General features: G+C 44.3%; 2 protein-coding genes across 2 annotated transcripts in view; both read left to right on the top strand.

Annotated features, from left to right (window-relative positions):
• The first annotated feature begins 9,644 nt into the window (after window positions 1-9,644).
• On the top strand, window positions 9,645-95,049 carry UBTD1 (ubiquitin domain containing 1). The gene is made up of 3 exons (XM_073595457.1): window positions 9,645-11,008; window positions 89,879-90,106; window positions 94,532-95,049. The coding sequence occupies exons 1-3, from the start codon at window positions 10,927-10,929 to the stop codon at window positions 94,915-94,917; spliced, it is 696 nt and encodes a 231-aa protein (XP_073451558.1). The 5' UTR covers window positions 9,645-10,926; the 3' UTR covers window positions 94,918-95,049.
• A 43,836-nt stretch (window positions 95,050-138,885) lies between these two features.
• ANKRD2 (ankyrin repeat domain 2) overlaps window positions 138,886-144,179 on the top strand; it is a gene marked incomplete at its 3' end in the record, with an annotated part of 50,045 nt that continues 44,751 nt past the window's right edge. The window contains 1 exon segment of the mRNA XM_073595097.1: window positions 138,886-139,927. Coding sequence (XP_073451198.1) covers window positions 139,865-139,927 — 63 coding nt within the window.

The raw sequence follows: 144,179 nt of genomic DNA on the forward strand, positions 1-144,179 counted from the left end.
AAGCAGCGGCTTCCATTCCTGTGATCACTAGTCACAAAATCCACCAAATACCGGTTGGCGGTCCCGGAGTTTACAGGTTCCTCGTTATAATATGGGACTTCCTGCCCGCTACAAAGACAACAGCGATTATTACATGATACGGCTGACATTGGGTTGTGTCATTTACAAAGCCCCTTCATTATGGATGACATCACCTTCAACATCCGACATATTCACACCACAGCTATGTAAAACCTTCCAAATCATCACCTTTTGCAACTATGTGTCCTCTGCGGGAATGTTTGGTTTAAGTCAAATGTAACAATTGTGTTACTTCCAATGTATCTTCTTTACATAGTTACATAGTAGGTGAGGTCGAAAAAAGACACAAGTCCATCAAGTCCAACCTGTGTGTGTGATTATAAATATCTTTATTGTGTTTATTTATTTATTTTAGTATGTTGATGGAAACGTGTAGGTGCCATTGTTTTGTTATTATTTTTTTTTTTTTAGTTTAATTGATATGCCAGACAGCGAGAAATTGAGCTGCAAGTTTGAATATGACTTGCTAAGCTATTGCTAGACTTGCCGGACTTCACAAGTTTGTTGCAAAATTGCAGCGAGTCCGCATTGCATGGCTCCAGATCAACTATCTTTGCAAATATTCTGCAAGTCTTCTGCAAAGTTCTGGCTCATTTATGTTGTGCAATAGTCATCCCACCACAGGGGGGCACTGTGACTTGCAGAGCTCTTGCTGTAGACTCACCACTGCAACTTTGCTCTTACTTGCCACGCAAATTTGTTACCAATTGGAAAAGTGTCAACTCAAACGGGTGCTTCAAGTGCTCTGCAAATGTGCAGCTTGCCAGTGCAAAATGTGCAGCAAGTTAACAAGACCAATGGCAGGAATACACGATAAGAAAATCAGGCAAAAATTTTCGTTAATCGGCCGATTTTCTACTTGTCGATGCCCAGCAAGTAACATCCGATGTTGATATTGTGAACAAAAAAGGCTGATTGAAAAAAATTGAAAAAAATTGTGTCGTGTCGTTTGCGAACTAACAATATTCGATTAGTTGGTGTACAGGTCGTCCGTAAAAAACATCGTAAAAAGAACGTTATCAGGCATGAGCGGAACCAGTAGACGACCCCACTTGTACGTGAGACGTCAACACTACGTATGAAATCGATTGCTCTATGAAAGATTTGTTTTTGATTGGTTAACGTTGCCGACGATTTCGACCAACGAATGCTGTTTCGTTGGTCGGCGGTCGAGCGATCGGTCGATTTTCTAACCGTGTATTCCTTACATTAGACTTCAACACTGCCACACATTTGTGGCAAGTTATCCTTGCTATCTGGGATTGTACAAGGCAGGGCTGGGAAAATCCCTGGCACCAGGTCGCCATGGCGACAAGAAGTTTTGTCCTGGCGCCTGGGGTGCCGTCTAAATTCTCTGCACATCCGGTGAACGCCCCCCCCCCCCCCACACTATGCATCCCCTTGTTCATCTGCGGGACTGGGGACTGGCACTGGTGCTGCTGGGTAGAGGGGAGGGAGGAGTGTGGAGACACGCCCACTCTCCTTCCCCCTTCTAGTTGTTGGCCCCAAACTGACATGTGACGTCACTTCCCGGTACCCGTTGACAGTTTCCCCCGCCTTCAAGGATGGGAAAGAATGTAATGCAGTGCAATGTGCGTTGCAGTACATTCAGTGAAGCACAGGGAGGACATGGGGGGGGGGGGTCTCATTAAATGTCTCATTAAAGAGAACCTGTCACCAAAATAAATCATCACATAGGGACTTTTAGTCACGGGGGGGGGGACATGTTATGCCACCCCCTCTCTCCAGCCACCCCCATATAAATAATGGATAGATTCATGCATTGCATGAATCTATCCATGGCCGCTGCCGTCACCCCCTATTCAGGCATCTGGCCCCTTTTTGGACGCGGGGTTCCTGAATTCCAGCGGCGGGGGGGATTTTTGAAGCACCTGATTAGAGCCATAGGCTCCAATAGGCTTCAAAAAAGGTGGACTGCGAGCGCAAAGCATTGCTCTCACAGTCCACCCAGATGTGTGAGAAAAGCGAATGAATATTCGCTTTTCTAATACTGAACTGCCTCTCCGCCAATCAGGAAGCGCGGGTCTGTTACCCATCACCTGTTTGGCTGAAAGGACGGGCGCTGCTATTGGACGCCTATCAAGCGGAGGGGAGGAGATGCATGGAGGACACAGCTCGCCGCTGTCTGACCCACTGCAAGGTCCCACAGCTCGCCGCCATCACCTGCTGCCCAACCAGCCACTGAGATAGGGTAAGTGCCGGTAAAACAGGGAGCAGGCGACTGGGTCACAGTGGCAACTTTTGATGGGCACCGTGGTGGCATTTGATGGGCACCGTGGTGGCATTTGATGGCACAGTGGCGGCATTTAATGGGCACAGTGGCGGCTTTTGGTGGCACAGTGGCTGCGATTGATGGCACAGTGGCAGCATTTGATGGGCACAGTGGTAGGATTTGATTGGCACAGTGGCAGCATTTGATGGCACAGTGGTAGGATTTGATGGGCACAGTGGCAGCATTTGATGGGGCACAGTGGCGGCATTTGATGGGCACAGTGGCTGCATTTGATGTGCACAGTAGCTGCATTTGATGGGCACAGTGGCTGCATTTGATGGGCACAGTGGCTGCATTTGATGGGCACAGTGGCTGGTATTGATGGGCACAGTGAGGCTGCAATTGATGGTTTTTTTTCAGTATTTTTCAGAATGTTCCAGTTTGCTTGCGCCCCCCCCCCCAAAAAAAAATGAGAGTACCAGCCGCCACTGTCCCCCCAGAAGTTTTGTTAGCTAAAAAGGCTGCTAATTTTTTTTTAGCTCCTAAATTCAAAGCATCTCATGCAGGCCATGCGTTGTGCAGCTCAATTAAAAATGAAAAAAAAAAAAAGATGCTTGCACTTCTTTTGTGCGATTTTTTTTTTTTCCATAGGGCAGCCCAATGAAATGAATGGGTTATCCTAAACGCAATGCACATAAATGCACACACACATACACTGCACCTTTATGGGTGGACTCGTGTAAAGGGCTGGGTCTGATTATTATTATACAGGATTTATATAGCACCAACAGTTTACGCAGCGCTTTACAATATAAAGGAGGACAGTATCACCATCAGACAGTGATGGGGGACATTACATCAGAGGTCCCCCCCTTCACATCAGATTCCCCCCCTTCACTTCAGAAGTCAACCCATTACATACTAACCGATCTGTGACTGCTGCTCCTATCTTCCAATCTCTTCACACTGAATGCGACTTTGAAATTGTGCGACTTCACTTGAAATCTCAGGATTTCAAAGCCGCTTGTCAGTACGATTTCAGGTGCGACTTCAAGCCCCATATGTCCATGCAAGTCGCACCTGAAATCGCCAAAAGTAGTGCAGGGACGACTTTTTCAAATGGGTGCGGCACCGCAAAGAGTGCGTCGCACCGATTTGACAAGTTGCACCAGTGTGAACGGGGGGGGGGGGCTAAGGCAACCATGTGAACAACACTGGGTGCTGCAATGCAAACAATTTTGCCAGGCCGTTCGCGGACCTTCAAAAACGCTCTATGCAACGCCCACTTCTGGAGCGCATGTGAGCTGAGCCTTAGTAGTCGCCACGTTAGAACTGCACAGCTGATTTTTGGCAGATGAATCCTGCTACTAAAATAACAATGCAAGGGTTAAATGCTGGGGTCTGCCCTAGGGTACTATTGAAAAGCACTTACCTTATTTCTCAGTACCCCCCCCCCCCCCCCCCGGGCAGCCGATGCTCACCTCTTCCAGCCGATACTCAAAGAGGCGGTAAAAGCACAGATCAGCTACATGTTTTTACCACCCCTTTGCCACTGACAGTATACTGAAGGAACAAACGGTACCCTACAGCTTAAGCTACACAAACTCTATTCTAATAGCTTTACGTAATGCAGCAACATCCACACACATGGGAAAACCCAACATCAGAGGCCATTTCTTCTTCACCTTTGCACAGGGGTACTGACTAGTATTCCAGTGTTTCTCTTCTTCCTTGGTTTCTCCCCATCACTCAGCTAATGTGACCCCAGTGCTTGAGGAGTGGGGCCGGGTCGCTGTGCAAATGGCAGACATCCTCCTTATAGACTGACGACTTGACGTGTGCACTGCCGAAAAATTTGTTTTCGTGTTCGTTTTTCAGGTCATTCATTATGATCGAAATCCATAAATTCGAAAATTCGTAAATTCGAAAATCCGAAATTCAGAAATTCGAAAATTCGGAGATTCAAAAATTCGAAAATCTGAAGTAATAACTGACTGACTAACTAATAATAACCAACTATTAAATTACAGATATTGGAATTTCCTTTCAAATTTGGCTGTTGGTGAACGTAACTAATTTATCCAAAGTTACAAATTATCCAAAATAACGAATGCCGCATCTAAACGAATGGAATGGAACAAATTAATGATAACAATAATAAAAAGGTTTTATTATTATTGTTATTTATTATTATTAATTCATTACGTTCCATTCATTTAGATACGGCATTCGTTAATTCGAAAAATTCGGAACTTCTGATAAATTCGTATTCGTTACGTTCATCAACAGCCAAAAAAAAAAAAAAAAGGAAATTCCAATACCTGTAATTTAATAGCTAGTAATAGTTAAGTTATTATTAGTTAGTGATTATTCCCGATTTTTTCGAATTTTCAGATTGTCGTTCTTCTTTTGAATTTTCGTTTATATTTGGATTTTAGAATTTTTGGCATTCCGAATTTTCGGATTTTAGAATTTAGAATTTCCGAATTTTTTAATTTTTTAAATTTCGTAAATTCCTAAATTTATAAATTCAAAATCTGGAAATTCGTAAGTCGGAACTTTCGAATATATTCGAATTTACGAATATTCGGAAAAATTTGGGTATATTCGGAAAAATTCGGGTTTCCGTTAATTCGGATTTTTCCGAATTTGTTGAAATCCATTAAGTAAACAAATTCGGAATGCAACGAATTGCACATGTCTACTGACGACGTCATTGGTTGTTAGGACGCCGGCGGTGGCGGCGGCACAATGAAAACCTGCAGCTTTGTGTAACTAAAGGCGGACTGAGGCCCAAGTTCACGCTGCAGCGAGGCGGGAACTCCTGCGAATCCGCTAACGGGTTCACGCATCTCCCGGCGGCCGTTCGCACTGCCCATTGCGAACTGCTGGGAGTGTCAATTGAAAGGTAACGACGCCCCCAAATATTTTGCACATCGCAGTGCGAACTGCAAATTCAGACAGGAATCGGATCGCATGGGCGTGAACACCCAGTTAAATTAACCACTTCCCGCCCGCTGGTCGTCATATGACGTCCTTGACTTTGAGCGGTGATATCTGAATGATGGGTGCAGCTACAGGCATCATTCAGATATCGGCCTTTTCACCCGGCGATTCCCTACACCATAAGAATGATCATGGCGGCTGTTCCGCCGCTTGATCGTTCTTACGGACGGGCAAGAGGGGAGGTCCCCCCCCTCCCGCCGCCCTCCGGTGCTTCTTACCGACTCACCGCTGCGATTAGTGAGTCGGAGAACGGATCCGCAGGTCCCGGTTGTTTACCTTGGGCCCCTTTCACACTGGGGCGGTGGGTGCGTCGGCGGTAAAGCGCCGCTATTTTTAACCGCGCTTTACCGTCAATTTCGCAGCGCTATTCGGCCGCTAGCGGGGCGCTTTTTCCTCCTCGCTAGCAGCCGAGAAAGGGTTAAAAAAAAGCCGCAAAGCGCTGCTGCAGCAGCGCCTTTGCCCGGCGGTATAGCCGCGCTGCCCCATTGATTTCAATGGGCAGGAGCAGTGGAGGAGCGATATACACCTTCACCTCCATCACATCAGAGGTCCCTCCTTCACCTCTCCAAAGATGCTGCTAGCAGGACTTTGTTTAGCGTCCTGCCAGCGCACCGCTCCAGTGTGAGAGCCCTCGGGGGGCTTTCACACTGGAGAGACATTAGCGCCTCCTTCAGGGTGCTTTGCAGGCGCTATTTTTTGCGCTGTAGCACCTGCAAAGCGCCCCAGTGTGAAAGGGGTCATAGAGATTTCCGGCGGACCAGCTGGGAAGCCGATATCGTTTTTTTTTTTTTTTTTTTTTATTTCAGCTGCCCCATCCTAGAGGTGAGATGTGGGGACTTATTGAACCCCAATCTAACTGTAAAGAGGACCTGTCATGCCATATCCCTATTACAAGGGATGTTTACATTCCTTGTAATAGGAATAAAAGTGATCTTTTTTTTTTTTTTTTGTGTGTCAAACTAAAGTAAAATTAACAATAAAAAAAAAAAAAAAAAAGTAAAGCGCCCCTGTCCCTGTGAGCTCGCACGCAGAAGCGAACGCATACGTAAGTCCCGCCCACATATGAAAACCGTGTTCAAACCACACATGTGAGGTATCGCTGCGATCGTTAGAGTGAGAGCAATAATTCTAGCCCCAGTCCTCCTCTGTAACTCAAAGCATGTAACCAGTGGAAAAAAATGTAAGCGTCGCCTATGGGGATTTTTTAAGTACCGAAGTTTGGCGCCATTCGTGTGCAATGTTGAAGGGTGACATGTTAGGCATCTATTTACTCTGTGTAATTTCATCTTTCACAATTATGCAAAAAAATTGGGCTACCTTTACTGTTTTTGTTTTTTTTTTTAAAGCATGAATCTGTTTTTTTTTTTTCCAAAAAAATGCGTTTGAAAAACTGCTGCGCAAATACTGTGCGAGATAAAAAGTTGCAACGAGCGCCATTGTATTTTCTAGGGTCTCTGCTTAAAAAAACCCATATATAATGTTTGGGAGTTCTATGTAATTTTTCTTGCAAAAAAAAAAAAAAATGATTTTTACATGTAGGAGAGAAGTGTCAGAATTGGCCTGGTTTGTAAGTGGTTAAAGCAGTGCCGTGTCGCAAAAAATGGGCTGGTCATGAAAGGGTGGGGGGGGGGTAAATCTCCCAGAGGGCAGGTGGTTAAAAAGGCTTCCCTAAACAATCTATACAAACTCTAGGCTTAGATTCATATCTATGTGTGTTGGGACTTTCCCCGACACGCACAGAAAACACTCTGCCCTTTAGCAGATGCGCAGCAGCGCCATTCATTATTAATGGCACCCCTACACATCCGCAAAGGAGAGCGTTTTTTTTTGGGGGGCGCGCGACAAACTGCAAAGTGTGGAAGATCCATGCGGTTCGGTGCGGCACATTTTTTTGGGGGGAAAAAAGGGACTTGTTTTTCAGGTTTCTCACAGGTAAGGCCCTTTTCTGACGGGCTGTCCAATCAGGTCCACTTGTCGGTTTTTCAGGGGGACCCGATCGGACCCTCGAAGTCTCTTCTATAGAGTGGCGGATGTCAGCTGACACCCGCCACCAATCCGATCTGATCCTGTCTGCCAAAAACAGACGGACGGTGGCCCTATTCCCCCAATCCGCCCGGGCGGATCGAATGGAAACCGGCAGGCGGTCTGCTCCATAGAGGAGAGCGGGATTGTGTCCGTGTCTGCTCTGTATAGCGAAGCAGACACGGACCGGTCATCCGCCTTCTCATGATGGCTCAGCGGAGAGATTCCCCCCCCCCCCACTTAGCGGAGGTGCCCGTATGAAAGGGGCCAATGGCAACCCTTTAAAAGGAATGGGCTGCACTACACACTTGCACTCACCTATATGGAACCGAGCCTTAGATTTACCATCAACTACACTATATTACCAAAAGTATTGGGACGCCTGCCTTTACACGCACATGAACTTTAATGACATCCCAGTCTCAATATTGAGTTGGCTCCGCCCTTTGCAGCTATAACAGCTTCAACTCTTCTGGGAAGGCCGTCCACAAGGTTTAGGAGTGTGTCTATGGGAACGTTTGACCATTCTTCCTGAAGAGCATTTGTGAGGTCAGGCACTGATGTTGGACGAGAAGGTCTAGCTCGCAGTCTCCGCTCTAATTCATCCCAAAGGTGTTCTATCGGGGTTGAGGTCAGGACTCTGTGCAGGCCAGTCAAGTTCCTCCACCCCAAACTCGCTCATCCATGTCTTTATGGACCTTTGCTTTGTGTACTGGTGGGCAGTCATGTTGGAACAGGAAGGGGCCATCCCCAAACTGTTCATACAAAGTTGGGGGCATGAAATTGTCCAAAATGTCTTGGTATGCTGACGCCTTAAGAGTTCCCTTCACTGGAACTAAGGGGCCAAGCCCAACCCCTGAAAAACAACCCCCACACCATAATCCCCCCCTCCACCAAACAGTGGCGGCTGGTGGTATATTTTTTTTGGGAGGGGGGGCAAACAAACCACCCGCTGCCACCCCCCCTGGTCGGTCAGTCGGTCGGGTCACAGGCACCACCCCTGGTCAGTCACCAGCCCCGCACTTACCCCATCTAGGTTGCGGGTGGCAGGCGGCAGCTTCGCCTTGCGTCTCCACCTCTTGGGCTTTATGGTGGCTTCCCCTGCGTCTCCTCCCTCCCCCTCCTCGGCAGCCAATAGGATCGCTTCCCCTCTCGGCCAATCGGGTGACAGGTCTCAAGACCCGCTTCCTGATTGGCCGGGAAGAGAATCAGAGAGATAATAGTGAAAATGAATTCATTATTTAATGCTCTGCACCCCGAGCCCACCCTGTTTTGAAGCCTAATAGAGCCTCAGGCTCTAATCATGTGCCTCTAAAAAATAAATAAATAAATACCCCCCCCCACATTGGAATCCATGCGTCTGGTGCCCTGCATGTAGATTAGGGACTGGGCGCAAGGATTAGGGGGGACGCCCCATATGGACAGGCCGCCGCTGCCCACCAAATGAGTTGGACCAGTGCACAAAGCAAGGTCCATAAAGACATGGATGAGCGAGTTTGGGGTGGAGGAACTTGAATAGCCTGCACAGAGTCCTGACCTCAACCCGATAGAACACCTTTGGGCTGAATTACAGCGGAGACTGCGAGCCAGGCCTTCTCGTCCAACATCAGTGCCTGACCTCACAAATGCTCTTCTGAAGAATGGTCAAACATTCCCATAGACACCCTCCTAAACCTTGTGGACGGCCTTCCCAGAAGAGTTGAAGCTGTTATAGCTGCAAAGGGCGGAGCCAACTCAATATTGAACCTTACGGACTAAGTCCCAATACTTTTGGTAATATAGTGTATATACTGCAAGTGCCTGTCTGATTTTATGCTGATTGAATGGATTATTTAGGTCTGACCTGAGATTGCACAATCAGATTGCACAGTGTATGGCCGATCTGCCCTGTGACCGATAAGGATACTTCCTGGCTAAGTCAGGTCAGCAGAAAGTCCCCCCCCTCTGTGCTATCAGGAAAATCAATCCATCCACATCAGCTAAACCCACAAACAGAATAGGTGAGGCTTGTAATCTCATTAGAGCAGGAGCCCTCCTCAGCAGGATCCTGTGCCCCTGCCCTGCCCCCCCACCCATGGGCCAATCAGTGATTATCAGGGCAGAGCTCTGGCTGGCAGGATTACAGGGACAGAGATGAAGGCAAGGCAGCCAGCCAGCAGTGCAAGGGTTAATTTGATCAGGGGAGGAGAGCCTAGGCACAGCAGGGTGGCCCTGTGTCACATGCTCACCTGGAAGGGGAGGGGGAGGGGGAAAAAAAGGAGGATCTTCCCTTTTTTTTTTTTTTTTTTCTTTTGCAAAGGGAAACAAAAATTCATAACAAACAAATATTTGCAAACAAGTAGCAGAGTGAGTGCTGTGCAGGAAGAGCCTGCCCTGCCCCCACCCAACTGCCACTTCCCAGGACTTTGCTGAGAGAGCTTCATACTGACCGCCCGGGAGAGGTGCTGCCTGCTGCGGGCTGGAGGAGGAGGAGGAGGAGGGGAGCCGGGCTGCTGAGCTGGGAGGTGACGGAGGGAAGTTACTGCTGATCCCCAGAAGCTGGAAGTATCCTGAGGAGCCCTTCTATGTCCTGCTGAGCCTCTCTAGGACCATCGGAGCCTCTATAGAACCTTCTGAGCGTCTGTAAGACCACTTCTGAGCCTCTATAGAACCTTCTGAGCCTCTCTGGGACCATCGGAACCTTCATAGAACCCTCTGGGACCATCGGAACCTTCATAGAACCCTCTGAGCCTCTCTGGGACCATTAGACCTGCTATAGAACCTTCTGAGCCTTCTTGGGACCATTAAACACTCCGTAGAACCTTCTGAGCCTCTCTAGGACCATTAGACCCCCTGTAGAACCTTCTGAGCCTCTCCGAGACAATTAGACCCTCTATAGCACCTTCTGAACCTTCCGGGACCATTAGACCCCCTGTAGAACCTTCTGAGCCTTCCTGGGACCATTATACCCTCTACCAGACTTTCTGAGCTTCAGTAGGACGTTCTGAGCCTCGCTGAGACTAGTAGACCCTCTAGAATACCTTCTGAGCTTCTCTGGGGACCATTCGACTATCTATAGGACCTTCGGCGCTTCGGTAAGACACCCTGAGCCACTCTGGGACCATCGGAACCTCTATAGGATATTCTGAGCATTTCTGGGACCATGGAAGCCAATGTCGGGTCATCGGAGCTTCTATAGGACCTTTTGGGAGCCTCTGTGGAACCATCTGAGCTCCTTTTAGGGTCATCAGAGTCACTGTTGTTGGGTCATTCTAGCCCCCCTAAATTGGAACCACTGTCGGTTCATCAGAAACCCCCCAAAAAATTGTTGGAGCTTCTGTAAGGTCATCAGAGCCCCCCTGATATTCTCAGATCTTCTAAGGGTTGTCGGAGCTTCTGTGGGGTTGTCGGAGCCTCCATAGGACTGTCAGAGCCCCTGTCGGGTCATCAGATCTACTGCAGGGTTGTCGGAGCCGTTATAGGATTGTGGGAGCCGCTATCTGTTCATCAGAGCCCCCTCAATTGTCGGAGCTTTTGTCGGATTATCGGCGCCCTCTTCCCCTTTGCTGGACCCTGCATGGGGCTTTACTGAGAGCACTCCGGCCATGGGAGGCTGCATGGGAAGACCCCGGGGGGAGAGCCCGAGATCCCAATCCAGATCCTCCGGTCACACCCGCAAGAGAGCAGGTAGGTCGATTGTTACATGTTAAACCGCCTGGGGGCGCTGTAGAGGAAGGGGGTGACACTTGCTCCTCTAAGTGTTCTCTTCTCATTATTGGGTTGTAGTGTGAAAGTGGTAGAGTAGAGGGGGTGGAGGGTTAGACCCTCTGCCAGGTTTTTATTGCATCCCCTCATTAGGGGAGGGGGGGGGATTCATCTTTTCTATTTGAAATTATTGTAAGGTGAGGGGACACTCCAACATTTTAGGGCTCCTTACTACTTACTAGACAACTGTGTAAGAGAGTGGAATTCCCCCACCACTTTGGGAGTTTTCCACACATTGGAACAGGAAGTGCAGGAAAATTTTGCCAGTGTTACTCAGAAAAAACAAAAAAACCATCAGAGGTTTTAATCCTTCCCTGCTCTATCTAAGAGATGTGGATATACAAAGCTGATCAACCCCCACCATGGTTTGTGTTACATTGATCCATTGTGTGTGTGTGTGTGTGTGTGTGTGTGTGTGTGTGTGTATAATATATATATTTTTTTCCTGCTCCATAGGGGGGTCGCTTATACAGCACAACCACCAATCACGAAACACCTTGCATTTTTACTCAATGGATGCAAGGAGTTCTGCGTTTGGCCAAGCTGGAGAGGCAGGGTGATGACATCACAATCGCCTCCTCATCCAATCGGAGAACGAGACCCAGAAGACCGTGGCGGTCACTGTCGTATCGGCAACTACAATTTCTGGGATCGCTGTGATTTCTGCCCGCAATTCCAAATCCCACTGCAATAGTGGCAAAAGACACCACTTATGTTTGGGTGCCATTAATTTTTTTTTTTTTTAATGGTACCTCCAAATGCAGTGCGGTTTCGCTGCGATAAATTGCACAGAAATCTGTATGGTGTGAAGCTTTTCACCCAATAAAGGAGCTTCTGGTCGGCGATAAGCTTCACAATGCGGTTTGCCGCATGGGAGGATCGCTGAAGAAGTTTCCGGTACTACAATGATCGCCGCGTCCTGAGCCAAGCCCTGCTCTGTAGTGGGATCGCTCCATGCAGTATGGCCATGGCCACCAATCACAGAACACCTTGCATATTTACTCCAATGGATGACAAGAGTTCTGCGATTGGCCAAGCTGGAGAGGCAGAGTGATGATGTCACAATCACATCCTCATCCAATCAGAGAATGAGACCCAGGAGACAGCCGAAGGTCACTGTCGTATCGGCAACTACTACTGTGACTCTCTGCCTTCGCGCACCGTTCGTATCTGGCGAATCGCCGTGATTCTGCCCGCGATTCCAAATTGCACTGCAATAGTGGCAAAAGGCACCACGTGTGTTTTTTTTTTTTTTTTTTTTTTTTTTTTTGTTTTTTGGGTGCCATTCATTTTTTAATAGAACCTCCCAAATGCGGTGCGGTTTTTACCACGATAAATCCGGAACTAAGCTTGTCGCCCAATAAAGGAGCAGGAGCTTTGCAAAAAACGGTACCACGTTTTAAGGTGTCGTTAAAAAAAAAAAAAAAAAAAAAAAACGAATGGCACTCAAACGCACGTGGTGTGATGTGCCACTAGCGCAGTGTGTTTTGGAATTGCGGCAACTCCAAATTGCCAGATGTGAGCCCGTTTTCACAAGCGGAACGTTCTTCCAGCCCCCGAGGCCTGGAAGGATCAGGTGGTGTACAGAGGCAGGAAGTCCAGGTTGCAAAATTGTGTACAATGTTTACAAAACGTGACAATTTGTTGTGCAAACTGCCAAGTTTCTACACGTGACGATCCGGCCCGGACCTGTACTGCCACCAACGTTTTCTTGTGTGGTTGTTGGTGGTGCTTTTTGTTTTGTTTCTTTTGTTTATTTTTATTTTTTTCCGGCTTTGCATTTTGCGTTCATACCTGAGCGTCACCTCTTATGTGGTATTTGGTATTAACGGCAGTTTATTTAATTTTTTATATTTTTGCAAGATTTTGGCACTTTTTTTTTTTTTTTTTTTTTTTTTTTTTTTTGTTTGTGCTATTCGTGTGCTGAAGTAGCGTAATTTCAAAACAGCACTGGTGTGAACCAGGAGGGCTTAAGTGGACCGCCCGCCTGCCCATTTTGAGGGTTGTGTGGGGGTCTTTTTTTTTTCTTCACTTTGACAGGCTCTAATGAGGAAAGTGGCTGGGCCTGCATCCTTTTAGAAGTGATTTCCCTTTTTTGGGAGGATCTCATCAAAAATGACTTGTATCTTGGTGCAGACTTCTGGGAAAATCAGTGAGCCAATCACGCAAGCAAAAAAAAAAATGACATCTCTGGGTGGGGGGGGGGGCTCTCTGTATACCATCTGTGTACACAGCGCCTCCAGGTGGCCATATTGCATTTTACAGAAATCAGCGGCTGCAGATTGAAAAGGAAAGGGAATTTTTACATTTTTAATGACGTTCATTTACAAAATGACTTGTGTAGCAATTTGTATATGTTTAGATTTTTTTTTTTTTTTTTTTTTTGCTATTCCCCCCCCAATGAAAGTGGATTTACCTTTTTTTAAATCTAGAGGAGATTCTGCAATCGGATTGTATGGTGTATGGGCAGCTTTCAGCCCAGGTTCACACTATACCGGGCTGCGGATCGCACAGGAGCGCTGTGCGTCTCTGTTCCCCGTTTCAGGGACGAATCGGGGCCGATTCTATGCCTGAATTGGGCCCTGAAACGGAGCCAAAGACGCACGGTGTTTTTGTGCAGTGCGCACCGCAGCCGCCCCCCGGAGATATGTGAACCGGCTCCATAGGGAGCCAGTCACATTCTCCTACTATGCGAATTAGATGCGGGGAAACGCACATCTAATTCGCATAGGTGTGAACCCGGGCTAAAGATAAAATTCTGATGTAAGGATACAACACAAGCCTGTGCTCTTTGCAATGAGGGGAAGGGTTATTGGATTGGCGCTGACAACACTAATAATAATTTTTATTAATAATAATAATAATAATAATAATAATTTAATATTATAAAGGATTTATATAGCGGCAGCAGTTTTATGCAGCGCTTTACAACATGAGGACATCCAATACAATTACAATAATCCTCCTCGGGGTGACAACACTGCCCCCTATGGGAGGGAGGCCTCTGAACTGGCAGGATGACTACTATTTTTATTCTAAGTTATAGGACATTTAAACCCCAATCAGGGCCGGATTTCCCATAAGGCACTGTAGACATGTGCCCGCTGGCGCCCTTCCTAGAGGGGGCGCCCACCACCATGTATTCCGGGACCGACATGTCTGCTCTCCTCCCCTTCTTGCTGTGACCCGTGTGTATGACGTCACTTCGGGGTCACCCTGTCACTTACCCCGGCTAGCATAGCCAGGGAGGGATGTGATGCGATGTGCATTGCTATACATTTAGTGGAGCCCAGAGGAGACATGGGGGGGGGGGGGGGTCTTTTTAGACCCAGGAAGTCTCATTACAGAGAACCTGTCACCTAAAAATCATCATATAGGGACAAAAAGTCCCAAAAAAGACAAAAAGATTAAGAAAAAAAAAATTGTATATAAAGCTACACCCAAGCATATAAAATCCCCCCCACCCCCAAATTTTTTTCTCAACCTCCCCCCCCCCCCCCCCAAACATAAACGCATATACAAGCATTGGACGTCTACTTGTGAAGACATTGCGATACACCTGTTAAATATCGCCGCGCACAATGGAGAGAGAGAGAGAGAGCAACAATTCTATCAGCGGATCTCCTCCGTAACACTGAACTGATGACCTGTAGGGGGCTTATGAAGTGTAAAAATATCGGGTACTCAAGTTTGTCGCCGTGTCATGGGCACACGCAAATTTAAGGTTTGGTATCTATTTACTCGGTGCGACCTCGTCTTTTATATTTTACCAAAAATGTAGGTCATTTATTGCGTTGGTTTACCCTAAACTTCACTTTATCGCTTTAGTGTGTTTTGTGTTTTTTTTTTTTTTTTTTTTTTTTTTGACATATAATCACACACATAGGTTGGACTTGATGGACTTGTGTCTTTTTACAACCTCACCTACTATGTAACTATTTTACTGAAATGTCCAAGACCTTTGCAGTAATTTATCAAGAAAAAAAAAAGTTGTTCCTGCTGTCAAGTGTAAGGGCTCCTTCTCCCTACCTGTGTGATAAAATCATTCGATATATTGTGTGAGCTGGCGGTGGTAGGGGGGAGGGAGGGGCGGGGGGTGGAGCCTTGTGATGTCACAAATCACTGCTCACCAGTTTTTGTTTTTTTTTTTTTTTTTGTTTTTTTTTAATTGGAATGTAAAAGTGACATCTCGGTTATTCCAATGCACTGCGGTGATATCGGTACGGATTGTGACCTCAGGTGACACCTTGCAGAAAAATGCAGAATGTCTGCATATTTATGCAGCACACCCCCGCCCCCCCCCCCCCCCCCTCCGTCAAAGGCCGCGCCTCAGCGTGAACAATTTGAAATGAATGGCATCTGAACACGAACATTTTAAGTGCGTTTTTTTGAAATTGCGGGCAAAATCGCGGCGATTAAAAACCGCCCGAACGCGTGGGAACAGAACCCTTTTTTTAATGCGACGCACCAAAAACGCACCGTCACACCTGCATAGATGTGAACAAAGCCTTGGGGCAGGTTTCCTGATGGCGGAACCCCCACCTGCGTGATGAGTGTCTGCACAGCCGCCTGTGCTTTTTATGGAGAGAAAATGTGACCAGGTGACAACGCATGAGGAAAGTTGGGGGTGGGGGCAGAGTGTTGTCACCCCCCCCCCCCCCCCCCCCCCCCATAAACCAGGACTTTTTTTATGGTGGGATCACCAAGGATTGTTTTACTAAAAGCTGCAACGTTAAAAGCCAAATAAAGACAAATAAAATGATTTGTATCGCGCTGAAGCTTATGTAAGATTTCGGGCCCCGTTCACACGACGCGTAGCCAGGAACGTGCAAATTTTTTTTTTTTTTTTTTTTTTTTTGCACAATATGTGTCATGCATAGGGCAGCCCATTTACTTCAATGGACTGCCCTGTGCGTGTTTGTAACCGAAAAAGAAGCTTGTGTTTCTCTAGGCTGCATTCACACCTGAGCGTTGTGTCTTTGAGCGCTTTTATTGGCACATTCTTTGAGCGATTTTGGCACATTTGTATGCGCGATCCGGGCTTTTTTTTTTATTTATTTTTTTTATACAGCGTTTTTAAACCTTTCATTAGCCAATAGAGAAAACTATCATCTGTTGCATCATTTGCTGCTAGGCTTTTTTTTTTTTTTTTTGTAGCTTTTCCATCAGCTTTTATTCTTCTTCTTAATAATAATAATATTATTATTTTAGTTAGGATTATTTATTTTTGTTGGGGTGTTAATACTACATAATACCCTAACAAATTATTATTATTTGTTAGGGTTATTTATTATATTTATTTTTGTAAGGGTGTTAATACTAATTTATTAATTTTATTATTATTATTATTATTATTATTATTATTGAGTAGTATTAACACCCTAAAAAAAATTACCCTAAAAAAATAATAATAATTTTAAAAAATGTAAAATGCATGAATAAATGAATACTATGTAAACATAAATAATGAACCCCCATTTTTTTTTTTTTTTCCCCAACTATCCATCTATTAATCTTCTGCTCTTGTTGTTTTTAAAGTGGTTGTAAACCCTTTACAGCCACTTTAACCTACAGGTAAGCTTAGATTAAGGCTTGCTTGTAGGTGCAAGAAATATCTCCTAGACCTGCACGGTCTAGGAGATATTTGTAATTTCTAATGCGCATGCGCCAGAGTTAGAAAGGGCACGCTGTGCCATTTCTAGCTCGGGTCATGCCGTTAAAGGCGGCTCCCGCACGCAGGCCACTCCGGCCAGTCACAGAGCCGGAGTTCGCGGCCCCGGAAGGACGAGGGGTGAAGAATGGACGCTCGCTACTAGCAAGGAAGACGGGGACATCACAGGCTTCTCCTGCAGGTAAGTGTCACATAATTGGGCTGCTATGCGATGCATAGTAGCCCATTATGCTTTACCTTTGCAGGGAAACAAAGAGGAAGTAACGCCCATCAGGATTTACTTCCTCTTTAACTTTGGATAGTAAAACATTTTTTTTTTTTCTGCCGGTAAATCCCTTATACAGCCCACTTCCTGTTTCTTGTCTGGTCATTTAGTCCTAGGCTTATGACATCATGCACCGCTCTCTATCACTCTCGTGAGAGTTTGCCAGGAAGGGAGTCATAAGAGGGCCAATGAGAGCTGCAGAGCTGGAGGTGTGCCCATGTGTGTCTGTGTAAATCCAGGAAGTGAACAGGCAGCAGCTTCAGCTGCCCACAGTTAAAGTGGTTTCAGCCAGACTCAATGGAGGGAGATTTCTGCAGCATATTTGGCAAGTACAGAATATATATATATATATATATATATATATATATATATATATATATATATATATATATATATATATAAATATGCAAAGCAGTTGGAGAAAAAGCTTTAGAATGGCAAAGATGTTTTTATTACAAATTATGTGAGCAGACTGCAGTTCCTCTTTAAAATCAAATAAATATAATAATAATTAATATAATAATAATAATAAACAACTAAACCCTAACACAAGAAATATATTATTATTAATGTATTTTTTTTGTTTGGGTGTTTTTTTTTTTATTCATAATATTTAAAATATTTTAAGGGTAGGAGTTGATATTTATAAATTTATTTATGATGATTTTTAATTATTTGTGTGTGGTGGGTTTTTTTTTTTTTTGTTTTTTTAATTTGACGTTTATTCATATATTATTACTATTTCTTTTGTGTCTTGCCGTATTTATATTTATAATTACAGCACAATTCTGTTGCACTGCATTTTGTCATTTTTAGAATGAATGGCACCCAAATGGGCGTTGCGGCGATTCCAAATCGCCAAGTGTGAATAGGGCTCGGTGATTGGGTGGCCGTGTACTTTTAAATTCTGCGCTTTTTGTTTCTTTGGATGTGTAAGATGAGGATCTCATGTGAGTCTCGTTACACTTCGTCACCTAATTCTCTATTCTGAGTCTCACACTTTGTCCTTCGGTATAAATAGAATCTAATCGCACGTTGTGATGTATCTGCGCTGTGATCCTCTAAGGAGGCCGCATGGGACCGATCCAAACAAACCTCCCCCCCCCCCCCCCTTTTTTTCTTTTTTTTTGGTTTGTATTTTTTTAGATATTTATGCAGCACATGACATGATCTCAGCAGAAATCTGCACTGTTTTGAGACTTGGCCGCTCCCTTCCTTTCTTGTCTATTGCAGCCCATGAGGTACTTTACTACTAGGACATGCATAGTAGGAGTGAGACCACTGAGAACCTGATTTGTTACAATGAGCAAAGCCTCTTTCTTTCTCTTCTATCTACATCTGCCATCCTTCCCTGTATAGCATGTAGAGATTCCAGCCTTGTTAAATATACAGGGGGTCCCCGGGTTACAAACAAGATAGGGACTTTAGGTTTGTTCTTAAGTTGAATCTGTTTTGTAAGTCGGAACAGGTACATTTTTTAAGTGTAGCTCCAGCCAAAAAATCTATTTTTAAGTTTTGTAGATAGCATAGGGAAGGGTTATCACCCCTGTAACATTTGTTTTGCTGTCTGTGCCCCTGTTCAGAAGATTTCACCTCACTTTCTGTCCCAATGACAATTGGATTTTGAAAATTTGGGGTTATTAGGGAAATAAGGATAGGTGATAAAGCATCAGTGGAGACACCTTTTTCCCATATTAACGCTTACAGGAGAGAATTTCCCTTCCTAGGGGTAGATTTCCTCTCACTTCCTGTTGTCTCCCTCCGTTTGTAAGTAGGAGTTGTTTGTAAGTCGGATGTTTGTAAGTAGGGGACCCCCTGTATACATTATGAGGAGCTCTGATTTCCCCCCCCCCCCCCCCTTTGGAAAGCCCAGAATATCGCTTTATAAGCTGACCATACATGTTGATTGTATAATGTATGTAGAGTGTGGACCTCCTATAATAACAGCTGAACTCCGGACATTCTTCCCACTGATCACCAATGTAAGGAACATTCTTCTCACTGATCACCAATGTAAGGAACATTCTTCTCACTGATCACCAATGTAAGGAACATTCTTCCCACTGATCACCAATGTAAGGAACATTCTTCTCACTGATCACCAATGTAAGGAACATTCTTCTCACTGATCACCAATGTAAGGAGCATTCTTCTCACTGATCACCAATGTAAGGAACATTCTTCCCACTGATCACCAATGTAAGGAACATTCTTCTCACTGATCACCAATGTAAGGAACATTCTTCCCACTGATCACCAATGTAAGGAACATTCTTCCCACTGATCACCAATGTAAGGAACATTCTTCTCACTGATCACCAATGTAAGGGACATTCTTCTCACTGATCACCAATGTAAGGGACATTCTTCTCACTGATCACCAATGTAAGGGACATTCTTCCCACTGATCACCAATGTAAGGGACATTCTTCTCACTGATCACCAATGTAAGGAACATTCTTCTCACTGATCACCAATGTAAGGAACATTCTTCTCACTGATCACCAATGTAAGGAACATTCTTCTCACTGATCACCAATGTAAGGGACATTCTTCCCACTGATCACCAATGTAAGGAACATTCTTCTCACTGATCACCAATTGGTCTTATCAGAAGTTATTTTAAAGGTTCCTCTGGGGTAAAAGGTGAAAGGCCGCACACCATGATGCGTTTTCTTACCAATCTTGCATCTGATGTTTTAGTGTTTTTAGCAGCTCATTATTTTCACTTGGCTGCCTTAACACAACACTTGTTATTGCACATTAATGCCCCACGGAAATGTAAAAATCGGGCCCCTAGGATCCATTACAGGAATGATTACAGTGAACATGGATTGCTGTGATTGGCTGGGATAAGACTTTTTCCATACTCCAGCTAGATATGAGGATATAATGTTTAATGCTTCTAGAGATACAATGTAACCTTTGTTCTGTGATGTAAGCAGCTTCTCCTCAACACAAACAAATAGTTATTTAACCGTATACACCGAATCATCGCCTTCCTTCTAGATGTTCCGGAATGTTCCAGGTATCTCTGCTATTGGAGCTGGAACTGCATGAACCTTCAAATGAACCTTCTTATCCCGACACCCGGGTCAGAGTATAATCTACTGTACATGGTGGATAATCCAACCAAATCCCAGACCAATTCTCACTTCTCACATACATGTAAAAATCGAAAACCCCAAACATCATTTTTTGTAAGCAGAGGCCCCAGAGAATAAAATGATTAGTGTTGCAATGTATTATGTCACACAGTATTTGCGCAACGGTTTTTCAAATGTAATTGTTTTGAAATGAAATACACTTTGGTGAATTTTAATGCACAAAAAACACAATATAATACCCAATTGTTTGGTAGAGTATAAAAGATGTTAAGCCAAGTAAATAGATACCCAACATATCGCACTTTAACACACTCATGGAATGGCGCCAAATTTACATTACTTAACCCCATTTGCCGACCATACGCACATATGCGACCCCACTGGACTGGGATATATTTTTTTTTTTTTTTTTTTTATCACGGGGCTGTATATTTGTGTATCTCCCATTTTGTGCTGAGAGCGCGCCACGCAGAGACCAGGGTCTGGCTGAGAGCCCCGGACCCCCATTCTAACGATCGGGACCCGGAACGTCCGATTCCGGGTCATCTGATCACGGTGATGGCCTCTGATTGGCTATCGCAGTGATCCGTCACTGTGAAGCTCCGCCCCCGTGTTTTCTGTCTCTTGAATGGACGAGAGAGATGCATTGTATCACTTTCTGTCCTTGCAGAGATGGAGGAAAAAGAAATAAATAATAAGGCCTCTTGCACGCAATACTCCTGTTTTGAGCACCTTTTTTTTTTTTTTTTTCAGCCATTTTTTTTTTTTTGTATGTATTTTCGCGCATGTGCATTCGAGCATTTGCACGTGCGCAAAGGTTTTCTCGTGTTTACAATGTGTTAAAGGACATTTGCGCACAAATGTGCGCATACACGCAGATTTGCATGCATGAGGTGTAAATTACTGAGTAAAAGTTCAGAATATATATATATATATATATATATATATATATATATATATATATATATATATATATATATATATATATATATATATATATATATATATATATATATATATATATATATTCTGAACTTTTTATATATAATTTTTTTTTTTTTTTTTTTTTTTTTTTCATTTTACTGAAGAATACACGGCGCTTGTTTACACGCCTGTGTGCATAGGCACTTTACAATTTAATGGGCTGTATTTTAGCTCGTAGTACTGAGCTTTTTCAAGCTGCGGTGTGCAAGAGGTCCTAATAATAATAATAATAAAAAAAAAAAAAAAAAAATGCCTAGATCAAGGTTTGATCTTGCTAAGTGCCAGGGTTAGTGTTTTGGTCAAAGGTCAGCGTCAGTATTTCTACTGTGTGTGTGTGTGTGTGTGTATATGTATATGTGTATATATGTATGTATGTATGTATGTATGTATGTATGTGTGTGTGTGTAAAAAAAAAAAAAAAAAAAAAAAAAAAAAAGGAAGAGAAAAGAAAAAACCCCACACCTATACCAACTGACATGGAAAAAAAAAAAAAATTTTATATATATATAAAAATCTGAACTTTTGCTCAGTAATTTACACCTCATGCATCCATGTCAGTTGGTATAGGTGTGGGTTTTTTTTCTTTTCTCTTCCTTCCTTTTTTTTTTTTTGGTGATCCTACCAAAAAAAGGCAAAACGCGTACTATTGTTTCTGGGCTGTGTTACGGGTACAAACATTAACTAACGTACACATGTGTGGTATCACTGCGATCGTCAGGAGCAGGAGAATTTATTTTGGGTTGTTCTTTAGTGGTAGGTTATGGTAATAGTAAGAAATAGACAGTTACATTTTAAAAATCTATATAATTTTGTTTTGTTTTTTTTTTTTGTTTTTTTGGGGCCAGTTTTCCTTTTTGATTTAAAAAAAAAAAAAAACCGGGAGCTATCCATAACTAATTTACCATCTAATGAAAGCCCGATGTGTCCAAAGTAGTTGTGGTGATCTGTACAGTTTTACTAACACATGTCAAAGTTGCAAAATTGGGCTTAGGCATTTAGATTTGTTTTTTTCCCCTTAGGCGCGAGGGGGTTAAAAATCTCCATATGCGATGATTTATAAGCGTTTAGAGTTACAGAGGAGGTCTGGTGCTAAAATTATTGCTCTCGTTCTGACGTTCGCAGCGATACCTCACATGCGGTGCGCACGCCGTTTACATATGTGTGCGGGACCCACATGTGTTCGTCCTTGCACATTGGGATGAGGGTGCCTTTTTTTATTTTTTAATCTCTTTTTGCTGTCAGAAGGGATGAACAACATCCCCCTGTTATAGCATGGCCCATGACAGGTCCTTTTTATGGAAAGACCCCAAATCTCTCCTCTGCCCTGCAAAGCATCTGATCAATCCAGGAATGGTTTGATCAGATGCTTGCTCAAGCCAGTAACATCCTGTTTCCTTAAGACCGAAACTGGAGGTGCCGAAATCCTCGTTGCTTCGGGTTTCCAACATCATACAGTGGGAGGAACAACATCCAAGTTCCTTTCATTGTGTCCCAGGAATTGGATGTCTCCGGTCCCATCCTTACCGGGCTCATTGATCGCACAGGAGAGCCTGGTAAAGGCGACGGGGGAGGGGTGGGACGTCCTTCTGCTGCCTGTACATGTAATCCAGCAGCTTCTCAGCCACTAGGATTACTTTTTACATTGAAGGGCATCGCGGGCACTAAAATTCATATCTTGGTTATTGCTGCAGCGATGACCAAGATGCACTATATTGCCTAAAAGTATTGGGACGCCTGCCTTTACAAGCACATGAACTTTAATGACATCCCAGTCTTATGCCCCGTACACACGGTCGGATTTTCCGATGGAAAATGTCCGATCGGAGCGTGTTGTCGGAAATTCCGACCGTGTGTGGGCTCCATCGGACATTTTCCATCGGATTTTCCGACACACAAAGTTGGAGAGCAGGAGATAAAATTTTCCGACAACAAAATCCATTGTCGGAAATTCCGATCGTGTGTACACAAATCCGACGGACAAAGTGCCACGCATGCTCAGAATAAATAAAGAGATGAAAGCTATTGGCCACTGCCCCGTTTTTATAGTCCCGACGTACGTGTTTTACGTCACCGCGTTCAGAACGATCGGATTTTCCGACAACTTTGTGTGACCGTGTGTATGCAAGACAAGTTTGAGCCAACATCCGTCGGAAAAAATCCTAGGATTTTGTTGTCGGAATGTCCGAACAAAGTCCGACCGTGTGTACGGGGCATTAGTCCGTAGGGTTCAATATTGAGTTGGCTCCGCCCTTTGCAGCTATAACAGCTTCAACTCTTCTGGGAAGGCCGTCCACAAGGTTTAGGAGGGTGTCTATGGGAATGTTTGACCATTCTTCCAGAAGAGCATTTGTGAGGTCAGGCACTGATGTTGGACGAGAAGGCCTGGCTCGCAGTCTCAACTCCTAATTAAACCCAAAGGTGTTCTATTGGGTTGAGGTCAGGACTCTGTGCTGACCAGTCAAGTTCCTCCACCCCAAACTCGCTCATTCATGTCTTTATGGACCTTGCTTTGTGCACTGGTCCAAATCATTTGGTGGAGGGGGGGATTATGGTGTGGGGTTGTTTTTCAGGGGTTGGGTTTGGCCCCTTCCAGTGAAGGGAACTCTTAAAGTGGAAGTAAACCCTCCTATCGTTTTCAGCCAAAGAAGCCGCCATCTTGGCCTCTGTTTAGTCTAGAACTGCCATGATGCTGCACATGTGATCCGTTATGACACCTCCCATTGGATGGTTTGACAGTTTGGTTGAGAGCACAACCAATGGGAGTGTTACATTTCCGGCATGTGCCAGAAAGGTAACTGTTTTATGGATGGGTTTACTTCCGCTTTAAAAAGGTTGTAAATCCTCCTGTAGTCATTTGTACCTTTTTTGGGTAAGCCTAGAATAAAGCTTACCTATAGGTACTGTAAATATCTCCTAAACGTGTACCGTTTAGGAGGTATTTTCTATATACTGCGCCGATGATGTCATCGGCACATGCACTCTGAAGGGACGGCCACCCATGCCATGTTTCTTCAGGAGTGTGTGCCGTCACCGTTGGCTCCCGCACGCATGCACGGGAGTGACGTCACACGGCTCTGGCCAGACACACAACCGGAGTCCGTGGCCCCGGAAGGAAGACGGGCGAAGATAGATGCGGTCTGCAGCGGGGACGACGCAGGCTTCGCTTGCAGGTAAGTGTCACATAATGTGCTAGTATGCGATGCATGCTAGCACATTATGCCTTTACAGGGAGAGAAATATATATAATATATATCTGTCCAGGGATTGCTGCACTTAAAATGTATTGATTTTCATGTAATTATTTACATATTTATCTCGTTCCAAATAACAGTTTCGGGCTACAAAGCTTTTGCCCTTCTTCAGATGGGAACAAGATGTATACTGACAATATTCTCACTTCATTATGTTACATTTCACACCAGAAATCCATTAGGCATCAATTAACCAATTAATCAATACAAATTATCATAATTATTTTCATCCTAAATAGCAGAGAGACGGCTCAACGAGATGCAGTCACACTCCAAATCACACAGAAAAAGTTCCATTTATTCTAATATTAAAACATACAAATCGACAAGTGTCAAAAAAGTACAAAATAAAAAAATATATAAAATCACCAGCAATACATTTAAAAAAAATAAATGCAAGTCAAAATCCGAGTTTAAACCTCCTAGGTTGTAAAGTATCTAATCTATTTATCCATTGTACTTCCAATCTTTTTAGTTAGTTCCCGATTACCCCCCCCCCCCCCTGTTTTTATTTAGGGAAAACTGCATCAATGACCATATATTTCACTTTTGGATACAGTGTGTCCCATCTCAACATAATGTAGCTTTGTGAGTTTATCCCTTAGCGCCGGTTCACATTAGAAGCGGCACGACTTGCAGGTCGCCTCACCGAGGCGACCTGCACACGACTGCCGCGGCGACTTGCAAGACGACTTCTGTATAGAAGTCTATGCAAGTCGCCCCCAAAGTAGTACAGGAACCTTTCTTCTAAGTCAGAGCGACTTGCGTCGCTCCGATTAGAACGGTTCCATTGTACAGAACGGGAGGCGACTTGTCAGGCGGCTAGGTCGCCTGAGAAGTCGCCCCCGTGTGAACCGGCTCTTACTGAATACTTACGTCTGGCAATTCTGTCTTTTGTGTTTTTTTTTTTTTTCCACCAACATATAAATTTCCACATGGACATTTTATGACATACAGTATATCACATAAGAAGTTTGGCATGTATGATATCCTTTTTATTTCAATTGTATTGCCTCTATGTGGATGTGTCAAAAACTCCCCCTTCATTATTGAATTTTATACAACTTAAAGTGGGGTTCCACCCCCAAAAAAAAAAAAACTACATGAAAAATTCTAAAAAAAAATACAAAAAAAACATTTGGATATTGGAAATGCCTGTTGCTAGGGGGTCCCTCGTAGTCTGCCTCTTTCAGTGATGGTGACATCACTTCCCCCTCGGCACAGGAAGGGCTCAGCTCTGCTCCCTCCCTCCTGTCAATCATCTGGGACCCATTACAGGTCCCAGGTGACCGAGCGGCCAATCACGGCACGTGGCTCCGCTCGCGCATGCGCAGTGGGTGCCAGGCTGTGAAGCCACAGCCCGGCGCCCACAGTTGCAATGCCGGCGCCGCTGAACGGAGGGGGAGAGGAGAGGGGCTTCGATCCCCCCGCATCGCTGGACCCAGGGACAGGTAAGTGTCCAATTAAAAGTCAGCAGCTGCAGTATTTGTAGCTGCTGACTTTTAATTTTTTTTTTTTTTTGACTGGCCCCCCTCTTTAAGCATGGATAAGATCCTGACCAATCTGCTTTGTATGGTCCTGCCTTTGACGCTAAATACCTGGGTTATGGCAGCAGCTAGCTGCCATAACCCCGGTACCTTTGGCAACGCTGTGCGTTTCTCTTTAAGATAACAGTGGTCTCAGCAGCGAATTCACCGCAAGATTACTTTTGGCGGCGGAAGAGGTGCCCACCCCCACCCTCCGCCACTTACCGGACCTGCCGGTAGTGGCGGAGACGAACGCATCCTCTCCCATGGATGCCTGGCTACCGACTGAGGGGAAGATGGCCCCCGCTCGGCTCCAAACGTCACTTCCGCCCATAGGTCTTAAAGTTAGAACTTTTTTTTTTTTTTTTTATTGCATTTTAGTGTAAATATGAGATGTGAAGTCTTTTTGACCCCCCCCCCCCCCCCCAGATCTCATATTTAAGAGGTCCTGTCATGCTTTTTTTCTATTACAAGGGATGTTTACATCAAAGTGACCCAAATGTTTTTATTTGTTTAAAGTAAAATAAATAAGAAGAAATTAGGTAGCGCCCGCATATGAAAACAATGTTCAAACCACACATGTGACGCATCGCCGCGATCGTTCGTTCAAGCAAAAGCAATAATTCTAGCCCCAGACCTCCTCCTGTAATTCAAAACCTGGTAACCTGTAGAAATGTTTAAATATCACCTATGGAGATTTTTAAGGGTAAATGTTTGTCGCCGTTCCACGAGTTTTGAAGCGTGACATGTTGGGTATCAATTTACTCTGCGTAACATTATCTTTCACAATATAAAAAAAAAATAAAAAAATCAGGCTAACTTTACCGTTGTCTTATATTTTTTTTTTTTTTTTTTTTTAATTCAAAAATGTGTATTTTTTTTTTCCCCCCCAAAAAAGTGCACTTGTAAGACAGCTGCGCAAATACAGTGTGACGCGTAGTTTTGCAAAATGGCGGTCGTTGCAAAACTACGCGTCACACTGTATTTGCGCAGCTGTCTTACAAGTGCACTTTTTTGGGGGGGAAAAAAAAATACACATTTTTGAATTAAAAAAAAAAAAAAAAAAAAAAAAAAATAAGACAACGTTAAAGTTAGCCTGATTTTTTTTTTTTTTTTTTTTTTTATATTGTGAAAGATAATGTTACGCCGAGTAAATTGATACCCAACATGTCACGCTTCAAAACTCGCGGAACAGCAACAAACTTTTACCCTTAAAAATCTCCAAATATATATAATATATATTTTTTTTTTTCTAAGTAATTTTCGAGCAAAAAAAAAAGATTTTTAACTTGTAAACACCAAATCTCAAAACAGGGCTTGGTCCTTAAGTGGTTAAATATGACACTATCACTATCAATAATTTTACCAGTATTCTTTTTTTATTTTTTTTTTATTTTTTTTTTTTGTTCGATCTTGGATGCGAAATATTGGATTTGCATCAAGACGAATAATACATTTTGATTTTCAGTTAATTGTCTCATTATTTCTTTCTCATATTTTACAGTATCAATAATAACAATGGATCCACCCTTGTTGGCAGCCGATCCGCCTAGCCGACAAGGAGGCCAGTGCCAATTTTTCTTCATAATTCAAATTATTTTGAGAATGATCTATTATCGATCGATCTTGTAAGCCTTGATTTCCAGTTTAGTTTTCCTTATATATAATTCTACTGCTGCTACTGAAGTAGGCGGTGTAATATGACATTTATTTATCAAACTAAATATATATATATATATATAAAATTATTATATTATATTCCTGCTATATTCCTGCTTCAATACAAAGTCATTCATAAATTCTTTGGGACAAAATCCCAAACTAATATTATTATTATTATTATTATTATTACTACATAGCATTTTACAATATAAAAGGGAGACAATACAGTTACAATACAAGAGGATTAAGAGGGCCCTGCTCAGAAGAGGCTAATATTAGTCAATGGAGTGGAGGAAATATTATGTACCATATTATTTTTTTATGATTTTGGTCTTGTTCAGCCTTCGAGTTGTCACACTTCCACCCGAATTTCGATCCATGTATGGCCAGCTTTAGTTATTTGTAGAGAACAAGGCTAAGGAAAGTCGATTGGATTTACTAAAGGCAAATATACTCCAAGTGCGGTGGCTCCAGAGCTTAGTAAATGAGGTGAAGCTTCGCCTTGCAATACCCAATACCCAATTTCTTGCAAGGAAAATATAAAAAGAAAAAAAACAGCATTTGTTTTGCTTGCACGTGATTGGATGATTAAAATCAGCAGTGCTTCCCCTCCAGATCTAGAGCAACTTGCAGTGCAAGGTATATTTGCCTTTTTAGTAACTCAACCCCCCCCCCTCCCTGATTTCCTACCCTACAAAAGACTGGAAAAACCTCCTCTGTGCGCAAATTATCTGAAGTAAAATTGCGTTGGGTTCAACATCTGTGTCTAATTTGAAGAGTGAAGCTGCCTGTGGATGGTGCCGAGTCAGAAAGTGACTATCGTGTCCAGACAGATTGGCTCTAAGGAGGAATGTTGAGGCTTTAAAGCGGCTTTTGAAGCAGAATAGTCAGTAATGCTGCACGTTGGACAACCATGTGTGGCGTGTCCGTTACTATCGACATGAAAAATAAATGTTTCCAATCAAATCTCCAGGCTTCGGGTATAACAAACAAACTGGTAATTTTGTGTGTAATAATCGGATTCTTGGCTGTGGTAGGTAATCATATGTCACCTCTGAGTTGTTGATCTCTACGTGCCGGTTACACCCTCCATTTATGTCCACGTGTGAGATTGTTCACCGCTCCCCGGAGACCTTTTATTAAACAATGACTAAGATAGAGGAAGGCTCAAGGTGACCGGCCCAGCCATGGATACAATGTAACTTTGTTTCACTTTCCTTAAAGTGACACTAAACTCTGGATAAAAATAAAAAATTAAATTCAGAAAAGTCCCTTCTGTTGCTCTCCGTCTCCTCCAAATGACTGTGGGTTGCAGACCATGTAGCATGGGCTGTGGGCCTTGTTACGTAGGCTTTGGGTTGCGGACCGTGTAGCATGGGCTGTGGGTTGCGGACCGTGTAGCGTGGGCTGTGGGCCGTGTAGCATGGGCTGTGGGTTGCGGGCCGTGTAGCATGGGCTGTGGGTTGCGGGCCGTGTAGCATGGGCTGTGGGTTGCGGGCCGTGTAGCATGGGCTGTGGGTTGCGGGCCGTGTAGCATGGGCTGTGGGTTGCGGGCCGTGTAGCATGGGCTGTGGGTTGCGGGCCGTGTAGCATGGGCTGTGGGTTGCGGGCCGTGTAGCATGGGCTGTGGGTTGCGGGCCGTGTAGCATGGGCTGTGGGTTGCGGGCCGTGTAGCGTGGGCTGTGGGCCTTGTAGCGTAGGCTTTGGGTTGCGGACCGTGTAGCATGGGCTGTGGGCCGTGTAGCATGGGCTGTGGGTTGCGGACCGTGTAGCGTGGGTTGCGGGCCGTGTAGCATGGGCTGTGGGTTGCGTTCTGTGTAGCGTGGGCTGTGGGCCTTGTAGCGTAGGCTTTGGGTTGCGGACCGTGTAGCATGGGCTGTGTAGCATGGGCTGTGGGTTGCGGACCGTGTAGCGTGGGTTGCGGGCCATGTAGCATGGGCTGTGGGTTGCGTTCCGTGTAGCATGGGCTGTGGGTTGCGTTCCGTGTAGCATGGGCTGTGGGTTGCGTTCCGTGTAGCATGGGCTGTGGGTTGCGGGCCGTGTAGCATGGGCTGTGGGTTGCGGGCCGTGTAGCATGGGCTGTGGGTTGCGGGCCGTGTAGCATGGGCTGTGGGTTGCGGGCCGTGTAGCATGGGCTGTGGGTTGCGGGCCGTGTAGCATGGGCTGTGGGTTGCGGGCCGTGTAGCATGGGCTGTGGGTTGCGGGCCGTGTAGCATGGGCTGTGGGTTGCGGGCCGTGTAGCATGGGCTGTGGGTTGCGGGCCGTGTAGCATGGGCTTTGGGTTGTGGGCTGTGGACCAGTGTAGCACGAGCTGTGGGCTGTGAACCGTTTAGCGTGGGCCGCAGACCGTGTAGCGCAGGCTTTGGGTTGTGGGTTGTGGGCTGTGGGCTGTGGGTTGCGGACCGTGTAGCGTGGGTTGCGGACCATGTAGCGTGGGCTGTGGGTTGCGGACCGTGTAGTGTGGGTATATATATATTATAATTTTGGGGGCTCTAAGTAAATTTTCTAGCAAAAAATACCGATTTAAACTTCTAAACAAAAAGTGTCAGAAATAGCCTGGTCAGCAAGTGGTTAAGAAATCGCCGTGTTTTTTAAAGGACATGTTGGCGCCCGTGAAAATTGCGTGCAAAACTGCGTCACAGACCCCAAATCCAACCCCCGGTGTGCTGAATAGTGAAGGGCTCGGCTATGCAATATTTATTGATCGTTCTGTTTTCCCGATCTCTTGTCTTGTAGGCGTTTTTCATGATTTTGTATTGCCAACTATATTCTCCTGACCAGACGTGACTGCGGGTGATGGTGATCCTCGTGGTGATCATTTCAGTAAAACATTTAATACACATGAAGATGCCTCTCGGTAGGATTTTCTGCTGCCTGTTAACAGATGTTTTTTAACAATGTGTGTAAAAAATAAAAGGAAGGTTTGGAGCTCAGCGCTGGGCGGCTTCTGTGGAGAGGCGCTGATTTCACGGGTTGGGGGGACCATAAATGACCAATGCAATAAACTGGCTTCTTAAACCACAACTCGGCATCAACTTTGTTTTGATTTTAAAGGGATAGTCCACCTTTTTGTAACAAGCCCACCCACTCGCTGTGCATTTGTCGCGGAGGTCAGAAATATTGGCTTTTTCTTTTTGTTTGATGAAATTGACGTTCTCTAATCCCAGACGCCGTGTGTAACAAAGGAAACTTATCTGCAGAATTTTAGCTTGTGAGTTCCTGAGTGTGAGAAGAGGCCGCACTCCATTGGTAATTCATAAATTAGGCCACAATTTTATTTCCTGCAACCACGGGTCACAGTCAGAAACCAACACTAATAATGCTGTTATATATTCATTAAAAAAATAATGAAGAACTTATCAACTCTCTCTTTGTGGTAATGCATAGCTACAGTGCAATGCCAATCAATCCCACTACTATGGGGCACTATTCCTCCCACTGATACCAATGATGGGGCACTATTCCTCCCACTGACACCAATGATGGGGCTCTATTCCTCCCACTGACACCAATGATGGGGCTCTATTCCTCCCACTGACACCAATGATGGGGCTCTATTCCTCCCACTGACACCAATGATGGGGCACTATTCCTCCCACTGATACCAATGATGGGGCACACCAATGATGGGGCTCTATTCCTCCCACTGACACCAATGATGTGACACTATTCCTCCCACAGACACCAATGATGGAGCACTATTCCTCCCATTGACACCAATGATGGAGCACTATTCCTCCCATTGACACGAATGATGGGGCACTATTCCTCCCACTGACACCAATGATGTGACACTATTCCTCCCACTGACACCAATGATGGGGCACTATTCCTCCCACTGACACCAATGATGGGACACTATTCCTCCCACTGACACTAATGATGGGGCACTATTCCTCCCACTGACACCAATGATGTGACACTATTCCTCCCACTGACACCAATGATAGGACACTATTCCTCCCACTGACACTAATGATGGGGCACTATTCCTCCCACTGACACCAATGATGGGGCACTATTCCTCCCACTGACACCAATGATGGGACACTATTCCTCCCACTGACACCAATGATGGGACACTATTCCTCCCACTGACAGCAATGATGGGGCACTATTCCTACTCCTCCTGACCCCAGGTGCTATGTAATTTTTTTTTTTTTCCCATTGACCACCAATCTCGAGGAATTATTCACCCCCCCCCTGATGCCAGGACATTTTCTACTCCCACTACGCCCCAGCTCTTCGATTAGAAAGTTTGGAGACCTCCGGTCTAGTTATAACCTTTGGTGGAATATCGAATATGAAGTTCAGGGATTGCTGTTTCAGGCTTCCCTTTTACATTTTTTATTAATTACTTTTCATTTGCTTTCATTAGATGCCTTCAGATGTTCCTCCGGTCTGTGAGCTCGGCAGACGCCGCTTTTCTCTAAGTTGTAACTTTAGAAGAAATGCCACCTTTTCAATCCGATCGCCTTTCATCCCGTCCAACCATTTTTTTTTTTTTTTTTTTTATATTCCTCCTGGCCAGCAATCCTTTTGTACTCCTCTTGTTTGAAAAGACATCCAGCGGATGATGTACCTCGGAGGCATATGGCCTGCAGCTCTGCTGGAAGGACACCGGGTGTAATGACTGAATAGACATGGCAGGCAGGCGTCTGGACCGCATTGGGTTCAATAATAATAAAATAGAACGCCAACCGTTACCACGGCACTTTACAAAAATAAAAGGAGACGGAACAGTTACTGTGTAATTTTACTGTAAAGTTACAGCATTGCTAAAAAAATGTGATTTGTCATTTCAGATAACAACCTTTTAAAGTAATTCTACTGAAGTTGTGGTCGTGTTGTGTTAGCCCCTGACAACCCCAGTGGCCAATACAGTAGAGGGTCAAAGACTGAAGGCATCCTACTACAAGTAGTTGTGGACGCTTGTTGAGGACGCTTGTTGAGGACGCTTGTTGAGGACGCTTGTTGAGGACGCTTGTTGAGGACGCTTGTTGAGGACGCTTGTTGAGGACGCTTGTTGAGGACGCTTGTTGAGGACGCTTGTTGAGGACGCTTGTTGAGGTTGTGGACTCTTGTTGAGGACGTGGACTCTTGTTGAGGACGTGGACTCTTGTTGAGGACGTGGACTCTTGTTGAGGACTCTTGTTGAGGTTGTGGACTCTTGTTGAGGACTCTTGTTGAGGTTGTGGACTCTTGTTGAGGACTCTTGTTGAGGTTGTGGACTCTTGTTGAGGTTGTGGACTCTTGTTGAGGTTGAGGACTCTTGTTGAGGTTGAGGACTCTTGTTGAGGTTGAGGACTCTTGTTGAGGTTGAGGACTCTTGTTGAGGACATGTTGTAGAAGACTGCTGAAAATCACTGCCATTAGGCCTCAATTCTACAGACTGTAAAAACACCCTCAACCACATTCTGTATCCTACACTCTACCACCAGATCTTCAATCTCTCCCCCTCTACTGGTGTCTTCCTCAACCCTCTAAAACAGGCACTGGTCACCCCCCATAGGTAAAAAGCACCCCAAGAATATTAACATCCTCAGACCAATCTTCTTGCTCCCTTTTTTTTTTTCGCCTAGTCTAGTGGTCCCAAACTGGTGGCCCTCCAGCTGTTGCAGAACTACAAGTCCCGTCATGCCTCTACCTGGGGGAGTCATGCTTGTAACTGTCAGTCTTGCAATGCCTCATGGGACTTGCAGTTTCGCAACAGCTGGAGGGCCGCCAGTTTGAGACCCTTGAACTAGGCGTTCAAGGAGTTTGGAGGTAAAAGGGAGCAAAATGATTGGTCTGATGATGTTAAGATTCTTGGGGTGCTTTTTACCTATGGGGGTGACCAGTGCTTGTTTTAGAGGGATGAGGAAGACACCAGTAGAGAGGGAGAGATTGAAGATCTGGTGTTAGAGTGTAGGATACAGAATGTGGTTGACGGTGGTATAAAAACATCCCTGGCCTAGTCTTTGACTGCCCAAGTTACCACCTTACTGTGAAAAACCTTCTTGATCCACTTCAGTCTGGATTTCATCCTCCATACTCCACAGAAACTGCTCTCCTAAAACACACTAATGACTTACAAATGGCTAAAACCATTGACCATTGTTCTGTACTCTTGGACCTTTCTGTTTCTGTTTCCTTTAATACAGTTGCGCCCCACCTCCATCTTCAAAAACATCCATCTTTCATGTCGTTGACTGTACTCTCTCATTGCTTCTAATCTTGCCTAACTCACTGCACCTTCAGTGTCCCTTTTTTAAAGAGAAAGTAAACCCTGATGGGTTTTTCTTCCTTTCTTCTTCTCTGCAAAGTAAAGGCATAATGTGCTAGTATGCATCGCATACTAGCACATTATGTGACGCTTGCCTGCAAACGAAGCCCACGCCATCTCTGCTGCAGGCCGCATCCATGTTCGCCCATCTTCCTTCCAGTGCCGCATGCTCCAGCTGTGTGACTAGCCAGAGCCGCATGACAACAAACCTGCGCATGCGCCGCCAGTCATGGCACACGCTCCAGAAGAAACGGCACGGGCGGCACAGTACATCATTGGCACAGTAAATATCGCCTAAACGGCGCATGTTTAGGAGATATTTACAGTACCTATAGGTAAGCCTTATTTTAGGCTTGCCTAATGGGTACAAATGTTGCAGGGAGGTTTACAACCTCTTTAACTCTACCTCCTTCCCGTCTTCATCTTTCCATCGGGCTCCCCAAGGTTCTGTCCTTTGGATCTCCATGATTCTTGATCTACACCTCCTTATTGGGTCAGCTGATGGCCTCTCATGGCTTCCAATATCATTTCTATGCCGAAGACACCCAAATCTATCTCTCTACTCCTCAGTTCACCCCGTCCAGTCTTCTCACACATCATCACTAGCTTACTAACTGACTTAGCCTGGATGTTACACCACTTCTCCAAACTTAATCTATCCAAAACTGAGCTCATAATATTCCCTCCCCCTGTGCCCCCACTTCTCTGTTGGGATCAATGGCACATCTATCAACCCATCCCTGTGTGTCGGGGGTGCTAGGTGTAGTCCTGGACTTTGAACTCTCCTTCTGGCCCCCCCATTCAATCGCTGTCCAAATCTTGTCGCCTCAACCTCCGTAACATTTCAATATGTCTCTACCAGACTCCTCCAAATTACCAACCGCTCAGTGTCTGCCACCCCTCTCTGCCGATCCCTCCACTGGCCTCCATTCAGTGTCCTCCACCCCTCTCTGCCGATCCCTCCACTGGCCTCCATTCAGTGTCCTCCACCCCTCTCTGCTGATCCCTCCACTGGCCTCCATTCAGTGTCCTCCATCCCTCTCTACCAATCCTTCCACTGGTCTCCATTCAGTGTCCTCCACCCCTCTCTGCCGATCCCTCCACTGGCCTCCATTCAGTGTACTTCGCCCCCTCTCTGTTGATACTTCCACTGGCTTCCATTCCGTGTCCTCTACCCCGCTTTGCTGATCTCTCCACTGGCCTCCGTGCAGTGTCCTCCACCCCTCTCTGCCGATCCTTCCTTCCCCTGGCTTCTGCTCACCCAACAAATTAAATTCTAACAATTTACAAAGCGATCCACATCTCTGCTCCCAGCTACATCACTAACTAACCTGGTCTCAAAATACCAACCTAATCGTTTTCTCCGTTCCTCCCAAGACCTCCGGCTTTCTACCTCCCTTGTTACCTCCTTCCATGCTCGCCTCCAGAACTTCTCCCGAGGCTCTCCCATTCTCTGGAACTCCTTACCCCAATCTGTCTGTCTATCTCCTACTCTATTAACCTTTAGGTGATCCCTGAAAACCCTTTTCCCAACCTGCCTTACCTAACAACTGAACTTTTACTTTCTTTATCACCTCATCCTCCCCACAGTTGCTACGTTTTTTTTTTTTTTTGTATCACTTGACCCTCCCTCTTAGATTGTAAGCTCTAACGAGCAGGGCCCTCTGATTCCTCCTCTATTAAATCATATGGTAACTGTACTGTCTACCTTCTTTTTGTAAAGCGCTGCACAAACTGTTGGCGCTGTATAAATCCTGTATGATAATTAGGGATGAGCTTCGAGTTCGACTCGAACATCGGGTGTTTGCCCATTCGCCGAACACTGAATCTATGGGGCGTTTGCTGCAAATTCGAGTGCCCCATAATGCACTGCAAGACCGCAGTCTGGCCAAAGCATACACCTGACCTGCATGCTTTGGCCAATCACAGCACGCTCCTCAGCGAGAGCCATAATTGGCCAAAGCCCAGGGTGCCTTTTGGCTAATCATGGCTCAGGGGGACTAAGTCCACACCCCATACTATATAAGGCTGCCTACACAGCGCCCGTATCCTGTGTTTATAGAGGACGGAGAGATTGAGCTAGATCAGGCAGGTTAGTTAGTGGCAATATGTGTGTGTGTGTGTGTATATATGTATATATATATATATATATATATATATATATATATATATATATATATATATATATATATATATATATATATATATTTTCAGACTAGTGTATGTATAGAGAAAATTTTTATATATAATATATCTCTATCCTCTGCATTTGGTGGTGTACAGTTTCTAATACAGTGCAGGCGGTGTACACAGTATACAACAAGCCTTTAAAATGAGCACTTTTGATTTTTCACGTTCGTGTCGCATCGACTTTAACGGTGTTCGCACAAATTATTTGTCTGTTCGCAAGTTCTGGTCCGAACCAAACCGGGGAGGGGGGGGGGGGTTTCGGCTCATCCCTAATCATATCACTTGATAATCACTTGAAACCTACCATGGCAGCCGGAGAGGTTTGTACACTTGTGGCAAATTGTAACTTGGCTTGTCCAGTTTTACAGGTGGCACCTATCAGTGGCGGCCTGTCCATTAGGGGTGCACGGGCACTGCCCCCTCTATCCATAGCTGCCACATCCTAATTCATGCTCAATGATCTTCGGCCGCTACCCCCTATTCATGCGTCCGGCCCCTTTCAGGATGCCGGGTGCATGAACTCCAGTGGCAGGGGTGTTTTTTTTTTTTTTTTTTTTTTTTTTTTTTAAGCACCTGATTAGAGCCAGAGGCTCTAACAGGCTTCAAAATAGAGTGGGTTTGTGGCGCAGAGCTTTGCGCCAGGAGCCCACCCCCAGGTGTTACTGTTGCAACACAGACCTGTTCCCGATTGGCCGGGAGGAGGATCAGATACCCGTCACCCGATTGGCTGAAAGGACAGGCAAGCCTATTGAATGCTTAGGGGGAGGGGAGGAGACACACGGCGGAAGCGAGGAGGAGAAAACAAAGGAGCCGCTGCCTGATGTCCGCTGCTGCCCGATGTGCCCGCCGCCTAGATGGGGTAAGTACCAGTGGACCAGCAGATAGCAGATTAAATAACTTGTATGAGCTCTACCAACACCAATCGTGGTACCTATAAACACAGTCCACTGGCGTCTTGGTTTTCCATACTTACTTTATTTTTTTATTTTTTTTTTTTTTTATAGCACCTCCCTTTTCTTCATTGCGTTCAGTACTTCTTTTTTTTTTCCTGTGTCATTCCATTTTATTACACAGAACTTCTTAATTTCTGAACGTATTTGTTTTGGTGTCCAATGTATGGATTGCATGGGTTGTTACCGACATGTGGGGAAAATTTCATGCCAATAGATTTACCTAGAAAAATGGTGACGTGCTCAATACTTATTTTACCCGCTGTGTATGACTAGGTGCACACATACGCTTTTTCAACCATTTTTGGAGTATTTTTTTGGGGGTACGTGAGAGCTAATATATCTATATCTAATAAGTTTTTTTTATTTCGGGGGAGGGGAGGGGCGTTTTCAGGCTTGAGCATTTCTATTTTGGCCAATGGAAAGCTAGCTAGGGTGATGACACGCGGGCCCCGTACAGGGCTGTGTTTTGCTGGCATGTGTTTTGCGTGCATCCCCCCCCCCCCCCCCCACCGTCCTGGCCTCCCATTGTTGTCTATTGGGACCCAGGGTGGGATTGGGGACTTAGAGGGATGTCATGTTGGAACCCAATGGCTGTCTGTGCAGCTGTGTGTCCCAATGGACAACCATGGCACGTTGGCGCTCGGATGCACGCAACACCTGTGTATCCCTGTGCTGCCAAAAACGCAGCCCTGCGTGGGACATGGGGAATAATCGCACCGTGTGAACGAGGACTTGTGTGCCTTTTTCGGACATTCCTATTCCAAGTCTTTAGGGTCCGGAAACGTGAACATTGCTGAGCATTCTGCGCTTCACATGAGAATGGCGTCTGATGGCGGAGCTGCTTCCACTTTATATATGTGAGTGGGGAGCGCTCTGTATTGATCTGTATTTTTGAGCAGAGTCTTTTTTTTTTTTTTTTATGTCTTGGCAGCGTCCATTTTTGTGCTTTAAGTTTTTTTTTATTGCGTTGATATTTATGGTATTTATGAGGTTTATGACGTCTGATCTCCGGGATGTACATACAGCGATTCTCAGGATGACAATAAAACATGTAAAATGAGTGCATGAGATATGAAAAGTGCATGCAATATTTATTTACAGCGTCCATTACCAGACCAATAAAACGGCCCGGCAGATGTACATTGCTCTAAATTTCAAGGCTAGCAAGGCTTTTTTTTTTTTTTCTTCCTTCAGGCTCAAAAGCTAAATTTTTTTATTCAGAGTTCCGGAACCTTAAAGCTGATCTCCGGGCAAAATTATTTTTATTTAAATAAATTCCTCAATAGCCCACAAAGGCTATACATCCCACTCTGTGTGTGCACCCAATTCTTTTACAAACTTTTTGATATTACCTTGTAAAAGGAGGGGGGGGGGCGGAGAGAAGAGACCAGTCACCCTGCACATGGAGAGAGCGCAGAGCTGTGGGAGGGGCCCAGCAAGCTCCACCCGCTACAGAAAACAGGAGTGGGTGGCGACGAGAGCAGAGCTGTGGGAGGGGCCCTGCAGGCTCCACCTCCTACAAGAAAGCTACAGGAAGGGGGGGGCTGAGCTGCGGAGGGGAGACCAGTCTCCCCGCATAAGGGAAGAGAGATCAGAGCTGTGGGAGGGGCCCAGCAGGCCACACCCACTACATGCTGCCTGCAGGAAACTACAGGAGGGAGCGGAGACAAGACCAGTCATCTGGCACAAGGAGAGAGTAGAGCTGTGGGAGGGGCCCAGCAGGCTCCAACTCCTACAAAATCCTACAGGGGGGCGGAGCCGTGACCAGTCACCCTGCATAGGGATAAGAGAGATCAGAGGTGTGGGAGGGGCCCATCAGGCCACGCCCACTACATGCCTGCAGGAAACTACAGGAGGGAGTGGAGACGAGACCAGCCATCTGGCACAAGGAGAAGAGCAGAGCTGTGGGAGGTGCCCTGCAGGCTCCACCTAACACAAAAAGCTACAGGAGGTGAGACCAGTCGCCCTGCACAAAGAGAGCAGAGCAGTGGGAGGGGCTCTGCAGGCTCCACCTCCTACAGGAGGGGGGGCGGAGCCGCGACCAGTCACCCTGCATAGGGGGAGGAGAGATCAGAGGTGTGGGAGGGGTCCAGCAGGCCACATCCACTACATGCTGCCTGCAGGAAACTACAGGAGGGGGCGGAGACGAGACCAGTCACCCTGCACAAAGAGCAGAGCTGTGGGAGGGGCCCAGCAGGCTCCACCTCCTTCAAAATCCTTCAGGAGGGGGGCGGAGGCGAGACTACTCACCCTGCATAAGGGAAGGGAGATCAGAGCCGTGGGAGGGGCCCAGCAGGCCACACCCACTACAGGCTGCCTGCAGGAAACTACAGGAGGGGGCGGAGAGGAGACCAGTCTCCCTGCACAAGGAGAGAGAGCAGCAGTGAGCGGTCTTTATTACTGGAAGTAATTAGTTTTGCACCGGAAGAAAACCACAAGATTGAAGGAATAATTCTCTTGTATTTAGAGTTTGGCTTTGAAGCGTCAGGAGCCAACAAATGCCCTGCAAAGAAAGTAGCGTTATCTGTACCTGTCCGCCGGCTTATTTGCAGAGCTTCTGATCTGGTTGCACACTTCTGAGTATGAAGACGTGCATCTCCCTCCCTACCCCCCTGATGGCTGCTGTGGTTCCTCCCGCTGACCCTCGGTCACTGCAGGACACAATAGTGATGGTAGGCGTTACCAGGAGGAAATGCTGCAGCCAGAAGGGGGCGCTCTTCTACATGCTTGGAAGCGTGGAATCCGTTTCAGAGCCCAGCAGAGGAGTAGATGACCCTGCCTTGGTGGGGTCTGTTATTGTGATGGGATTGGAATCAAGCCAAATACAGAGCTCCCTCTAGTGGCCAATCTGCAGACTTCTAGATTTAACACAACAACATAAATATGGACATATATCAAAAATGTACTATAGTACAAGTTACCATGAACAATGAACTATATACTCCAATATATGCCCACGGAAAATACATTGTACTTCTGCGACCGTTGACTCTAAACATTAAGACTGAGCCCCATTAAACAGAAGAGTGTTTTCATGCGCTGACCTGCACATGGTGCGTCCCTGAATGAATGGCACCGAATCACACCTATTGTACTTGTCCTAAGATGTAGAGGCTCCATTTTTTTTTTCTTTTATTTCTTTATTTTATTTATTTAAAAAATAAAATAAATGAGAAAAAATTTTTTTTATGACATTCACCTCTAAAAACAACTTCCAGAGACTCTGCACGCCATAATTCTGACTCGTTCAAAGTATACTTTTACTGTCAGTCATATAATAGAGAAGAATAAATATTAACTTACATGGTTTAGGTAAAAAGGTCAGTAAACACACATGGAAAATCACTTAGCACAGGGCTTGACAGATTTTGAATCTAGGAGCTAAAAAAGTTAGCAGCCAGTTTTTTTTTTTGTTTGTTTTATTTTGTTTTGGGCTAACAAATCTTCCGGGTGTAACATGTTCCTGAAGGTGAACTTCTCCTTTTAACCCTTTCACAGCCAGAGCCGTTTTTTGCGCCTTTTTTTTTTTTGCAACATTTAAAAAAAAAAAAAAAATCATTTTAGGCCTGAAGATTACATAAAACCCCCAAAACCATTAAATATATCCATCAATCATAATGGAACTACACATTTATATGAAACCCGTTATTAGCATTTTACTGCAACGTGGTCTTCCACATGATAACCCTACGTGTTTCGACCCATCTAATTGTGGTCTTCATCAAGGGGGATTTATTCTATGCAGGGAATAAAGAGAAATATTTTTTCAGTCATCATTTTTATATTTTAGCGTTGCATCTAACCACACACAGTAGTGTATATTTACCAATCATGATGATGGAATAGAAAAAGACATGTCCTGTAGCCAGAAGTTTCTTTTAGAAATGAGTTTCTGTGATCCTAGAACCATTCATGTGTCCTCTCCGCTCTCCCTGGGGCAGACCCCCCCCACCTTCAAAACAACTTTCAGGAGATAACTTTTTTGGACCTCCAAGGGGACAAGAAGAGGAGCAAGCATTCTTGTATGAACTTTATGATTATGACTCTCTTATTGTGTGTGTGTGTGTTGTAATTTTTTTCGTTTTTCGATGTTGTCCTGATCCAGTGCCCTCTCTACATCCAGGGGTAAGTATCTCGCCTCCTTTTCAACTTCCCGGCACGTAAGGGAGAAGCAGTATATGTTTTCTCCCACCTTTTGCTCCCCGGTTGGTGCAATTTCCTTCAGCACCACAAGAGGGGAGCTCTATCGTGCCGGCGGCATTCCGTGATCATGGTTGGACGCAATGCGGTGACGTCACGGCGTCGTGCGGTTGTCGCGGAGATGACGGCAATGGGCGAGGCAAGCCTTTCCGGAACGCTGAGGAGACCGCCATGGTGGCATCCCGGTGTTCTGCCGAGAAAGTTCAGCTCGGCTGATAAGTTCCCCCCTCTACTGCGCCTGCGCAGTAGGATCCGGTGGAAATAGCCAAAGCGTAATAGCTGAAAATCAGCTGTACACGGCGGCTGAAAGAGGGCCCCTCGCGAGCTCGCTTCGCTCGCCACGCTTCGGGCACGGCCTCGCTTCGCTCGGCTCTTTTAGATTCCCCCTGTAGGTCCACTTGGATGGTAGGGAAGGAACCTGGACCCAGAGCGCAGGCGCCATGTACAGCTGATTGTCGATCTTGAGCTTCGGCTATCTCCGGCGGCTGTCAGGAGTTCGTACTGCGCAGGCGCTGCGCCTGCGCAGTACAGGGGGGGAACTTATCCGCCGAAGGAACTTATTCGGCAAGACACTGGGACAAACACGGGGGGGGGGGGGGTTTCTGGGGGAGCAAACACCTGTACCTAATTAAAAGCAAGTATAAAATGATACAAGCTCATGTGGAGCCTGGAGTGATCCCAGGAGAGCTGCTGATACAAAGACACATTGGACAAACCTCACCATCAAGGAGGTGTCTGAGATGTGGGGTGTGCCAGACTGTTTCAAAATCTTTAAACTTTTTCAATGACTAACACGGAAATTCCTTTCCAACTTATCTAAATATAGATACGGATGTATGGAAGTTACCGAATTCCTGTCATCCACATTATAGATTTGTTTTACAACTTTTACTATGTGTCATGATTAACTCTCACATAACCGATTATTGGGGAACTTCCACTGTAATAAATAATTGGTGGTCTTTTTGCACTGATTTATCACTGCTTCTTCATTCACTTTATCAAAATAGTCTTTTTTTATTTTTATATTCAACTTTTCACATTTCAATGATTTATATCATATTGTTTAAACATCACTATCAAATTTTTTTTTTTTCATTCTAATATTATCTTTACAATATAGTACATCACTTTGTACTCGTCGTCTAATTACATTTTTCATATATTCAAACCATTCACATTTTTCACTCTGTCACCATTCAATCACATTACTTATTTATTTTTATTTATATTTTTCTACAATATTATTATTATTATACAGGATTTATATAGCGCCAACAGTTTACGCAGTGCTTTACAATATAAAAGGGAGACAATACAGTTATAATACAATAAGATACAAGAGGATTAAGAGGGCCCTGCTCAGAAGAGCTTACAATCTAATAGGGTGGGGCAGGTGGTACAAAAGGTTGTAACTGTGGGGAATGATCAATATCCATATTGATATTTTAATTGATTCTCATATATAAACACACACACAACGATCTCTATGGGGTCCCCTAGAGCAACATAAATACATAACAATACATTATTAGCAAATAAAATTCATTTATAGTTAATAAACAGAAACTAATAACTTTTTTTTTTTTTTTTGGGTGTAACTTTTTTTTTTTTTCTTTTTTTTTTTTTTCTTTTTACAATTAAAACTTCTTTTTTTTTTTTTTTGCCATCACATAGGAGACAAAAAGTGACAGATTCTCTTTAATGAGACTTCCAGGGTCTCGGACCCCCAATGCCTCCCCTGTGCTCCACTGATTTGTAATGTAATGCACATCGCACTGCATTACAGGGCTGGGGAAAAAATCGTTTTGAATCGAGCTGAGAGGTCAAATCGATTCAAATTTTCAGCAAATCGATTTATGTCTTTTTTTTTTTTCACCAGGACCGGCGCTGACACTGCGCCGGTCCTGAGGAGCTGCGGGCATGAGTTTTTAGGCGAGGCCACAGCTTCGGCCTAGTCCGCGAGGCCGGACGCCACGGACTAGGCCGAAGCCGCGGCCTCGCCTAAAAAATCCTGCCTGCAGCTCCTTGGGACCAGTGCGATGTCCATCAAAAAAAAAAAAAAAGATTCGAATCGTGAAGTGAAAAATCGATTTTTTTTTTTTTTTTTTTTTTTGGAGAAAATCGCCCAGCTATACTACATTATAATCTTTCCCGGTCTTGATGGGTGGGGAAACTGTCGCCGAGGACCCGGAAATGAGGTCACAGGTCACTTCTGGGTCCACACCTAGAAGGGGGGGGGGAGCGGACATGTGTCGTCCCCCCCTCTACCTGGCAGATGGGCAAGCAGAGCCCAGAATATATAGCGGCGGGGGGGGGGGGGGGGTGCGCAGGGTGTGGGGAACGTTCAGGTGGTAGCCCAGGTGCCAGGTCGAAACTTTCGGTCGCAATGGCGACTTGGTGCCTGGGGGTTTGTTGAGCCCTGTCTTGAGACAAAAAAGTATTTTTATATGAAGGCAGCTCCAGTGATTGCTATCCCTGCCCCCCATCTGATGAGTGCCCCCGTTTAATGCCGCGAGCATAGCAAAGTAAGTGCTCGTCCTTTTGTGGAGGCAACACGTTATGGTGCTGCCACATAGGACCCTATTAGGGTGGATTTGATTTAAATCGTGATTTTTAAAGCGCACCCCCCCGACCCGCTGTTTGCTCCCCCCCGACCCGCTGTTGCCTCCCCTCCCCCGCGACCCGCTGTTGCCTCCCCTCCCCCGCGACCCGCTGTTGCCTCGCCTCGACCCGCTGTTGCCTCGCCTCCCCCCGCGACCCGCTGTTGCCTCGCCTCCCCCCGCGACCCGCTGTTGCCTCGCCTCCCCCCGCGACCCGCTGTTGCCTCGCCTCCCCCCGCGACCCGCTGTTGCCTCGCCTCCCCCCGCGACCCGCTGTTGCCTCGCCTCCCCCCGCGACCCGCTGTTGCCTCGCCTCCCCCCGCGACCCGCTGTTGCCTCGCCTCCCCCCGCGACCCGCTGTTGCCTCGCCTCCCCCCGCGACCCGCTGTTGCCTCGCCTCCCCCCGCGACCCGCTGTTGCCTCGCCTCCCCCCGCGACCCGCTGTTGCCTCGCCTCCCCCCGCGACCCGCTGTTGCCTCGCCTCCCCCCGCGACCCGCTGTTGCCTCGCCTCCCCCCGCGACCCGCTGTTGCCTCGCCTCCCCCCGCGACCCGCTGTTGCCTCGCCTCCCCCCGCGACCCGCTGTTGCCTCGCCTCCCCCCGCGACCCGCTGTTGCCTCGCCTCCCCCCGCGACCCGCTGTTGCCTCGCCTCCCCCCGCGACCCGCTGTTGCCTCGCCTCCCCCCGCGACCCGCTGTTGCCTCGACTCGCCTCCCCTCCCCCCGCGACCCGCTGTTGACTCGACTCGCCTCCCCTCCCCCCGCGACCCGCTGTTGACTCGACTCGCCTCCCCTCCCCCCGCGACCCGCTGTTGACTCGACTCGCCTCCCCTCCCCCCGCGACCCGCTGTTGACTCGCCTCCCGTCACTTTAATGGGACGGCTGGTGATGCAGCAGTGACACAACAAGGTGAGGGACGTGGCGGCAGCAGGTGATTGGACGCCTGCTAACAGGCGCTGCCATGATTGGTCTGAAATGACGAGTGCTCTTTAAATATGAGGACTCCTTCTTGCTGGTAGTGAGAATCTTTAACATTTTGCAAACAAAATGAAGGTTTTCTGTTTAGAATAAATAAGCTGTCCCGGTTCGTAAAACAGCGATATCAGAACCGATTCAATCATACAGTTTGTAGTGTGCACAGATCTGCAAAACAATGGGATAAAGAATTGCGTGCATGCATCAATGCGGTGCATGTTATCTCAGCTTGCAGAGCTTGGATTCATTGAATGAGTTTACCAAAAAAATGTAAATATTGCAGAATATACAGCTTCATTCTACATAACTGAGCTCAATTTCATGCTGAATACACTAAATTATTAATGTATCTTTAAATAGAAAACTATCTTTTAGATCCAAGAGCATTTTATTAAAATTTGATTAAAAAAAAAAAAATATATATATATATATTTTTTTTTTTTTCTTTTTCTTTTTTAATCCACCCTGCCTATTGATCACGTTCGCGGCGGCAGCACTTCCCTGCCAAAAGCAACGCGCTGCTGCATGTGTACAACCGTCAGCAGCTGTATGTTGGTGTTCAGGTGGGTGGGTGGAGGGGGGAGGGGGGGGAGGGGGGGTGTGTGTGTTGTTGTTGTTGTTGTTGTTGTTGTTGTTGTTGTTGTTTTTTTATTTATTTTTTTTATTTTTACCGTGCTTTTTGGGATATGACACAACACAGCAAATGTGCACCCGGTACTTGTGCTTGGGGTGCCATTTACATTTAACCCCTTCAATTCCGGGAACTTTTACTCCACTTCCTGCCCAGGCCAATTTTCAGCTTTCAGCGCTCTCACACTTTGAATGACAATTACACAGTCATGTAATTTTTTTTTTTTTTGAGACCGATTTCTTTTGGTGGCATTTAATCACTACTGGGTTTTTTTTGTTTTGCTAAACCAATGAAAAAAGGGGGGGGGGAGTTTTTTATAATATTTATTTATAATATTTATATTCACTGATAGACAATAAGCAGGTGCACTAATAAGCATTGCACTGATTACCAGACCCCCCAACCCCCCCCCCCCCCCCCCCCCCCCCCCCCCATCAGGAAAGCCTTTCCTCTACTCATGCCTTGTCAGTGTGGGTAGAGGAAAGCCAATCTGGCCCCTTTCACACTTGTGCGACTTGTCATGTGACTTTGCAGTCTCAAGTCGCAGGACAAGTCACCCCCCCCCATGATTTCCAATGAGTACCCTTTCATATCTGTGCGTCTTCAAGTCGCAGCAACTTCTTCAAAGAAGTCCTGCACCACTTTGGTACGACTTTGATGCGACTTGAGGACTCAAGGTTACACAGGCATCGCAGTGAAATCGCGCGACTTTCATTGGACACGGCTGATCACATGGTAAAGGGCCTACGCCGTACACTCTTCACCATGATCGGAGATGGGGGTGTGTCCGAGCGACAGACACACACACACACCGCACCACTGATCGCCCAATAGTCACTATAGGTGCACCATAACACAGAGGGGAGCCGCTCGCCGTAATAAGGGCCAAAATGTATATTTATTGAATAATCTCATGCGTAATTTATACCACCATGGTGCTTCAGAACTCTTAACGCGTTTCGCTGCCTCATGGAGCTTTTATCCCACGAGTGAAACGCGTTTGGCTTGGGCACCGAGATCACAGAACTCCTCCTGATAGTGCCTTCATCATCTGCTTTTCTCTACGAAAGGATGGAGCCAGCTTCCTTTTTTTTTTTTTTTTTTTTCTTTTTTCCTTTCCCCACCATCTGTGCAGTTCACAAATGTCTCGCACAGATCGGCCCCTGCTGGGTTTTTTTTGCCTTCCTCTGGATCAACTGTGGGTATAGGTTTGTGTATATAGGATTGCATGCATTTATTTATTTTTGGTGAAACTTGATGGACTTGTGTCTCTTTTCAACCTGACTAACTATGTAACACTGGGGGGGGAGGGGAGACTGAGGAAATGCTTCCTCCTGCCTGCAGCAGACTGATCACATCTCAGCAGTCTGCAAGAACCGGTTCTGTGCAAGGCCGAGGCAGCCAATCGGTATCCCACACAAGACCCAACAAATGAACGCGAGTCAAATATATTGGAGGTCAGACTAATGCGCACATATAGACGTGGTGTCTGTTCTGCAGCAGCTGTTTCCTTTTTTCTTTTTTTTTTTTTTTCTTTTTTATCTTTTAATAAGCCCGCGTTGATCCGTGCAGATTAACACCAATCGCTGCACATGGTGTTAACAAGCCTCTAAGAATTTCATTTAAGGCAGCACTCCGCTCACAGATTTATTATCAGAATCTTCTGACTGTATTATAATACACAGCCTTCTGTGAATGTCAAAATGTAATGTGCAGAATTACACAGCGCTCCACAATTTGATAAACTTTTTTATAGTAATAACAAATATGGTAATAATGGATATGATAATATATATATATATATATATACGGTAACCAGGGATATGGTAACAAAGTACAGAGGTATAGAAATGGAAGAGTGACTGCAGAAAAAAAGACCAAGTGGTCCAGTGAGTCTGCCCCAATCTACAAAGGAAGAATATAATAAAAAAATATAAAAAATATAAATATTATAGTGTATTTCAACACCTGAAAAACATATATAATGTTTTTCAGGGGTTGGGCTTGGCCCCTTAGTTCCAGTGAAGGGAAATCTTAAGGCGTCAGCATACCAAGACATTTTGGACAATTTCATGCTCCCAACTTTGTGGGAACAGTTTGGGGACGGCCCCTTCCTGTTCCAACATGAGTGCCCACCAGTGCACAAAGCAAGGTCCATAAAGACATGGATGAGCGAGTTTGGGGTGGAGGAACTTGACTGGCCTGCAGAGTCCTGACCTCAACCCGATAGAACACCTTTGGGATGAATTGGAGTGGAGACTGCGAGCCAGGCCTTCTCGTCCAACATCAGTGCCTGACCTCAGAAATGCGCTTTTAGAAGAATGGTCAAACATTCCCATAGACACCCTCCTAAACCTTGTGGACAACTCAATATGGAACCCTACGGACTAAGACTGGGATATCATTAAAGTTAATGTGCGTGTAAAGGCAGGCGTCCCAATACTTTTTATTTATATATATTGGGACGCCTTTACACGCACATGAACTTTTATTTATATATTAATGTATGAGTGTGTGTGTGTATTTAGTAATAATAATATTTATTTATTTTTGTGTGAGTATTGTTCTAGGTGTGTTCCAAGCATTTTTGAATGCATTTACTGTTAACTGACTCGCTATCTTGCTCTGAACGGACCGCCTGCAAGAGGAGCTCCTGCTTCAGGTTCCCAGCGAGGCTGTCAGAACTATGCTGCCCTGCACCGCGGACACTCTGGAGGGCTTTGGACCCCCATATCCCCCACCTTATCTACGCCGCTAAGTAGAGAAAATGTCACAACATCTGGCAGCTTTTCTACTGCTGTCAGCTGTTACAGATTTCCCCTCGCTTCCTGTCTAGGTTGCCAGCAGGACCAGAAATAAGGGGGAAATCTCTCCAGCAAAGCCCCGGGCAACAGTAAAACCTGTCAGGGGTTGTAATCTTTCCCTGTTCTATCCAAAAAAAGAAACAAAAAACTGTTGTGATTTTTAACAGACCAAAGGGGAGCAAATTTTTTTTTTTTTTTTTTGTCTGACTATAGATGGGTTTGTCCCAGGCGTGTTTGAAACCACTTTTACTGTTGACCGTCTCACTACCTTTGCTGGAAGTCTTTTCCAAGCATCAACTACTCTTTCAGTAAAATATTAGTTTCTAAGGTTAGTTTTGAACGTTCCTCCTGTTCTGAGGGACATGGCGGCTATTGGACTTGGTTTTTAATTAATCTTACTTTGCCGCCCTTTAAAATGAAACCAATTTTGAATGAAACGTGTCCAGAGTAATCGGGTCTGTGGCCAATCCAAAGAGGAATAAAATGTAGAACTTGTAGCTGAGGTTGTCTCTGTTTCCACATCAATGTTACTTTTTGTAATTCCTATTGTAACTTTTCTTTTTGTCTCGGAATAAGCGTCCCGTTCTATGACGCCGCCGGGGCTGAATGTTTGTACTTTTACTACTTCTTTCCTTTTTTTCTTCTTTTTTCTTTCTTCTTTCCTTTCCTTCTTTTTTCTTCTTTCTTTTCTTTTCTTTCTTTTCTTCTTTCTTTTCTCACGTTTTTCTTCTTTCTTTTCTTCTTTCCTTTCCTTCCTTTTTCTTTCTTCTTTCTCTTCTTTCTTCTTTCTCTTCTTTCTTCTTTCTTCTTTCTTTTTTCTTTTCTTTTGTTTTCTTTCCTTTCTTTTCCATCCTTTCTTTTCTTTCCTTTCTTTTTTTCTTCTTTTCTTTCTTTTCTTTCCTTTCTTTTTTTCTTCTTTTCTTTCTTTTCTTTCTTTTCTTTCCTTTCTTTCCTTTCTTTCTTCTTTGTTCTTCTTTCTTTTTCCTTCTTTCTTCTCTCCGGTACGTTCTCTGCACAGACTCGCTGTCTTGCTCCTCATAGCTAACATTTGGTCTTGGGGGGGGGGGGGGGTTAAGAAGCTTAGACTGAGATTGTCTGGTGCGCTCTGTGTGTCATCCGTCTTCTATACACATAAGATATACATCACCTCAACTAACCTATAGATCTGTAGTACATAAAGGGTAGTGGGAAGTTAAAAACATTTGCTGCTCTCCTGAAGTTTCCACCACCACTTGGTGAGTCTCTGACTTAGAAGAAGCATGCACACAGTAAAGGTTCAGACCCCGAATATTCTTCTTCCTGGTCAGTGACCAGTCAAATGTCAGCTCTGGTGCGCGCCTTTCCAGAAACAAGTCAGCAGTGGCAGCTCTCATAATTTTCTTCTGATGGCTTCCCTTTTAATCTTGAATGACCAACAATGAAAGGTGGTCCACCCAAAACTGACAGTTGACTTGGAGCTGGCTCAGTAGATGGATTGGAAGAAAAAATTGCACCCCCCCCCCCCCTCAACCCTTCATCAACAGTACAGATTTCCTCCCACAACATTGCTCTCCCTCTCTGTAAAATTCTTCCACTCCCCAGTACAGCTCTCCCCCTCCCGTAAAACTCCATTACCTCAGCTAAGCCATATGACTGGACCTTGGGAGGAGCACCTTTCCTTGCACTGCTCCTGCTTTTGGTTCCTAGTGAGGCTGACCGCACTAGGCGCTGCGCTGCTCTGCACCACGGACACTCTGGTAAGGTTTGGACCCCCCTATCCCCCACATTATCTACGCCGCTGAGTAGAGGAATGCTAAAACCTCTGTCAGCTTTGTATTGCTAACGGCAAACAAACACTCTTGTGCATTACTGTGATGTCCGGGTGATCTATTGTTCAAGGGATAATTTCTCAGGCCTTGCTGCCCTCCAGTATAGGGGATATCCTAAAAGTCACAACAAAAAGTAAAGAAAAGAGGGCGCACCAGCCTTGTGCATTATCCCAAGTAAATTTATTGAGCAAAATAAAACTACTCAAAAATATGTGGAAAAATAATGCTTGTAAAAGCCACCTAATTGTGGCGATCAGTCCTGAAACCGACAGTCTCCACATTGCAAAGGAGAGGACATCGGGGCCACTGCTGGCTGACGCGTTTCGAAGGAGTACATTTTCAGATAATGCACAAGGCCATTGCGCCCTCCTTTTTTATTTACCTTTTTTGAGCTTTGCATTGCTGCCTTTTTTCCTTTTGCAGATTTTTTTCCCCTCACTTCCTGTCTTGTAAAAGGTTTCCAGCAGGGCCGGAAGTGAAGGGAAATCTCTCCAGCGAAGGCCTGAATAGCATTAAGCCCTCGTTCACACCGGGCCCATTTGACATGTCAAGTCGCTTGCCAAATCTGAGCCTATTGCCAGCAACAGCACCGCCTGATTCGATGCGATGCCGACTTTGCGACGCCGCAACCGATTTCCCAAAAGTAGTTCCTGCACTACTTTTGGCAACTTCTGAGGCGGTTTGGAATAGACGTCAGTGTGAACCCGCACAGATGTCTCTCAAATCGCCCCCCGATGTCGGACTTAAATGCCAGTTTGAAATCGTGCGAGTTTAGCTGAACGCGCACAATTTCAAACCAGCATTCGGTGGGAACATGGGCGCAATCCTGAAATCCAGAGAGGGGTTCTAATCTTTCCCCAAAATATCCAGAACTTGACAGACCAAAAGGGAGCAAATGCGTAAAGTTTCCTTGTTTTTGGGTTTACAAACACTAAACAAAAAGATACCTTGGTATAGGAAAAAACAAAAATTAAAGAAAAATGGGAGAGAAAAAACTGTACTTTCCTTTTTTTAACAAAAAAAAAAAAAAAGGAAAAACAAAAATTATAAAAAACAAACAAAAAAAACTGAACACTGAAATGCTCAACTACTCTACGACGCTGTCCTCAGACTTATTGTAGCTAACCAGCACCAGTCTTCCCGGACGAGCCCCCAGGGAGGCATCGTCAGGGCAGGACTCCCGGGAGAATGTTGCAGACAGCGGCGCCATGTCATTACGTTGGGCATTAGGGACCTGCTCACACTGGCTGCACACTAAAAAGATCAGTTTCAGCATGCGGGTTAGTGTCTGTTGTGTGTGGCAGCGGTGAGGCTTGCCTTTTAACCGATTGCCGACCGCACAACCTAGATATACGGCGGCTCGGCTGCACCAGATCACGTACGTGATCTGACCCTTCTGGGAAATTGGGCGAGCGCCGCCGGCCACCCAGCCATGCTGTGATTAAACACAGCACATGTCGATCACCAGGTGCCGGCCAATGGATTACCGATGGCACCCGGCGATCGTCATGAATTTACACAGGACAGAGCTCTGTCCTGTCAGTGGGGAAGTAATCAATTTTTTCTTTTTCCGCATAAAATCCATCTCTTCCCTTTTTTAGTAAAAGCACCTCCCCCACAGTACACAAAAACACTGGCTAGGCACACATTTAACCCTTCGATCACCCTTTATGTTTAACCCCTTCCCAGCCAATGTCATTAGTACAGTAACGGTGCATATTTTTAGCACTGATCACTGTATTAGTGTCACTGGTTCCCCAAAAGTCACAAAAGTGTCAGCTTGTCCGCCGCAATATCGCAGTCCCGCTATAATTCGCGGATTGCCGCCATTACTAGTAAAAAAAATAAAATAAAATTCCAGTATATATCTTGGTTTTTAGACCCTATGAATTTTACTCCATCTAATCAATATACCCTTGTTGGGATTTCTTTTACCAAAAATATGTAGCAGAATACATATTGGCCTAAATTTGGTGAAGAAATTTTGATTTTACATTTTTTTTTTTTATTGGATATGTTTCATACCAGAAAGTAAAGAGATATATATATATATATATAGATAGATATAGAGATCTCTCTCTCTCTCTGTCTCTGTCTCTCTCTCTCTCTCTCTATATCTCTCTCTATATCTCTCTCTATATCTCTCTCTATATCTCTCTCTATATCTCTCTCTATATCTCTCTCTATATCTCTCTCTATATCTCTCTCTATATCTCTCTGTCTCTCTCTATATCTCTCTGTCTCTCTCTGTCTCTCTATATCTCTCTCTCTGTCTCTCTCTCTCTCTCTCTCTCTCTCTCTCTCTCTCTCTCTCTCTCTCTCTCTCTCTCTCTCTCTCTCTACCTCTCTCTCTCTTTCTTTCTGTCTCTCTCTGTCCCCCCCCCCCCCAGATAAACAGAGCACTAATCTGCATGCTTTCCTCCTAGTACAGATCGACTCCTCTGCTGAAATCCACCTCCCCAGCACAAGTCCTCTACCCCTAAAATCTCCCAACCCCCCCCCCCCCTTCCGGCACTTTAAGTCCTAGGCAGGGCCCCTGAAATGCGTAGGGCCAGTCCACTTTCCAGCTTAGGTATTGCTGTTGAGCATAGAGCAGGGCTTGACAAATTTGCTTTGAATCTAGGAGCTAAAAAAAGTTAGCAGTTTTTTTTTTTTTTTTTTTTTTTTTTAAAGGAACAAACCTTACAGGTGGAAGATGTAACATGTTCCCGAAGGTGAACTTCTCCTTCAACCCTTTTGCTGCCAGAGCCGTTTTTGCATCCCTTTTATTTTTTTTTTTACACGTTTAAAAAAAATAAATAATTTTAGGCCCGAAGATTACATGAAACCCCCCAAACATGATATAATTTCTGAAAGCAGACACCCTATAGAATATAGTGGTAGTTCCATTTTTTTTTTTTTTTTTATAAAACACAAAATTACCACAAAGGTAATTTTGGGGGGTACAAAAACACAATAAAGTACCCAATTTTTTTTGGTAAAATATAAAAGCCGAGGTTGCAACAAGTAAATAGATACTTAACATGTCAAACCTTAAAATGTCAGTACCCTATATTTTCTATAGGTGACGCTTTAAAAGCCCTCTATAGGTCATCAGTTAAGCTCTCATTGGGATTAAGGTCTAGGGAGTTTCCTGGCCATGGACCCAAAATTCCCATGTTTTTGTTCCCTAAGCCGCTTTAGTTATGACTTTTGCCTCATGGCAAGGTGCTCCATCATGCTGGAGAAGGCATTGTTCCTCACCAAGCTGTTCTTGGATGGTTGGGAGAAGTTGCTCTCGGAGGAGGTTTTTGTACCATTCTTTATTCATGGCTGTGTTCTTGGACAGATTTGTGAGCCCCACTCCCTTGGCTGAGATGCAACCCCCACACATCAATGATCTCAGGATGCTTTACTTTTGGCATGACATAGAACTGATGGTAGCGCTCATCTTTTCTTCTCCGGACAAGGTTTTTTCCGGATGCCCCAAACAATCGGAAAGGGGATTCATCATCAGAGAAACTTACTCCCCCCCAGTCCTCAGCAGTCCAATCCCTGGACCTCTTGTAGAATATCAGTCTGCCCCCGATGTTTTTCCTGGAGAGAAGTGGCTTCTTTGCTGCCCTTCTTGACACCAGGCCATCCCCCAAAAGTCTTCTCCTCACTGTGTGTGCCGAAGTCCTCACACCTTCCTGCTGCCATTCCTGAGCAACCTCTGCTCTGGTGGTGCCTCCGATCCCACAGCTGAGTCAACTATAGGAGACGGTCCTGGCGCTTGCTGGACTTTCTTGGGCCTCCTGAAGGCTTTTTCACAAATGCAATGGAAAGGTTTTTTTGGGGGGGTGGGGGGATCAAGTTAATTTTCATGGCAAAGAGGGACTTTGAAATTATTTGCAATTCATCTGATCGCTCTTCCTCACATTCTGAAGTATATGCAAATTGCCATCATAAAAACTGAGGCAGCAGACTTTGTGAAAATTAACAGACTTAGTCATTCTCCACGTTTGGCCACGGCTGTAGTGTGATCGGGCACTGAGCCAACACCTTGCCTGTTTGTAGGGACCCGGCAGTGCCGGCTATTGGGTGCCATTGTGGATTTTACTTTATGTGAATCCACTTTGGTTGGGTTATTGACTTTTACTGTTCCTTTTTTATGTGTAGTATTAGATATGAAGGTGTAGCGCGGATCTTCCATGACCCGATACCATCGGTGTGTGGAATTCAGCTATCTGAGGTCTCTGCGCCTTCCACCACCTGACATTGTCCTGATAAGAGAACTCCATGGCTCCGGCACCGTTCATAAGCTTGCATAACCGTCTCCAATAACAGACTGAATTGTTTTCATTCCCGTCTCCAACCTGACATAACTCTCTGACAGAGGACGTGACCGAGCCCCACACAGGTATGGCAACAGCTTTGGTTGTGTACTGGAAACAGTTTATGTTATGAAACTGAGAAACGGCGCGTTGTGTCAGGACTGGCAGACAGAATTTCAAAAAGAGCCGAGAGGGTGATTTTCACACCGGTCACTCTCTGACTTTCTTTCCACTATGCTGACCAGGCTTTTTCCGGCACTTTTTAAATCCATATTAAATTAGAAAATTACTTAAAACCCCCAAACGTTATATTTTTTTTTTTTTTTTTTTTTTTTATTATTTGCAGAGACCCTAGGGAATAAAATGGCGATAGTTGCAATTTTTTTTTTTTTTTTTTTTTTGTCGCACAGTATTTGCGCATTTTTTTTGGGGGGGGGGGGGATAATACACTTTAATGAAAAAACAAAGCACAATATATAACCCAATTTTTATTGTATAATGTGAAAGAGGATGTTACACCAAGTAAATTGATACCCAACATGTCACGCTTTTAAAATTGCGCACGCTCGTGGAATGGCGAAAAACGACGGTACTTTAAAAGAAATCTCCATAGGCGACGCTTTAAACGACTTTATGGGTTACCAGTTTATAGTTGCAGAGGAGGTCCAGCGCTAGAATTATCGCTCTGAACTTTCGCTGCGATACCTCACCTGTGTGGTGCGAATACCGTTTACATATGCGTGCGCAACTTGCGTATGCGTTCACTTCTGCATGCGAGGGATGAGAGCGCTTTTAAAAAATATTTTATTCTATTTATTTTTTTTTTTTATTATCACTTTCATTCCCATTACAAGGAATTTTAAACATTCATGTTTTATCAACATTTATTTATTTATTTATTTATTTTTGATCTTTTGCTTTAAAAAAACTAAATTGTTGACTTCCAGCCTGGACCAGAAGTGATGTCATGACGTCACTCTGGTCCTCCAAGGCCATAGAGCCAATCCAAAGAGGATCTACACTTTGATCTCCTTGGACTAGCCGGCCGCACCGTCTGATCGTTTCTCAGGCGAACCGAGTGTAAGACCTTTTCTAGTTTCCACGGTTTTACATACCGTATATACTCGAGTATAAGCCGAGTTTTTCAGCACATTTTTTTTTTGTACTGAAAATGCCCCCCTCGTCTTATACTCCAGTCAAGCACTTTTCTGCAGCAGAGAATGACATTTTCTGAACCGAATTTGGGGCCCCGTATCTCAGGGCCACTTGGTGCTAGGAACCCCAAATTTTGTGTGCAAACCCAGTGGAACTAGCACTACAACATATCCAAAGCTAGCACCGAGTAGCCCCAAAATCGGTTCGGAAAACGTCATTCTCTGCTGCAGAAAAGTGCTTGACATTTTCCGAACCGATTTTGGGGCCCCGTATTTCGGGGCCACTTGGTGCTAGGAACCCCCTAGCTTTGGATATGTTGTAGTGCTAGTTCCACTGGGTTTTCACACAAAATTTGGCTTTTACTCAAGTCAATAAGTTTTCCCAGTTTTTTGTGGTAAAATTAGGTGCCTTGGCTTATATTTGGGTCGGCTTCTACTCGAGTATATACGGTACATTGTCACAACATTATGCTTTTGTGAGTGTGTACTCTTTTATCTTTCATTAACCACTTTAGCTCCAGAGGGTTTTACCCCCCCCCCCTCGTTACAAGGCAATTTATTGGTATTCGGTGCTGTGCTATCTTAACTGATATTTGCACAGTCATGCAACACTGTTCCCAAATAAAATTTATATCTTTTTTTTTTATTTTCACACAAATAGAGCTTTCTTTTGGTGGTAGCTGATCACCGCTGGGTTTTCAATTATATAAATAAAAAAAGACCGGAAAAAAAAATTAAGCTTCTATTAAAATTTTTTTTACAAAATCAAATGCCTTCCTAAATTTTGGCCAAAATGTATTCTGCTACATGTGGCTAGAGGGAAAAAAAAATATCCCAATAAGTATACAGTATCCTTTAAGTAAAATATGATCTGGTCGCTTGCTCACTTCTTGTAACAAGACAGGAAGGGAGAATGAGGGTGGCACTTGGCTGTTACAAAGGTTCCATTTTTGGGTGGGGTACTGTCGTTTGCAGGATTCAGTAATGAGCAGGTCTGGGTTTACGTTTTTTGCAGGCAGTTTGGAAGCCGCAGACGCCTCTGGATGGAGACTGAGCACACCAAACCCTCCATCATCCCAAATGACACAGATGAGAAAACAAACTATTACTTGCTACTAAGTTACAATGTATAGTCTGATCGCTGGGGGAGGGGAGACTAAGGAAATGCTTCCTCCTGCCTGCTACAATGTATGGTCTGATCAGTGGGGGGGGGAACTAAAGAAATTCTCCCCCACTTAAAGTGGCAAAGAAGGTTGCTGTGAAGGAGTGCTGGTAGACAGTATAGGGTGGTGTGGATGCCCTATGGGCGTAGATGACTGTGTCTCTTTAAGGATAGTTGGTGGAGCCTGTGATTCCTTTATGTCTCCCGCTCTACATCCAAAACCTGAAATTACTGTAATACTTATCCAGCCAGGTGTGGATGAAATGGCAGCTCAGCATGTTTTAGGTAAAGCAATCCTTTGTTAAGGACGTTCCTCTAATGTGCTGATGGAAGGATGAAACTGAGACCGGCTTTCATTGTTGAATGGAAGGTCATTGGTTTGACACAGATATATATCCGATGTACTGCGGTATTCCACTTTAAATGAATCCTGTATTTTGATCCTTTTGTAATATACGTCTTCTCTACATACCCCCCTGAAGAAGTAAACTTATACGAAACGCGTTGAGCAAGTATCTCTATGCCACTGTGTGAAACAATTGATTGACAAGATACTTTCTTGTATCTGATCTAGATAAATAATATATATATATATTATTAAAAAAAAAATATATATATATATATATATATATATATATATATTATATTAAAAAAAATATATATATAGATCTAGAGAGAGAGAGAGAGAGAGAGAGAGATACATAGATAGATAGAGAGAGAGAGATCTCTATCTCAGTTGTACTCATAAGTTTACATACCCTGGCAGAATTTATGATTTCTTGGCCATTTTTCAGAGAATATGAATGATAACACAAAAACTTTTCTTTCACTCATGGTTAGGGTTTGGCTGAAGCCATTTATTGTCAATAAACTGTGTTTTAATCTTTTTAAATCATAATGGCAACAGAAAATACCCAAATGACCCTGGTCAAAAGTTTACACACCCTGGTGATTTTGGCCTGATAACATGCACACAAGTTGACACAAAGAGGTTTGAATGGCTATTAAAGGCAACCATCCTCACCTGTGATCTGTTGGCTTGTAATTAGTGTGTGTGTATAAAAGGTCAATGAGTTTCTGGACTCCTGACAGACCCTTGCATCTTTCATCCAGTGCTGCACTGACGTTTCTGGATTCTGAGTCATGGGAAACGCAAAATAATTGTCAAAAATCTGCAGGAAAAGGTAGTTGAACTGTATAAAACGGGAAAGGGATATAAAAAGATACCCAAGGAATTGTGAATGCCAATCAGCAGTGTTCAAACTCTAAAATTTCAGCCACAACTGCCAGGAAAATTGTTTTGGATGCAAAGAAAACCCACAAATAACTTCAGGTGAAATACAGGACTCTCTGAAAACATGTGGTGTGGCTGTTTCAAGATGCACAATAAGGAGGCACTTAAAGAAAGATGGGCTGCATGGTCGAGTCACCAGAAGAAAGCCATTACTACGCAAATGCCACAAAGTATCCCGCTTACAATACGCCAAACAGCACAGAGATAAGCCTCAAACCTTCTGGCACAAAGTCATTTGGAGTGATGAGACCAAAATTGAGCTTTTTGGCCACAACCATAAACACTACATTTGGAGAGGAGTCATCAAGGCCTATGATGAAAGGTGCACGATTCCTACTGTGAAACACGGCGGTGGATCGCTGATGTTTTGGGGATGTGTGAACTACAAAGGCAAAGGAAATTTGGTCAAAATTGTTGGCAAGATGAATGCAGTATGTTATCAAAAAATACTGGAGGAACATTTTCATTCATCAGCCAGGAAGCTGCGCATGGGACGTACTTGGACATTCCAACATGACAATGATCCAAAACACAAGGCCAAGTCCACCTGTCATTGGCTACAGCAGAATAAAGTGAAGGTTCTGGAGTGGCCATCTCAGTCTCCTGACCTCAATATCATTGAGCCCCTCTGGGGAGATCTCAAATGTGCCGTTCATGCAAGACAGCCCAAGAATTTACAGGAACTGGAGGACTTTTTACCAAGAGGAATGGGCAGCTTTACCATCTGAGAAGATAAAGAGCCTCATCCACAAATACCACAAAAGACTTCAAGCTGTCATTGATGTTAAAGGGGGCAATACACGGTATTAAGAACTGGGGTATGTAAACTTTTGATCAGGGTCATTTGGGTAGTTTTTCTGTTGCCATTATGATTTAAAAAGAGTAAACACAGTTGATTGATAATAAATGGCTTTAGCCAAACAATAACCATGAGTGAGCGAAAAGTTTTTGTGTTATCATTCATATTCTCTGAAAAATGGCCAAGAAATCATAAATTCTGCCAGGGTATGTAAACTTATGAGAACAACTGTGTGTGTGTGTGTGTGTGTGTGTTTATATATGTAAACAATCAACCTTTGTTCCACTGATTGCAGGGGAGGTAACTAAATCTAACAGCCTACATTACTCTAGTAGGGTGCTACACACTTGTAAGTGCCATATAGACCTTCCACTGGACTATCTTGTAGATCGGGGGTCTCCAAACTTTATAAACAAAGGGCCAGTTTACTGTCCTTCAGACTTAAGGGGGTCCGGACTGTGGCCATTGGGAGTGGCAATTGGCAACAGTGGGCGTAAAGACTGTACCTTTGGCATTCGATTGAAGGAATTCCTCCTCTGACACCCATCGTTGGTGTCAGTGGGAGAAATGGTGCCGTATCGTTAGTATTAGTGGAAGGGATAGTGGCCCATTGTTGGTGTCAGTGGAAGAAATAGTGCCCCATAAATAGTGTCGATGTAAAAAAGAATGCCCTGTTAGTAACAGAACTTATACCCCATTGTTGGTGTCAGTGGAAGGAATAGTGTCTTTCATCAGTGGGAGGAAAAGGCCAGATAAAGGCAAGCGAAGGGCCGCATCTGGCCCCTGGGCCACAGTTTGAAGGCCCCTGTTGTAGAACATCTAGATTGGGTTTTCTCCAAGGGATTGCTTTTGTTCTCCTAAGGCCAGCATCAGGGGTTGCTCGTTTTGGTATATAAACTTGCATATTCAGCAAAAATGATCATTCCTGCCGTGTCAGATCTTCTCACCGCAGCCTAATATCTAAGGGTAGCTTTGGATTTTGTGGGCCTGTCTGCTTTGGAACCCTTAGACTGTGGCTTGCGTGCAGAAAATGTAAAGCATGCTTTTAGTTTAGCAGGCCTGGGTATGTTTTGCAAGGCAATGCCCATGTGACTAATTTAACCACCCTACAATTGTGTGTAATTATATTGTTTTCTTCTTCTACTCACTAATACAATACACAAAAGTAGACAGTAAATTGCAGTGGTAAAAAGTATTTACGTCTGAAACGTATTTCTGAAAATAGCGCGTCTCCCGCGACTCCTAAATTACGTTAATCCGTGTTTTTCTGGATTTAAAAGGGACTCTTTTACAATGTAAAATATATTTGGATTCAAAATGTACCATTTTACAGACGTTGTTTTACCGTATGCACCTCTCTGTTATTATAGTAACGTTTTCTGGTGTATTTCAGGTGCGCAAACTGCGCTATAATAATCCAGAAAAATAATAACGGCAGAGATTGGCTCCAAAGCGCTGCATTTTTATTTTTCTGGAGCACAGGCTCAGTTACAGTAGTCTGTTTTTGTTTTTTTTTTATTTCTTTATTTTGGCTAGATTAGGGAACGGTTACATCCCGTCGGGCTTTTTTGATGTCAATGCCCCTTTTAACTTGCCAATTGTCCCAGGTGTCACCAGTAATTGTGTTTTTTAGTTCCCCTTGTTTCCTGTCCCAAGAGTCACCCATGACCCCAACTCTACTCAAAACTTTAAAAAATGGCTAATGTGAATCAGAATAATACCACTTAGCTGTTTTCTTAATTTGATGGACCCCAACTTATTGAGCAAACTGTGTTACCTGGCAGTAGGGAAAGAAAAGGGAATTCTGGAGCATCACTAAAGGGGACAGTAGCATGGGGGTCCTGATTCCTCTATGTCAGGGATATGCAATTAGCGGACCTCCAGCTGTTGCAGAACTTCAAGTCCCATGAGGCATAGCAAGATTTTGACAGCCACAAGCATGACACCCAGAGGCAGAGGCATGATGGGACTTGTAGTTTTGCAACAGCTGGAGGTCCACTTATTGTATATACCTGCTCTATATAGATCTTTATATCACTAGAGGGGTCACCAGCAGGAGTTCCTGATTCCTCTAAGTAGCACCCTGATGGTTAGGCAGCATTGCTAGTACACTTACCTGCCAGGTATAGTTGCCTTGGCCTATTGATAGATCAGTTGATTCCACCCTAATTCTTGAATTGCTGCTCTTCTCTCTTCTGTCACTAGATGGTCGGGTATCTGGTGACATTAGATAAGACAAGGGTACTGTAAGGACAGATTAAGAATGAGCGGGGTATCTCAGCCAATGGGCAGGGATCTTCTTGGGTCCCTTAGCCTGCTGGGAGAACCTATTTGAGTGAGGTCAGGTGATCGGGGTTCTGTGCCACCTGGACGGCTGTCTGGGTGGACGTGTGTTGTATTGCCCGGGCTGCTAGGCCAGAGTCTGGGGCCTATCCCGGGGACATTTGGCTGCCAGGCTTTCTGATGGCCTATCCAGAAGCAAGAGAGCAGCTCAGGGTTGGGATTGCGGCCTGCAGTTCAACCAAAAGTGACGGTTCTGCCGGCCGGAGAACCTGTCAGTGGTCGGAGGGGGAGCTGTCGCCACTAAGGGACCATCCACCATATTACTAGGAATCGCAGTGAGTAGCTGAAGCAAGTAATGGAGCAGTATTCTGACCAACCGGGGACGGTGAAGAATTGGGAAACTTCAGCAGGTGTTAAGCCAGGAACCCAACCAGCAGAGGTGACGCTTGCAGAGCAGCCTTGTATGCCAAGCCAGGGACCGAGCAGGCCAGTGAGGTGACACTTGAGGAGTATCTTTGAGTGCCAAGCTAGGGACCCAGCAGAGAAGTGGGGGTGATGTTTGAGGAAGTTACTCAGTGAGAAGGTTGGAAGAGCTCAGGGATCCAGTGGCAGTGGATCAGCAAGTCTAGTGAGAAAGACTGGGAGCTCGGAGTGAAGAGCTACAATAGGAGATTGTAGAGGAAGTACAGAAGTTCGTTCTAACTTGTATTAGAAATGGTTATAAGACTGTTGTCCTAGGAGACAGCAATCCTACTCGTGCAGATGTGGTGTCTTGCTGGATGCCTTTACCTGCATGACTGTCTACCTTTAGAAGTCTCAGAGTCTGCATAACCCCTTCCCGCCGACCGAACGCATATATGCGTCCTCGGCTTTCCGGGGTTATACCGGGATGATGCCCGCAGCTGCAGGCATCATCCCGGTACCGTTGTTTTCAGCGGGCGATCGGCTACCCGAATATAACAACCGAGCGGCTAAAAGCCGCTCGGTTGTTATACCGGAGGAGCGGGAGGGGACATCCCCCCCCCTCCCGCCGCCTCCCGCCGCTGTTACCGGGCCTCCCGTGCGATCGGGAGGCCCGGTGTCCGGTCCGCTGCCTTCGGCGGCTGGGGGCGGACTGGAACGAAGCTGCGAGCGGCTTCGTTCCAGCCTTCTTCTTGTAAATGCGGAAGCGACGTCATGACGTCACTTCCCGTTTACTCGGCTGCCAATGGCGCCGAATTTAAAAAAGTACACAGTATTCAGAATCGCCGTTTTCGGCGATCTGAATACTTTGAAGTGTAAAGGAGGGATGGGGGGTCTTTTAGACCCCCCATCCCTCCATAAAGAGTACCTGTCACCACATATTACTGTCACAAGGGATGTTTACATTGCTTGTGACAGCAATAAAAGTAAAAAAAAAAAAAAAAAAATTTAAACACAATTTATAAAGTACAAAAATAAATAAATTAAATAAAAAAAAAAAAAAAAAAATTTTTTAAAGTGCCCCTGTCCCCGCGAGCTCGCGCAGCGAAGAAAACGCATACGGAAGTCGCGCCCGCATATGTAAACGGTGTTCAAACCACACATGTGAGGTATCGCCGCGATCGTCAGAGCGAGAGCAATAATTCTAGCCCTAGACCTCCTCTGTAGCTCAAACCTGGTAACCGTAAAAAATTTTTAAAGCGTCGCCTATGGAAATTCAAAGGTACCGTAGTTCGTCGCCATTCCACGAGTGCGTGCAATTATAAAGGGTGACATGTTTGGTATCTATTTACTCGGCGTAACATCATCTTTCACATTATACAAAAAAATTGGGGTAACTTTACTGTTTGGATTTTTTAAAATTCATGAAAGTGTCACTTTTCCAAAAATTTGCGTTTAAAACACCGCTGCACAAATACCGTGTGATAAAAAATATTGCAACAATCGTCATTTTATTCTCTAGATTCTTTGCTAAAAAAATATATATAATGTTTGGGGGTTCTAAGTAATTTTCTAGCAAAAAATATGGATTTTAACTTGTAAACACCAAATTTCAAAAATAGGCTTAGTCATGAAAGGGTTAATTAACATTGCAACCACTAAAGGGTGTCCTGGCCCTAAACCCTCTCTCCCACAGTTCTGTTCAAGAGAAAATAAATCTCTTTGCATTCAAAAAGTGTCTGGCGCCCATAAATCTACCTTGCACTACACACACGATGCCTTGTAACCCACTCTACATAGAAGGCTGTCCCTAACTCTGGAGGTAACTATTAGGCCTAAAGAGGCCTGGGACCTTGCTTCATCTAGATAGATCTTTACATCACTTGAGGGATCACCAGCAGGAGGAAGGAGGTCCTGATTCCTCTATATAGATCTTTATATCACTAGAGGGGTCACCAGCAGGAGGAAGGAGGTCCTGATTCCTCTATATAGATCTTTATATCATTAGAGGGGTCACCAGCAAGAAGGAGGTCTCGATTCCTCCTATATATACATTTAGAGAGATTTTTATGGCCACTAATTCATTCTCATTGGACACTACTTTAGCGGTTGGTAGGGCTTATCCATAAAACCAATCGGGTGCAAGGAACAAATTGAAACGGATTCAGGGAGGGGTATAAAAGTGGCTGCCCTGGGTAATGCAGGTTATTTCATGCAGCATTTATTTTATACGTGTTCTTTTTACAAGAGAGACCCGTTCCCTCTACAGTGTAGGACTTCATGTTGTCTCCCGGGTCAGCCCGGAGTTCCATTCTGTAGGTGTTCCAAAAGCCTGCTCTAGCTGCCAATTCAACCTTTTGCTCCAACCCCCCCCCCTGCCGAGGATAAATAATTCACCGGCGTGTAGGGTAATTTGATCTTTCCATTTGGGAAGAATGACTGATCAGATAATATTTCTGCCTTTTCTCTTACAAGTAGCCCAGCGGTCTATCTCACAGCTGCTAACCGACTCCTTTTAACCAGACAAGTGACGTCTGAACCTGGCAAGCGTTCGGAATAAAACTCCAAGGTTTCTTAACGTGGCACGATATGGAAGATATCTTCTGAGGGCGTTTAAAGGCTTTTTGTTTTATATTCTTTAAATTAAAGAGAAACTCCAGACAATATAACAAGTATATCATCAAAATGCTGGTGAACCTTTTCTGACTAGGACCTTTATGACTGTAGGACTTCCCCCATCCTTCTCTCTAATATACCTAAAGGCAGACCTTGGATGCAGTGAGGATCCGTTGTACGCCCCAACTCAGCTCTCCTATTCATCTCTATAGGGCGTATATCTGCGTACTAAACACAGGCATAAAGGGGGGGAGGGGTGTATGTTAACACTGTCCCCCCCGGATAAAATGAAACCTAAAGAACCCTCATACTGACCTGTCCAGTAGGTGGTGAGAGAGGCTAATTCATATCATCTGTCATGTTACACCCATATTTCGGGTACATGGTGCCATTCTGCAATGTATGTAAAGTATTCTTTAGTCGGAGGAGGTGGTGGTGGTGGTCGTACCTCTCCACCTCATCCAATCAGAGAAAGCTTTGCATCCATTGAGAAAATACAAAATGTTCTCTGAATGGTGCCCATGCCCAGCAAGAGACCTCCTGTGTTTACAATGCAGCAGGGTGTCTGCTCAGTTCAAGACCTGGAAGCTAGGAACTGTAGTAGTGGTGTCTATACAGTGATTTCCAGCTTCTAGAGCAGCCTTTATCAACCTTTTTTAACACAGAGAAACCATTAAAATAACTCTCCAGTTGCAGGGTACCCTTTTCTAAATACTATATCTACAGTACAACTCATGATACATTAGTGTGATGGTTAGTGGGAAGAATGTTCCTTACATTGGTGATCAGTGAGAAGAATGTTCCTTACATTGGTGATCAGTGGGAAGAATGTTCCTTACATTGGTGATCAGTGAGAAGAATGTTCCTTACATTGGTGATCAGTGAGAAGAATGTTCCTTACATTGGTGATCAGTGAGAAGAATGTTCCTTACATTGGTGATCAGTGAGAAGAATGTCCCTTACATTGGTGATCAGTGAGAAGAATGTTCCTTACATTGGTGATCAGTGAGAAGAATGTTCCTTACATTGGTGATCAGTGAGAAGAATGTTCCTTACATTGGTGATCAGTGAGAAGAATGTTCCTTACATTGGTGATCAGTGAGAAGAATGTTCCTTACATTGGTGATCAGTGAGAAGAATGTTCCTTACATTGGTGATCAGTGAGAAGAATGTTCCTTACATTGGTGATCAGTGAGAAGAATGTTCCTTACATTGGTGATCAGTGAGAAGAATGTTCCTTACATTGGTGATCAGTGAGAAGAATGTTCCTTACATTGGTGATCAGTGAGAAGAATGTTCCTTACATTGGTGATCAGTGAGAAGAATGTTCCTTACATTGGTGATCAGTGAGAAGAATGCTCCTTACATTGGTGATCAGTGGGAAGAATGTTCCTTACATTGGTGATCAGTGGGAAGAATGTTCCTTACATTGGTGATCAGTGAGAAGAATGTTCCTTACACAGGTGGTCAATGGGAAGAGTTGACCCCTTTCAGCTAGCTAAAAAGATGAATGGTGTCAGTAGGAACTTATCTGAGGGGCAGAAACTCAAGGAACCTCTAGCAACCTCTGGAGGACCCTAGGATTACATGGAACCCTGGCTGAGAAATCCTGTTCTAAAGGGATCACACAGGTCTGGTATATACATAGTTGGTTCAAGCTGCAATAATGTAATTATTGCACAGTATCGAAGTGCTTAATCATTAAGCCATAAAATGCCACCACTGAACTTCGCAACAAGGAACTTGCGTTACCTCCGTCTTCCTCCTAGACTGATCTCCCGTCTCGCTCTGTTCTTGTTTTTCTTCTTCTTTTGTATCTATGGAGCCAATACAGATTATATGTTTTGTTAATTCACATTGTAATGGGGTAAGAAGGGGGAGGGGAATTTCCAGCGGGGTCGTTATTGTTTATATGCGTTGTCTGTAAAAAAACAAAAACAAAAAAAAACCTCGTAAAAATCTCTCTATAAAAACTACTTGATAAAAAAAAGGAACTTTAGTTCCCCTTTAAAATGTTTATGGTGCGACTGTATTGATGAATACTTTACAACCACAACAGCTGAGGTCGGGATCTGCTGAAAGGGCTTAAAGGCCCGCAGGCTCAGATAACGCCACAATACGAGACCTGCGTCACCGGCATCAACCCGTCCAAGATCTCCATGGCAACAGTGCCATCTGCAGGCACCACAACGCCATGACATAGGGGGCAGGGAACCAACCCAAAAATGTGGGAGCCAGCTGAACTGTAGGTTGGTATTGACTGTTTTTTGATGCATACTGGAACATCGTTGTGGTTTTTTTTTCTTAAGTTTTATTTAATTATTGCCTGCAAGTTTATAGACAGTTGGCATTCTTGCATGTGAGGGCATACTCAATAGTCAGGGGTCTCCAAACTTTCTAAACAAAAGGCTAGTTTACTGTCCTTAGACTTTAGGGGGGCCAGACGTTGGTGTCGGTGGGAGTAATCATGCCCAGTCGGTGTCAGTGGAAGGAATAGTTGCCCCATCATTGGTGTCAGTGGGAGGAATAGTGCCCCATCATTGGTGCCAGTGGGAGGAATAGTGTCCCATCATTGGTATCAGTGGGAGGGAATAGTGCCCCATTGTTGGTGTTAGTGGGAGGAATAGTGCCCCATCATTGGTGTCAGTGGGACAAAAAGTGTCCCATCATTGGTGTCAGTGGGAGGAATAGTGCCCCATCATTGGTGTCAGTGGGACAAAAAGTGTCCCATCATTGGTGTCAGTGGGAGGAATAGTGTCCCATCATTGGTGTCAGTGGGAGGAATAGTGCCCCATCATTGGTGTCAGTGGAAGGAATAGTTGCCCCATCATTGGTGTCAGTGGAAGGAATAGTTGCCCCATCATTGGTGTCAGTGGAAGGAATAGTTGCCCCATCATTGGTGTCAGTGGGAGGAATAGTGCCCCGTCATTGGTGTCTGTGGTTGGAATAGTGCCCCATCATTGGTGTCTGTGGTTGGAGTAGTGCCCCATCATTGGTGTCAGTGGGAGGGAATAGTGCCCCATTGTTGGTGTTAGTGGGAGGAATAGTGCCCCATCATTGGTGTCAGTGGGACAAAAAGTGCCCCATCATTGGTGTCAGTGGGAGGAATAGTGTCCCATCATTGGTGTCAGTGGGAGGAATAGTGCCCCATCATTGGTGTCAGTGGAAGGAATAGTTGCCCCATCATTGGTGTCAGTGGAAGGAATAGTTGCCCCATCATTGGTGTCAGTGGAAGGAATAGTTGCCCCATCATTGGTGTCTGTGGTTGGAATAGTGCCCCATCATTGGTGTCTGTGGTTGGAGTAGTGCCCCATCATTGGTGTCAGTGGGAGGAGTAGTGCTCCATCATTGGTGTCAGTGGGAGGAATAGTGCCCCATCATTGGTGTCTGTGGTTGGAATAGTGCCCCATCATTGGTGTCAGTGGGAGGAATAGTGCCCCATCATTGGTGTCTGTGGTTGGAATAGTGCCCCATCATTGGTGTCAGTGGAAGGAATAGTTGCCCCATCATTGGTGTCTGTGGGAGGAATAGTGCCCCATCATTGGTGTCTGTGGTTGGAATAGTGCCCCATTTTTGGTGTCTGTGGTTGGAATATTGTCTTGTATCAGTGGGAGGAATATTGACCTAAGGGTCCGATAAAGGCAAGCAAAGGGCCACAGTTTGGAGACCTCTGGTCTAAAGGTAAAGTAGCATTACTTGGAGGTCTATCTACACCAGCAGGCCGTGTTCTGCCCTGTATGACTTGCTCCCACTAAGCGTGTTTTGTGTAGAGGCGATGCAATGTTACAATGCATTGCACAGTTTACTTTTTTAAACTTTATTCATACGTCGCAAAATGACATTCCATTCAGCTTTGCAATGCAAAAAAAAAAAATGCAACCTGTCCTAATTTTTATTTTTATTTTTTCTGTGCTTACCATCACAGTGCGTTGGTGTGAACTAAAATAATAGAACAAAAGGCAGGTTGTCTTATCTATACATTGGGCAACACTGCCCAACACCGCTCAAAGGCACTGGTACCAATAAGACCTTAAACATGGCAAACGCTTCAAGATAACCGATTTGGTGACCTCCATCGGCCTCTCCCCCCCCTCCAGTCACAGGGTGCCTTGCAGCTGTCGAAATGAATGCAAGACTTTTACTGAATGGAGGAGCTGGAGGGGAAGCAACCGGCTGTGATCAGAGTACTGCAGCCTGGGCACGTGTGGGGCACGTGTGGGGCACGCTTCAATAGCGCGTATTCATTTTTTTTTTTTATACTGCACCAAGTTTATCACCGGTTCCCACAAAGTGTGAGATTGTCCGCCGCACTATCGCAGTCCCACTATAAGTCGCTGATCACCTCCATTACTAGTATAAAAAAAAATGAATAAAAATTCCAGAATATATATCATAGTCTTTAGATGCTATATCTTTTGCGCAAATCAATTAATATAAGTTGTATTGTGATTTTTTTTTTTTTTAATAAGAATATGCAGCAGAATATATTGACCTAAATTTTCTGATTTTTTTTTTTTTTTTTTTTTTATTTATTATTTTTATTGGGTGTTTTACAACAGAAAAGAAAAAATATTGTGTTTTGGTTGTTATTTTTTCATTTATTTATTTATTGTTTTTTATTTTTTAATTTATAGAGCAGAAAATAACAAAACCCAGTGGTGATCAAATACCACCAAAAGAAAACTCTATTTTTGTGTGAAAAAAATGACAAAGTTTATGTGGGTACAGCATTGTATGACCGCGAGATTGTCAGCTAAAATAGCGCAGTACCAAAAAGTAAACAATAGCTTGGTCATGTTGGGGGGGGGGGGGGGGGGTAAATCTTCTGGAACTGAAGTGGTTAAAATCCTGGTTTATGCACCTGATGTGGAAGAGGTCAGACCTCACTGCAACCTCTTCAATGTTCCAAGGACCAGGTGCTCCGACTGGAAGGACTCCAATAGACTTCCAGAGCTACACAGTCCACAGTAAAAGCCGGCACCCCAGTAAGTCGGCATGTACGGCCATCCTTTATTACAACATAGTGGATTATAGCCGAATAAAAAAAAAAAATCAACATGTTTCGGCTGTTGGGCCTTAATTATGACTAAGGCCTAATGACTGAAACGCGTTGCCTTTTTATTTGGCTGTATTCTAATATTTTGTAATGGATAATTACCGTTCATGCAATCATGCTGGCTTTTTCTGTGGACTGTATACGATGTGCACAGGCCACATAGAACTGTGTTTTTAAAGATTGGTCAAAAAAATAATACAGTGCCTTGAAAAAGTATTCACACCCCTTGAAATGTTCCACATTTTGTCATGTTACAACCGAAAACATAAATGTATTTTATTGGGATTTTATGTGATAGACCAACACAAAGTGTCACATAATTGTGAAGTGGAAGGAAAATGATAAATGATAGAAATAAATATGTGAAAAGTGTGTGGGGGGGGGGCATTTGTATGGCGCCCCCCGGAGTCAATACTTTGTAGAACCCCCTTTCCATACAATTACAGCTGTAAGTCTTTTTGGGGATGTCTCTACCAGCTTTGCACATCTAGAGAGGGACATTTTTTGCCTATTCTTCTTCTTTGTAAAATATCTCAAGTTCTGTCAGATTGGACGGAGAGCGTCTGTGAACAGCAATTTTCCAGTCTTGCCACAGATTCTCAATGTGATTTAGGTCTGGACTGTGACTGGGCCATTCTAACACATGAATATGCTTTGATCTAAACCAGGGATCTCCAAACTATGGCCCTCCAGCTGTTGCGGAACTACACTTCCCATGACGCATTGTAAAACTCTGACATTCACTGACATGACTAGGCATGATGGGAATTGTAGTTCCTGAACAACTGGAGGGCCATAGTTTGGAGACTCCCGATCTAAACAATTGTAGCTCTGGCTGTATGTTTAGGGTCGTTGTCCTGCTGGAAGGTGAACCTCCGCCCCAGTCTCAAGTCTTTTGTAGACTCTAACAGGTTTTCTTCTAAGATTGTCCTGTATTTGTCTCCATCCATCTTCCCATCAACTCTGACCAGCTTCCCTGTCCCTGCTGAAGAAAAGCATCCCCACCACATGATGCTGCCACCACCATGTTTCACGGTGGGGATGGTGTGCTCAGGGTGATGTGCAGTGTTAGTTTCCCCACACATAGCGATTTGCTTTTAAGCCAAAAAGTTGAATTTTGGTCTCATCTGACCAGATCACCTTCTTCCACATGTTTGCTGTGTCCTCCACATGGCTTCTCACAAACTACAAACAGGACTTCTTATGACTTTCTTTCTCCAATGTCTTTCTTCTTGTCACTCTTCCATAAAGGGCAGATTTGTGGAGAACACGACTAATAGTTGTCCTGTGGACAGATTCTCCCACCTGAGCTGTGGATCTCTGCAGATCCTCCAGAGTTACCATGGACCTCTTGGCTCTTCTCTGATGAATGTTCTCCTTGCCCGGCCGGTCAGTTTAGGTGGACGGCCATGTCTTGGTAGGTTTGCAGTTGTGCCATACTCTTTCCATTTTCCGATGATGGATTGAACAGAGCTCTGTGAGATGATCAAAGCTTGGGAGATTTTTTTATAACCTAACCCTGCTTTATACTTCTCCACAACTTTATCCCTGACCTGTCTGGTGTGTTCCTTGGCCTTCATAATGCTGTTTGTTCACTAAGGTTCTCTAACGAACCTCTGATGGCTTCACAGAACAGCTGTATTTTATAGGGAGATTAAATTACACACAGGTAGACTTCATTTTTCTAATTGGGTGACTTCTGAAAGCAATTGGTTCCACTAAATTTTAGCTAGGGGTGTCAGAGTAAAGGGGACTGAATACAAATGCGCGCCCCCCCGCCCCCCCCCCCCCCCCCACTTTTCACAGATTTATTTGTATCGTTTTCCTTCCACTTCACATTTATGTGCCACTTTTTGTGTTGGTCTATCACATAAAATCCCAATAAAATACATTTACGTTTTTGGTTCTAACATGACAAAATGTGGAAAATTTCAAGGGGTGTGAATACTTTTTCAAGGCACTGTATGCTGTACACCTGTTGTTAATACAGTATTTTAAACGCCTGCGTGCATAAAGTGTAGGTCTTGCCATCATGGCCGGTGCTTGACTATTGCGCACCCTAGGCAAGACTAACATAACACCCCCCCCCCTGCCTGCCCAGAAGGCAGGTGGTGGTCGTGGTCGTCTTGCCTAGGGCGCTGGTTGCTGATTTGTCAGAGCGGACTCACCAGGGCAGCAGAACTTCTCCTCCTCCTCCTCCTCCTCCTCCATCCTTTAGACATGGTGCCCACTTCTCCTGCCACCCTAGCTGTCCTCCGAGTCCCAGGATCCGGCTCCGTGTCGCCCTCCTCGCAGACTGAGCTGCTTTGATGGATTTCCTCCACAGGGCTGCTGCTTTCTCTGGATTGGCCAGCAGAGAGTCGGCCGGCGCCCCAGCCCTGTTTAGGGTTGGCGGTCTTCAGCCCCTCGTGTTCCCCGTGCCAGGCTAGTATGGAAGTCAGCGGCCATGGCTGCACACCCTAGGCAGCGGTGTGTCCTGGGCGTCTGCCTAGTTCACCTAGCGGCAGCGCCAGCCCTACTTGCCGTCAGGATCTGAAACTTTTAAAAAAAATTTTATTTAGGCTTAATATCGCTGTAAAGTATGGGTTCTAGTGACGGGGGCTCTTAGACTAGTCCTGTAGTCGTGTATGTATATATACCGGTGTAGAGCTGGTAGATTTTCAATCTACTGCTTATAGGTAAATTTAGTGGGTTATCTGTTCATACATAGGCAGATTTTCCTCTGTTCCAGCTTGACTGAGTTGCATGTAATTTCACACTGTGCCTGTGGGTGTCGTTGTCACCATGGGTCGGTGTTGGAAAGGCAACACGTTGAAGTGTATGAGTGCTCCTCTGTCCCGGAGACAACTCGGTGGAGGTGGTCCTTCGAGTTGCATTCTGGGAGAGGGTATTTATGGGACAGACGCCATGTTTTAGGGGTTCTTTCGTTCCACCTGCTGGCCCTCCTGGCCGACAGGTATGTGCTAGGAGTTCTACCGCGTGGTCCTCCGACCGGGAGGCCCACGTTGCTACAGCGTGTGGGTGGGCCCAGAAGCTTGTCTGGGGCCTACCACAGCGGCAGAAGAATGGTCCTGGGCTGTCTATCCTGAGTGAAGAAGCTGGACAACCGAGGTGATCCCAGGGGAGGACCCGTCATGGAAGGATCATGCAGAGTGCTGGTCTGGAGAGGGGCCTGGTGACTCGGTTGGAGGACGTATCCCAAAGTTAACCTACCGCATAGTACTGCCGGGTCGGCTTAAAGGTTCTAGTGCTGTTTGCTGTCCATCGTAAACCATTACATCCTGTGGCAGAGGATCGTACGGGTTTCTATTCCATTCAAGTCTGTGGCAGAGACTTTTGTTCGTGCTGCGTACTGGCTGCTAGGTTAGTGAGAGAAACTTATCCAGGAGGGCAAAGATTCAACTCTAAAAGAGTACCTTCACCTACAAGATTCCAATTACTAATACTACACTACTACTTCCTCCAGTTATGTTTATTAAAGCATTGGAAAAGATACTCCAGTGTCCGGTGCCTACATTGTCTGGGATTTAACTCAACGGGACCCTAGACCCGGTTCTGGTGAAATTGAGGTAATGAAGGTGACGGTAACGGCCCGCTTTAAACCAGCAGCTCCACTGAGAGTTATTGCTACACCGGTGTATGTGTATATATATATATATATATATATATATATATATATATATATATATATATATATATATATATATATACTTTTTTAGTGTCGCTGCTAGATGGGATTTGATGAAAAAGATGAAACCTTCAGAGATGTAGGAAGTGCTCAGCTAGACGGACAATTTTCGGGGTTGGCGTGTCTTTCAGACGGTGCAGAGATGGAATTACACTGTTAGAGGATGGAGAAGATTGGGCTTAATCTGCCCAGAAGATAGAGAAATCAATAGAGAGTCTGTTATTTTTTTTTCTTTCTAATAGGATCTCGATGTCTGTCTGGCACCAGAAAGAAATTCCTAAAAAGGGGCTTCCAAGCGCAGTGGATTAATTCCCAGATTACAGCCAGATAATTGGATTTACAAATGGTTGCCGAGGCGCTCACCTGCGGCTCGGCGTATCATTGTCCAATTGTAATGGCATTTAATGAAATTTAGCTTGTGCCGGAGGAAAGACTATATCTCCTCCAGTAGAGGAGACGTTTTCTCTTTTATCCTGGAGGAGACATTAGCCGTATTGTATTCTCGTGTCACCGGGACATTTTTTGCCTCTGTGCTTAATGGCTGACCATCGATGGTTGGACTTCCCGTAAAAGAGTGACAGAAGATGATGGGTCTGCCCATCGCCTCAGCAGTTTAGTTTGCATTATGTTACTTCAATATACAATGATGAGTTCTCTACAAGAGTGAATTGTAGGGTCAGGACTGGAAATGAGAGGAAACCGTGGAAGGTACATTGTATCTCTTTAGCCGATTCTTTAACCACTTGAAGACCGGGCATATTCTGGCACTTTTTGTTTACATTTGAAAATTCATTTTGTTGTTTTTTTCTCTAGAAAATTATGTAGAACCCCCCATAGATATAATATAATTAATATATATTATATTATGTAATATATCATTTTTTTTTTTGTTTTTTTCGCTAGAAAATTATTTAGAAACCCCCCCCCCATAGATATATCATATAATATATAATATGTATAATATACTATTATATAATATAATATTTATATAATATATATTTTATTATGTAATATAATAATATATCATTTTTTATTTTTTTTAAAGCAGAGACCCTAGAGAATAAATTGGTGGGTTTCGCAATTTTTATATGACACGGTATTTGCGCAGCGGTTTTCCAATGTCGTTTTTTTTAAAGGAAAAACCTTTTTTTTTTTTTTTTTTTTATTTTGATGCAAAAAAAAAAAACAAACAATTTTAATTTTTTTTGTAAAATATGAAAGACGATGTCAGGCAGAGTAAACAGATACCAAACATGTCAATCTTTTTTTAACCACTTCCGCCCCAGAATTTGCCCCCTTCCTGACCAGGCCATTTTTTTTGCGATCCGGCACTGCATCGCTTTAGCTGACAATTGCGCGGTCGTGCGACGCTGTACCCAAACAAAATTTATGTCCTTTTTTGCCCACAAATAGAGCTTTCTTTTGGTGGTATTTGATCACCTCTGCGGTTTTTTATTTTTTGCGCTATAACAAAATGAGACGACAATTTGGCAAAAAGAAACACAATATTTTGTACTCTTTGCTATATAAATATCAAAAAAATAATTAATTTATTCATCAGTTTAGGCCAATATGTATTCTTCTACATATTTTTGGTAAAAATCGCAGTAAGCGTATATTGATTGGTTTGCGCAAAAGTTATTGCGTCTACAAAATGCGGAATATATTTATGGCATTTTTATTATTTTTTTTTTACTAGTAATGGCGGTGATCTGCGACGTTGCTGCGCACAGATCGGACACTTTTTTTTTTTTTTTTTCTTTTTTTTTGGGACCATTGACATTTTTTACAGCAATCGGAGCTATAAAAATGCACTGATTACTGTGTAAATGTCACTGGCAGGGAAGGGGTTAACACTAGGGGGCGATCAAGGGGTTAAATGTGTTCCCTCAGTGTGTGTTCTAACTGTGGGGGGGGATGGGACTGACTGGGAGAGGGGACATTTCGCTGTTCCTAAATACTAGGAATGCACAATCTGTCTCTACCCCTCTGACAGAACCGGGATTTGTGTGTATACACAGCACACAGATCCCGGTTCTGGCTCTGTCAGGAGCGATCACGGGTGCGCCGGCAGGCATCGCGGCTGCTGGGCACGCGCATCGGCTCCTAAGTGACACCGTAGGCGTGCCCCCATACGCCTTTTTAAAGCGGCCGCCGTAGAACTTCGGCAATTCGTGCAGGGGGAGCCAAACAGCGACGGGCGGACGGCAAGTGGTAAATTGTGCACGACGCACATTGGCGTCAAACGACGTCGATTTTACCATCTATTAGAGCTGCACGATTAATCGTTAAGAATGGAGATCGCGAATCTTATCAAAGCATTTTCCCGATTCTATGCAGAGTTCTCTGCTCAAGTCGACAGTTGTCAAACCCCCCCCCACAAAAAAAAAAAAAAAACAGGCGGTCTGCCAAGTTTCACAACATTCCTCAGCTGCTTAACTAACCATAAACATTTGTAACTTTGTGTTCTTTAGATCAAAGGAATGAACTTCGGTCTGCAAATGAAGGAAGTTTAACCGCTTAATGACCAAACCTTTTTCTGACACTTGTTGGTTTCAAGTAAAAATCATTATTTTTTTTTTTTGCTAGAAAATTACTTAGAACCCCCAAACATATATATGGCAGAGACCCTAGAGAATAAAATGGTGGTTGTTGCATTATTTTAGGTCACACGGTATTCGCACAGCGGTCTTTCAAATGCTATTTTTTTGGGAAAAAAAATGCACTTTAATGAATTAAAAAAAAAACGAAACCCTGTCAGATTTGGGTTTTTACCTGTATTGAACGCCGTGTTTTCTGTCTGTTGCCCGGGGCGGGTTCAGTGTGATAAACGGCGTTTTGGCTGCGTCTAAGGGCGGGGTTCAAAGCGCACACACAAAACCCGCCCTTCAAGACTTCCACAACCCGGAACCCGCAATAGCGAGGAAGAATCTGACAATTGCGTTCTCCCTCGGTGCTTGCTTAGCAGATCATCCAGTAATGCCTCCGCCGCTCTGCGCGTGTTGACATCATGTCAGCTGGAGTCACGTTGGTCCCATCGGAGGCATTTTTCGGCGGGGGGGGGGGCCATTTCTCGATGGAACACCAGTAAACCGGAAGTGATATCATGCCGTCACTTCCGGTTACCATAGCGACTACCCGATCAAATCTGACCGCAGCTTTTTTTTTTATTTTTGGGGTCTCCGACTAACTGGCGGATGTGTCGGCTAGTAGGTTCAGGTCTCCCGGTGGGATGGGAGAGCCTGAGAGAGATGCGAGAAAGGAGGGCGTCGCCTCATGTCGCTTAATAACCGGAGCGGCTGATTGGCAGTACCGGGGTGATGCCTGCAACTGCATATCATCCCGCTACAAACCCCTGGAGGTCAAATGATGTAGTTAATAACTACATTATATATGATTACAGCGGAACCTTGGATTACGAGCATAATCCGTTCCAGGAGAATGCTTGTAATCCAAAGCACTCGCATATCAAAGCGAGTTTCCCCCATAGAAGTCAATGTAAACGAAGATAATTCGTTACGTGTTGACTTCTATTGCATGCAATACCGCATGCGGCCAGAGGTGGGGGGGGGGCACCGGAGAGCCTCGGAAATACTCGGACAGCTCGGCTGAACTTGGAAACCCTTGGAAAGGCTCGGAAACACTCAGGAACTGAGTATTTCCGTGTGTCAGCGGCGCCCCCGCACCTCTGGCCAAATGCGGTACTGCACACCCCATTCAACACTCGCAAACCAGGATTTAAAAAAAAAAAGGTTGCTCGTCTTTCTAACCGCGTTACTCGTTAACCAAGGTTTCACTGTATTTTGTTTTGTTTTTTTTTTATGCAAGGTGTCGCAACTTACTTGCATGCTACTTTTTGTCTTTAGTCCCGCCCTTAATCTTTGCTCCCACCTCCCTGTTTGCAGGTGGCTCCTTTCCCATGCAGGGTCCTATGGGGCACTCATGCATGGTGATGCCCTGTACAAGCACCTGGAGCTGGCTGGATAGGTTGCGCATGCATGGTACACCTGGCATCTTAGGACATACTGATATTGCAAGGGGGGGGGGGGGGTCGGTATAAAGAGGTTGTAAACTTCCCTCTAATGTTTGTACATTTGTAGGCTTACCTAATAAGTACTGTAAATATCTCCTAAACGTGCGCCGTTTAGGCGGTATTTACTGTATACTGCGCCGATGATGTCAAAGGCCACCTGCGCTCTGAAGGAACAGCCACCCGTGCCGTTTCTTCGGAGCTCGGTGCCGTGACCAGCGCCTCCTTTTGCGGGAGTGACGTCGCCCGGCTCCGGCCAGTCACAGAGCAGGAGTCCGCAGCTCCCATTAAGGCAGAAGGGCGAAGATGGATGCGGCCTCCAGTGAGGACAACGTGGGGTTCGTTTGCAGGTAAGTGCCACAGCATGTGCTAGTATGCAATGCATACTAGCACATTATGCCTTTATTTTGCAGGGAAGGGAAGAGTTTACTTCCTCGAAGTGTAGTACATTTCCGGTGACTCCACCACAACCAGGGATGATGTTTGAGGTCTTTATGACCCACTTTGTATTTACCATGAAAGTAAAAATTCCACAAAATAAACAGTTGCCCTCACGGGGGGGGGGGGGTTCCACCATCACTTCACATACAGATGAAACTGACATTCGCCTTGCAGCTCGCTCTTGCAGCACCGCTGCTCAACACTTCAACACTCAAGTTTAAATCTTTTGGTTGGTCCCTCAGATTGGTTCACCGTACCCTGGAATCCCTGAACCTTTCTCATGCATCCTTTGCCTATCACAGACCCACGGCAGAGATCCTCTTGTCTCCTAGATAGACTCCTAACGACCCCAAGGCCCTTCATTATAAGGGCTGTGCACACACACACCCTGCTGGTCTCCAGCAGGATCTGGACACAGGATCAGAAGCTTCATTCTTCCCAAGGTTCTTTGAAGCCTCCAAACCCCAGAACTCAATCCGGTCAGACCCAGACAAGGGATAAGATGCTTCGTCCTTCCCAAGGCTCTTTGAAGTCTTCAAACTCCAGAGCCCAATATGTTAAGACCTGGGCACAGAATCAAAGTGTTTGTCCCTCCAACGCTTTTTGAAGGCTCTGAACGCCAAAACCCAGTCTGGTAAGCCCTGGACACAGGATCAGAGGCTCTGTCCCTTCCTCCCAAGGCTCTTTGAAGCCTCCGAAACCCCAGAACCCAATCCAGTCAGACCCAGACACAGAATCAGAGGCTTCTTCCTTCCAAGGTTCTTTGAAGTCTCCAAATTCCAGAACCAAATTTAAGACCTGGACACAGGATCAAAGGGTTTGTCCCTCCCAAGGCCTTTTGAAGGCTCTGAACTCTAGAACCTAACCTGGTAAAACCCAGATACGGGATCAGAGGCTCCGTCCCTCCTAAGGCTCTTTGAAGCCTCCAAACTCCAGAGCCCATTCTGAGAATTATGATACCCAGAGAAAGCTGTGAAACCAACTTTCCCTACTTGGCACAGACCCTCTGGAGCCCCCTCACACTGCATTTGGGAGAACCCTGTGTTTTTGTACCTATTTTTACATAGGGCCTTGCACTGTCACAATATGTACAGATTGGTGTCAGGGGGACTTTCAAAAAAGTGAATAAAGGGGTTGTAAAGTGTTTTTTTTTTAAATAACATATCCCCCAGTGGTGCTCCTGGCTCCTCCTCTTCTCGAGTGCCCCCACAGAGAACCACATTCCATGGGGGCACTCGTGCGGCTGCGCTCCCGATTCCTGATGCTGCATCCATTGACACAGACAGCAGGACTCGGCCCCCCGACTCCCCGTGTCACTGGATTTGATTGACCGCAGTAGGAGCCAATGGCTCCTGCTGCTATCAATTTATCCAATGAGGACCTGAGACAGTGGCTGGAGAGCTGCTGGAAAGTTGGGGTTCAGGTAAGACAAAGGGGGGGCTCTGGGGAACAGCTGCAGCACAGGAGGTTTTTCACCTTTTAATGCATTTAGGGTGAAAAACCTTGAGGGATTACAACCCCTTTAACGGACGTTTCAGGGAAGTGGTGCCCAGGAACCCAAATCGCTGTGGCGGTGAGGATAATAATTGTGAAGGTCTCTCGGGTTCTTCTTCAAAAACCTTAATTCCCACTGTTCAGCTGCTTTTTACAATTTTTCTATGACCAGAAATGTGAGGTTTTAGGAATATTTTTTTAATCTGTCAAAATTTTTCCCTAATATAATAAAGGTTCTGGGACTTTGGGCCCAAGTAGCGATTAAAATATTTCCTAAACGGTTGAATCCAGAGATTTGGATAGGTCTGTTGTCTAAAGCAGACAATGGGTTGATCAGATTGGTTGGATTCCTCATTAAACCGGCACACCTTCCAGATGAATCTATGAAAGTGGTAGGACTTGGGACTCTAATTGGACAAGGGAGGGAGGGGGCTGGTGACTCTGAAATAGAAGGGGGGCTGGGAACTCTAATGTGAAAGTGGTAGCACCGAGGACTCTGGTGGAGGGGGGGGGGGGGGGCTGAGGACTCTAATGTGAAGGGGAAGGAGACTGGGTCTTTGATTTGAAAGGGAGAATTGAGGACTCTATTGTTAATGGGGGACTTTGATGTGAAGAGGATGGGGCTTCTGTTTTAATGGCTGGAACCCCATTTAGAGTAGGGTGTCTTTACATTTTTTTAAATATTTTTTTATAATTTTAAAGGGTGTCTTTACTCAATAAAGGTTCTGATATGCTGCTGTGGGGGAAGATGCAGTTCTTTGTGTTTATTTAAGACTCCCAATAAATAAAAGTATACCTGAACATTTCGATATTCGGTCCATCATATGACGTCTTCCTTTTTTATTTGTTTTGTTTCAAGATGTTGCTTCCCATCACTTCTGATAGATTTATTGTACCCCCCCCCCCCTTTGCTAGGGTCAGTTACTGCTGCCCATTGCCAAGTTGGCATCAATAAGCACAGACTGGATGTTTGTCTATTTTTATATACTTCGCCATTAATTTTTATTACCAGAAGAGATCCCGGCGCCGCAGGTCTTGTTTACTTTTAGGCTGGCGATTCCCTGGCATTCATAAACAGCCCGAGTACATACAACCTCAATGGCAGGATGGAATCAGGACAAGAGGACCCCCCCCCCCCTCCTCCGGAGCATTTCTTCAGGAGGCTGGCAGGGGGTGCTCGTGTCCCAGAACACCAAAGGCGACCAAGGGATGGAGGATGACTTGTAGAGATAGAAATGTGAAAATGTGATGAACCTTAATCGAGAAAAACAGTCTGGTAGAAGAATTGTGTGTATGTATATGTATATGTGTAATATATATGACAGTAGCTCACAAAAGTAAGTACATCCCTCACATTTTTGTAAATATTTTCTTCTATCTTTTCATGTGACAACACTGAAGAAATGACACTTGTCTACAATGTAAAGTAGTGAGTGTACAGCTTGTATAACAGTGTAAATTTGCTGTCCCCTCAAAATAACTGCAACACACAGCCATTAATGTCTAAACCGCTGGCAACAAAAGTGAGTCCACCCCTAAGTGAAAATGTCCAAATTGGGCCCGATTGCCCATTTTCCCTCCCCGGTGTCATGTGACTCGTTAGTGTTACAAGGTCTCAGGTGTGAATGGGGAGCAGGAGTGTTAAATTTGTTATCTCTCTCTCTCTCATACTGGTCACTGGAAGTTCAATATGGCACCTCATGGCAAAGAACTCTGAGGATCTGAAAAAAAGAATAGTTGCTCTACATAAAGATGGTCTAGGCTATAAGAAGATCGCCAAGACCCTGAAACTGATCTGCAGCATGGTGGCCAAGACCATACAGCGGTATAACAGGACAGGTTCCACTCAGAACAGGCCATGCCATGGTCCACCAAAGAAGTTGAGGTCACGTGCTCAGCGTCATATCCAGAGGTTGTCCTTGGGAAATAGACGTATGAGTGCTGCCAGCATTGCTGCAGAGGTTGTAGGGGTGGGGGGTCAGCCTGTCAGTGCTCAGACCATACGCCGCACACTGCATCACATTGGTCTGCATGGCTGTCATCCCAGAAGGAAGCCTCTACTAAGATGATACACAAGAAAGTCCGCAAACAGTTTGCTGAAGACAAGTAGACTAAGGACATGGATTACTGGAACCATGTCCTGTGGTCTGATGAGACCAAGATAAGCGTATTTGGTTCAGATGGTGACAAGCGTGTGTGGGGGCACCCAGGTGAGGAGGGACAAAGACAAGTGTGTCTTGCCTACAGTCAAGCATGGTGGTGGGAGTGTCATGGTCTGGGGCTGCATGAGTGCTGCCGGCACTGGGGGGCTACAGATCATTGAGGGAACCCATGAATGCCAACATGTACTGTGACATACTGAAGCAGAGCATGATCCCCTCCCTTCAGAGACTGGACCGCAGGGCAGTATTCCAACATGATAACCACCCCAAACACACCTCCAAGACCACCACTGCCTTGCTAAGGAAGCTGAGGATAAAGGTGATGGACTGACCAAGCATGTCTCCAGACCTAAACCCTATTGAGCATCTGTGGGACCTCCTCAAACGGAAGGTGGAGGAGCGCAAGGTCTCTAACATCCACCAGCTCTGTGATGTCATCATGGAGGAGGGGAAGAGAACTCCAGTGGCAACCTGTGAAGCTCTGGTGACCTCCATGCCCAAGAGGGTTAAGATGGTGCTGGAAAATAATGGTGGCCACACAAAATATTGACACTTTGGGCCCAATTTGGAGATTTTCACTTAGGGGTGTACTCACTTTTTGTTGCCAGCGGTTTAGACATTAATGGCTGTGTGTTGAGTTATTTTGAGGGGACAGCAAATTTACACTGTTATACAAGCTGTACACTCACTACTTTACATTGTAGCAAAGTGTCATTTCTTCAGTGTTGTCACATGAAAAGTTATAATAAAATATTTACAAAAATGTGGGGGGTGTACTCACTTTTGTGAGATACTGTATGTGCACATCGCCACTTTTCTAGGTAAATATATTGGTAAAGGTACTATTGGCATATTGGGGAGTACTTTTGGCTTCTTTCCATAGCTAAAACATTGTTAACTGGTGGATGAAGACATTCCAGATAATGGCCATGGGTGTCAGGTGTGCGCAGAATCCTGTTACTGCTAATACTAAGTTTACTAGAATAGGCTTTCTTCACCAGGGTTCCGCTGAATCCTAAGGTTCCTCCAGAGGCTACTGTGGATTCCCTGAGCGATGACTGATTTGTCTCCCACCTAAATATATAAGCGGTTTGTTCCTCCTCTTTCCATGTTATGCTACAGCGCTTTCTGATGAAGATTCCACACTTTGAGCATTTACCAATTAAGGAGATTGGAGATACAAACCTTATTTTATTCGTGCTTATGGTGAGTTTATTACCATAGGGGAGAGAAGTCCACGTGGCGTGGCGGTGACGGAATTTAAAGATTTCACCTGTCCTATTATCACCTCCACCTGAGTTGGATACATGTTACATCGTTCATCTTTCGATCTTCTAGGCTTTGCGCACATTGAACTATTTTTGTATGTTGTGCCTATTTTGCTCCTTTAGTAGGTGCATGTTACACCATTCAGCTTTATGAACTGTGTTTTAATGCATATTGAACACAATGCGTTTAGTACTGAGAAAGCGCTGTTAGTGCTAGAATGATTATATCTTTTTATATCTTTTTTGCATATTGTATAGATGCTGTAGTTTTAAATAACTTTTATTCTATTTTCATTATATACCTTGTGTTATACTCCAGTAATGGTGAACCTCGGGAACCCCAGATGTTTTGGAACTACGTTTCCCATGGTGCGGAGTGCAAGAGCATCATGGGAAATGTAGTTCCAAAACATCTGGGGTGCAGAGGTTCGCCATCACGGTTATACGGAGTGATGTCATCACTGAGTCGCTGTGATTCTCTCTGTAATGCAGGCAGATCGTGACTGGTGGGAGGAGCCGGCAGGGTTCTGTACAGAGCTTCCCGAAACCATCACATCACCCTGCCCCTCCAGTAGTCCCCTCTAAGGCCCTGTTCACACCTGAGCGTTTTGTAGCTTGAAGCCTGAAGCTACAAAACACTGGAGGGGAAAAAAAAATCAATGATCCTCTATGGAGATGGTTCACGTCTCCACTACAAAACGCCTGAAGCCAGAAGCTAAAAAACGCCTGAAGCTCAAACAAGTTCTGGAACCTTTTTTTTTTTTTTTTTTTTTAGGCAGATTTGGGCATTTTTCTACTTTTTACATTAGTGACTTTTTGCCCTGCACAAAATCGCGGTAAAAAAATGCAGCTAAAACGCGGTAAAATCGCGCGATTTTCTGCCTGAAAACGCTACGCTCGGGTGTGAATGGGGCCTTAAGCCCTCAGCCCTGATGCAGGCAGTGGGAGGAGTTATGCAAATATCAAAATGCCTTGATTGGGTGGGTGTCACTCTGGAGCCATGGGCGTTCCTAGGCAGGCCGTATTTGCATATAGACTGCCCTCCTGTGACACCGGGCCTCCGTGATTGAACTGAAATCTAATTAGTGAAAGGGGCGGGGCCAGAGACAGTCAGGCTTGGGGGGGGGGGGGGGGGGGGTGTGCCATAGGATGCTGGGCGTCCTCCAGCCAGGAAATGAGGTGGGGCTCTGTCTGACTTGCTGCAGCTTCTAATGCACATGGTGAGAAGCTCACAGTGTGCAGTGAAATCAGAGGAGGCCGTTTCAGCCCAGGAGAGGAGCCGGTAAAACTGTGCAAGACTGAAGGAGGAGGTCGGGGTTCCGCATTAAAACCCATAGAGTATACAAAGAGACAATCCGGAACATGGTGGAGTTTCAGTAACTGTAAGAAGAGCCGCGGTATTGGAGGAAACATTCGCCTCCTATTTTGTAGAATCCTCCATGCTCTGCATTGAGTCTATCCGAACGACGTGCGTGTGACCGCCGCCCCCCCCCCCCCCCCATCAGGGTCTGGTTAATGCTGAGTCGCAGAGCATCTTGCCCCAGGTAAGGAATGCCTGTGAAATTAAACGACCTTGCAAGGCGTCAGATTTTCCTGAATCAGCATTAATTTCACGCTGTGCGCAGCTTGAAATAAAACCGCCATTTGCCATTTCTCTCCGCAGAGTAACCCCCCCACCCCCCCCTCCCCCTCCAAAAATGCATAAAAAGCTAATTTCTCTTTATAGACGATCATTTGGCACTCGCTGTTTATGTGCGTAACAATCTGACAGCACAAAAAATGTTGATTTGCCGGAAAAGAATTCCGGCATTCTGTTGTGTTAAGCAGATCCATGTTGATATCTCTGTTTTTATAAATGTGCAAAAAATACTTCTAGACCAAAAAAAGGATCATTTTCAGAGTAAATGTGAGGGTTGGTATATTACAACTTTCTAATTGACACTTCTATACGATGTACTCTACTCCTAATGCAGTTAGGATTTTTTTTATATAGTAAAAATACACTCCTCATTTATTTTTGTGCTTGCTATATACTGCTGCAAGAGTTAAAACGCCCTGAAGTGGCAGCACATGGGAGAGTCGGAACGCTGCTTTTACACAATGCAGTGGCCCGGCTCTCTCCAGTCTCCCCCCTGCACACTGCTCTAGTCAACAGTCCTCATGCTTTCTTGCTATATACCGCTGCATGAGTTAAAACATCCTCTACTGGCAGCACATTGGAGAGTCGGACCACTGCTCTCACACACACACGATGCAGCGGTCTGACTTTCCAGTGAACTGACATGTACACTGCACTAGTCAACAGCCCTCATGCTCTCTTGCTGTATACTGCTGCAACAGTTAAAACACCTTAAAGTGGCAGCACATCTGAGAGTCGGACTGCTGCTCTTGCACACAATGGAGCAGCTTGATTCTCCTGTGAACTGACATGCTCCCCCTGCTCGCTGCTCTAGTCAACAGCCATGATGTTCTCTTGCTATATACTGCTGCAAGAGTTAAAACAACCTGAAGTGGTAGCACATCGGAGAGTCGGACCGCTCCTCTTAACATAATGCAGTGGCCTGACTCTCCAGTCTCCCCCTGCACACTACTCTAGTCAACAGCCCTCATGCTTTCTTGCTATATACCGCTGCATGAGTTAAAACATCCTCTACTGGTAGCACATTGGAGAGTCGGACCACTGCTCTTGCACACACGATGCAGCGGCCTGACTTTCCAGTGAACTGACATGCACAATGCATTAGTTAACAGCCCTCATGCTCTCTTGCTGTAAACTGCTGCAAGGGTGTTTTAACTGCTGCAACAGTTAAAACACCCTAAAGTGGCAGCACATCGGAGAGTCGGACTGCTGCTCTTACACACAATGGAGCAGCCTGATTCTCCTGTGAACCGACATGCTCCCCCTGCTCACTGCTCTAGTCAACAGCCATGATGTTCTCTTGCTATTTACTACTGCAAGAGTTAAAACACCCTGAAGTGACAGCACATCAGAGAGTCGGACTGCTGCTCTTACACAATGCAGAGGCCCGACTCTCCAGTCTTCCCCTGCACACTACTCTAGCCAACAGTCCTCATGTTCTCTTGCTATATACTCCTACCACCCAACTTTTTGCGATGGGAACAAGGGACACCTGTTGGCAAAAGTTTATAAGCATAAGACACACCCCCTGCCACACCCCCTTAAAGGAGAATTTATACAAAAAAAGGTTAAACCCATTTTTTTAACCACTATTATTCCTTTATATTGGCTTTTGGAATTTACCAATGCTGAATTTTAGAAACTGGATGAAAGGTTTATCACTGGGAAACACTTTTTTGAAACATAAAAAGTGCATTTTATATACAACTATATAGATCAGACCAAAATGAGGCAGAAGTGAGAAGGAGAGAGGAACTTTGTTCCAAATCAGGGACTGTCCCTTTCAACTCCTAGCTCTCAACTGTCCCTGATTTCAAACCCCCTGTAGTGGCAGCACATTGGAGAGTCAGACTGCTGCTCTTGACCTGACTTTCCAGTGAACCGACATAGCCCCCCCCCCCCCCTGCACACTGCACTAGTCAACAGCCCTCATGCTCTCTTGCTGGATACTGCTGCAAGAGTTAACATCCTGTACTGGCAACACATTACAGAGAGTCAAACCGCTGTTCTTTCACACAAAATGCAGAAGCCCGACTCTCCGGTGAACAGACATGCACCCCTGCACACTGCTGCAGTCGAGAGCACTCGTGCTTCCTTGCTATATGCTGCAGGTGTTAAAACATCCTGTACTGGCAGCACATCGGAGAGTCAGACTGCTGTTCATACACACAATGGAGCAGCCTGATTCCCCTGTGAACTGACATGCTCCCCCTGCACACTGCTCTAGTCAACAGCACTGTAGTGTATGGTGTGGGGCGTGGCATGTCAGACTACTGCTGGAGACCCAGGTCGGTGCATTGTATGTGATGTGATGCAGCGGTCTGACTCTCCTAGTGTTGTCAGTATGGGGGGGTGGTAGTTATTTTGTTCTCAGGTAATAGTACAAAAACACATAACTGGGTCTAATGAGTACAGTTAACCCCCCCCCAAAGAATAGAGAGCTCTACATGTACTAAAAAGGAACAGTTGAGACAGGACCAGTGATACCTGAGCACAGCCACTACCATAGATAAGGAGTCACATCCATAGGTACACATCCCAGTCCCCTAATGTAGGGTGGTAGGCTGTCCCATAAGTAGAGACCACGTTAATGCTGGCCATGCATGGCTCAGATTTTTGGCAAAATTCTCGGCTGGACAACAGTGACTGCAGCCAAACGGATACAGTTGATGTTTGCCTGCGACTGTCAGAATACTCTAGTCCCATAAGAAATAGATGTGAGACACTGGACTCAAATCTTTTAATTTCTCAAAGCAGAAGGTGTTGGTTGGACCCTGCCACAATGCGGGGGGCCCCTCTCAAAGGTTGGGGGACCTCCCAAACTGAGAAATGCAAATGAAATTGAGAAAAACCAGGGTGCCAGGTGGTCCTCTTAAGAGTCTATTTTACTTCTTGTGACAACAGGAAGATGAAATAAAATGTAGCGACATGTTTCGGGTGCTGACAATCCCCTTCATCAGGGCTCAAGCAAAAAAGTTGCTTTCTTGAGTACTCCCATCTAAAGACTCCCAGGGGGTTGTTCTCTATCGATTGTGATGAATGTGTGAAGAAAAACTGGACGCAGACTACACATATCCAGGGTTGTATGCCCATACATATACATAGGTTTATGCAAGCAGCAGCGGAAACCCAAGTACAGCTGCATACAGGCATTTATCACAGTGGCTGTGTGTGTGGCAACTGCATGTCCTGAACACAGATATCCATATTTATCATAGGTTAAAATGTGACAACAGGAAGATAAAATGTAGCAACATGTTTCGGGGGCTGACAGTCCCCTTCATCAGGGTTCAAACAAAGAAGTTGCTTCCTTGAGGATTTTCCTCTAAAGACTCCTGGGGAGCGTTCTAGATCGATGATGATGGTGATGAGGAATGATTCTGTAGCTCCTGCAGAAATTTTTTCTTAACACACATCTCATCTAAAGACTCCTGGGGAGTGTTCTATATCGATGATGATTGTGATGAATGTGTGTTAAGAAAACATTTCTGCAGGAGCTACAGAATCATTCCTAAACACCATTATCAATATAGATCACTCACCAGGAGTCTTTTTAGATGTGAGTTCTCAAGGAAGCAACTTCTTTGTTTGAACCCTGATGAAGCCCCCGAAACATGTTGCAAATTAAAAACAAGAGTGCCAATTGGTCACCTTTTAAAGAGTGCATTATATTTATTGTGACGACAGGAAGATAAAAGGTAGCAACACGTTTTGAATGCTGACAGTCCCCTTCATCAGGGCTCAAAGAAAGAAATTTCTTCTTTGAGGATTCTCATCTAAAGACTTCTGAGGATTGTTCTTTATCTATTGTGATGAATGGTGTGTTAAGAAAACATTTCTGCAGGAGCTACAGAATCATTCCTCATCACAATCATCATTGATCTAGAACGCTCCCCAGGAGTCTTTAGAGGAGAATCCTCAAGGAAGCAACTTCTTTGTTTGAGGCCTGATGAAGGGGACTGTCGGCCCCTGAAACATGTTGCTACATTTTATCTTCCTGTTGTCACATTTTTTTTTTAACCTATGCTAAATATGGACATCTGTGTTCAGGCTACGCAGCTGCGACTTACAGCCACTTATAGTAACGAATGCCTGTATGGAGCTGTACTCGGGTTTCCGCTGCGCCTTGCATAAACCTATGTACATGTACGGGCATACAACCCTGGATGCGTATGGTCTGGGTTCCGTTTTTACACATGCGTGGGTTAACCTAAGTAGCAGCATAAACCCATCTACAGATGGGGACTGGGCTCTACATGGCAGCTCTGTATTCCCCCGGCGTGGAAATCCGCCCACAATTTACATTGTACGCCAAAAACCACCCGTGTGCATGAGCCCTGGAGGCAGGCTGTTCGGTGCTCAAGCTCTCCACCAGTTCCTTCGCTCTGATTTTTCGGTGCTCCAATTCCGGCAAACCCTTTGCACCGCTTGTGGCTCGCTCTGACGAAAAAGCTGTGAACTTTCCTCCATCCAGCCATATAAATAGGATCTGTTCTGTCGCATTCATTTCCTTCCATTAGGTACATTTTTACCGGAGCCAACAATTGGACGTAATTGGTTTATTTGTGACTTTGCCGGGCTTACATGGCACTAATCTCCCGGCCTGTCAGATGCTGCGTGTAATCCGCCATTGTGCTGGGATGCTGCAGATTACTCCGTGGTTAATTCACCGAGCTATAAATACTTTGCTTTATGAAAGTGACCTTTAAGCCACGGCCAGCAGCGCCCTTCTTGTTTTGGTGGCACCCTGCAGGGACCGGCTTAGACGGGTGGGTGAGGACATGACGTGCTGTAGCAAAAAGGAACTCTGAGCAGATATAAAAGCTACAAATTAACCCTTCAATACCGGGCATTTTCACCCCCAATTTTCAGCGCTGTCACACTTTGATGTATGCAAAGCTTTCTCTGATTGGACGAGGTGGAGAGACAGGAGGGTGATGTCACAATCTCCACTTTGTCCAATCAGAGAATGTTGTGCATTCATTGAGAAAATGCAAAATGTTCTCTGGTGCTGGTCCTGAGCAAGTGACCTCCTGTGTTCATGATGCAGCAGTCAGCCGCTTGGAACAGGACCGTGAAACTGGTGGAGATCGGTGTAGTGGTGGTGGCGTAGTAGTGTAGTAGTGGTGGCGTAGTAGTGGTGCAGTAGTGGTGGCGTAGTAGCGGTGCAGTAGTGGTGGCGTAGTAGTGGTGGCATAGTATCGGTGTAGTAGCGGTGGCGTAGTAGCGGTGGCATAGTATCGGTGTAGTAGCGGTGTCATAGTAGCGGTGCAGTAGTGGTGGCGTAGTAGCGGTGCAGTAGTGGTAGTGTAGTTGTGGTGTAGTGCAGTAACGTTGTAGTCGTGGTAGTGTAGTTGTGGTGTAGTGGCGGTATAGTAGTGGTAGTGTAGCGGTGTAGTAGTGGTATAGTAGTGGTAGTGTAGTGGTGTAGTAGTGGTATAGGTGTGAGCAGCCTATTGCATTAGGGTGTGCACCCCTAAGCTCCAACACATATATGCGTTTGACATATTTACCGGCCTTTTCCCCGCTCTCCATCCTGAAATGATGAGAGGAAGGAGGAGCCAGGGAGCACACAGGGGGACCCGGACAACAGAAGAAAGAGGAACAGGGAAAGGAGGGATGGTGGGGGTGGCATATATTGGTACAGATCCCCCCCCTGTATTTTCCTCCTGTGGCAGCTGAATGTTGAGAGGGAGAGGAGGAGAAGCCTACTTTCAGCTGCTGCAGGAGGAAAATACAGATCGGATCCACTAAACTCCACCCCCGGCGCCTCTCCTGTCCAGGTTCTGAGGGTCAGCAAGGAAGGATTGCGGTTTACCTGTCACCTGCCAGTCATTTGGGGGTTGCCAACCACAGGATTAGGGTGTGCCCAGGCACACCTGGCACACCCCTTGCACACGCCTATGAATAGTGGTGGTGCAGTAACGGTGGTGTAGTGGCAGTGTAGTAGTGTTGTCTCTACAGTGATTTCCAGCTTCTAGAGGGACCCCACAGGTATGGTATATAATACATGCTTATATATCATTTACAGCTGATGTTTAAGTCTGGGAATTTTTTGCATAGTTACATTAATAAGAAGGAAAGTCATTAAATATTTTTCTGTACATCTTCACCAGGACGTAACGAACCATTAAAGAAAGAGCGACCGCGATGGAAGAGCGACTACCCCATGACGGACGGCCAGCTTCGCAGCAAACGGGACGAGTTCTGGGACACGGCGCCGGCCTTCGAGGGGCGAAAGGAGATCTGGGACGCACTGAAAGCGGCGGCCTACGCCGTGGAGGCCAACGACCATGAGCTGGCTCAGGCCATTGTGGATGGGGCCAGTATTACATTACCTCACGGTACGTGCATCGAGAAAATGATCTCTAAATACACAAAGTGTAAACCCTAAATATGAACTTCTCCTTTTTTCTCCACTTTGTTCTGTAATTGAAAGCACTTTATTATATTTGATCATTTAAAATTGTGAAAAAAATGAATCCCATATACAATTATCAACATCAACAAAAAAATAAATGTATAATAACATAATGCAACAATGTATCTGTATACTTTTGAGTGTAAAGATACATTGTTGCATAATGATACTATAAAAAGCGTTTTTGCTTACTCTGTTAACTCTGCTGCTGCTGCTGATTTTTTTTTATTTATTTTTTTATCAGGTAATTTTTTATCAACTGTTTTTTGTGTATACAAAAAAAAACACACCTAAGAATCAAAAGAGTTTCAAAAGGAGGAACATTTGATAACAAAACAAATTAAAGAAAATAAAACAAACAGTACAAAGCACCTCACAGACTCAATACATTTTTTATTTTATTTTTTATGTTTAAGATCACGTACAGATTTGTGTGTATACCACGGACACACATCAGTTAACTCCGGCATCATGCAATCCTCCCAAGATGATGATCAATTTATGGGCACATATTGACATGGGATTAGATGTACATGACGAGCGCTATGATTAGATTATCGCATGGTTAAGGAGTAGTGTTGGCGTTCTTTGGTGTGACAGAACACTCGTGCTTTTTTTTTTTTGCGCTTTATGCATGTTGAAATAAATGTGCAAGAAACCTGTAAGAAAAGGTGCCTGCGTCATTTTCAAAACCGCACCGCATCAAACTGCATGGCTCTGTCTTACACAAGGTGGCCCCAGTGGATGCTCGTTGGCCCCTGGGATGTATTTTCGTCCGCATCCGGGGTGGACGAGTAGTGTTGGCAGCCCTATTCTTGCAACCATCTGTATTCAACTATTCTTTACATGTTGTTCATACATGGCATACCCCTGCTTTTATCCCCTGAAGAAGTTTTTTCGAAACGCGTTGGGTTTTGTCCTGATGTCTCTACAAAATCGTACATGACAGGCATACTATTTTTTTTTTTAAATACATTATGGGCACACGGGGTTTTAATACTTAAAGCCATGTTTACAGTGGTGGCCCGTTCATACCCTAGACAAACAAAGATTTGGGGGGCACACCCTACAAAGTGCAAAAAAGATGGTGCAGCCATAAGACCATACAGACAAAAAAAAAAAAAATTACAACGCACACCATACAAAAATGATATTTAACACCTGCAAGGCTATTTAAAAACACCTGAGCATATTCAGAAAATATGGGGATTTAGTTACACCATATAGTGCCAAGCCCACTACTACTTTTTTTTTCTGTCCATACCCCACCCCCCCTAATCCATGCGCCTGGTCCCTAATCTACATGCAGGGCACTGGACGCATGGATTCACATTTTTTTTTTTTCTTTTTAGAAGCACATGATTAGAGCCAGAGGCTCTAAGGGTGGGCTCGGGGCGCAGAGCACTACTTCCTGAGCCCACCCAGTTGTGTGACAATAGCGAATAAATATTGGCTATGATCTTCCTGATTCTCCTCCCGGCCAATCAGGAAGTGGGTTCTGAGACCCGATTGACCAAGAGGAGAAGCGATCCTATTGACCGCCTGGAAGGAGGAGGGAGGGGACGCAGGGGAAGCCGCCGTAAAGCCGAGGAGGAGAAGACGCTCTTCCCGTGACCTAGGTGAGGTAGGTGCGGGTCTGGCAACTGACCAACCGGTGGGGGTGCCTGTGACCCGACCGACCGGTGGGGGTGGCATCGGGTGGATTGTTTGCCCCACCCAAAAAAAAAAAAATACCACCGGCCGCCACTGCATGTTTATGTAATACCATTGATATGGTATTATTATTTATACAGGGTTTATATTTTGCCCAGCGCTTTACAACATGATACTGGTACTATCATGGTACTGTTACCATACAATAAGATACAAAAAGGTTAAGAGGACAGTTCTCATAAGAGCTTGCAATCTAATAGGGTGGGCCAAGTGGTACAAAGGTTGTAACTGTGGGGGATGAGCTGAAGGAAGTGGTAAAAGATTAGTTGGAGGCGTGATGGGCTTCCCCAAAGAGATGAGTTTTTAGGGATCGCCTGAAGAATGGGTGCTCAATCTGTGGCCCTCCAGCTGTTCCGGAACTACAAGTCTCATGAGGCTTTCCAAGGCTGACAGTTACAAGCATGACTCCCAAAGGCAGAGGCATGATGGGACTTGTAGTTCTGCAACAGCTGGAGGGCCACAGGTTGAGCATCCATGGCCTAAAGGCAGCCAGAGTAGGACAGATTGAGGTAGAGAGTTCCAGAGGATGGGAGTGGCACTGGAGAATTGCTGGAGACGAGCATGGGAGGAGGAGACAAGGGACCATGAGAGCAGGAGGAATTGGGATGAGCAGAGAGGACGGTTTGGGTGATATTTGTAGATAAGAATGGTAATGAAGCTCAGGGCAGTGTTGTGGATGGCTTTGTATGTTAGTATTTTGAATTTAATTTGCTAGGCAATCAGAAGCCAGTTTGGGATTGGCAGAGAGGGATAGAGGACACTGAGCGAAGGCCAATGTAGGGATTGGCGGGTAGAGGGGTGGAGGACATTGAGTGGAGGCCAGTGTAGGGATTGGCAGGTAGAGGGATGGAGGACACTGAGTGGAGGCCAGTGTAGGGATTGGCGGAGAGGGGTGGAGGACACTGAGCAGAGGCCAGTGTTGGGATTGGCGGAGAGGGATGGAGGACACTGAGTGGAGGCCAGTGTAGGGATTGGCGGGTAGAGGGGTGGAGGACATTGAGTGAGTGGAGGCCAGTGTAGGGATTGGCAGGTAGAGGGATGGAGGACACTGAGTGGAGGCCAGTGTAGGGATTGGCGGGTAGAGGGGTGGAGGACACACAGCGATTGGTAAAGTAGATGAATCTGGCAGCAGCATTCATGATAAGCTGAAGAGGGTTAGCCTATGGAGGGTGGTGATAAATGGGGAGTACTCGGAATGGTCAGGGGTGGGTAGTGGGGTTCCCCAGGGTTCTGTGCTGGGACCAATCCTATTTAATTTGTTCATAAATGACCTGGAGGATGGGATAAACAGTTCAATCTCTGTATTTGCGGACGATACTAAGCTAAGCAGGGCAATAACTTCTCCGCAGGATGTGGAAACCTTGCAAAAAGATCTGAACAAATTAATGGGGGAGGGGCAACTACATGGCAAATGAGGTTCAATGTAGAAAAATGTAGAATAATGCATTTGGGTGCCAAAAATGTGAATGCAACTTACTCGCTAGGAGAACCTCTGGGGGAATCTAGGGTGGAAAAGGACCTGGGGGTCCTAGTAGATGATAGGCTCAGCAATGCCAAGCTGCTGCTAACAAAACAAACAGAATATTGGCATTAAAAAAGGGGATCAACTCCAGAGATAAAATGATAATTCTCCCGCTCTACATGACTCTGGTCCGGCCGCATCTTGCAGTAACGTTCTGGGCCCCAGCCTTCAGGAGGGATTTGCTGGGACTGAAGAGAGTCCAATGCCCAGGAGCCTGCATTCACTAGATCTGGTCTCCCCAGGAGCCTGCATTCACTATATCTGGTCTCCCCAGGAGCCTGCATTCACTATATCTGCTCTCCCACAGTACACAGAACATGGAAATGCAATAATTTTAGTAAATATAAACTGCTAAATGCCTTTTCTTGTCAGCACTATATAGCAATCTTGTGACTTCTATCAGTGTCTGGTTAAAGCTTGTAGGAGGAGTTTTTCATTCTCCCATGACTGTCCTATGAGGCTGCATGACCCCTGACCATCTGCCTGGACAGTGCTGATTGGCCCTATACTGATCACATGCACCCTCCCAAAAAGCAAAACAAAACAAATACATAAAAGCAATACACACTAAATTCAGCATGTGCAGAAGGTTACTATCAAAAGATGGATTGGGGACAGTGGGAGAAAGGGAGAATCAGAGAAGTCAGGATCAAAAAGCCCTTTTACACAATGCAGAGGATTAACCCTTTAGGTCCCACGGTAGGTATAACATGCATGCTTTACTGTTGTTGTTTTAGTAACACTTGAAGTCATCTGTTGGCTTCTACAGACTACTGCTATTCACTAGTATGTAGACAGTGCTCTGGAAGGCAAGAATTGTGGGGTGACACCTCATAGGCAAGAGGGTCAAAGACTTCCACGGCATAATTGATCCCAGGAAAATTCAGAAATAGGAGTTTTAAAGGTATTTGTTACGAGTAAGTAACAAATTGCATAATTATTCCCAAAAGGCATTCTGACCACTACTGAAAGAGGGGCATTCTTACCACTGATTCAATACCAATGGAGGGGCATTTGCTTAAAAGACACCCCCCCCCCCCCCCCCCAATGGCAACTCATTAGGATTTGCCCAACATTTGGGAATAAAAGTAACCCTTTGTTTGTTAATTTCAGGTTCTCTAACAGAATGCTACGATGAACTTGGAACCCGGTACCAGCTCCCAGTCTACTGCCTGGCTCCCCCAGTTAACCTGATCATGGAAAGAAGTGAAGATGATGGAACCGATGCCCCAGACCCGGCCCCGAATAACAGGCGGGAGTTCCAGCTGAAAGTCCGCCTTTCCACGGGAAAAGACGTTAAACTCAGTGCCAGCATGTCAGACACTATTGGCCAAATGAAGAAGCAGCTACATTCCGTGGAGGGCATTGAACCTTGTTGGCAAAGATGGTTCTTTTCCGGGAAACTTCTCACAGATCGGATTAAACTACAGGAGACTAAGATTCAGAAGGACTTTGTCATTCAAGTTATTGTTAACCAACCGGCAGAACATCAAAACTGACCAGGTTTAAAAAAAAACAAAAAATTGACCAAGAATTTATGACGATACACTGGAACATTTAGAAGACAAGCAAAGGCTGGCTGCTATGTCCTTCTTTCCTTTCTTGTCTGTCTTTTCGATGATGGCCACCTTGTAGGAACACATGGGTTTGCGATGGAGAGATGACCTCAGAGATCCTGAAATGCTGCACTATTTTTTTTTTTTTTTTAATTATTATTATCTTGGTTGCACAGACTGTTCACCTCATACAAAAAGATGTTTTATGCATGCTATTGGCCTGGATCCCAAGCTAGCATAGGACCAGGGGGTTGGGTATTTTGTATGATTGTCTGGGTTAACTCTTCCATTCAGCATAACGGCAGTGGTCCTCGTGTGTGAGTTGTTTTCAGCATTCAGTCCAAAGAAGGTGTATCTAAACCAGCGTTTCTCCACTCCAGTCCTCAAGCTGCCCCAACAGGTCATGTTTTCAGGATTTCCCTCAGATGAAACGGCTGTGGTAATTACCAAGGGATGAAACTGATCAAATAACCTGTGCAAAATAATAGAGAGCCTGAAAACATGACCTGTTGGGGTGCCTTGAGGACTGGAGTTGACAAACCCTGATCTAAACCCAAAACAAACATGTAACATGTAGTAGGTTAACCATTCTTAGATGTGGTGACTGCATTGGTGAAGACCATTTTTGGCAAGGAAGGAATATACTTGTCCTTACCAGAAATTCTACCTCCCTTGCCTTTAAAAAAAAAAAAAGCCTAACCTTGTCTTGTTAAACGTCTATTCCCAACAATCCATCATGCATTGAAGATGGGCAGACATGTTTGAAGTCCAGCCTGATTGACCACCATGGTCAAATTTTGCCAGGGACAGAAAACGCCTGTTAAGCTTACCAGAAATTTGATGTCCCTTCCTTTTGAAAAAGCCTAAAGAACCTTGTCTTTCTTGTGAAACCACTAGTCCCATTAATCCACCATTTAATGGGAATGAACAAAGACAGACATGTTTGAAGTCCAGACTGATTGACCACCACGGTCAAATTTTGCCAGGGACAGAAAACGCCTGTTAATCTTACCAGAAATTTGATGTCCCTTCCTTTTGAAAAAGCCTAAAGAACCTTGTCTTTCTTGTGAAACCACTAGTCCCATTAATCCACCATTTAATGGGGATGAAGAAAGGCAGACATGTTTGAAGTCCAGACTGATTGACCACCACGGTCAATTTTTTGGCAAGGGCGGGAATTACTTGTTAATCTTACCAGAAATTTGATGTCGTTCTTTGGAAAAAGCCCAAAGAACCTTGTCTGTCTTGTAAAACCACTAGTCCCATTAATTCATCATGTAATGGGGATGAACAAAGGCAGGCATGTTTGACCTGATTTGACCACCATGGCGTTATTCGCAGGGTTACCAGCTGAAAATTAAGGGAAAAAGCCAAAACATCTAAAGACAGGTAGGCTGTAATAAAAATACAGTTTTGGGTTTAGATACACTTTTTAAGCTGTTTTTTTTTTTTTACAATGCACTTTGGAAAACTGAAGCATGGGCAACCCATGACCTTCTAATCGGCAATAAGTTGACTTGGGAGAATTGTAGGGACTTTGTAGATCCTTGGTGATTTAGGGTACTGTAGGGTTCTAAGGATATGTTTGTCATTCCTCCAACATGAATGTGTAATAAAGGCATCCAGGGACCATCAATTTTGTCTAAAAGATGGTTTAAAGATTTTAAATTCCAGAAAAAATTATATTTTAAACAAAATAAAAATCTTTTTCTTCTTCTTTTTTTATTTAATTTTTTTCCATGCAGCTGCTTCCCACTCTTTGCGTCAATGTGGAGGTTTCTGCATTGCGTGCCGGAAGCACCTTTTTGTCTCAGATATTGTACCTGATTAGAGGAGCATCATGTTTGTGGATTAAATTATCCTTGGTTTCATTTAGAAGTAATTTGTGGATGACCTCCACGCTACCAAACCGATCGGTCTGAATCATTGGCCTACTACTTTTTACAAAGGGAAAGTCCCTTTTTAAAAAAGGAAATCTTCTCTGAGAGAAACATGTAGGCTACCATTTTTTTTTCCTGCCAGGGGCTAGTTGCTTGGTTATTGTCCTGACCCTCAGGCTTCGATACCTTGGGGGGCCATTTATAAAAAAATTAATTTGCTGGACACATTCGTCCTCGACCATCAAAAATTCTGACCATATTTTGCTTAAAGTGATCGTAAATGCAAGATTTTTTTTTTTTTTCTTTTAAATAACAAGCATGTCCTCCTTACCTGCTCTGTGTAATGGTTTTGCACAGAGCAGCCCCAATCTTCATCTTCTCGGGTCCCCCCGCTGGCGCTCCTGGCCCCTCCCTCCTGCCAAGTGCCCCCCAGAGCAAACCACTTGCTGTTGGGGCACTCAAGCAGGCTTGCTCCGGAGCTGCATCTCTGCGTGTTTAGAAACTGAGCCGCGGCTCGGCCCTTCCTCCTCTCTCTTCTCATTGGCTCACTGGCTGTGATTGACAGCAGTGGGAGCCAATGGCTCCTGCTACTATCTCAACCAATGAGGAGGGAGAGTCCCTGGAGAGCCGAGGTTCTAATGCACAACGCTGGATCTTAATGGGGCTCCGGCAAGTATTAGGGGGGGTTGCAGAAGGTTTTTTTATCTTCATACATACAATGCATGAAGGTAGAAAACCTTGAGCCTTTAGAACCATATGTTGATTTCCTATGATTATGGGCTCCACTCAGTGGCCACAATGCAGTATTTTCCTGATTGAGGCATTTCAAGAAAATATCATTAATTTATGGCCACTAGATGGAGCCAACGATCATAGGAAATTAACCTACTAAGGAAAATATGGTCAGACTCTGTGATGGCCGAGCTTGTGACAGTCATCCCATCTATATCTTTTTCTTTTTTTTTTTTTTTTTTATATATATATATATATATATATATATATATATATAAATGGACCCTTTTGAGCCACTAACCCCAAAAAGTTCTGACTTCATAACAAAAGCCGAGTTATAATTGTACAAAAACTTTTTAGAAAGAGGGAAAAAACAGGACTTTGCTGGGTGTTGAGACAGAAGTCCTTCAGTCATTCAGAATAATTCACCACATTGTGTATATAAAAACATATCTCCTTTTTTTTTTTTTTTTTTTTTTTTTTTTTTTTATATTATAAATCCATTAACATGGATTACTATGGGGTAATCATCTCCTAAGAAGACATTTAAAAAAATTTAACACATACAGAAACTTGAGCACATCCTTTTTAGCTAGAGCAAGCCCTGAGAGAAGAGGTCCTTCCCTATATAACATATACAGTATACATTATCACATATATCATAAAGCAGGTAAGGGAAGAATGCCTCAATCTGACGCGTTTCGCTGTTCTAGCTTCCTCAGGGGGTTCAAGGGATGCAAATAAATGAACAAAATGCAATACATACAATACAATAAATATCTATTGTATGTATTGGATTTTGTTCATCTGATTATACACTATTATATATGTATAGATTTTTTTTTTATTTAGTAATCACCTTGCTGCATTCCTCAAACCCCTGAGAAAGCTAGAACAGCGAAACACGTCGGCATTGAGGCATTCCTCCCCTCCATGCTTTGATATATGTGATATAGGGGAGAACCTCTTCTCTCTGGGGTTGCACAGCGGATAGAATGTGCTCAAGTTTCTCTATGTGCTCAATTTTTAATTATTATTTTTTTTTGTAATCGTTTTAATGGATTATAATAAAAAGATATGTTTTTATATACACGATGTGGTGAATTATTCTGATAATGGAGGTCTCAACACCTAGAAAAGTCCAGTTTTTTTTCTCTTTCTAAAAAAGTTTTTACTAATGCTAAGTGGGAAGTGGTGCTGACTCTACAATTATAACTCTGCTTTTGTTAAGTCAGAACTTCTCAGAGTTAATGGCTCAAAAGGGTCAATTAAAAGAATAAAAAGTAATCGCTGGATGACTGTCACAAGCATTCGCCCGGCCATCACAGATTCTGACTGTATTTTGCTTAGTACGTTGATTTCCTATGATTGGCGACTCCATCTAGTGGCCATACAGCAATGATTTTTTTTTTTTTTCCTGAAATGTCTCAATCAGGAAAATACCGCATTCTGGCCACTGGATGGAGCTGCTTTTTCTAAAAAGTTCTGACTTAACCCTGGCCTGCATACTTTGTCAGTCCGGTGGCTCAAAGTATTAAATCCTGAGGATCAGCCTAACATCCAGACAACTGGCATTTTTCATAGGAAGGTCAGCAATGGCAACAAACACGTCTCTTGGGGAAGGTTTGCTTTGATTGTATTGATCTCTGTAGCATCAGTTCAGTGGGTTTTAAAAACTTATGTAAGTTTCCCCCCCCCCCCAAGTTTTTTATTTTTATTTTTTCCCTTTTTAATGAACGCGTTACTAACCTGTGCCTCATTAAAGAAGCTGATTTCTGTTTTATGACAACAACGTGTTGATGTTTAATTTAATGCAAATGATCTTCACAGCATTTTGTGACATTCTATAGAGTTTGTATGTTAACCAAATAATTTCAGAGGAGAAACTGCCCACAAAAGTCGACTTGCAGATGTTCCATCAATTTTCAATTGTGATTTTTTTTTTTTAATGGTATTTTTAGAGGCAATATGGCACATTTGGGATGTCTTACATTGTGTAATATATAATTTAAAAGCAGAGAGATGGTGTTCTTTGAGAAGCGGCAAACTCAAAGGGTTGTTTGAAGCTCAGTTTGTCCGCTGTGGTGAAGGCTTGGACTTTAAGAGATGCACTATATTACCAAAAGTATTGGGACGCCTGCCTATACACACACATGAACTTTAATGGCATCCCAGTCTTTAGTCCGTAGGGTTCAATATTGAGTTGGCCCCACCCTTTGCAGCTATAACAGCTTCAACTCTTCTGGGAAGGCCGTCCACAAGGTTTAGGAGTGTGTCTATGGGAATGTTTGACCATTCTTCCAGAAGCGCACTTGTCAGTTCATATCCTGTGCAGTCCAGTCAAGTTCCTCCACCCCAGACTTGCTCATCCATGTCTTTATGGACCTTGCTTTGTGCACTGGTCATGTTGGAACAGGAAGGGGCCATCCCCAAACTGTTCCCACAAAGTTGGGAGCATGAAATTGTCCAAAATGTCTTGGTATGCTGATGCCTTAAGAGTTCCCTTCACTGGAACTAAGGGGCCAAACCCAACCCCTGAAAAACAACCCCCACACCATAATCCCCCCCCCCCCCCTCCACCAAATGATTTGGACCAGCGCACAAAGCAAGGCCCATAAAGACACGGATGAGCCCGTTTGGGGTGGAGGAAATTCACTGTCTTCCACCTCAACCCAGTAGAACACCTGTGGGATGAATTAGAGCGGAGACTGCGAGCCAGGCCTTCTCGTCCAAGATCAGTGCCTGACCTCACAAATGCTCTTCTGGAAGAATGGCCAAACGTTCCTATAGACACCCTCCTAAACCTTGTGGACGGCCTTCCCAGAAGAGTTGAAGCTGTTATAGCTGCAAAGGACGGGCCAACTCAATAATGAACCCTACAGACTAAGATTGGGATGCCATTAAAGTTCATGTGGGTGTAAAGGCAGGCGTCCCAATACTATGGGTAACAGTGTATACACGAAAAAGAGCCAAGGGGAGGAAAAAATAACCTGTGGCAGTTTAGCTGGTTAACAGAAGACTTGAGGGGAGGAATGAGGAGTCCATGCTAGAAAAAAAAACAATATTACAGGGTCTTATGTTCAACTGAGCTCAAAAACCCAAGAAATTAAATTTTTTATTTCATACAAGGAACAAGCCACCTCTGTATGTGGTATTTATTACTTGCCTATTCCTGCACAAGCTTTACAAAATGCCAAATTTCCTGTGTAGGTAATAAGTTAATGTTTGCTTTTTGTTGCGTGCAAACTGTGTAGACACAACATGAAAATGTCCTTCAAAAGAGATGTTTACCTGCTGGTGTCACTGCAGACCAAGCTTGTGCTTGGCTTGTAGTGACACCAAAAAGTGAAAGTCTGTGCCCGAAGCGGCAGTTCCTCAACATGTAACAGGGCTTTCTACAACCACAGGAGGGACAATGTCTATGCTTGTCCATAGCATTGCTCAAAAGCTGAGCATTTTCCATGGACCACAGTGGGTACCTTTTTAGGACCTTAAGCTTTTTATTCATTGATGTGGCTCCTATATATTTCAATGGTACTGTGCAGACTAAAAAAAAAAAAACACCTACAGTAGAGCAGCCATTCTCAACCAGGGTTCCATGGATCCCTAGGGTTGCTCTAAGGGGTTCTTTGAGCTGTCACCAACTAACCTCCCCATCTGATGGTGCCGATATAGTCTAAGGGCCAATGCCCCTTGGCAGAGCCAGTGCCATGACTGCAAGGGTGTCACTCTGGCCACCCTCCCACTTACCACCACCAGTGTAAGGGGCGTTTTCCCAATGACCCCCGATGGACTAACCTTACCAGGGATTCCCTGAGACCTGGGAATTAATTCAAGGGTCCCTCTGGGGTAAAAAGGTTGGGAGACTGCACTAGGGCGAGTTTGGGTGAAAGCCAGTTAACTTATTAGTATGTTTCTGAACTCTGGGCCACCAGAGAAACCTGCAGGTTGTGTTGATCCCCGGTGGGAATTTTCCCCAGGCCCCAGAAGATTATGTCCATCCCTGGTGGGAGTTTTCCCCAGGCCCCAGAAGATTATGTCCATCCCTGGTGGGTGGGAGTTTTCCCCCAGCGCAGTTACAGTACTGAACTTGCCAGAACAATCTCTCTGGTATTAAAGCCTGGAAAAAAAACTATTTGGGTTGCCTTTATTTACTAATGTAGCTGCTAATTTCTGTTCTGGTAAGAACGAATGTAACTTGTGTGATCCATGTCTGAGCGTCCATTTACACATCAACCTCCAAACCAAAGCAATAAGATGTTCCATGTCTGATCTTACTAACCCAATCCAGGTTGCTGCTTAAAAAAAAAATGATCAACTAATCATCTAGAATGTTCTTTTAGGGTTTTTATGATCATAGCCTATGAATTTACTTGGAAGTTTAAGGCATTCTCCTAAGTGAAACAAAAGGTCACCCCGTTTGAAGCCTCACACCAGATCCTCTTACATTTTAATCAGACCATACATTGCCTATTTCATCGTCCGCAAAACCTATTGAAGGCCAACCGTTAACATACTGATGTCACAATTCTCATCGAAATGTCTAGAGGAGCTAAAAGTTGTAGGTGCCGTCATACTGTATTTGCTTGGATTGGGGAAACCCTACAGCCACACCAATCTTCACCCAACCATGCCATAATTGCATGTTCAGATGGTCATCTAGTTTCTATAAGCACCATAAAGTAAGAGTATATAAATCTTTAGTTAAATTTAAATACCATGCACCAGGGTTTCTCAACCAGGGTTCCATAGAACCCAACAGTGGCGGCCCGTGCATTAAGGGCGCACAGGCACCGCCCCCTCTATCCTCGTCACCCCCCTCTATGAATAATGGATAGATTCATGCATAGCATGAATCTATCCATGGCCACCGCTGCCACCCCCTATTCAGGCGTCTGGCCCCTTTTTGGACGCTGGGCTCCTGAATTACAGCGATGGGGGTGTATTTTTGAAGCACCTGATTAGAGCCATAGGCTCTAATGGACTTCAATATAGGGTGGACTCAGAGCATTGTGCCATGAGCCAACCCAGATATGTTAGAAAAGCCAATTTAATATTTGCTTTTCTAACACTGAATCGCCTCTCCGCCAGTCAGGAAGAGCGGGCTGAAAGGTTAGGCGATCCTATTGGATGCCTAGGAGGGGAGGAGACTTGCAACGGAAGCCGCCGTAATCTCAGAAGGGAAGAGGACATGGAACACGCTGCAAGATGCCTGCCGCAGCCTGTCCTCCTGCCCGATGATCCCCGATGTGCCTGGTGGACTGGCAAACAGCAGGGGGGGGTTGAGGTGCCACAGGAGGGTTGTTTGCCGCCCCTCCCCCCCCCCCCAACAAAAATCCACCAGCCGCCACTGGAGCCCAAGGGTTCCTTCAGAGGATTTTAGGGGTTCCTTGGTCAATGAGCAATTTCTGTCTCTCGGATAAGTTCCCACTGACACCATTAATCTTTTTAGCTATCTGTAAGGTGGTAATTCTTCCCAATGACCACAAGTGTGAAGAGCTTTCTTTCTACTGACCATCACACTAATGTATCATGAGTTGTAGAAATAATAATTTTTACAAGGGGTTCCTGAGCCCGTAACGTTATTTCAAGGGTTGAAAAGGTTGAGAAAGGATGCCATACACCATAAGGTACTATATCATATGTGTACTGTAAACCCCCCCCCCCAAAGTGTCACTGGACCCCCCCCTAAAGTTCTGATGCACTTTATAAAGGTTTGCCTTTTAGTTAGCGGGTCACCAAGCTTGGGCATGTTGGTAGGTCACTGTGGCACCATGAAAGAACCTATTTTTCTTCTCCGATGTTTAGGTTTTTGGTGAGCGCCAATGGTAAGAACTCCGAAATGCCTATCTCTTGGTATACTTGCAATGCTCCATTGCCTCAGGTAACCAGTGCTGGGGTACTGGCCATGCGGTCTCAGATGGGGGGGCTTAAGGGACAGCCAACCAGTCAGTTGGCTTCCCTGCCTGAACACTCAGTGGAAATGCTAAAGAGAACGCTTGCAAAAATTCTAGGAGAACGGGAAGTGCTTTTACACTCTCTATGCATTTTATTATATGGTTGGCTGCAGGGAGCTATGTAAAGAGAAGTGGTGAGTGTAGGTCTGGCCCAGGTTGGTCAAATTCAATGCAACCTGAAAGCAAAAAGCATTGAACACGGCACATATTCCTAAGCTACCTGAGCAAATGTAGCTACATTGTTCTCCAGTGGGCTACATGATGAGGGAAGGGTTCCTTTTTGATACTAATAGGGGTCAGATCTTCATTCCACACATTCTTTCATCCCTATACTTGGTTCTCAGTGAATCGATACTCTTGCATGAAACGTATAATACACAAAGGAAAGCTCTTATGCATCCAAATTGTTTCTCCGATTTTGTTCTGTCCTCTTCACCGGCCATGTTTTTTGTAAACCCCCCCCCCCAGAATTCTTGTTCATTACAGGTACGTCAGTGGCCGGAGAAACGCGTTCACGTGGTACCTGTCGCTGTTTGTCAATGTTGATTTTTGTTTTTAGGATATACTTGAAAATGAGATGTTTTATCTCCTGTTTAATGTTTTGTAAATAAATCAATTCATCAGGTGAAACGCGTGGAAGTGACTGTGTCGTCTTTCTGCTTTAAGGCCACCTAAAGGACATCATAAAGAAAATTAACCCAGAAGTATATGTAAATGCAATCACTAAAATGTTTTAATATGTTAATGTAAATCCAAGTTCTTCTCTTTAAAAAAAAAAAAAAAAAAAAAATCTGCAGCTTTCACTAAAATAATACCCAGTGACCCATCCGTAAAGGTGCTTTGTTTAGGGGCTTCCTGTTATAGGCTGACCACAAGAGATGGGCAAACTGTTTGGGCCAAGCACATGGTGAATAGCTGCCGTTAGTTAAGGAGGGGGCCGGGAAGCTGACCGCCACATCATCAGCTGTTAGCAGGCTTCCCCACTGACCGCTAAATGAAAAAGAAAAAAAATAATTAGAAAAAAAAAAATAGAAAACTAAAAAAAAAAAAAAAAAGCCAAAATTGAGAAAAAAAAAAAGAGGCGTGCGGGTCCCCCAAAATCCATCCCAGGCCCTTATCCAAGCATGTAGCCTGGTAGGTCAGGAAAGGGGCATGTAACATCACCGACCCAGCATGTCAGTGACGTCACAAGGGCGATGCCGCCAGGTGGCTTTTCCCCCTTACCTATTTAGGAACAGGCAGACAGCGGAGCAGGCAGTCGACGGATAGCCTTTATTGCGGCTGAGTTTGTCTTTGTGTTTTTTTCATGATTGACAATGGATCTACATCCATCGTCAATTAATAAAGTAATCGTCAAAAACTGTGTGTGTGTTTTTTTTTTTTTTTTTTTTTTTTTTTTTTTTTTTACGCTTTTTTTGTGAATGAGTATGGGGTACAATGTACCCCATACTCATTCACATAGGGGGGTAGGATGTGGGGGCCAGATTCTGATAAGCCCCCTGCCCGCAGACCCCCATAACCACCACCACCCAGGGTAGTGGGGAAGAGGCCCTTGTGGCACCAAAGCACCCCCCCCCCCCCCGGATTTTGGGAGGGACCCCATGCCGTTTTTTTTTAAATGTTAGTGCAGGGTTCCCATAAAAATCCATACCAGACCCAATAGGTCTGGTATGGATGGGGGGGTGGGATCCCTATGCCGGTTTTCATTTAACATTTTTGTTTTGCTGGGAAAATTAATTTAAATGTTTTTTTTGTTTTTTTTTTAATCTTTTTATATATATGCAGCAGGTTCTATACATGGTACAGATGTGCCACTTTACAGGCAGACTAAGGGGACCCCCCAGGCACTATATTTAAAAAAAAAATTGTTTCACTTTAAGCATCAGTAAATCACTGCTCCTTTCAAAATTATGTTTAAAAAAAATAATTTTTGCATTGATACATGTCCCCCAGGGCAGGACCCAGGCCCCCCATACCCTTTTTTTATGCCCAATAACTTGCATTTAAGCCTTTAAAATGGAGACTTTTGAATTTTCCAGTTCAGTCCCATAAATTTTAATAGGGGTCTGAACATTTTCCATGTTGGGGAGTTCTGGTGCAAATCACTACTGACCACCCTCTGCCCTTCTTCCTTTTTTTTTTTTTTTTTTTTTATCGGAGAAAAGGTTTATTTAGAAATTAAGAAACAATACAAAAATAGTGTACATTCCAGAGATTTCGGTCACACTGTACATTTAAAAAGATCAAAGGACAGTAATGCTCGTACATGCAGCCCAGCAAATAAAAAGTCAAACCAAGCAATGCATGCCAGTATACATTGTTATTCTCAACATATGAACTCTCATATACAGCTAGTTGTGATGCTCCTTATACAGCCCTTCACCGCTGTATCCCTCTCTACCCACAGTAGTGAATGTATAATGATAAATAAGTGCACGGCATCTTTATAGCAAAAGTCTATGCAGAACTAAGTCTAGTGGAGCTAGACCTGGAGTAGCTAGCCAGCAACCCCAAATTTTATTGAATCTGGTCTGACTGCCCTTATGCTGGTAAATTAGACGCCCATACCTTAATGTTACTCCCATATTGGTTAGCCACATTTCTGGTGGGGGGCTGCAAGGTCCAGTGTTGCAAAATCAGCTTACACGCTTGGAATAGGGCTCGGGATACTGCCTCTTTGAGATGACGTCATCCAGAATGTCCAGTAAACACGGTTTAGGGTCAAGGACTAAATCTAATTGAAAGGTACTATGGTGCGCACTATGCTGGCCCAATACCGATGTCATTTTGGGCATCTCCGCATAAGATGTATGAGATCACCGTTATCCCTGCTACACCTTGCATACAAGGGATCTGAACAGAGCCCAAGATTAAACAATTTAAGGGGGGGGGTGCGATGAACCCTTAAAAGAAGGTAAAATTGAGACAACCTTTGGGTGACATTCAATGAACTACAAACAATTTCCAAGGCCTCAGACCACTGATCCCCTGTCTTTTTTTGAATTGTCTTCCTGTGTAGACTACAAGACGGCGGCCGACTGCAATCAGGACCAAAACAATGTAAATGTGTTAGCAAATCCAAAGATAAGTGTAAATGGCTTCATCTCACGTCCCCCACCCATGGGAGAATCCTTTAACATGTTTCACCCATCTGTGGCCTTATCATGGACGCCTCTACGATTAAGCCCTACGTGGGTCGAAACGCCTTACTTCTCCCATGGGTGGGGGATGTGAGATGAAGCCATTTACACTAACGTTTGGATTTACTAATACGTTTACATTGTAACAGTCTCGAGGGCAGATGGGCGCCATCTTGCTGTAGTCTACACAGAAGGACAACTGAAAGATGGGTGCAGAGGGTGGTCAGCCTATAACAGGAAATGCCTACATGGGTGAAATGTGTTAAAGTATTCTCCCAAGGGTTGGGGATGTGAAGCCACTTGCACTTACATTTGGATTCACTAATGTTTACATGTGCCGGGCCTGAGCGTGCATCGGTGCCATCTTGCTGTAGTCTACACAAAGCCTGATGACACAGTATCTATCCCGACCAACATCAGTCATTACTGCAGCCAGTTTGGAGGAGATACCATTTTCTTTATTTTCACCTTGTGGCATGGGCTTCCCATGGTGCCTTCAAGCATATGCGCCCATGCACACTGCATAGACATGGTCATTGTTAACACCATCCGGACACCTGAAATGGGAAATCCCATGTAGCCATCCCTGGAGTGCATGGAAACAGGAAGGGGCTGCAAGAAATTGGTTGTGCTGGCATGCAGCTACTGATGAAAAGAATATTTTGTGTAAAAAAATGGCAGTTGTTTAACCCTTTCGCTGACACCGACATATGTATGATTGTGTGTAAATCTGACACCGAACGTTTCCACACACGCCAGTTACATTGGCCCCTTCCAACCCACCCTGACCATGTTTTCTGGGTCCGCTCTTCCACCTGCTGACCCAGAAGTTACAGTATATGGTGGATGCTGCTGGGTAGAGGGGAGGGAGATCAGTGAAAGTCTGTTCACTGATCTCCCCTACCTAGTAAGAACCTGAAAGCAACATACATCACACCACTTCTAGGTTTGGTTGTCACTTTCCCCAGCCACTGTGGCTGGAAAAAATTCTAATGGAGCAGAATCTGCAATTAAGGGCAGGTGGGACATCAGGGATCACAGCAAAAATTGTATCACAAAATGTAATTTCCTATATGAAGTTTGTAGTGGGGAAAAATGGGCAAAAAAATTAGGTTACATCCAATCACGTAAACCCTCCAAATAATTTTGAGTCCAGCCCACCCCATTACACATACAATTGTAAGCACGCATGTAGGGGCACCTACGTATGAAAACATCAATACTCCAGTGAGAGATCAGAGGAGGCTAGAGGTATGAACCCCTCAGAAGAGGAACTAGTTGGTCCAAGTTCAAAGTATAGTCTCTCGATGAGAGACTAGGGGAGGTCAGAGGCATGAACCACTCAGGAGGGAAACTACTTGACCCAGCTATCCCAATAGTACACAGTCACCAGGATCTTTTGGAGGAGAGTAGCACTCACAAGGCCATGGGTAGCTGTGCCAATTTAGCTTGTTCCAGATGCCTACTAGTGAGGCTAAGTGGACTGGATCCTTAGCTGAAGTGTTGGGGTGTCAGAGTAGGACCCTCCCGGCTCTGCCACAGCCAGTACCTTGGTGAACAACTGCTTGAATCAGTAGAACGGCTTGGGAAGGGGTAGCCACCCCCCACCCTGACAGGTGGAATACCCTTGAACAGAAAGACACTGCTGTTCTGAAGCTCAGACTATTTCTGTGCTCATCAGCCACCTTCTGGGTACACTGCCACAGGGATTGGCTGCAGCACAGTAAATATTCATGCTGCCTATTTGCCTTGCTTCACTCTCCATGTTCTAGGGTACATGTGTCAAACACATTTCATGTGGCCCTTGTACTTCTCCTGCAGCTGAGGCACAACCCTGGTCTCTGCCCCCCACCTTGTCTCAGAAGTCAGCAGCAAAGAGGAGGACAGAGCTTCCCCACCAGATCCTGCGCTTCTTCGTGCAGCAGCGGAGAGGCTCGTCTCAACAGTCGACAGGAGAGAGGAAGGACAGAACTCCTCCTACAGATCCTTCACCTCTCTGTGCAGCCGCAGCACCCCCTCGTCTCTACTTTCCCTGGTCTCCGCAATCAGCAGACTACAGCCTTCTTCTGGTCCTTCTCCGGGCCTTACAATTCTGTTTCCCAGCTCTCCCCCTCAGCTTTTTTCCGGCACCTGACAAGGTAAGGGGGGTGCACCTTGCACCTTTTGCATCTGCTGCTGATGGCTTAGTGCCAGATACTACAGCAAACTTTCAAGGGCCTAGTGATATCCATGCATTGACAGGTCAGGGCTCTTTTGGCAGGAAATAGGGGACCTATTCTATATAGGTGTGTATGTATATATTATTATTATTATACAGGATTTACATTTAAAGGGAGACAATATAGCAACAATACAAGAGTGCTAGGAGGGCCCTGCTCCTGGGAGCTTACAATTTAATAGGGAGGAGCTGGCGGAATAAAAGGTAATAACTGTGAGGAATGATAAAAGAAATAGAAGATTTGGTTATTAGCTGAAGGCAGGATAGGCTTTCTTGAAGAAGAAGTAGGAGTAGTGGACAGAGTAGAAGATAGCCGGACCAATTGGGGTAGGGAGTTCCAGAGGCTCTGGAGAAGTCTTGGAGTTGGGCATGGGAGAAAGAGACAAGGGAGCTAGAGAGAAGGAGGTCTTTGGGAGGAGCAGAGAGAACCGTTTGGGTGATATTTGGATTGGTGATGTAGTGGTGACAATTGACAGGTAGAGAGGATGAACCTCCCCAGTGGTTACCTTACGGAGGTTCTAACTGGTCCCCACTCTATTCAACATAAAAATAAAATTGGCTTTATATACATTTTAATACAATATAATCAAACAATGTCTTTATTTTATCATGCTACAAGGTATCAACCACGTTGCTTATGCCCATTACTGAGATCCATACCGTCTTATGTTCATTGCTTTCATTTATATACTTTTATTATACTTTTATTATGCTTTTTTTTTTTTTACATTTTTAACAACCAGAAAAATGTAATGACCACAGCTGCATTGCACATCAAACATTTGTTACATAACGTGTTCAACGTCTGTCCTTCAGGGTCTTGAAAGTTCACGTTTCAAGTTTTAAAAGCCTCTCCGCCTCTTGAATAGGAATTCCGGGAACAAAGGGCACGAATATAAGGTGTCACCTCCTTTGGATTTTTTTACTTTATCACCTCTCCGAACACCTCTATAGAGTACAGAGAGACCCCACCTGTTGGGAGCATCAGGCGATGAAGTTAGCAATGTCGGGTTCTTTCATCGGGTTCTCCAGCAATGATGTTCAATTGAGAGTGAGCTGGTTGTATAATCTCCAACAAAGAGACACTTTGCAAAGAGCGGAAGATGGAATCCTTGGCTCCCCGTTCACTTGACCTTAACAATGCAATGTGTGAAGTGACTCCTCGTGATGTTTTAAATAGCAATCCAAGACTCAGAATGAAGTGTCTTCAGAGATGGTTCTCATAGTCTGACATGCTGATGCAAGTTTTAACAGCTGCTCCCCCTTGCTGAGAGTGGGGCTCAATGACAGGGCAAGTTCTCCACTTCTTTGACCATGGCCAGACACTTCTCAGCTGGCTTCTTAAGACGTCACAAAGTGGCCGGCTTAGATGGCAGGAGATCTACAAATCAAGTGACAACTTGGGTGGGCTTGTGGCAGCTCACGTTCCATCATGTGTTTGTTACTTCTTCCGTTTCTGCTTACTCTTAACAATTGGTCTGACCATTGGTACTATTTCACAGTAGGCTTCCGAATAGATCCAAAATTAAAACAGAAAGGCTCAATGCTGTATGGGCAGTGATAGTGGTGTCGATTACTTCTGGAATCTTTGAAACCTTAAGGCTTAACCAAATCGAGGATTGTTGTGTGCAACAGCCTTGTGCTGGCCTTACATCTGTAGAATATTGTTCAAACGTTTGGATGAGAACGTATACAAAAATTGCTTGTCTGAGGATTTGATGGTGTCTTTTATGGACTCAACAATTGTCTTATAAGTATTTTTCGAGTGTCTATGTCTTGATTTTTGTAAAACAGACCTTCTACTTTTGGATTAATTTTGCCGAGTGCATGTGCGTACACATGACCGGACTTTCCGGCAGAAAAGGTCCGACGGAATCATTCCATCGGACATTCCGATCGTGTGTGGGCTTCATAGGACTTTGTCTTTTGAAAATTCTGACGGACCTAGAAATAGAACATGTTTCCAATCTTTCCGACGGAATCAGTTCCTATCGGGAAAACCGCTCGTCTGTATGCTGTTCCGACGGACCAAGAACAACACAAGGTCAGCTATTGGCTACTGGCTATTGAACTTCCTTCTTCTAGTCCCGTCGTACGTCATTGCGTTCTAAACGATCGGACTTTGGTGTGATGTGTGTAGGCAAGTCCCTTTCAGCGGAACTCCGTCGAAAAAACCGTCAGACCTTTTCTGCCGGAAAGTCCGGTCGTGTGTACGCAGCATAAGAGAAATTCTTTGGCTTACTAGAACCAACTTTCCGCTTGACCCCTGCCACAGTAGTAATGGGCTGATTTTGATAATTATGTTAGCAGGATCATTGGTGGGCAACTTCAATCCTCCTTTTCAAGGGTGTAATTAGAACCTACAGGGCAAGAAACCTCTTGACCACCGGGCCCTTTTCAGGGCCAGATTTACATCTCAGGCAGAAAATTCTGAAGTGCCCAACCACCCCCAAAAAAGACAGTAAGACTGACTTTTTTTTTTTTTCTTGATATATTAACACAAAGGTTTTTTCAGTAAACAAAAAAAAAACACTAGTTTTTTTATGGCAAAGGCAATAAACTACTCAAATGTTTGGTAAAATATAAAAGACGAGGTCGCACCGAGTAAATAGATAACCAACATGTCAAACCTTAAAGGGGTTGTAAAGGTAAAAGTTTTTTCACCTTAATGCATTCTATGCATTAAGGTGAAAAAACTTCTGACAGAACCGCCGCCCCCAGCACCCCCGTTTTACTTACCTGACGCCTCGAAAGTCAGCTTCGCGTTCCCGACATCTGTTCCTCCGCTCACCCTGGCCGCTGATTGGCTGCAGTGGATGGATTGAAAGCAGCGCAGCCATTGGCTCGCGCTGCTGTCAATCACATCCGATGACGCGGCGCGCCGGGGGGCGGGGCCGAGTGATACAGCGAGCGGCTATAGCCGCCGGCTGTATCACGGGAGCGCGCCCGCAAGCACTCACCACCGTGCGAGAGAGCTCGCATGAAGGTGGTAAATGCTTGCGGGGAGGAGCTGAGACAGCCGCCGAGGGACCCCAGAAGACCAGGTTCGGGGCCACTCTGTGCAGAACGAGCTGCACAGTGAAGGTAAGTATGACATGTTTGTTATTTTAAAAAAAAAAAAAAAACACCTTTACAACCCCTTTAAATCTGTGTGCACCTGTGAAATGGTGACATACTTCTGTACCCGATATTTTCTATAGGCGACGCTTCAAAAGCCCCCTATAGGTCATCAGTTTAGTGAAAAACTGTACAAGGTGTATATTCTTCCCTGAATCTTGGGGTGTATATCTTCCAGATCTGTGCAGTATTCCAGTATGGAACAACTTCTGCAGAGCGGTCACCACTGCTCTCTCTCCTTGTGCAGGGTGACTGGTCTTGTCTCCGCCCCCTCCTGTAGTTTTCTCCCCTCCTGGGTGGAGCTGCTGAGCCCCTCCCACAGCTCTACTCTCTCTCTCCTTGTGCAGGGTGACTGGTCTTGTCTCCGCCCCCTCCTGGGTGGAGCTGCTGAGCCCCTCCCACAGGTCTGCTCTCTCTCCTTGTGCAGGGTGACTGGTCTTGTCTCTGCCCCCTCCTGTAGTTTTCTCCTCTCCTGGGTGGAGCTGCTAAGCCCCTCCCACAGCTCTGCTATCTTTCTCTCCTTGTGCAGGGTGACTGGTCTTGTCCCTGCCCCCGCCTGTGGTTTTCTCCCCTCCTGGGTGGAGCTGCTGAGCCCCTCCCACAGCTCTACTCTCTCTCTCCTTGTGCAGGGTGACTGGTCTTGTCTCTGCCCCCGCCTGTAGTTTTCTCCCCTCCTGGGTGGAGCTGCTGAGCCCCTCCCACAGCTCTACTCTCTCTCTCCTTGTGCAGGGTGACTGGTCTTGTCTCTGCCCCCTCCTGTGGCTTACTGCAGGCAGCCTGTAGTAGTAGATGGACCTTTTTGGCCTCTCCCACAGCTCTGCTCTCTGCCCAGACTATGGGCAGCACCGTGGTGATGTCACTATTACTTTTACAAGGTAATACTTTGGTTTGCAAATATATGTGGGGTTTATTTCCCTTTGTGGCTGCTGAATAATAAATGTAAATGTTTTGGTAGCACGGAGCTAAGCTTTCATTTATTCCTACGGTATTCTCCCCGTCAGCAAATACTTGTAAGACTTTTTAATCATTTTCAGTGAGGAATGCGGCTTCTTCAGTAACTGATTTATAAGAGAAAGAATACCTTTGTTATGTTACGGAGGATAAAAGAAGGAATGAAAAAAATAAGTATAAAGCGATGTGTGACTCAGGGGTGACTCTGCTACATGATGACAAATAGAATGTCACTGAGGACAGGAATTGAGGGGGGGGGGTCTTCCCAATGGAGGCACATCAATAAAAACCCGAGAGAGAATCTAACCCTTTATTTACTAAATAATAGTGGCTTTGGTTTGCATTGTGGCTGTAATGTGAACCAACTTCTGCAAAGCAGACACTAGGGGAGATTTACTAAAACTGGAGCACTCAGAATATGGTGCAGCTCTGCATGAAAGCCAATCAGCTTCTACAGTGGGTATAGAAAAGTGTCCCCCCCCCCCCCCCCTTTAAAATAAATTAAAAGACAGACACGGTTTTTGTTTTATCCAGCTGTATTTGCACAGTGCAACTTATAACATCCAAGTGAAAGATATACAGTGCGTCCTGGAAAGTATTCACAGCGCTTCACTTTTTCCACATTATGTTAGGTTATTTTCCTCAGAATTCTACAAACAATCCCCCATAATGACAACGTGAAAGAAGTTTGTTTGAAATTTATTAAAAATAAAAAACGAAAAAATCCCATGTACATAAGTTTTACAGGCTCCTCCCATGTACATAATTATCACCGACTCCTCCCATGTACATAAGTGTCACAGACTCCTCCCATATACATAAGTATCACAGCCTTTGCCATGACACTCAGAATTAAGCTCAGGTGCATACTGTTTCCACTGATCACCCTTGAGATGTTTCTACAACTTGATTGGAGAAAAACAATAAAAACAGGGGGGGGGAACAGGGGGGAGGAGAAGGAGAAGGTGAAAGAGAGACAAGAGAGAGAGAAAGAGAGACAAGCCAACGGAAGAGTTGTCTCCCAGCCCCCACCTGCTTGCTGCTGCTGCAGTATCTCCCTTTCTTGGGATTTTTTTTTTTTTTTTTTTTTTGCAAATGGTACTAACTATAGGCTTGATAGTACAAACTATAGAATAAGAAGAAATTTCATAGTAACAAAAATGTGGAACATATAAGCTCATACTGGAACTATACTGCTGAATATATAAATCATCTTGCTGAATACTTGAATTAGATTGCATTATATCGCTAAAACATTTGAATTATTTTGCTGAGCACCTGGGCCCTCATGCACACGGGCTGTTAGAAAAGCGCTGTGAAGACGCCGGTGTCTTTGCAGTGACTTTTTTTAACTTTTTTCAGCTTTTTGCAGCGTTTTTGCAATAGCGTTTTTGAGCGTTTTTTTTTTTTTTTTCTTCAATGGATCACAGATGCTGGAGGACGTTGGAGAATGATGTTTTTGGGCGTTTTTGAGCGTTTTTTAGCGATGGAGCGTTTTTGCAGCTGAAGGGCGTCTCTCGGAACCCATTGGGCCTGGGTTTTTTTTTTTTTTTTTTTTTTTTGCAGCTTAGGAACGCCTATGTCACTTGCAGCTCGGAGACGCCTAGGTGGGCATGAAGCCATAGACTAACTAACGTGGACAGGCCTTTTTGAGCTGCAGAAAGGGCTTAGAAAAGCAGCTGTAGAGATGTCCGTGTGCATGGGGACTTAATACTATGGTTTAAACAATTGAACAGCACCAAGGAATGCTTAATGTACTTAAGGTAGTAACATAATGTTATGGAAATGATTAAGAGCTCCAATCGAGCCCAAGGTTATCTGCTGCTGTCTCTAATTTTGAAAGTGGTGATATGCATGCATATAAAAGTAAACACACTGAGACACGCTCAGTTTCGTTACTGTTACACTTCTAATTTATTCAAGGCGGTGTTAATGTTTTATACACACAAATACGTCATTGCTATGTCAGTCTAATAGGTACATCTCATTGGTTAAGAAGATAAAAGAAGATGGAGAATTTTCATAACGAGGTTTGGCTCTCTTTGGTCTTATCTCCAGTTCCGCGTTCTTTTGATGTGTGGGATGTAGGGGGTAATCGCCATCTTGAGAAAATATAGGAACAGAGCAAATCTGTATACTTATATAATGAGTAAGGAGAAAAATATGTATACACATAAGAAAATAGACATTTTCAGATTACTATTATTATTATTTACATCACATTCCTTCACAATCCCCCCTAAAATGACTATTTTCTCTTTTCTGTCCCTAATACTAAAGGTCCTACTTTTTGGCCTGGCCCTTCTCCTCAGCAACTCTTTTAGACTGTATATAGAATTGGGCAGTAACTGTTCACTTCCCTCCTCGATACAGCTGGAGAGGTGCAGTCAGGCGCTATCTATCCCTATAATCCTATAGGATTGTGAGATTATGGACAGGGAGTGACTGTAGGGGAGTGAAGGGTTTGTCATCTTCCATCATAAGGAGGTCCTCTTCTTCTTGGTGGAGAAATGTAGGTGTGCTATTGTCTACAGCCTTGCTCATTAACTTTTTTACAAAAGGTAGAATACAGCATATAATCAGGGCTAAAAGATCCAGGATTATTAATACCGTTACCCGTATCTGGGCGAGCACCTTCTGCCACCCACTCATCCAGCTAAAATATTGATCCCATGGGTCTGTGATACCTGAGTTCTTCTTCAACTCTAGTGACAGATCTTCTAATTTCTTTATAGCTAAAGTAACCTTACCATTTGGGCCAATATTATCAGGAATGTATGTACAACAGGTTCCCGTTTTTTCCTATGATTTTACAAAACACCTCCTTTCCCAGATAACACCATGTCTAAGGCCATCCGGTCCTGGAATGTCATGTAGGAAGTGGGGGCTAACTGATCAGAAATTCCCTGGAGGGCATCTTTAGAGTAATTTACAAATCTCTGTTGGTTATAATATGTATAGTGTCAGGTCACCTAGAGGCTGGGTGACAGATGCACACCGTTGGGATCAGGAGTGCACTGCAAGGTAGTGGACCCTACGGGTGACTGCTGTGGATTGTACCTTGGGAGGTTCAGGAAGCAGGTCTACTGGATCACTGACACAGATCCCACTGGGAGCTAGAGCATAGATTCCCCAGGGCGCGGAGTCTAAGAGCCAGCAGGTGTTCACCAGAGCCTCTAGTGGTGAGGATGGACTGCGCTGCAGTCTGGCTCCAGGTCGCGGCCCCCAGGGTCTCACAGCTCACGCTCACGGTAGACTACAGGAGCAGAGGAAGGAGGGAGCTGGCTGGAACATCAGGGTCACAGGCAGACAGGGATGGCCGGGAACAGGCCAAAGTCGGTAACAGAAATCAGATGTAGGAAACATAGCAAGTACACACATAGGCTAACACACAGTGGTTGATCAGCACTGCTGGCTTGCAGTGCACAGGTTAATATAGGGTTCCCTGATAGGGCCTGGGGTGGGGCCATGCTTAGAGGGGAGGTTACAAAAGCAGTCAGGTGAGGGTCAGCTGGTCTCTAGAGATGAACACATGGAGACAGGTATGCTGATCGACAAACTCTATTGCATAACCATGACATGTAGTTAATCCAATCTACATTCTTGCTGACAGTTGTTATGGGGATCAAAGACTCAAAACCAGCTTTTTCCTGATCCCTGGCTTTAAATTCATCAGGGACCCCCCTTGTAACCCCTATGACATGTATGTATACATGAGGATCAAAGCTTCCGGAGAGAGCTGCTCGCTTCCTCCTCTGACTGTGTGCTGGGTCAGTGTATGTATCAGGGGTATCTTTGGTTAGGATATGGGGCTTTCTATTTTCATCTTTTTTGTCTAATGCACTCTGTGGTCGCCCAGTCTGGCCCTGTGTTCCAACCCACTGGCCCCCACAGAAACCACAACTCTGTCCCCAGTAACTGTCTGTGTGGCATACATATATGTCCTTACCGTCAGGGATATCACTGTACCAATGGCATCACCATGAAGGGTCAAACGGACAAGGTACTATGTCACCGTAATCTAAGGTAAAGGTGGTCACATGTGTACCTGAAGAGTTACACCAAAACGTAATTATGTTATCATTTTTGTGATGGCCACCTCCTGGGCCCCTCCCCCCTAGATCAAACAGAAAAAGGATATGCAGCACCCGAAAACACGCTCTCCTGCAGTGATAAGCGTGCATTCAGGTGTTCTTCCTGGCCAACTTGACTGAGGTGGCTGTGGTCAGCAAAACTTGGAATGGACCATCATAACTTGGCTCAAGGATCTCCAGACAGTAGTTGGTGTGTTCCTGTATCTAATTCAGGATCTGGAATGGAAGAAAACACCTGGACATGCATTCAGGTTAATTCTCGTGATAATGTGGTTACATAATTAGTCAACACATCAGACTGTAACTGTTGTGGAAAGTAACAACCAAGTCTGGGAGCTGAACCAAACAAAATTTCATAAGGGGATAGGGCATGTTTCCCCTGGGGGTGTGTCTGACACTGAACAGGGCAATGGGCTAACTGTCTGGCCAACTCATGTTAGTCTCTTGGGCCATCTTTAACATCCTGTTTTTAGTGTCCCATTCATCCTTTCTACCTTCCCGCTACTTTGAGGGTGGTATGGGATGTGTAGTGCCAACTGAACCCCCAGTGCTGCCCAAATCTCTTTAGTAAGGGTTGTTGTTAGGGCTGGTCCCTGATCTCTCAATATCACCTCTGGGACCCCAAATCTACATACTATCTCACTCAGTAATTTCTTAGCTGTGGTCCTGGCAGTCATGACCACTTCCACTAGGGCGTATTCGAATCTGCCACTTCTTGGCACTTGAGAATGATCAATTTGGGGCGGCACAGTGGCGCAGTGGGTAGCACTCTCACCTAGCAGTAAGAAGGGTCGCTGGTTCGAATCCCGACCACGACACTACCTGCCTGGAGTTTGCATGTTCTCCCTGTGTCTGCGTGGGTTTCCTCCGGGTACTCCGGTTTCCTCCCACACTCCAAAGACATGCTGGTAGGTTAATTGGATCCTGTCTAAATTGGCCCTAGTATAGGTATGAATGTGAGTTAGGGACCTTAGATTGTAAGCTCCTTGAGGGTATAGGGACTGATGTGAATGTATAATATATATATATGTAAAGCGCTGCGTAAATTGACGGCGCTATATAAGTACCTGAAATAAATAAATAAATAAATTTGCATCCTCTGGAATGGGGTATAGGGCTTTTGCCAGGTGCTTCTTCTGTGCATTCTGGGTTACATTTGGTGCAGATAATGCATGATCTGCAGAAGCTGTCGGTCAGTGGAGTAACTCTTGGTGCAACACTTGTTGATAAGAGAGTTCATAAAAGTCTTTGTCAAGTGGGCAGCTCCATGTGCCCATTGCACCACGGCTGGGTACATACTCCTGGGTAGACAAGGCTTCTTGTTGCACTCGAATAGTCCATTTCTGAGAGTTGTTCCTCTCCGTTTCCAGCTTTCCTTCTTATCCGGACTTGCTGTTTCCTGTAGTTCTTTTAGATAAACTCTGTCCACTGGGAAAGTCTGTAAGGTAAGCACGGGGTGGTCTTCTTCTACCACCCTGCTGTCCACTTCCCGCGGACCACCAGCTGTCTGTTTGGCAGCTGTATTGGCTCGATGATTGCCTTAAGCTTCTTTTGAGTTCATTTTGTCGTGTGCTTTTACTCAGGATAGTCACTTGGGTTGGGAGAAGCAAGGCATCAATCAAGTTTTCACAGGTGTTCCTGCAGCCATCAGGAATCCTCTGTCCTAGATAACACCATAATCATGGGCAATGCTGAAAGCATATCTTGAGTCCATGAATGTTGGCTCTTTTTCCCTCTGCCCATTTACGTGCTGTAGTAAGTGCTTATAGCTCTGCCTCCTGTGTAGACATCACCGGTGTTAAGGCTTCAGCTTGTAGAACAGTGTTTTCAGTGGTGACCGCGTGTCCTGTGCGGTCACGGGGGTAACAAGTCAAGACTCTACTCCTCCTCCTCCTTTCCCCTCTCGAGAAGTGGAAGAAGGGTGGTAGGGTTCAGTGTTTGACAACTTAATAGAGTAATGCTGTCCAGTAGGAGGGAACACAGGAGTCTCAAGTGTCTGGTAGTGGACAAGTGTTTCGGCTGGATCTTGGTTGAATATGGCAACAACGTCATGGGGAACAAGCAGAACGAGGCAGTGTCCGAGGACCAAGTTCAAAGTTTTGTCAAGCAAGTCTTGTGTAGCAAATCCAGCTCGCAGACACAATAGGCCTCCTCTTGCTACCGCATCCAGCCGACAGGAATAATATCCTATGGGGCGTAGGCTGATGCCGTGTGATTGGGTGAGTACACCTGCAGCATGTCCCAGACGTTCGGATACAAAGAGCTTGAGCGTTTTGTCGTAGGCTGGGAGCCCTAGCGCCGGGGGTGGCGCACTCAAGGGTTTCAAACTTTAGATATTTCTTCAGGAGACATCTGGAAGGGTCTGATTGCAGAGCATCAGTAGGAAGGCTTCTGGAATCCATGCTCTGCACTAGGAAATTAGTCCAAGGAAAATGACAGGTGTTGAGCACCACTGCAATTTGGGCTTTGAGGCTCTGCAGCCCTGGTTGGCAAGATAGCACAACAGGCTTTCTGAGGTGACTTCAAGAGGGGGTAAGTCAGCTGCACAAAAGAGAAGGTCATCAACATGTTGGAAGAGAATCACTTCCGGGTGTTCCTTTTGTCATGTGTCAAGGATGATAGCCATAGCTTTTGCAAACTGGCTTGGAAAGTTCTGTGCCCCTTGTAGCACAACTGTTTAGGTATGTTGCCGTTTCTTTCCGTGGATGAATGCGAAAAGGTACCAGCAGAAGGGGTGAGGGTGGACACTGAAGAAAACGTTTGTAAGGTCCACCTCTGTGAGGTATTTTGCAGTCAAAGGCATCCACAGTAGGTACCTGGTTCTCTTTTTAGGATTCTCTTCTTGGGGTTATTGTGGTTTCCGGGGCAATGAAGCGCCCTCTTTTAGCTTGACTGAAACTGGTGGCACCTTTAAGTTACCGTTGTCTCCCGGTCCTGTGGACCATAGGCACGCAGGGATTCTGTCAAGTACTTCCTGCAGTATTGAACTTGAAGTTTTTTTCTTCATTAAGTGTCATCAGGAGAGGCAGAGAACACAAAGCAGATGAGTCTTCTAAAGATAGGGGAGTATGTAACTTCACCCCCCTTCAGGCGTGTCCTGATTGAGGCCTGTAGTCTGGACAACACATCAGCTCCTAGTAGATTCAAGGGACATGTAGAGGACACCACAAATCTGGCAAGCAAATCAGGAAGTGGAAAGGAAAGAATTATTAGGCAGGTTCACCGCTCTCAACACACTTTTGGCTGCACCCCTGTCAATGAGGAAAGTGGTAGGTTTTTCGTCTGGGACATCTTGGGGCTCTGCATTCTTTCCTTATGTGACCCCGTTTCCCACAGTTGTAACAGGTGATCCTTACCCTGGTATTGGGCAGTGGTGGTGGACGAGTGTAGGCGGGATCTTCATCATGGGTTACCATGAGGGGCGTTGGTTTTTTACCTTTTTGATTTTCTATACCTCTGGCCACCAACAATAAATCAGACATTTTCATTGAATAGTATTCAGGGCGGGCCACCATCAGGCCTTTTCTGATATCCTCTCTGAGCCCTGAAACAAAAGCAGTTGATAACATGTGTGTGTGTGCCTTTATGAGTCTAGCATGATACTTCTTCACAGACTCCCCTTTATCTTGGGTAATATCTTGGATTGTGGTCTTCTGATCCGTCAACTTCTCCTTTGCCCAGTCGTGGAGTTGTGCACAGAACTCCACGCCTGAGGTGTAGGAAGTGGCACTTGTCAGGCAGGCATCATTGAAGGCCATCTGCATGACTGGCCAAAAGACATATCCTGCTTTGATTTGGCATAGGCTGATCAAGTCTCTCCAGGCAGCTGAGTAAGTTTCTTGTATTTGCACTATCCTGTGGTAGAAGGGAATTGGCTGCTCCTCTGGGTCAGGCAGACTTGTCACTAAGGCCGCTGCTTGTGATAGAGTAAAAGCGACATACATCACTGGTGCCCCTTCTGGTAACCGAGACTGTTGTTGGGGCAGGGGCTGACAAGAGGCACTGTTCTTTACGGTTGCCAGCATGTGTTTGAGATCCTCTCGGAACTGAGAGTCTGGAGCCGGATTGGGGGTTAAATCAGTGGGTGGCCTTGCTGCCTGCTGTCGGGCTTCCCACTCAGATGCTTCTTCATCATTAACATATCCGGCCTGGGAATGTGATGCTCCCGTATTGGGGAAGACAGGTGTGTGGTATGAACCATCTTGGTTTAAAACAGCGAGGGCTGGGTACAGGCTGTTTAAGCTTACTGGGTGTACCAAGATGGCCGCCGGCAGGAAGTGCACTGGACTGGGTAGAAAGTGAAGGCATGGGTGCACTAAGATGGCCGCCGGGCTGAGTTGTCACAGTGGGTTGTGCTTGGGTAGTGAGAAAGGAGTGGTTGTTAGACGGAGGGCAGTGCTGTCCCTCCCCTCCTTTGTTTAAAGTTCCAACATATCATCAGCTCTGTGATAAACATACATAATACAATCGCCATCTTTCTTAACTTCCTTTATCCAATTTTCTTTATCACACAGGATTTTTCTCCCTGTCTCTTCAGCAACATAACTTTCACCATTTCTTTCAACTTTGTTAACTATTTCAACATCTTCTTTGCAATATCACTTTCTTTTCCTTTTTTTAAAAGAGAAAAATCACTTTCTTTTTTCTCTCGTACAACCAAGGGGTTAATATTTTTCTCAGCGTTCTTATCAGCAAATTCCTTCGGTGTGGGCACATAAGACTAATGTACAGTTAATCTCAGAACAAGAACAAACACATCAGGGGTAGTGAGGAGCAACGGCCCGCGACCCAACAGATCCCCCCGGGCAGCCCCCCTCCCCCTCTCGTGTATATCAAACAATAAACCACAAATACAATCACGACAGGACATTACACCTGCCACTCTTCGAACTGCAAAATTTCAGCAGGCTAAAATAACCACAAGGGCAGACCACCCTGCAAAATAAACACGTTTATAGACGTTTGCCACAAGGGAAACAATCTCATGCCAGAGGCCAAAAGCTCATCTGGAGATGAGACTACCCATTCACACATGTAGCACTTCAGGCTGCAAAGCCAGCAGCTGAAATTCCCCTCAAAGGTTCGTCGAACCTAGAGTAACAAGTCTACAACGTTTGCTACACGGGAAACAATCTCATGCCAGAGGCCAAAAGCTCATCTGGAGATGAGACTACCCATTCACACATGTAGCACCCTTAGACTGCTGAGTTTCGTAGCCCAAAGAATGGCAGACAGTGAACAAAGAATACAGTCAGCAGAAACCCATTGGCAGGTTCGTTAAAACAACCTCAGGCGAGGAAATACCTGCCTCTAAAACAGTCTCAGCATACCGACAGAATCCAGCCGTCAACCGAAAGATAAGAGAGTCGTACAGTGGTAAGAATATCAATCAACTCACCGGTACTGTTAGGGCTGCGCAAACCCCACTCTCATTAATCAGTTAACGCCCGAATGCTTGTCGCGGTATAACTTCGACCGTAGCCTGAGGTCCCGGGTTTCGGCACCATCTGTTATGGAAATGATTAAGAGCTCCAATCGAGCCCAAGGTTATCTGCTGCTGTCTCTAATTTTGAAAGTGGTGATATGCATGCATATAAAAGTAAACACACTGAGACACGCTCAGTTTCGTTACTGTTACACTTCTAATTTATTCAAGGCGGTGTTAATGTTTTATACACACAAATACGTCATTGCTATGTCAGTCTAATAGGTACATCTCATTGGTTAAGAAGATAAAAGAAGATGGAGAATTTTCATAACGAGGTTTGGCTCTCTTTGGTCTTATCTCCAGTTCCGCGTTCTTTTGATGTGTGGGATGTAGGGGGTAATCGCCATCTTGAGAAAATATAGGAACAGAGCAAATCTGTATACTTATATAATGAGTAAGGAGAAAAATATGTATACACATAAGAAAATAGACATTTTCAGATTACTATTATTATTATTTACATCACATTCCTTCACAATAACTTCTGGAAAACGGGGACTACTCATATCTCATTAATTATTTCTATTATTGGATTGTGGGGAGGATGCCGGGTATGAGAACGGAACAAAAGAAATATTAGTAAAAATAAGTCAATTTAAGAAGGCTGGGAGATTTTTTCATCATTAAGAGACCCCAATCAAGGGGTATTCTGGAAGGCAGCTTCGAAGATCTTATAAATCCAGCCATAGAAACAAACATGAAGGGGAAAACAACAAGAAGTGCGGGAGCAATACCGAAATCACCTAGGACCAGCCTAGGCCCAAGTCCAGGCCCTATGAACAGGTATATACAGCAAGGAATCGGAGAAGGAGAGAAACAAGTGGGTTCAAAGGGCAGACAAATAGATACAAAAGAGAAGGACAACAAGGATAAAAAAGGCCAGTATAAAGTACAAACAGAAACCAGCCACCTCTCAGAACCCAGAATGGAGCCAGAAATGGGAGAGGAAGACAGAGGAAAGGAGGAAGGACAACAAGGGCCACAGTTGCCAACAAAACAGGATATGGAAAAAATGTTCGCGGCACTAGAGAATTCCCTAAGAGCAGAGATATCAACACTCCATAAAGACATGGGATATATGTTAAACAGAGTGGAAGAAGTAGAGATCAAAGTAGACCTACATCAAAAAAACATAAAGGAACTGGAAGAGGAAATAAAGAAACTAAAACGGGAACAACAGGAACAATCATATAAAATAGAAGAGCAAGAAAATAGAGATAAAAAGAAAAACTTGAGAATACGCGGGTTACCAGAAACAGAACAAGCAGAAAACCTAATAGAAAAAATGAACAATCTCTTCAACCAAATCTTGGGAAAGGATGCAACCAACATAATAGGAATAGAAAGTGTCTTTCGAGTAAAAAAACCTCAAAGGTTCTCAAGGGAAACACCTAGAGATGTAATAGTACGCTTCGAAAAATGGGAAGAAAAAAAACAGATCTGGATAAACCTAAAGAGGAAAACACAAATAGAGTTTGCGGAAGGTAAATTACAAATATTTCAAGATTTGTCTCAAGAAACGTTGAAAAGACGACGGACATTAAAACCACTATTAGGAATCCTCCGGGAGCAAGAAATTCAATACAACTGGGGTTTTCCAGCATGTCTAATAGCAAGGAAAAATGGAATAAGTGCGAGGCTAAGATATGTGGAGGAGATTCCGGACTTTTGCAACAAACTAGAAATCCCCTCCCCAGAACTGGAAAAATATGCAAATAGATAGGAGCGAATAACGGCAGGAGATGACCTGCAATGGCAATTAAATTCAAGGAACAGACATCAAGATGTGGAATCTCGAGGAAATTAATAACTGAGAAAATACCACACATTAGTGCAAGGGGCCTTAGAGTGGAGAGGGGGGGGGGGGCTGGGGTTGATGGGATGGGAAAAAAGGAAAGGATTGGTAAAACACAACAAAAATGCAGGGAGAGGAAGACAGGGACTCACGGAGTGGACAGGGGGTCGCCCTATTAGTGCTTAGGCGAGGGGGGAATAGGGTGTCTCACAGAGCTCCGCCTCACAATAAATAGAGCAGAGGGGGCAGAGTGTGCCCCAGAAAACAAAGTAAAATGCTCTCAGCTCTAGAGAATATGGGGGTAAAAAACCCATATCAGAAAAAAGGGAGGGGGAGGGTGGGAGGAGGGAAAAGGGAGGGAAGGAGGGAGGGGAGGGAAAGGTCTGATCCACATGAGTGGTTACATAGGCGCACCTATTTTGAGACAAGAGATGAGGAGACCCCGTGCGTCCGCTGGGTGTCCCCTCCACCCGGCCTTCTAAGAGGATCGGGTGGGGGGGAGGGCCGGAGGACGGGCGGGGAAGAAAAGGCACAAGAATGGAAAACGTAAACAGCATAAAAATAATCTCCTATAATGTCCGAGGACTAAATTCCCCAGGGAAGAGAAATATCATTCTCCGAGAACTAGAAAAAAGTAAAGCAGAAATAATTTTCCTACAGGAGACGCATATAACCCAAAACTCAAATACCAAAATTTATTCAAGAAACATACCAACATGGTATCAAGGAGACTCGCCAATAAGAAGGGCCAAAGGAGTAGCCATCGGTTTAGGGAAAAATGTACGTTTTCTAATAGATCAAAGGAAAATAGATCCGGAGGGTCGATATCTTTTTATTACAGGAACTATACAAGGGGTAAAATATACATTGGCTAATGTCTATTGTCCTAATAAGAACCCTAAAAAATATTTGATAGATATCATTAAAATACTAATGGAATTCAAACAAGGAAAATTAATACTAGCCGGAGACTTCAACTTCAGCATTGATAAGAAAATGGACAGCACCTCAATAGTAAGGGACAAAGAGGTAAAACAACTAAAGAAATTAAAAAGAACACTATATGAACAGCAACTAATAGATCCTTGGAGAATTCAGCACCCCAGCACAAAGGACTACACATTCTACTCAACAGTACACAAAAGTTACTCCAGATTGGATTACATCATGGTCGAACATAGAAACTTGGAAGAAATAGAAGAAACAAAAATAGGTATAATAACCACCTCAGATCACAGCCCAGTAACGTTGAGAATGAAAATAAAAGGAGAAGTCTTTGAAAGGGGTCCATGGAGAATCAACGAAACTTTATTAGAAGACAGCGAGACCGAAAAAAGTATCATAGAAGAAATTAAAAGATATTTTGAGGAAAACGATACACCAGAGGTATCGAAAGCAACTATATGGGAGGCGCATAAATCTGTTATTAGGGGCAAATTAATAGCCATAGGGGCAAGAAAAAAACAGGAAAGGAAAACAAACATGCAACAAATAATTAAAGAAGTTTATAAATTGGAACGAAAACACAAAAATCAAGTAAACAACAAAATCTTCGGCCTATTATCTCAAAAGAGAGAGCAATTAAAAGACTGGATGGAACAAGAAGAAAGGAAGGAGTACAACAGAGTAGTACAAGAAAAATACAAATGGGGTAACAAACCAGGAAAATACCTAGCAAATTTGGTAAAAAAAAAGAAGTCTTTGAATTACATTGAGAAGATCAAAAATGAAAAAGGAGAAGTGGTAAATAAAACTACAGATATAGCGATAACATTTCAAAAATACTTCAGCTCCCTATATGCAATAAAAGGACAGGAAAGTTGGAAAGAAGCGAATACAAGAACAAAGAGGATACAAGAATATCTAAAAAAAGCAAATTTACCAAAAAATAAAAATAGACCAACTAGAAGAATTGGAAAAAAATATTACGCAAGAAGAGGTAAAACTGGCATTAAAGGAAACTCCCGTAGGAAAAAGTCCAGGACCAGACGGGTTCACGGTCAAATACTATAAAAAATTTGAAGAACAGCTGACTCCAAAACTATTAGAATATATGAATTCCTTAGGGGAAGATGAAGAAATAAGAAGTGAATCGCTACTAGCTCATATTACAATACTACCAAAAGAAGGGAAAGACAAAGTTAACTGCTCAAGCTACAGGCCAATAGCCCTATTGAACGCTGATACGAAGCTGTACTCCAAGATCCTGGCCACTAGGATAAAAAAACTAATCCCACAGTGGATCAACCCGGACCAGACTGGTTTTGTCCCGGGGAGAGAGGGGCGGGACAACAGCCTAAAATCATTACTGTTGTTGCACAAGAAGGTGCAGAATGAGACCCCAGTTCTATTCCTGTCATTGGATGCAGAAAAAGCATTCGACAGGGTAGACTGGGGTTTCATGATGGATACATTGCGGCACTTGGGTATCGGGACAAAAATGATGAAGTGGATAACAAATTTGTATAATGGCCCGACAGCAGTCGTAAAAGTAAACGGTAGACTCTCTCCAAAAATTAAGATGCAGAACGGAACACGGCAAGGCTGTCCACTGTCTCCACTATTATACGTATTGGCTTTAGAACCATTATTAGCAACACTCCGCAATAACAAAGAGGTAGAAGGAGCGAGACTAGGAGGAAAAGAGCATAAGATCGCAGCTTACGCGGACGACATCTTGATGTACGTATCCAACCCAAGAGTGTCACTCCCAAACATATTGAAAGAAATAAAAAAATACGGAGAACTATCAAACTTCAAAATTAATCCAATAAAAACGGAAATATTAAACATAGGACTAGAGAAAAAGGAAGTTCAGTTTTTACAAAAAGAATTCCCATTTACGTGGGTAAAAAAACTAAATTACCTTGGAATTAAAATAACTCCTAGAGTCGAAAAAATTTACCAGGCAAATTTTATCCCATTGATCAATGAGGTCAAAGAAGAAATGAAAAAGTTAAGAATACAGCCACTTTCATGGATTGGAAGAATAAATATGTTCAAGATGATGATACTACCCAAAATAAATTACAGATTACAGATGTTACCAGTAAAGATCCCGCAGAGCTTTTTTAAAATAATTAAAACAATTTTGTTAAAATACATATGGTTTAATAAAAAACCAAGAATTAAATACACGCTGATTACAAGGAAAAAGGAGCACGGAGGTCTGGCCGCTCCAGATATAAGTAGGTACTATAAAGCCATAGTTTTAACACGAATGTTAGAGTGGACAAATGAGAAAAATGAAAAAAAATGGGTGGAAATGGAAAACATAATAAGCGGAGTCACATTACATAAGAATATTTGGATTACACGGAAATATAGAACATTGGACACTGACACACACGAAATAACAAAAAATGTATTTAAAATTTGGGACACTATTCACTTAAAGAATGAATGGAAATATAATTCACCACTATTAGCACTCACATGATCGAATTTCTTCACCCCTGGGAAGGAAATATTTGGAATTCAAGGAATACGTAACCCACAATTGAAAGATATCACTAGAAATGGCAAAATAAGAACACGCGTAGAAATAGAGGAAAGGAATGGATGGAAAATGAATGAATGGAATTATAATCAACTAAGGCACTTAGTAAGCACAATACCACACCCACTGAGAGACGAAACGAAATTAACCGCACTGGAAAAGCTATGTAGCAATGAAATACCATTGAAAAACGGAACATCAAAAATTTATAGTACACTGACAGATTTGGAAGCACAAGAAAGACCAGAATACATAAATCAATGGGAAAAAGAAATGAATATAAAAATAGATAACCAAAAAGTGGAAAAAATGATAGAAATGGGATATAATAAGGCCTGGGACATGAAGACTATTGAAATGAATTATAAACTAGTAGCAAGATGGTATATGACCCCAGTAAGAATACACAGATTTCATCAAGACAAAACCTCTTTGTGTTGGAGAAAATGTGGCCAAATAGCAACGATCATACACATATGGTGGGAATGCCCAATAATGGAGTACTGGAAGGAAGTGTTAAATAACATAAAAGAAATAACTGAAGAAGAAATAGAACAAAACATCTGGACTTGCCTCTTCCATATCTATAATAAACCTAAGAAACAATATAGAAAATCAATAGTACCTAACCTCCTGAATGCGGCCAAGGCCTTAATTTCCAAGAATTGGCTAAAAAGTGGAAAACCAGACATTAGAAACTGGCTAAAGGAAATAGATTATCACTACAAAATGGAAGGAGGAGAGAAAAGGGATAATAGTAGATGGGAAAGTTGGAAAAAATACAAAGTCTCAGACATTTATTTAGATAAGATAAAAGAAAGAATAGGTGCAGAGCCATGTGGATAAATAAATAACATAAAGGAACGGACCAAACACAGGGGAGGGGGGGGGGGGAAATAAGAGGGACTGAGAGAGAATAAGATAATAGTCGGTTCATATTTATAGGAGGCGTTTTGTCGTCGAGTTTTAAAATTATTAAATAATATCCTAGAAGGGGAAAACAATAAAGATGTGACGGAAACAATCCACAATGATGTGAAAAAGGAGAAGAGATAAAGTTTGACACATAAAGTTGAAATAATGTCTCTCAGAAAAATTTTCGCTGAAGTGGAAAAAGAAAAAAAAAAAAAAAAAAGAATTAAGCTCAGGTGCATACTGTTTCCACTGATCACCCTTGAGATGTTTCTACAACTTGATTGGAGTCCACCTGTGGTAAATTCAGTTGATTGGACATGATTTGGAAAAGCACACACCTGTCTATATAAGGTCCCACAGGTAACAGTGCATGTCAGAGCACAAACCAAGCCATGAAGTCCAAGGAATTTTCTGTAGACCTCCGAGACAGGATTGTATAGAGGCACAGATCTGGGGAAGGGTACAGGAACATTTCTGCAGCATTGAAGGTCCAAATGAGCACAGTGGCCTCCATCATGGAAGAAGTTTGGAGCCACCAGGACTCTTCCTAGAGCGGGCCGCAAGGCCAAACTGAGCGATCGGGGGAGAAGGGCCTTAGTCAGGGAGGTGACCAAGAACCTGATGGTCACTCTGACAGAGCTCCAGCGTTTTTCTGTGGAGAGAGGAGAACCTTCCAGAAGAACAACCTTCTCTGCAGCACTCCACCAATCAGGCCTGTATGGTAGAGTGGCCAGACAGAAGCCACTCCTCAGTAAAAGGCACATGACAGCCCGCCTGGAGTTTGCCAAAAAGCTCCTGAAGGACTCTCAGACCATGAGAAACAAAATTCTCTGGTCTGATGAAACAAAGATTGAACTCTTTGGCCTGAATGGCAAGTGTCATGTCTGGAGGAAACCAGGCACCGCTCATCATCTGACCAATATCATCCCTACAGTGAAGCATGGTGGTGGCAGCATAATGCTTTGGGGATATTTTTCAGTGGCAGGAACTGGGAGACTAGTCAGGATCGAGGGAAAGATGAATGCAGCAATGTACAGAGACATCCTTGATGAAAACCTGCTCCAGAGCGCTCTGGACCTCTGGCTGGGGCGAAGGTTCATATTCCAAAAGGACAACGACCCTAAGAACATAGCCAAATAACAAAGGAGTGGCTACGGGACAACTTTGTGAATGTCCTTGAGTGGCCCAGCCAGGGACAAGAGTTGAACCCGATTGAACATCTCTGGAGAGATCTGAAAATGGCTGTGCACCGATGTTCCCCATCCAACCTGATGGAGCTTGAGAGGTCCTACAAAGAAGAATGGGAGAAACTGCCCAAAAATAGGTGTGCCGAGCTTGTAGCATCATACTCAACAAGACTTTAGGCTGTAATTGGTGCCAAAGGAGCTTCACCAAAGTATTGAGCAAAGGCTGTGATACTTATGTACATGGGATTTTTTTCATTTTTATTTTATTTGCAAAGATTTCAAACTTATTTCACGTTGTCATTATGGGATATTGTTTGTAGAATGTTGAGGAAAATATTGAATTTAATCAATTTTGGAATAAAGCTGTAACATAACAAAATGTGGAAAAAGTGAAGCACTGTGAATACATTCCGGATGCATTGCAACACCAACATGTAAAAAAAAAAATCAAAAACAGAATCATTAAGTTGGAAAAAGGATTACCCCCCTTATGTCAGTATTTTGTTGAACTCCCTTTTGCTTTAATTCCAGCCTTTAGTCTGTTGGGATTTGTCTCTACTAACCTTGCACATCTAGACTTGGCAATATTTGCCCGCTCTTCTTTGCAGAACTGCTCAAGTTCAGTTACATTTGATGGTGAGCATTTGTGGACTGCAGTCTTCAAGTCATTCCACAGATTTTCAATGGGGTTTAAGTCTAGGCTCTGACTAGGCCATGCAAGGACATTCCCTGCCTTCTCCTCCTACCACTGTGTGCTCATTGGTGGACATTCCTCGCCTTCTCCTCCAACCACTGCATGCTCATTAGTGGACATTCCCGCCTTCTCCAACCACTGCATGCTCATTGGTGGACATTCCCTACCTTCTCCTCCAACCACTGTGTGCTCATTAGTGGACATACCCGCCTTCTCCTCCAACCACTGTGTGCTCATTGGTGGACATTCCCTACCTTCTCCTCCAACCACTGTGTGCACATTGGTGGACATTCCCCGCCTTCTCCTCCAACCACTGCATGCTCATTAGTGGACATTCCCGCCTTCTCCTCCAACCACTGTGTGCTCATTGGTGGACATTCCCCGCCTTCTCCTCCAACCACTGCATGCTCATTGGTGAACATTCCCCGCCTTCTCCTCCAACAACTGCATGCTCATTAGTGGACATTCCCGCCTTCTCCTCCAACCACTGTGTGCTCATTGGTGGACATTCCCTACCTTCTCCTCCAACCACTGTGTGCCCATTGGTGGACATTCCCTGCCTTCTCCTCCAACCACTGTGTGCTCATTGTTGCTATGTGCTTTGGCTCATTGTCATGTTGGAAGGTAAACCTTCTTCCCATTGTCAACTTTCTGCCAGCAGAGGGCAGCAGATTTTCCCTTAAGAATTTGATGGTATTTTGCCCCAGCCATTTTTCCCTCTATCCTGACAAGGGCTCCTGCTGCAAAGAAACACCCCAATAACAGGATATTACCACCCCCATAACAGGATATTACACCCCCCCCCCCAAAACAGAATATTACCACCTAAATGCTTTACTGTAGGAATGGTGTTATTAATTATGTTGCCTTAATTACTAACTGGGAAAAGCAGGATGATGGGCATACCAGGCTTCCTATCAACATGCTGATGGAACCTTCCATAAATGTGTTCTACACCTCATTACAAGTGAAAAAGATTCACCCATAACATCTGTCTAGTACAGCCTTTGACAACCTTGTAACCCTACAGTAACACTTGTTGCCACTCGGAATTGGCCCTGGAATTATACAGGCGTCATCGAATAGAAGGTCAACCAGCCACACGTCAGGGAACCTTTAGCAAACCTCTGGAGGAACCCTGGTGGAGAATGCCTGGTCTAGTAGAAGAGGGACAGAGATTGAAGGAAAATCTCCACAGTCAGGACTCAAACAACCACAAAAACCCACAAAAATCTAAATATGGAAGAGTAAAAGGTGAGTACTCTGTTTTCAATCTGCTCTGGCAAAGTTTATAAAGGAAAAAAATGGACAAATGATTTAAAGATGCTTTGTCTGATCCCCAAAAACCTGGCAGATGTTCCAACACTTCTCCACAATATCCAAAGCGAACAAAAGCGTTAGCTGGCATTGGGCTTTCCATCAAAATGTTACGTAGCAAAGAGGTCGGCCTTGTCTGGAAGCATCTGACATTTTCATTGTGTACTGGGTGCACGACCTTGTCACTCAAGACCAAAAATAAAATTTTACGAGAAAGTCTCAGGGACGCTGACAATTACAACGTGTACTAGCTGTGGCTTTTATTTTTAGAGCTTATACATTACATAGGCTAGGTGAGAAGCACTTATTTATTGCCCCCAAGGGATACCTGGTGCAGCCCGTTTCTGCCTGATAATCAAAGGTGGTGGTCAAGTCATTCTGGAATTGGTCAATGGCTGACACCCTTAAAGCGGAGCTTTACCCAAAAGGGGAAGTTCCACTTTAAAGGTATTAAAGATAAAAAAAATACTATTGTATAATAAACGTGTTTTACTTACAATCTCTGTGTAGTGGTTTTGCACAGAGCAGCCACAGATCTTCCTCTTCTCTGATCTTCTGGCTCCTCTGCTTGCTATGGGGCACTCATGTGTGCTCGCTCCCGAGCCCTGCGTGTCCATAGGACACACCGGGCATGCCCCCTGCTCCCTCCTCACTGGCTGCGATTGACAGCTGTGGGAGCCAATGGCTCCCGCTGCTGTCTCTCAGCCAATGAGGAGGCAGAGTACTGGGAGAGCATGGGCTCTTGTGCATATCGCTGGGTCGCAATTAGGCTTGGGAAAGTATTAGGGGGGCAGCCGGGGAAGCTGCATACTGAAGGTTTTTTTTTACCTTCATGCATAGAAGGTAAAAACCCTTAGACTTTAGAACCACTTTAAGTCCTCCACCACCCGACACCCCCATTCCCCCTCCACATTTAGCGGGTGATTTTTTTCACGGGTGGGGAGCAGGTACCCAGTTTTGACAGGTACCCACTCCCACTTCAGCCTAAGCTATCTGAGCAGAAGTTTTCCTCTCCCCCTCCGTCCCCACAGTCTTCTGGGACATGTCACAGGGCCCAGAAGACTGCGGGACCATTCACAAAGCGCATGTGGGTGGCCAGCTGTGAAGCCACAAGCAGCACAGCCAACTGCCCACAGTTAAGATGTCGGCACTGGGAACCTGAAGGCTAGCGAAGAACTTGCCTGGGTGAGGTTGGTGCTGGATCCCTAGACAAGTATGTGTCCCATTATTAAAAGTCAGTAGCTACAGGATTTTTTTTTTCCAGAGTGGAGAACCATTTTAAGTAAAATCGAAAAACAAAACACCCCCCCACTTTTTCTAACCCCATGTATTATTATACAAGGTCATCAGTGTTGCAACGTTGTACCAGCAAGAAACTCTCCCCTGTGCCATTTGGAGTTACCAGGAACCTTAATACCCAAGCTTGTCAAGCAAAAAGGTATCCACGATCATCCAAAATAAGGGCCCCCTTCTTATTCCCAAACACTCCAAATAAATGCATTTCACGTGCAAGGCCCCAAAAAGGTTGGCTTCTTATACCTTATGTGAAATGGTCTTCACAATAACCACACGAAACACATTACATCGGAGTGCTGGTGATGGTGGTGACCTCACATCTTTGGATCTGGTTCTTTCAGTGCCTTCACTTTGAATGTCCATCATTACAAGTTTGAGTTCGGTGCGGAGTGCAGGACTTTATACCCTTCCAAATCCTGTTTTCTAGGGAGGAACCCATCGCATTCCCCCACCGAAGGGGAAAGGGGTCACCAACAGATCAGTTATATGGTGGCGTAGGCGTTCCTCACCCAACCAAAAAAAAAAAACAAGAACTTGCTCCCAACACAAGGTCTTCTTCACTCCTCAATCCCCTTAACCGCTTCCACTCAGTGTATCGGGTGGTGGATTGCCCATCTAATACTAGTCTTCTGTTGCATGCACGAAGCATGTGATGTTGTCTTATGTCCTCTGTACCAATAGAAGGTATTTGTACATGAATTGCACAACTGCTTGTTTTAGCACTGTCCTCTGTTACAGACTGTCCTCATCACCTTCCAGTAAAGTTATGGATGTAGGAAGAGGCAGCAAAACAATCAACAAGTGTCTGTAAATCCTACTAAATATGAAAAATACTGGAGGATTCCAAAAATGTTTTAAGTCTTAAAGGAAAAATTATGGTGACCCTCAACTCCCCAGCACCCTACTTAACCTCTTCCCCCAGCAGGGGAGGCCTGTGCATTAAGGGCGCCCGGGCGCCGCCCCTTTTATCCTCGCCACCCCCTTATATGCATAACGGATAGATTCATGCTTTTGCATTTTCTAACCCCTCTCCGCCAATCAGGAAGCGTGGGTCTGTTATGCGTTCCCCGATTGGCTGAAAGGTTAGGCGCACCTATTGGACGCCTAGGAGGAAGGGAGGAGACGCACGGTGGAAGCTGCCGTGATCTCAAGACATGGACGATGCTGCAAGATGCCTGCCGCAGTCCGATGTGCCCGCCGATCGGGTAAGTGCCGGTGGACCGGCAAACAGCGGGGGGTTGAGGTGCCGTGGCGGTTGCTTGCCGCTGTCCCCCAGGTAGACTTCATATGACATCCTGGACTTTGAGTGGAGATATTTGGATATTTGGATGATGAGTGCAGCTACAGGCATCATTCACATAGCTTTTTTTCAGCCGGCGATCCCCTACATTGTAAAAGCCATCATAGCGGCTTGATTAGCCGCTTGATTGCTTTTACAGGCGGAGGGAGGGCATGTCTCGCTGGCCTCCGGTGCTTCTCCGGTCTCTCCTGTTGCGATCGGGGAGCCGAAGAATGAATCCGCCGCTGGCAGCAGTTTACCATAGAGCTCGCCAGGGACAAGATGGCCATCTCTATGAGCTTCGGAGGCCAGAAGCGACGTCATGGCTCTGGAAGATGTAAACACATTTTTTTTTTTAAACTCAGGCTTTCCGTAAAGAGGTCCTGTCATGCCCTATTCCTATTACAAGGGATGTTTACGTTCCTTGTAATAGGAATAAAAGTGATCCAAAAATAAAAAAATGAAAGGGAAAGTGTAAAAATAAAATCAACAATAAGAAAAAAAAAATTAAAGGGAAAGTGTAAAGTTCTCAAAAAGGATATCGGGGAACTGGAGAAAGTGCAGAGAAGGGCAACCAAACTGATAAGAGGCATGGAGGAGCTCAGCTATGAGGAGAGATTAGAGGAACTGAATTTGTTCACTCTTGAGAAAAGGAGAATAAGGGGGGATATGATCTCCATATATAAATACATAATGGGGGGGGATATGATCACCATGTTCAAATATATAAGGGGTCCATATAGTGAACTTGGTGTTGAGTTATTCACTTTACGGTCAACACAGAGGACAAGGGGGCACTCTTTACGACTGGAGGAAAAGAGATTTCATCTCCAAATACGGAAAGGTTTCTTCACAGTAAGAGCTGTGAAAATGTGGAATAGACTCCCTCCAGAGGTGGTTCTGGACAGCTCAGTAGATTGCTTTAAGGCCTGGATACTTTCCTAAATGTACATAATATAACTGGGTACTGATATCTATAGGTAAAGTTGATCCAGGGAAAATCCGATTGCCTCTTGGGGGATCAGGAAGGAATTTTTTCCCCTGCTGTAGCAAATTGGAGCATGCTCTGCTGGGGTTTTTTGCCTTCCTCTGGATCAAGTGTGGGTATAGTATTGGGTATATTGGATTGTACGATATATTTTTTTTTTTTTTTTTTATGTGGAACTGGATGGACTTGTGTCTTTTTTCAACCTGACCAACTATGTAACTATGTAAAAACAAAATCAACAATTAAAAAAAAATTAAAGGCAAAGTGTAAAAATAAAATCACCAATTAAAAAAAATTAAAGGGAAAGTGTAAACATAAAATCAACAATAAAAATTTTAAAAAAATGTAAAGCGCCCCCATTCCCTCGTGTTCGCACGCAGAAGCAAGCGTATAGGTTGCACCCCAATATGTAAACAGTGTTCAAACCACACATGTGAGGTATTGCTGTGATTGTTATAGTGAGAGCAATAATTCTAGCGCTAGATCTCCTCTGTAACTCTAAACTGGTAACCTGACGCTTATGAAGATGTTAAAGTACAGTAGTTTGGTGCCATTCCACGAGCGTGCGCAATTTTAAAGTGTGACATGTTTGGTATGTATTTACTCGGTGTATCATCACCTTTCACATTATACAAAAAAAAAAAAAAAAAAGGGGTAAATATTGTGATTTTTTTTTCTTAATTCATGAAAGTGTTTATTTTCCAAAAAAAAAATCGCGTTTGAAAAATACCCTGTGTCATAAAAAATTGCAATGACCGCCATTTTATTTGCTAGGGTCTCTGCTAAACAAAAAATATATATACAATATTTTGGGGTTCTGAGTAATTTTCTAGCAAAAAAAAAAAAAAAAAAGAAAAGATTTTTACATGTAGGAGAGAAATGCCAGAATTGGCTCGGGTGGCAAGTGGGCCTTCACCCATTTAAGTAACTAATTTAAATCTGCACCCCCCCCCTCCATAATTAGGTAATAAAAATCTTTATTGGTTGTTTTTGACACATTTGGTGCCTGTGCAGAACTTCTGTCTTTCTCGCCTAGGCGACACATGTGCAACGCAGGATTTCGGGAATGGCCAGACACCTGAGGAATGTCTGCGCATGCGTGTGGGTTTTCCTGCACATGCAAGCTCTTTGGCGCATCTGTGCACATGCCAGCGGCGCTGAACGGGGGGCGGGGCAAATCACGGGTAACCAAAGCTCCTCTTTCACATTACATAGCAGGGGAAGACATCAGTTATGGAGTTTTCAGAAAAAAAAATTAAACCAAAATGTGAGCAGCAATTTTAAATATTTTTTTATGTCATACTACGCGAATGGAAAGACGTAACGAACATAAAAAAAAAGGTGTTTTCACAATTTGGCTACAAAAGTGGAAATACAATTTACCTACTTGTGTACCGGGCACTTTTACCCCCTCCCTGCCCAGGCCAATCTTCACCTTTCAGCGCTGTCACACTTTGAATGACAATTGCGCGGTCATGTAACACTGTACACATAGGACTTTTGTATCATTTTTTTTTTTATACACAAATAAAGTCTTATTTTGGTGGTGTTGAATCATCGCTGGGGTTTTTTATTTTTTTGCTAAAAAAACGAAAAGAAGACCGAACATTTTGAAAAAAAAATGTTTGACTTTGTTTCTGTTATAAAATTTTGTAAATAAGTAATTTTTCTCCTTCACTGATGGGCACCGATGAGGCGGCACTGATGGGCACCGATGAGGCGGCACTGATGGGCACCGATGAGGTGGCACTGATAGGCGGTACTGATGGGCACTGATAGGTGGCACTGATGAGGCGTCACTGATGAGGCAGCACTGATAAGATGGCACTGATAGGTGGTACTGATGGGCACTGATAGGTGGCACTGATGAGGCGTCACTGATGAGATGGCACTGATGAGGCGGCACTGATGAGATGGCACTGATGAGGCGGCACTGATGAGGCGTCACTGATGAATTGTCACTGATGAGGCATCACTGATGAGATGGCACTGATAGGCGGTACTGATGGGCACCGATGAGGCAGCACTAATGGGCACTGATGAGGCGGCACTGATGAGATGGCACTGATAGGCAGGACTGATGGGCACTGATAGGTGGCACTGATGTGGCCTCACTGATGAGGCGACACTGATGAGCGGCACTGATTAGGCAGCACTGATGAGATGGCACTGATAGGCGGTACTGATGGGCACTGATAGGTGGCACTGATAGGCGCCACTGATGAGGCGTCACTGCTGAGGCGCCACTGATGAGATGGCACTGAAGGGCACTGATGAGGAGGCACTGATTGGCAGTGATAGATGGCACTGTTGGATGGCACTGATTGGTAGCACTGGTGGGCACTGATGGGTGGCACTGATGAGCAGACACTGATGGGTACTGAAAAGCAGCACTGACTGGCATCACTGATGGGCACTGAGTGACAATACTGATGGGCAATGATTGGCATCACTGCTAAGCACTGTTGGGGCTGCACTGATGATCAGTGCCCTGATTATCTGTACAGATCTCCCCTGGGAGGAATTGCCTTTGATCGGCTCTCCTCTCCTCTCCTCACACACTCTCAGTTTGAGGCGAGGAGAGCTGATAACTGGCATTTCCTTGTTTACATTTTCAATCTTCAAAGCAAACTTCTCCATCCATGCAGCCATGTCTCCATGATTTATATTGTTGAGAAATCACTTTGAAAGACACCCCTCTAGCATTCTCCATCTTGAGTAAGGGCAGATGATTCATGTAGCATTTACCTGGAATCCGTCTGCCCCTAGCTCAGGCATGCAGACAGGAGGGTGTGCTTAGCTGGGAAAGCCCCTCCCCCCTCTAAAGACTCCTGCCATGTATGACATGATTTGATAACTGTGTGCATAGAAAAAGCCCGGGCTCAGACTACTTAACTCCACTTAACTCCTAAAGAAGCGGCTCTGAGCGAGACTCTTTACCACGTGATCAGCTGTGTCCTATCCCCCCGAGGATGCCCACACTGGACCACCAGGGACACCACTAGGACCACCAGGGATGTCACCACCAGGTATGTCACCCTAGACCACTAGGGATGCCAATCAGTGCCCACAATGGATGCCAATCAGTGCCCACCATGGTCATAAATGATTGGCAGGTATTATTGTTTGGCACTGATTGGCATCCATCCGTAACATCAATTAGTTACATCAGTGCCACCTATCAGTGCCCATCTGTGCCACCTATCAGTGCCCATCCGTGCCACCTATGTGTACCCATCAGTGCTGCATATCAGTGCTCACCTATCAGTGCCCCATCAGTGCCGCATATTAGTGTCCATCATCAGTGCCGCATATTAGTGCCCATCATCAGTGCCACCTCATTGGTACCACCTCATCGGTGCCCATCCGTGCCACCTATGTGTACCCATCAGTGCTGAATATCAGTGCCACCTATCAGTGCCCATCAGTGCCGCCTATCAGTGCCGCATATTAGTGCCCATCATCAGTGCCACCTCATCAGTGCCGCCTTATCAGTGCCCGTCAGTGCAGCCCCATCAGTGAAGGAGAAAACGTACTTCTTTACAAAGTTTTGTAACAGAAACAAAAAAAAAACATTTTTTTTCAAAATTGTCGGTCTTTTTTTTATTTGTTTAGCAGAAAATAAAAATCCCAGAGGACCAAAAGAAATCTCCAAGAAAATTATAAAAATGTAGTTTGTGTACAGCGTAGCACGACCGCGTAATTGTCATTCAAAGTGCGACAGGGCAGAAAGCTGAAAGTTGGCACCCCGGGCAGGAAGGTGTATAAGTGCCTGGTATTGAAGGGGTTAATGTAATTACTTTCCTGCATTAAAAAAATAAATAAAACTGTTCAGAAAAATGTAAGAGATGAAATGTAAATACAATGTATATAAAAACAGTGTACTGATATAGTAAACATGGAGATGAAAAAGGAAACCTACATTGACACTTTGTACAGACAAGTCCTCACGGGAGATGTCACCGGGGACACGAGGGGCCCGCAGATTGCAGAGTGGATTGTAAAGGTGACCTAAGGTCAGGGAGAGAGACGTGACATAATGTGGGAGATGAGCTCATGTTAAAGGCCCCCAGGTCATGTGCGAGAGGCCTACACCTGTTCTTCTGGAATGGTGGTCCTGACTATTCCGAAAGGGAGAAGGGTGGAGCGTCCTCCAGAGGCTCCCTATAAAGTTCTCTGAGAATTGGGGGAAGAGATGGACAGTTCATCACCCTTCTGATATCAACACAGCTTCCTACAAATTATTCCATCACAGAAAAAAAAAAATCTAGAATTAATATTGATAGAACTCATTTGAAATAATTTCCTGATTTCCGGTTACATTTTGGATTATAAACCTGGAAATGGAAGACCAAGTGAAATGGGCCACAGAGCTCATCGACCAAAGGCTGGAAGAAGAAAATGAGGTGAGTGATTGCTTGAGCTAAATATGTTATTAAAAATGCATAGGGCTTATATGTATAGAGCAAAAAAAAAAAAAAATGATATAAATATATATACTGTATATATATTTAAAAAACGTAATTTAAAAGTCAAATGGTAATTAGGTAACTAAAGTTGGGTAGAAATTATATAGAAATACAATGTTTAGATTAGTTATTTTTATAAATGATAAGATTTGAAAATGATTTTAGTTATCTTTATAAATTATACAATTTTACATTTATTTTAGTTATCTTTATAAATTATACGATTTTACATTTATTTTAATTATCTTTATAAATTATACGATTTTTCATTTATTTAATAAATAAAACATTTAGGTTATTTTATTTTTTTTAAATTATAATGACATTTGCAATTTAGCTACTATACTTTTAGTTACAATACATTTTTTTATATGTAATATAGCACAATAATGAATATGCATAGAGCTTATATGTATAGAGCAAATATATATATATATATATATATATATATATATATATATATATTTATATTTTAAAAAATTGAATTTAAGAGTAAACGCCAAATGGAAATTGGCTAAAGTTGGGTAAAAATGATATAGAAATACAATGTTCAGATTAGTTATCTTTATAACTGATAAAATGTGAAATTTATTTTAGTTACCTTTATTTTTTAGTTATCTTTTTTTAAACGATAATGACCTTTGACATTTACCTACCATACTTTTGGTTACAATACATTTTTTTATATGTAATATAGCACAATAAGGAATATGCATAGAGCTTATATGTAAAGAGCAAAAAAGTTGAATTTAAGAGTAAATGCCAAATGGTAATTAGGTAACTAAAGTTGGGTAAAAATTATATAGAAATACAATGTTTAGATTAGTTATCTTTATAACTGATAAAATGTGAAATTTATTTTAGTTATCGTTATGAATTATACGATTTTACATTTATTTAATAAATAAAATGTTTAGGTTATTTATTTTTTTGAATGATGAAATTTAGTTACTATACTTTTAGTTATAATACATTTTTTTTATATGTAATATAGGACAATAATGAAAACTTGTTAACATTAACTTATGCAACATACTTTTATAGTGTTTATAAAGCATTTAATAGAACCGCATAAAACAAGAAGCATCATGCCGGTAATTTAATACTTTTAGTCTGTCAGTAAACCATCCCAGTTACCAAATATTAATAAGGTTTTGTACACCATCCAACACTTCTCAGGCTACAACACTAATTCAATATAATTACAGTATTTCTTGGCCTTTAATGTAATTTTAATAAAAGATACAGATTGCATTAATTATGTCCGGCCCATCTCCAACATAAAATTGATACATGATGCAGAAATATACACAATTTCAAAAACACATTTTAGGTTTCTTACATAGTATTACATAGTAGGTAAGATTGAAAAAAGACACAAATCCATGAATTAAAAACCTATGTGTGTGATTATGTGTCAGCATTACATTGTATATTCCTGTATGTTGCGGTCATTCAGATGCTTATCTAATAGTTTCTTGAAACTATCGATGCTCCCCGCTGAGACCACCGCCTGTGGAAGGGAATTCCACATCCTTGCCACTCTTACAGTAAAGAACCCTCTACGTAGTTTAAGGTTAAACCTCTTTTCTTCTAATTTTAGTGAATGGCCACGAGTTTTATTAAACTCCCTTCCGCAAAAAAGTTTTATCCCTATTGTGGGGTCACCAGTACGGTATTTGTATATTGAAATCATATCCCCTCTCAAGCGTCTCTTCTCCAGAGAGAATAAGTTCAGTGCTCACAACCTTTCCTCATAACTAAGATCCTCCAGACCGTTTATTAGCTTTGTTGCCCTTCTTTGTACTCGCTCCATTTCCAGTACATCCCTCCTGAGGACTGGTGCCCAGAACTGGACAGCATACTCCAGGTGCGGCCGGACCAGAGTCTTGTAGAGCAGGAGAATTATCGTTTTATCTCTGGAGTTGATTCCCTTTTAATGCCAATATTCTGTTTGCTTTTTTAGCAGCAGCTTGGCATTGCTGAGCCTATCATCTACTAGGACCCCCAGGTCCTTTTCCATCCTAGATTCCCCCAGAGGTTCTCCCCCCAGTGTATAGATTGCATTCAGATTTTTGCCACCCAAAAGCATTATTTTACATTTTTCTACATTGAACCTCATTTGCCATGTAGTTGCCCACCCCATTAATTTATTCAGATCTTTTTGCAAAGTTTCCACATCCTGCGGAGAAGTTATTGCCCTGCTTAGCTTAGTATCGTCTGCAAATACAGAGATTGAACTGTTTATCCCATCCTCCAGATCGTTTATGAACAAATTAAATAGGATTGGTCCCAGCACAGAACCCTGGGGGACCCCACTACCCACCCCTGACCATTCTGAGTACTCCCCATTTATCACCACCCTCTGAACACGCCCTTGTAGCCAGTTTTCAATCCATGTACTCACCCTATGGTCCATGCCAACGGGCCTTATTTTGTACAGTAAACGTTTATGGGGAACTGTGTCAAATGCTTTTGCAAAATCCAGATACACCACGCCTACGGGCCTTCCTTTATCTAGATGGCAACTCACCTCCTCATAGAAGGTTAATAGATTGGTTTGGCAAGAATGATTCTTCAAGAATCCATGCTGATTACTGCTAATGATACCGTTCTCATTACTAAAATCTTGTATATAGTCCCTTATCATCCCCTCCAAGAGTTTACATACTATTGATGTTAGGCTAACTGGTCTGTAATTCTCAGGGATGTATTTTGGGCCCTTTTTAAATATTGGAGCTACATTGGCTTTTCTCCAATCAGCTGGTACCATTCCAGTCAGTAGACTGTCAGTAAAAATTAGGGACAATGGTCTGGCAATTACTTGACTGAGTTCTCTAAGTACCCTCAGGTGCAAGCCATCTGGTCCCGGTGATTTATTAATGTTAAGTTTCCCAGGTCTAATTCTAATTCTGTCCTCTGTTACCCATGGAGGTGCTTCCTGTGTTGTGTCATGAGGATAAACACTGCAGTTTTGGTTACGGAAGCCCCCCGATTCCCTCGTGAAGACTGAGGAGAAGAATAAATTCAATACCTTCACCATCTCCCCAGCCTTTCTAACCAGATGTCCTTCCTCATTCTTTATGGGGCCAATATGGTCTGTCCTCCCTTTTTTACTGTTTACATACTTAAAGAATTTCTTGGGATTTTTTTTTGCTCTCCTCCGCTATGTGTCTTTCATGTTCTATCTTAGCTGTCCTTATTGCACCCTTACATTTCTTGTTGCATTCTTTATAAAGTCTGAATGCTGATAATGATCCCTCAACCTTGTATTTTTTTAAGGCCTTCTCCTTTGCTTTTATATGCATTTTTACATTGGAGTTAAGCCGTCCAGGACTTTTGTTCGCTCTTTTAAATGTATTACCCAATGGGATGCATTGGCTAATGCCCTTATTTAATATGCTCTTAAAGCAAACCCATCTCTCCTCCATGTTCTTGTGAATGAGATTCTTTTCCTGAAACATCTAAATGGGGGGAAAATGAGTTACAAGTAAAGAGTGAATTAATCTATCGAGACTTCCCTGTTAAATAAAACTGTTATTTAAATTTGTATACATTTCTGCATTGTGTGTATATTTTGTGTTGGTCATAATTAATGCAATCTGCATCCCTTATAAAAAATTTGATTAAATGCTAAGAAATATCTATTCACAAAAATCCCCAAAAGTTGCCTGAGCTGTTGGGTGGAATGTTTGGTTCCCTCTCCCCTGCAAAGCGAATGGGTGGACCCAAATGGACTCCTTGCCAGTTAATTTATATAACGGTATATATACAGTGGGGACGGAAAGTATTCAGCCCCCTTAAATTTTTCAATCTTTGTTATATTGCAGCCATTTGCTAAAATCATTTAAGTTCATTTTTTTCCTCATTAATGTACACACAGCGCCCCATATTGTACACACAGCACCCTATATTGTACACACAGCACCCCATATTGTACACACAGCACCCCATATTATACACACAGCCCCCATATTGTACACACAGCCCCCCATATTGTACACACTGCACCCCATATTGTACACACAGCACCCCATATTGTACACACAGCACCCCATATTATACACACAGCCCCCATATTGTACACACAGCCCCCCATATTGTACACACTGCACCCCATATTGTACACACAGCACCCCATATTGTACACACAGCACCACATATTGTATACACTGCACCTCATATTGTA

Source organism: Aquarana catesbeiana, linkage group LG08 (assembly GCF_042186555.1).
Source record: "Aquarana catesbeiana isolate 2022-GZ linkage group LG08, ASM4218655v1, whole genome shotgun sequence".
Taxonomy (NCBI): domain Eukaryota; kingdom Metazoa; phylum Chordata; class Amphibia; order Anura; family Ranidae; genus Aquarana; species Aquarana catesbeiana.

Excerpts from the sequence above, each read along its gene's own strand:
- UBTD1 (XM_073595457.1), top strand. The coding sequence starts at position 10,927 with ATGGGAGGCTGCATGGGAAGACCCCGGGGGGAGAGCCCGAGATCCCAA. Across the intron at positions 11,009-89,878 it reads TCACACCCGCAAGAGAGCAG|GACGTAACGAACCATTAAAG; the intron begins GTAGGTCGATTG and ends CATCTTCACCAG. Across the intron at positions 90,107-94,531 it reads CAGTATTACATTACCTCACG|GTTCTCTAACAGAATGCTAC; the intron begins GTACGTGCATCG and ends TGTTAATTTCAG.